We start from the raw sequence: 142,500 nt of genomic DNA on the forward strand, positions 1-142,500 counted from the left end.
AAACATATTTCTGTAATCACTCGTTATTGGGAGACTACGTATTCAAGGCCAAGAATTTCCCTCGAAAGCTCAATTTAAGATAGAAAATCAGGTAAATGTTTACTTTAACTGCAACAGAACACCGGGCAATAAAATTTGTTTTTTTATAAGATTTCGGGGTCGATAACAACGAATCTAATATTCAAACCCGTCGCAAATTTACCGTTTGCATTGTATTAACTCCTGAACCCTCGCACTATCTTGTGCCAACTCACCGGCGCCGCACCGCCATCGTTTATACTATTCTGACATGCGTTCGCGCATGGACGTGCGTAAGGCACGGCCACCGTGAGTTAGCTTGTCGCATCGTGGAAGAATTTTTTAGCAGTTATTTGAAATAACAAGAAAGTTTCAAAAACAAAAAAATGTCATTCATTTTTCTGTGTTACGTAGTTTTTTATGCTTTTTAATTGATCTAAAAAATTAAGTTTTCAGGAGCGGTTTACAAAAGCATTTTTTTTTTTTTTTGGTGGGGGAATTATAGAACTTGCACAACATTTAACAGGTGCTTTTGCAGTTTAATTTACCATTTTTCTGTAAGTAACGCCCCCCCCCAACCAATTTACCGTAAGTAATGTGCCGACATACATCGAACAGAAAAATTGTTTAATTTTTCACAAAAATTCTGTTTACATTGGTGGGTAGGGCGGTGGAGGGGGGCAGTGGGAACGCGCGCGACACCGCCCTCGCCCTGGCGCCCTACCCCCAACGTAAACAGAATTTTTGTGAAAAATTAAACAGTTCTTCTGCTCGGTGTATGTCGGCGCGTTAGTAACGGAAAAACGGTAAATTAAACTGCAGAAACACCTGTTAAATGTTGTACAAGTTTTATAATTGAATAACTCCGCCCCACCCTCCAAAAAAAAAATTAAAAAAAAACGAAAAATAAAAATGTTTTTGTAAATCGTTCGTGAAAACTTAATAATTTTTTAGATCAATTAAAAAGCATCAAAAACTACGTAACAGAAAAATAAAACAATTTTTTTTTTTTTGAAAACTTGTTATTTCAAATGTCTGCTAAAAAATTCTTCCGCGATGTGACAATTGACCTTACTACGCGCGTCCATGCGCGAACGCATCATGTAAGAATAGTATAAACGATGGCGGTGAGTTGGCACAAAATAGTGCGAGGGTTCAGGGGGTTAATACAATGGAAACGGTAAATTTGCGACGGGTTTGGATATCAGATTCGTTGTCAGCGACCCCGAAAACCCAAATTAAAACAAATTTTATTGGTCGGTGTTCTGTTGTAGTTACAGTAAACATTTACCAAAAATCATTTTCTTATACCTATACTTAGATTTAAGAAACAGAAATAAGCTAACCATTTAAAAACAGCAAGAATGCAAATATCTTTATGCGTGTGTGTGTATAATTGTATTGATTGTAAATTATTAAAAAAATTTTCCTTCTTTTTTTTGTTGTAAATTGGATTTTCTTTCCTTAAAAACGATATTCGCTTTAAAATACGAAGTTAGTTCGCAAGCAATTCTACAAATGTGGAGTTTTAAACTGAATACAATTTAAGAGATTGACAATGATTTCATGTACACGTGATTATCAATTCAACTTCCGGTCCGGTTTCGTGTGTGTGTGTGTTTTTTTTTTTTTTTTTTTTTGCGTGTGTGTTTTGTTTTTCTACTGTGACCTCGACCTCGACCTTTACTTCCTGATAGTTATTGACGAGGAAGTAACCGCCACGCAGCCGCAGAATTTTCAAAATTCTAGAAAAGTTGGAGATTAACTCTTTACAACGATCACGCCAATGGCTCGGTAAACGACAGTGGTGAAATAGAAAAATTAAACTCGGGTTCCTGAAACGAAAAAGAAATATCTATTTGAATTGCATTTTATTGTATATTTTTTCATAAATATAAATGCATCGTGGCGATCCAGAATAATAGACGACTCGAAATCTGCCGGAATCGGTGTCAGATAAAAACGTCGCATATAAAAATGTTCCGCTGGCCGACATACACGAGTGCTACTACTCACTGCTACCCCACTAGCGAAATACGCATCGGCTACGATGTTGAACGTTGTTCGATTGAGGGAGAAATCATTATTTATACAAGGAAAGAATTTTTGCGTGTGTGTTTTTTGAATGGATATTTTTTTTTTTTTTTGCCAGAGTTTTATGTAATTATTAACAGGAAAATTGGTGAAAGTCAAAATGGAATCCGCGCTATTTTTAAATATTGTTTTCAAGTTTAATTAAAATTTTCTGCGTTATTGTTATCATTATTATTATTATTATTATTTCAAGTTCGCTTGAACTTTACTTTTTTGGGGGGGCAGATTTAACAAACAAACAGACAAAATGAAAGTAAAACAAAACAAAACAAATTTGGTGCTTATGCATTTATGTTACTGTTATCTTTTTTAATAGTTTAAGTGCCTCCTCCAATGTTTGAATTGTTTTTTAAAGGAAAATTGGTGAAAGTCAAAATTAGCACTTGTGGCGATAAACAAAAAGCTTTAGCGTGTACGTACCTCTCATGGAATGTCGTAGATCGAAACACAGTGAAATGTTATTTGGTGCTAGTGCACCTATTGATCCGTGCTATTTTAAAATAGTATTTTCAAGTTTAATTAAAGTTTTACGATACCTGTTTTTCATTAAATTGTTAGGTGAAAGTACAGAATAGGTACACAAAACCCTCCTGTCCCCATGTTAAGAATGGCTTTCTAAATAATGTCATTATTTCAGCACGGCTTTCATTTTGTTTGTTTGTTAAATCCGGCAAAAAATAAAGTTCAAGCGAACTTGAAAGTTTTATTTTATTTTATTAAAAAAAATAAAACAAAATAACGCAGGTATCGTAAAACTTTAAACTTGAAAATAATATTTAAAAATAGCACGGATTCCATTTTGACTTTCACTAATTTTCCTGTTAATAATTACATAAACTCCGGCAAAAAAATACCCCCCCCCCCAAAAAAAAACAGACAAAATCATAACAAAAATCATGCGCAAGCCAAAATAAATAAAACAAACTAGGTCACACACGTAACTATTCTTTCGTTGTAAAAATAATGATTTCTCCCTCAATCGAACAACGTTCAACATCGGAGCCGATGTGTATTTCGCTAGTGGGGTAGCACTCGTGTACGTCGGCCGTTGTGTTCCGCTTATTCTTGTTTTAGTTAAAAAAAAAAAAAAAAAAAAATAATAATAATCTAATTACCATATTGCTTGATTATTTTTTTGCATAAAATAAAAATATGTTATTGTTTCACGGTTTTGACCTAAAAGGGTTTTAAAAATACTTCGCCAACATTTTCCATGAAATCCGCGTGTATTATGTTTGCTAGAGTGTTTTTTTCCCCCAAAAAATATATTTTAATCACACAAAAAAACATTCACACACACACACACACACACACACACACACACACACACACACAATTTCTAAAATAAATAAATTTTTCATAAAATAATAATTCAAGGTACATATGCATTTTTGGTACCGCACTGAAATAATATTTGGAAAGCCATTCTTAATATGTGGAGGGGGGATGTTTTGTAACTATTTATGTGCTGCTGCTGCTGCCACCTAACAATTTACGGTACTTGTAGAGTTTAATAAAGACATTTAAAAGAAAAAAAAGAAAATATCGAAAAAAGGTTATATTGTACATATCAGTTTTGAACTGAAGATCTTCGAAAAAAATTTTCACTTAATTTGATCGAGTCTTTTTTTACAGCGGAAAAACACGTTTTTATGAGAGCGGGTTCAAGGCAGGCATCTTGGAATTTTTATTAATTTTTGTTTGGAGTTTACAAACGTCACGGGAGATAACTCGTTAAAGCGCTGACACTCCCTCCCCATCTTTAATACTAGCTTTTTTTCCTAAAAATCGAACCTTTTGCTCGGTATCATAACAAATTGTTTTTTCGCTGTAAAACAAAAACTACTTGATGAAATTAAGTGAAATTTTTTTTCCGGAGAACTTCATTCCATAACGGATACGTACAATTTAAACTTTTTTTTCGATATTTTCATTTTTTAATGTCTTGATTAAACTGTACAAGTGCCCCATTTACTAATAGAAAGATATCGTGAAACCTGAATTTAACCCGAAAAAAATATTTAAAAATAGCGCGGTACCAAAATACATAAGCAGTAAGCACCTAATTCAAACCAGTGAATCATTAGTCAGTTAACGCACTTCCAAATTTTCTGCGGAGTGCTACCAGAAACGGTGACAAAGCAAATCAGTTCCTTCGCTTTTTGTTTTTTGTTCTTCAGTATTTCTATTGTGAAGCGTCGGAAGCGATTTATTGAAATAAAATATAAGAAAAGGACATTGAAAAGTATACATTAAACACGAAATTATAAAAATAACACAATTAGTTTTTACCTGCACTTTTGATAACAAAATTAGAAAAAAATAAGTTATTTTATTTGCAATTTTATAAGAAATATATGTTTATGAAATAAAAATAAATGTTAATTTTTAATTTGAAAAAAAATTATTTGTATTTATATGCTAAATATATGTTTACAAAAGTATAAAAATAAAATTACTGAAATCAAAATAACAAATAAAATTATTGAAATCAAAATAATAAAATTTTACATATAATCCCAGACATAATAAAAGCGTAGGAACTGATTTGCCTTGTCACCGCTTCCGGTAGCGCTCCGCAGAAAATTATGTGTTTTTTTTTTTAATAATGAAAATTAATGAATACATTTTACGAGAAAATAAGGTACTTCAGTATGAGAGGACCACGGGGCGAATGTGAGTATTTTAGTTTCAAGAACGGGCGATAGAGGTCGTGGTCAACCAAAGAACAGGGTCGATAACTCATATTTTTGTTTTGTAACTGTAAAACACTGTAATAACTATTTAAACACTGTAATAAACACTATATTCCAACAAGGTTTCAATAGAAAATCACTCGTTGAAGAAAAAAAAAAAAAAAAAAAACAAAAAAAAAAAAACTATTATTAAAAAAATTGAAAGAAATGTTGATACATGTTTATAGTTGAAAATTATTTTTTACTACATTGTCAAACTAAAATTACATTCTGATATATTCTTAATCCTGCTGCGAAAAAATAAATAAAAAAATAAACAAGCAAAAAGCAGATAATTAAAATAATTAAATCTATAAATGTTTCATGTTTTGGACATTATTTTATTTTAAGTCATAAATCAATCATTGAAAAGAAAAACATTAAAATTACATTTTGTTTTATAGAATAAATGTTTTAATTGTCATGTTTTTGTGTTACTTGTTGCGTTATCATATTTTTTTGCATTTTCGGAGACATTTGTTTATATTTGAGGTTAACAGAACAACCGACAGAAGTCGCTTTTTATTCAAAGAACAGAGGCCGATAACTCGTCCCGTGGTCATCTCATACAGAAGTTTCGACAGTAATTTTTAAGAGCACTTCTACAGTATACGGACGGCGGCCATTTTTTGTGCGTTTTACTAAACTGTCGCCAGGTGGCGCTTCTGAGTCAAAGAATAAGGAACGATAACTCGTACTTTGGAGGAAATTTTGTGGAAACTTTATCTTAAAAAAATCCAATATTGATTTAATTCGAAAAATGTATCGGTGCAAGTGAAATGGTCCAGGTCCACAAGTAATCTTTTTTACTATAAAAATCTGAAAAAAATCTTTATAATGTACGTACATGTCACTGCATGAAAATGTCATATTCCAAAAATCACGATCAAGTAGTTTTTTTTTTTTATTTAAGAATAAAAATCGATCAAGTAGTTTTTTTTTATTTAAGAAAATCAAATATTATCAGACGTTTTATCAAAGATTTGCTACACGCCATCTTGTTTGAGACTATTTTTAGTTTTTTTTTCTTCTTAAATGTCGGAAACACTTTTTTATAATACAAAGAAAAAAAATTCTAAATTAACATAATGAAACATTTTTGGAATGAAAAAAACTACAAAATGAGAAATTAACACAACGAGAATGTCTAAAACGTTTTTTTTTTAAATAGACTTTATTAAGTGAGCATTGAACCATCGACTAGTTTAATTTTTTTTCTTAAATGTCGAAAACACTTTTTTATAATACAAAAAAAAAATAAATAAATTAACATAATGAAACATTTCATTTTCAGACGAACAAATAAAAAAAACTAGTGTTTTCCACATTCTCTTTATTAATAGAAGTCAATTTATTTATTAAATAAGTTGATTTATTAAAAAAAAAAAAACCCTAAAAATAGTCGATGGTCTGCCGTTGTTGACCCATACTTCCATCTTATTTCCGCCAGTGGTCGTTAGTGCTGTTATCTCTCAAACAAGATGGCGTGTAGTAAATCTTTGATAAAATGTCTGATAATATTTGATTTTCTTAAATAAAAAAACAACTACTTGATCGATCTATGTGATTTTTGGAATATGGCATTTCATGCAGTGACAAGTAGGTACATTATAAAGATTTTTTAAAGATTTTTATAGTAAAAAAGATTACTTGTGGACCATTTATAGACTTGCACCAATGTTTCATTTAAATTCTTAATTTGCTAAAAAAACAAAAAAACAAAAAACATAAAACAAGTTCACTTTATAAAAACCTAAGTTGCTTTAATTAAAAAAATTGTTTTAAAATTATACTTTCTTACGCAGACTTTTTAATAAATGGTTTTACAATTATATTTCCGTGCCGCGTAAAGAAGTAGGTCCCGCAGACGAACCTTGTTCTGACATTCGGAAAATTTCGGTTAACAACCGGTGGAGCTACCAAAAAGTAACCTCTTTGAATGGAGACGGATACAAACAATATTTTTAAAATTAATTTCTTATTTTTACTTAAAAACAAAATATATAAGAAAATATTTTCGAAAATAATTTCTTGATTTTAAATAAAAATTGATTCTAAGCATAAAGAAAATTTTTTGTAAATAATTATTGAAAAATATTGCAAAGTGTTTACATAGCTGGTTCTTTGGGATAATAGGGGCGCCTCAAACCCCCCCTTCCAAAAAGACAACAAACGGAAAAAGCTTGAGTGTTTTTACTATTTTAAAGCGTTTTTTTTTTAATTTTTTTTTTTTTTTTAAGTTTGAAACACAATTAGTGCCTAGTTGTTAGCTTAGAACAAGGGCGCATGGTGAAAACTCTTCAGGGTTTAAATGTATTGTAATGCTTTTATTGGGTTTGTAAAACGTTTTTCAGCCGCCATATTACTTCCTATTTACTTGCCTCCCCACGAGGGCAGAGTTAGACACAAGGTCGGTTTTTAATGTGGAGAAGCATTTATTACTAAAAAACGAAATGGTGAAATATAAAAGCAAGTTAAGCTAACAAACAAAAAAAAAAAACAATTCAAAGAATTAAAGAAAAAATTCAAAGAAATTTCGAACATTTCGACCCAACAACTAACAAGGTAAACAGCAAAAAGGCAAAGAAGAATGACAGAAACAGGTCGTTTGGTTAAAGACGATGGTTCGCCCTTTATTTTGCAAAGGAAGTGTTGCGGACCGGGATATAATAATACCTTAACTCGCTGCAAGAAAATAATGAAACGAATGGAATCGAAGGAAACAAAAACTCAATTGATGGATAAGATAAACGTCATTTATTTACTGTTGAAAGAATGAATGTTTTAGATATAACACGTGTTCATGTCCACGTGGGTGTAACCATCGTTTGTTGCGGGATTGGTAGTATAGAAGGAAAAAGGAAATGTGTGTTCATCTCACGTTCGGGTCACTATCGTTTGTTCACGTGTGGGAAGAGAAGTGAGTAACATAGTGAAAAATGGGAATGATAGTCCAGCGTGTAGACAAAGAAAAGGATAGAGAGTTGACATCAGTTAAACTGTGCGCCATGTTAGAAGTCAGCTACAAGTTGTATATTAGAGAGAGAAAGAGTGTATGGTGTACATACTGTTCGTTAGCCTTTTGTCCCACATAGTAGCAAGTAGTGTGAGGTAAGCGCATGCCCGCACCTGCCGAAACAGCAGTGGTTGGTGCGCCGACCAACCACCTCGGAAGGCAGGTTTGAAAAAAGGGAGAAGCTGCTTATTGCTCTTTCTTTTATAGGTGTTTCAGGTGGTCTTTTGCGGATGTGTAGATTTCCTTTGAAAGGAAGTGACATCGTCGTTGTGTGCGCGTGTGTGAGTACATTAGCGTGTGTGTATATACACGTGAATGTGAGTGTATGTACACGAGCGTGAATATATGTACGTGTGTGGACGTGGGCGCGTATGTTTGTGTGCGCGTATGTACATGACAAGTAATATAGCTTGAAATGTGAACGCGTGTTTTTGTGTGAGACTAGAAAAGGCTCGCGCAGAAGCGAAAAATCATATGATCTCGATGCTGGTCGCCTGGAAGGTCGCAGATCACTGGAGATTGAGGTCTGGAGGTCTGGAATAGGTACTCTAGATGTAGCGTGGTCCGGGGTTGCTTGTTGGGTCTGGAACGATCGGCTGGATGTCAGGGTGATCTGGAACGGACAGTGAACACTGAGAATATTGGGGTCAGTGTTAAGGAACGGATGCCATTGAGGACATAGGGGTCAGTGTTAAGGAGTGTTAAGGAGCGGACGACACTAAGAACGGAGGATCAGTGTTAAGGAACGGACGACACTAAGAGCATAGGGTCAGTGTTTAAGGAGCAAACAGATGGCAGGGAGCCAGGTGCAAGCAAGGTTGCAAACCGAAGAAGCAAGGTGTTGCGGACCAGGATATAATAATCCAAACTCGCTACAAAAGAAAATAATCAAAAGAATGTATTGGCGAGAAGAAACACAATGGTTGAAATAAATAACTTATTTATTTTTCATGAAAAAATAAAGTCTCTTGTTTTTTTTTTTTTTTTACAAGGGGGGGGGGTCACCACTTATCAAGGCCCAGAAGCCACTCAGGGATAAGGATTATTGTGTGTACAGTACGTTGTACATTAGTGTTGAGATTTCATAAAGTGTCTACTTAAGGGGACATCAGAAATTTGTTTACGTTGGATTTGAAGACATCCAAGTTGTAGTCAGGTGGGAAACAGGCAGACGGAACAGAGTTCCACTGGCGTGCTGTTCTAAGAAAGAAGCTGTGTTCATGGAATCTACGTTTTGATTTAGGCACAGATAGAGAGTGGGGAAAATTTTTGACAGTGGCTTCAACTAGACGGGTGTTTTTCGTAAAAAATTGGCGAGGGGGGACCAGAGATTGGAGCTCAGACGAGCACTTGCCATGGAAATAACGCTAAAACAAAGACAGGCTCGCAACGTCTCTTCTGTGGGAGAGAGGTTGCAGGGAAGAGAAAAGGGCATCCCCCACTAAGCCACGAAGTCTATTTTGTACTCTGTCAAGGCAGGATAGGCTGTTTTTAGCAGCTCCTGCCCAGATATGGCAGCAGTATTCCATCCTTGGACGTACTTGGCTTTTATATAGATAGAGAATTGCATCAGTAGTGAGATATCTTCTGTAGCGGTAGAAGGAACCCACCATCTTTCCAGCGACCCTGGCAACAGACTTGATGCACGTGTTCCATTTCATATTAGGAGTAAAGGTCAAACCCAGAAGCTTGTCAAAACATTGAGCTTCTCCTAGGCGAGAGCCATCCATTACAACTGATACCAGATGGGGATCAGAGCATTGATGGTGTAAAGATAGGAGTTTGGTTTTGGGTGCATTAAAGGTAATCAGCCACGTCTTCCCCCACTGAACTACACGCTCGAGATCAGAGGAGAGAGAATTAGAGAGAACTTTGTCATTTACAGCCTTTGATGTGTTGCCGTAGATGGTTGTGTCATCAGCATAGATATCAATGAATGATTTAAGTATGTGTTTAGGGAGATCATTGATGTAGATCAGAAAGAGAGTTGGGCCCAGGATGGACCCCTGAGGGACTCCAGCACTAATACTGCAGGCCTCTGATTTTTGTCCATCAACCACTACTCTTATGAGCCTATTAGAGAGAAATGATTTAATGATTGAGAAAACATTTCCAGTTATACCGTAGCTGGAAATCTTGTGAAGTAGGCCTTTATGCCATACCTTGTCGAAGGCCTTTGATATGTCAAGTGCAATTGCCCTAGAAAGGTAGCCTTTGTCGAGAGATTCGCTAATCCTATAAGATATAACCGTTAGCACATCTGCGGTAGATCTTGCAGAACAGAAACCATATTGCATGTCACTAAGTGAATAATGTTCAGTTCTGTGGTATGAAAGGGATGAGAGATAAAAGACGAAACCGCATGATGAAATTACTGAAAGGTTCCAGAAAATGTTTGTCGAAGCTGGTAGTTGATGTTGGTCGCGAAAGAAATCATGGCAACTTGTTTCGACGGTGGAAAAAAACGGGAGAAGGAGAGGACAAAGGAATGTGAGTCATCAAATGTTCACACTGGTCAAAAACAGTAGTAGCATCTCACGTGTTTAACAACACGTGTTGCCGTAGACGCCAGGAGTGAAAAAGAGAATTAGCGTGGGTGTTGATGCTTTTTATATCCTGTTACCGTGAGTGAACATTTTGTTGTGACGTCAAAGCTCAGGTGCGTGCGCACAATGTGTGTGTGTGTATGCGTATATATGCTTGTGAGTGTGTGTATGAGGATGTGTATACGCGCGCGTGCGTATGTGCGTGCGTACATATGGGTGTGTGTATGTGAGGAAAAACATGTTCAAACAGAGGTTGCAGGCCGGACGAGCGAGGTTGCAGGGAAGCTGCAGGAGGAGCTGGAAGGCTGCAGGAGTGAGCTGGAGGCACCAAGGGCTGGAAAGGCTGCGGGAATGAGCAGGAAGCCGCTGGAGTGAGCTGGAAGCGCTGGAGACTGGGAGTGAAGTTCACTGCTGCTGGGTCTCGGGAGGGAAGCAGTAGTGAATCGTATTAGTAGAAAAACTTATTAGCCCTGAGAAGGGCTGGTTGTTTAGCTCTGATAAGGGCTGTTTGAACTATTCCTGAGACGGCTGGTGTCACTGGGATTCCTTCGGCTGGTGGGTTCGGTCGACGTGACTGCGTCAGTCATCGCTTTGGGAACCTCCTCCTGCTCCCTCGGCAGGGTCGTATTTATTTGCTCCCCCACCGAGCAAATTAGGCCGATAAAGGCCAATTTTTAATGTGAGGAGTGAAAGGGAGGGAGAAGGGAAAAGGGGACCAGCTCCCGAGAGATGGGAAATTGGAGCTGGATAGTGATTTGCCAGCTGGCCCAAGTAGGGTTGCCCCTACATGGACCAGAAGATTGCAACAAGAGCAATGGTCTTTGCTTGCAGCATCTGCCAGAACAGATACTACACTTTAATCTTGGCCACAAAGGTGCCCCCGCGAGGGAGGCGGGTTGCTCCCTCGGCAGGGTCTGGCGTCCAGCTGAAAACTCCCTGGTTGGGCTGAGGTTGGCTATATTCATTTGGCCAGCGTGATGTTAGAGGCGTTGCTCCCAATAAGACAAACAAACGACTCTAATTAATTTCAGAACGAAATTTATGCAATCAAAAGTAGCTTGGGAGTTTGTTGATTCCATTTAAATTAATTTCGTCTAATAAGTAAAAAGTCAATTGCCTGAGTTATTGGTGTTTTGTTTGATATATTTGAATTCCGACGTGCATAGGAGTCGAGGACGGAAAAAAAAGGGAAGGTGAATGTGTACGTTGAAACTGGATATGTTCATACGTTTAGCTGTACCTATTGCATCCTTTGTTTAAGAGAAGGGAAAGCAAGGAGAAATAACGGGTGTGGAGAGAGAAAGAAAAATGGAGGCGGTGATTTGAAACTGCGACACTTTCTATATCCATCATTCAAACGGTCAGTAATGATAGAAACACAGTTGTCACATGTCACATGACCTAACTGTTCAGATTTTTCGGAACAAGGCTCGTCTGCTGGACCTACTTCTTTAAGAACCACCTATATGGTGATACACTTTTATACAATAAATGTTTTGGTTTTCAAATATTTTTGTATTACGAAAAAAACTTATTTGTTACTTATTTGCCATATTTAACCAAAAAGAACTTGGAGTTATTGCCCCTTTACCATTGCCACTGTCCGTATACTGCAGATGTGCCTGTGTTTTGGTTACTTGTGTATTTTTCAGATTTTTTTTTTATTTTGCACTTTATTTTTGTTACAGGTACACTACAGCATTTGAAAAGAAAATTAAACAACCACGTTAGGATAAAGTTAGGGGAAGGGTTAGTTTAGGAATAAAAAAAAAATAAAAGAATAGAAAAACAGTTCACTTTTTGTCCGGTATATCTAGCATATGTTAAGAACCACTCATTTTACAGGCATATTTGTCATCTGCTTCTCAAGCGTTCTGATAGGCTAAGCGCTTAAGCATCTTCCGGCTGTTTGCGTCAACGACAAGACTAAAATTTGTTTTTGTCTGGTTGAGCTGTATAAGTATCTTTATATATATATATATATATATATATAATAAAAATTACAGTTAAGTTTACCAAAATGATCCAAGATGGCAAAACTAAAGTATATTATAAATATTAAAGAATTAATATTTATAAAGTAATCTCAACCAGATGTAAAAGCTCGATAAAACCAAATAGGAGATAGAGCTTATAATTGGCTTTTCTATTTTAAAATTAATTCAATCACCATTCAATTTTTTTTTTCTTTTTCACTCATTTTTCTTAATTTAGCCTTGCCTCGGAAGTCGAGTTTTAAATTTCTTCCTTTTTTTACGCACATCTTATCTTTCTTTTAATAAATTATTGGAATTCATTCCCTTTTTTTTGTACCTATTTGTGTATTATTCCACGGATTTCTGCCTTTTGGATTATTTTGGACTATCTTCCAATTACGCGATTCCCTTGGATTTTACTTGTGCGAATGGAAATTTAACTAACTTTCTTGGATTCTGCATTTTTGGATTTTACCGTCATTGGATATTTTGCCCTTCACCAGACTATCCATTCACGTGAAATCACTTTTTTTTTCACCCTATTCCCTCTGCTTCACTTTTTGTTATCAAGTAAGATATGTGACTTACTTGTAGTTTCATCAAATACTTTTGTAAGCAAAATCCGATCCCGCATTTTGCTAAATCCTACCCTCTGATGAGAAGGAAAGTATTTCTTCGAAACTCTGCTGATTAAGGACTATCCAATTATTTAGTGTTTCCTTTTCAAATTAAATGTTTTTCACTCTTTTCCAAAGTGTTTTTTAACATGTTTTATTAAGTACTTGCTCTTATATATATATATATATATATATATATATATATATATATATATATAACAAATAAATGACAAAAGTCTATATTCTAAATTTCAAGATGTTGACCATCTTATCGTTTATTCCTTTAAGTATGTTGATATGCACAATTCTTGACAGCACTTGTTTCATAGTGCAAACTCATTCATGTAATTATAGTGTCAATTAATGAATTTATTCCGGCCTTAACTCATCAGGAGAAAAAGCATTTATCAATTTTTAAAAGAAAAATAAATGTATTTGGACATGATTACAAAATCCGAAAAGTGGGAGAGAAGTTGCAATTAGCTTTTTTTCATTTTATTATGTCATCTTTGAATTTTTAATAAAGTCATAAATTAAAGGATTGGTATAAATAAAAGGTGAAATATAATTGAATAAACGGTGTTTATGCAGTTTACCAAAGACATAAAAAAATACGAACATATTGAAAATGTTGTATTGTTGGTATGATAAAAGAGTACCGTTGTATGATCGTCTAAATGTTGTTGTCTATTTGTGATATATTCATATCTAATTTTTTTTTTTTTTTTTTTTTTTTACAAAGGCATCACCACATTATCAAGGCCCAGAGGCCACTCAAGGATAAGGGTTAAATAGTGTACAGTAGAAGTTGGTCAATATAGTAATCATTAGTAATGAAAATTTGGTAAATTTAATAACTTATATGGAACGGCTCATCAAGAACTTATTTACCTTAGACTTGAACACAACCATATTGTAGTCAGCCGGAAAGCAGGAAAACGGAAGACAATTCCACAGGCGTGCAGTTCTAAGAAAGAAGCTTTGTTCATGGAATCTATGTTTAGGTTTAGGCACAGATAAAGAGTGGGGGAAATTATTGATAGTGTTTACAGCTAGACGAGTGTTTCTTGTGAAAGTTTGGCGAGGGGGGACCATAGATTAAAGCTCAGTTGAACACTTTCCATGAAAATAACGATACATCAGAGACAAACTCGCAACATCTCTTCTGTGAGATAGAGGTTGTAAGGAGGAGAAAAGGACATCTCCTACGAGGCTACGAAGTCTATTTTGAACTCTATCAAGGCAGGACAAGTCCTTTCTAGCAGCTCCTGCCCAGATGTGGCAACAGTATTCCATCCTTGGACGTACCTGGCTCTTATATAGATAGAGAATAATTATATCATATCTAATTATATTCATATCTAATTGTTCATATGCAGTGTGTGTGTGTGTGTGTGTGTGGTACATGTATTTTGGACATACCTTAACTTCATGCGTCGTTGATCTTGTCTACCTGGAATTCATCTTGTTCTTGGAAAGGAGACTGGAAACCTGTTTTGGACGAATATTCATTCACTCCAAGACGATGAATGGTTTTCTATAGTTTTTATTCACTTTCCTGGTGTCGATCGCAGAAGAATGGAAAGTGAATATCTTTGCTTGCGTGGTTCTTCAAGGTCTTATTTTCACACACGTCAGCCCCCCCCCTAGTGAAGGGGAGGGGACGACCTGTTAAGCCGTCTGTTTTCTCTACGTCCAAACCCCAACTCACTCTCCAGCAAACCTGATCACATGACTCACACGCAGATCCGATCAGCTGACCCTAACTTCTGGTAAAACGTGTCTACAATATGATTTACCACTTTCTTATGTTCGACCTATTTCCTAACAAAAAAAAAACAAAACTATATTATACATACCCGCTACGGAATAAAGTCCTCAAAAAAAAAAAATGCTTAATTTGATCAGGTAGTTTTATTTTACAGAGGAAAATCAAATTTTAATTAGATTGATCATATCGCTGCCATGGACGAGGGGGGGGCGCCAGGGGAGATAACCACATCACTGCTTAAAGTTTGTCGAAACATGGGCAGAAAAAAATACCTAGATAAATATTTTAGTTTTTTCACTTATTTTACAAAGTTTCTCTGTTCTTTTTTAATCCCTTTTTCATTTTGTTCTCTGTTAATCACTTTTTCGTTTAAAGGCACCCCCCTCCTCCTTGTCCGCAAAAATAGACAAGATGGCGGTGATACAATCGATCTCATTAAAATTTGACTTTCCTCTGTAAAAAAAAACAAACAAAAGAAACTACTTGATCAAATTAAGCGATTTTTTTTTTTATGAGAACTTTAGGTAAATGTGAAGATTTACTCCACCTTCGAAAATTCCTTTAAAATTACCATTCTTATAGATTTTAGGGGGATCGCTGCAAAATAATGTTCAAAATTACGGCAAACGAGTAGTTTCCAAGATATGAAGAAATGTTAGTTAAAAAAAAGTGAGGGATCAATTTTCTATAATAATTTGACGTAAAATGAGCACCCATTTTGTGCCAACGATTTTTTTTGGATATAGAGGGGGGGGGGGTCTTTCCACCCTCAGAAAATTCTTTGAAATTACTACTAACGTTTAAAATTCCAGGAAACAAGTATTTTCCAAGATATGAAAGACCCCCCCCCCCCGCTTCCCACCAAATGCAATCAGAATTTTTGTAAAATATTAAACAGTTCTTCTTCATAAGTATCTGTTAAAAAACTATACAAGTTCTATAATTGAATTTCCTCTTCCAAAAAAAGAACGAAAAACAAACCAGCAGTCTCCCCCCCCCCAGCTCTCAAAAAAAAAAAAGTGATTATAAAGTGAGTGCATTTCTTCAGCGACCTCAAAAACCTATAAGAATGGTAATTTTAAAGGAATTTTCAAGGGTGGAGTAATTCTTCATACAGAACTTTATTCCATAATAGGTACATACAACATAGTTCCTTTTTGATATCTTCGTTTTTTTTTAATGTCTTTGGTAAACTGCACAAGTACCGAATATTTCTAAATATATATTTCTACATATATATTAATTTGGCTTAGAAATTTGGGACCGACTGCTTCTCTTTCATGTTATCCCAGATATGTACATTCCACCTTTTTCCAAAAAGTTGTTTCTGACTTGAAAATCGAGCCATATCTTAAAGCAAGACACAAAACCTACAGGAAATCTCTCTGAACCCCCCCTCGAAAAAAAATAACAACAACAATAATAAAGAAATAAGCTTTCCACGTGACTGAAGAAAAAAAAAACAAATTAAAAATACTTTAGAAAACAATAATTACAAAAATAAATGAAAAATAATAATTTACAACTAATTAATAATAATAATAATAACCAGCAGGATCCGTGGAAATTCGACAGCGGACTCTTTCGCATGTAATATATTGATGTTGACATTCTGTGGATGTTCACCGAAATTGGAGATTATTGTAGCTCTTTTGTTAAAACTGCAAAAGTATTTATCTAAGCTAACAGAGACGCTTGACGTAGCTCGATCATAAAATACATTTAAATATGATGTTTTAATGTATGCATATTTTTCGTATATATTATTATAGAGTCAATTTCCTATCGATTCTTATATTAAAAAATTGTGATTTAAAAAAAAAAATATATATATATATCCATATAATTTGGGTGTATCAGCTTGAATCGAAACCAAAACTTATGAAGAATATATATATATATATATATATATATATATATATATATAATTTGAGGTTGTTATTTTTCAAAGGTAGGGTAACCAGTGAAATATAACGAGGTTAATACAAGAGTGCTCAATACGGAATAGAGCAAGTTACATTTTCAATTTGTCTCTCTCTCTCTCTCTCTCTCTCTCTATATATATATATATATATATATATATAAATATATTTCCGTAGAAATATATTTTCTTATAATATATACCAATCCTTATTGAAGAAGCTCAATGTTATTACAGAGCAATATAGTGAATAAATAACAAAAAGTTATATTCCAAAATTCATGATGTTGACCATCTTATAATTTATTCCTTTAATTCAGTTGACATTTACAATTGACAGTATCTGTTTTGTAACGCAAAATCAATCACTTAATTATTATATAAATCAGTGAATCTATTATGCCCTTAACTCATCAGAATATATATTTATAAAAGTGAAAGTGTCTGTCTGTGTGTGTGTCTGTCTATCTGTGTACATTTCCCTACACGTCATCTCTGTCAATTTTCAGTCTACAGACTCGAAATTTGATATACAGGGTACTGAGATTTGGGAAAATCTTTGTAATCGGTTTTTGGTCTGAAATGTGGCTGTTAAGGGGTCAAAATTCAACTATTTGACCTTTGAGAACTCTACTAAACTCCTCTGCCAATTTTGGGTCTAAACACTTGAAATTTTAGATATAGGTTCCTTAGACATGGATCTAACTTAATAACTTGATTTGAGCCCAAAACAATAAATGATTATCCTTTATTCACTACACTAGTATAGATTTTCCAGAAATTATGAGTTCCTATCTTTTGCGATTCTATGCGTTCCCTGATTATGGCAGATCTAGAGGAATAAACCTCAATAAACAAACCTGCTTTCTGTTAATTCCTAATCAAATAACCATATAACGTCCATGAAAAAAAAAAAAAAAGAGAACAACTAAATTTCGTAATCCAAATGTGTGATAAACATGCAACCTTCTTCTTTTTCAAAAAAGACATTTTTCTCATTTCGGAACCGCACAAACTTTATCAAAAAACGTTTTCTTCATTCTATTGCACCACTTCAAAAATAGCTAAGTTAACAACTATAGTCAAGGGCGACCCAAACCCTCCCTTTTCATTAGCTGCTACACTGAGATATAGGGGAATGGTCCCACACCATTCCCAGGATTGCTCCACTTGCCTTTCTCCTCTTATAATGCTGAGTGTTCAACAAAGGGACATCAAGTACCATTTTTTATGTCTTTGGCTTAACTTGACGAAGGATTGAACCCTGGTCTCTTGGCCCATTAGTGAATACTCTTACCATTATACCAAAATGGGCCAGTCAAATGACTATTATCAAAAGAGCATTCTCACACAACCCAAAATATTTGATATAAAATTTTTTTTGGATTTATCAGGACTTTATTATATATGGCGCCTAAAATGTAGTCAATTACATTTGATTATGGGTTTTATATTTTCTGACATGTTCTTCATTGCATTTTGTTTCGATTTTTGGGTACTTCTGCATTTACTAACCCTTTTTTCTGTGAATGACACCTCGCCATACCCCGGCAGCTTATATAGACTGCCAGATTATGGTGAAAATGCTTGATCAATGGAAAATCAATTGACCATACAGCATTACAAACGCGCTGTGTTTAGCCAATGAAAATCTTAGCAGACAACAGTTAATAAATTGGAAGAAAATATTAGTTTTAATTGTGTAAAAAACTTGAATCATTAAAAAAATTTCTAGATGTCCGCATGAATCTAGTGAGCTTGGATAAAAGTTTACAGTTGAATCTCTATTCAATAGGAGGAAACACAACGTTAGTAGGATCCTCGAACCACTCAGGGTCAGATATTCATTGGCAATTGAAAAAAACAAAACAAAAGTAATCATGCGTAAATCTTGATCGATTAGTAATGAAATACAATAAATTGAGGATTAAAATCAGGATGATTTCAATGCTTAAAGTTAGGGTACAAATGTATTTTTAACTTTCCTGCCCCTTGTTAAAATAGTTACTGGTAATGCCTAAACACAGCAGCCTGGAAAGAAAATGGCCGCTAAGTTTGAATTTTATGTAAAAACTGAAACTGAAAGAAATCCTTACTCCAAATATAAATTATAAAAATAATTGTTCATAAGGAAAGTTTGCTTCATTTAAAAACAAAAAAAAGTTTTTTTTTTCATATTGAATGACAAAATCCATCTTTTGAACATTTCTATCTCCAACCATCAATTGACTGCGAATAACAGTTCACTGCACATGATAAATTACGGATTTTACACCTCCAAAAATTGGTTATTATCCAACGCTTGGCAATCCATTGAATCATTTCGAAATTATCAGACAGCTTCATAACAAGTTAGAATATTGTTATTTTTTTAAATCATTTACAAGACGATGAATGGATTCAGAATTCAATGGCCATTTTCTTTATATGCTGCTGTGTCATTGCATTACCATGGTTACCATGTGTTGCACAGTTTGTTGTCTATGAGTAACTTAGACATGACCAGCGTTGGGTTTAGAAATTTGTTATTTAGAAAAAGGCTTTGTTTTCGTTTCATTTGATGATCCCCTTTTTTTTAATCCAAAATATTATAGGTGTTGGCCTTGAGTTTGACAACATGCTTTATGATAGACATGATGAAAAAACAAACGAATGGACACATATCCAAGGCAATGGCAGAAACCCTAGAAATCTGTAGTAGAATGAGGCCATAAATAGATGGTAACATTTAATGCTACTAAAACTAAGCTTCTTTCTTTTATTAACTACAAAAAAAACCCTTCTCAACCACTGATTGCTATGACAAATAACACCCTACCTGAGCCCATCTTTTAAACTCATCAGCTTAACATATTTTAGAGTGGCTGGTTACTTTTAATGCATCTAAAACCAAGCTTCTCTCTTTACATCATCAACATTCTGATCCACATCTGGCATCAATTGAAATGAATGGCTCTCGTCTTCAGGAGGCCTCAAGTTTTGACAAGCTTCTGGGCTTGACCTTTACTCCTGATCTTAAATGGAACATGTACATCAAATCTGTTGCCAAGGCCGCTGGAAAAATGGTGGGATCTTTCTATTGATCCGGTAAATATCTCACTGCTGATGCTATTCTCTATCTATATAAGAGCCAGGTACGTCCAAGGATGGAATACTGTTGCCACATCTGGGCAGGAGTTGCTAGAAAGAACTTGTCCTGCCTTGATAGAGTTCAAAATAGACTTCGTTGCCTCGTAGGAGATGTCCTTTTCTCTTCCTTGCAACCTCTATCTCACAGAAGAGATGCTGTGAGTTTGTCTCTGATGTATCGTTATTTTCATGGAAGGTGCTCAACTGAGCTTTAATCTATGGTCCCCCTTGCCAAACTTTCACAAGAAACACTCGTCTAGCTGTACACACTATCAATAATTCCCCCCACTCTTTATCTGTGCCTAAACCTAAACGTAGATTCCATGAACAAAGCTTCTTTCTTAGAACTGCACGCCTGTGGAATTGTCTTCCGTTTTCCTGCTTTCCGGCTGACTACAATATGGTTGTGTTCAAGTCTAACGTAAATAAGTTCTTGATGAGCCGTTCTATATAAGTTATCAAATTTACCAAATTTTCATTACTAATGATTACTATATTGTCCAATGTCTACTGTACACTCTTTAACCCTTATCCTTGAGTGGCCTCTTGGCCTTGATAAGTAGTGATGCCTATGTAAAAAAAAAAAACCCCAAACATTCACAGGCAACATGAATTGGAACAAATATATTTAGGACATTGTTATGAGGAAGATGGGCTCCCATTACCGTGCTAGAAAATTATTCACACCAGAAAGCATCCTATATCTTTACAAAGCCACAATTCACCCATACATGGAGTTTTGCTACCACATGTGGGCTGGTGCATCTACCACTAGTCCTTCACTCTTAGACAAGGTCCAAAAAAGAGTCTGAAATCTAATAGGTCCCGCACTGCCGACCAAGCTCCAACCTTTCTTATCAATGTACATTACTGTACCTGTTTTACAAAATACTTCAATAGAATGTACTCTTCATTGAACTTGTGCTTCTTTGGCATACATACTCCCGACTAACCTGACAAGCGACACAATTCCAACCCTTTTACTGTTAAAGTCCCTAGATGCCGGAAAACCTTCTACTCTAATGGTTTATTCCTTCAGACTGTTAGAATTTGGAATTCCCTCCGTTTTCTGCTTTCCTAACCTACTGAAGTTTAAATATATTGTGAACAGACATCTCGCTGCTCAACTCCCCCATGGTCCATTATTAGACACAACTCCAAATAGTAGCCAAGTGCCAATATGCCTTGTTTACGGTGAAAAATAATTAAAATGGAAAAAAAACAAACAAACAAAACCCCCCCCAAAAAACAAAACAAAAAGTTTCAAGTGAAACATAATGGTATCTACTTAATTGTCATGTTGCAGTAATGAACATATCCAAAAATTATGAAAAACGATAAGATAGAAAATTAATAATTAATTAAAATAGTTTTTGACGAAAATTAGCGAAAATTAAGTTTTGCTAAATTGGCCAAAGTTTTCAGGAAAATAATTACCTCCCTTTTGTTATGATTGGAACTCTTCGGTTTACTTTTTTTGCCGAACTCAGTTTTCGCTAATTGTCTTAAAAAATTATTTTCATTAATAATTAATTTTCTGCTTTATTGTTTTCGTAATTTTTGGATATGTTCATTACTGTGACATGACAATTAAGTATATACGATTGGTTTTACTTGAAATTCAATATTTTGATTTTTTGAATTTTGCTATTATAATAAAGAAGTTTTTCTTCAGATTAAATTATAATAGATTTTTGCACAAAATACTTCCTCATTTAATGATAAAAAAAAAACCTAACACATTTTTATCGCCTATGCACAATTTTTTTCATCACATTATGATGTTGGATGTTCAATTCCCATAATTTGAATTTAAGTTAAAAGACAAAGGTGAAGTATTTTAGTTTGTGCTACTCAACCAAATGAAAATATTAATTTTCACATGCGTCCCTGTCAGTTCAAAGATCCAGCAAATTAGTACTGTGTTTGTGCAGAATAATGAATTTTGAAACCAAACGCATTTCAGATAAAAGCACTATTACATACTTACATGCCATGCCGAAATTTGTATAAATTAAAAAAAAAAAATGATCCAGTAGAAAAATAATTATATGTAAAAAAAAAAATTTATCAAGTTTTATCGCAGGTTTTAAAATATAAAAGCTGGAGAGTTCTTAAATCTTTTTTCTTTTTTAAATAAAAAAAACTGACTTATCTCCCTTGTTTTCGTTGAAATCTGAAAAATCTCCAACCGCTAGTCTTACGATTTGTTCCAAAAAATAGATTTAGCACGTCTTCTACTAGATAATTTTTTTTTGTAATTTATACTAATTTTGACATAATATGTGACTATGTAATAATGTTTTTAACTGAAATACGTTTGTTTCAAAATTCACTGTTCTGCACAAGCACCTTACTTTCTTGATGAATAAGTAGTATCGATGCTTAAAATTCAAAATTTCATTAAATCATCAATCAAAAAAAGCCAACTCAAAAAAAAAAAAAAAAAAAAAAAATGAAGCTTCATCGCTCTGCCGTGCCAAGGGGAGCAACTCTTGCAAGAACAACTTTTTTTCATATTTGTTTTTTTTTGAAAATTAACATTTTACTATTTTTAATTTTCCAAAATTACTACCAATTAAGCCTCAAAGAATATAAAACTTTTTTATTTTATATAAATTTAACATAAAAATGATCCCTCAACTTGGTTGCTCGACCAGTCTTAACGCAAATAATTTTGCTTACAAACACCTTTTTGGAATTTTGAGGTGGGGATAATTTTATGTTAGACCTTCCTTTTTTTTCTTCCTCCATAAACCTAGCATCCAATGGAACTTCTATGAATAGAGTGTCTTTCCAATAACTTCCCTTCAGTGGAATACATTTCCACAGAACTGCTTCTCTGCAGACTATAACAGGGTCGTCTTAAAATCTAATGTCAACGTATAAAGTTAAATCATGTTTTTGAATTTTTTTAGGACTGACATATTTGGATTGTTCGGGTTACTGTTCTCATCTTGTGTTATTTTCACAACGTTTCGGCTGATGTAACCTCCGACCTTCTTCAGGTGTATCTTATTGAACTCGAAAATCTGCTTGGAATTTCCTTGTGGGCTCATGCCATAGCAAAAAAAGTACTTGGTAAAGTTCAATTGTAAGTTACACTCTTCTGGAGGTTGAAGGTTCAATTTTTAGTGCGGGTGACACTTAAAATACAATTGCGAATTACTTAGGACTTCTACCCAGTCATGGCTGACAGAACAAGAGCATACTATCCTTGTAGATTAAATAAAGTGTTCTGTTTGAAATTCTGTGCAGATTCTTGAGTTTGAAAAGATACACCTAAAGCAGGTCATAAATGACATCGGCCAAAACGTTGTGAGAATAAATCTGAAGACGAGAACAGTTGTCTGAATAATATGAATTAGAAAAAACACTCTAACATATAAAGTTATCTGATGGAATTTTCAAAGTCAGAAGAGAGAAAATGGCGGAGCTGAGAAAATATAAAAATTATTGAAATTTTGTTTCTGTATGGCACGTAACATTATTCAAACTAAATCATATACAAAGCAGAATTTTTATAATTTATAATTAGCTGCTGTTTATGTTGCTATTCCAGTCAAACCAATAGGAAGGGGGAAAAAAATCACGCTTTTCTTTATATATTACACCCAAACTTTTTTGTCTATCACATATTTTCAGTTTGTTTGGAAGAATTTTTATTAAAAAATAACAAAAACAAAAATATGAAAATTTTTGCTTCAATTTAATATAAAAAATTTTTTTTTTTCAAATCAAAAATAAAATCATTATCAAAATTTTAAATATATATAAAAAATGCATATTAATTTTTGATACAATTGACAAAGCGATACCTATACAAGGCCTGATGACAGCCACTGAGTTTTTTATTACTATAAAAATGAGTTTTTTTAATCTATATATCTATAAAGGTGAGAATGTGCATGTGAGGACACTTCTCAACCTATATACTCAACAAATTTTTGATCTACAGACTTGAAATTTGGTATATAAGGTATTCAAACCCGTGGAAAACATTTTAATAGGTTTTCATCTAGAAAAAAGGGCTGTTATGGGGTCAAAATTGAAAATTTGGTACTTGGGGGTTATCGAATTTTTATTTGTTTGTCAACTGTTTCACATGACAGATTCTTTATATTTAGAATAAGTAGGTTTGAAAAAGTTTTTAAAGATCATATCAAGCTGTCCTAATGGTTATCGTACTTGACCCACTGTCTTTAGGTTTCGGTTTCGATCTCTACTTGAGTATTTTTTTTTAATTACTTACAGGAAGTGAACTGTTAAGAAAAAAAACATAATACTTGCAGACACATGTCTGAGTTTCTGTATGAATTAATATTTATGCATATTTTACGACTGGACAACGCCAGACGGCCTGCTAGCTTTCTATAAAACAAAAGCAAACAAAGCACGAAGAGAAAAGTCTACAAGTGATTTGGACAAGTACAGAAATTCCATGGTGGTAATGAAACTCTTGAAGATGAACATATGGCCTGGTTACGTTTCTAAATTTTTGAGATGAGGATTGGTTATTTGTATTGTTCAAACTACTGTTCGCATCTTGGGTGTCATTTTCATGTTTTAATCAATGTAACTGCCAGAATTTCATAGGGTAGGCTTGTAAATAATAACCTCCAGAATACATACAGAAACTCAGACATGTGCCTGCGAGTATATGGTGCATTTTAGATCATGAAGCAGATATCTGAAGATTCAGAAGATAGAGTACAGCCATGTATTCTTGGCGTTACATATAAAAGGACCCTACATCAATAGCAATTAAGTTAGCTAATATGGATTTTGACAAGGGTCACATTGAGTGCATGTCATAACCCAAATCTGCTAAAATGAATCATTCCCAGGATTGAATCAACGATGGCTGACATGTAAGGTCAAAACGAAGCGGAGATTAGATAAGTTAGACAAAACAGAGGTATGAGTCGAGATGACAAATGATGTCACGTTTTTCCAGCTGAGAGAAAACAAAGATTTTTGAATGGGTCTGTCAGGTGAAACCAAATAAGAGACATGGAATAACGTGTGTCCGTCACGAGTTGTCTAAAATAGTTGACCAATAATATAAAAAGAAATCTTTGATAATCGCTAAGTGTGAAATGTTACACTGACCTAAAATCTGTCTGTGTATTTATTTGTTTCTCACAAAACAAAATGTGACACAAGGTCGGTTTAATGTGGGAGATAACCAGCTCCCCTCAAAAGGGGATTTTGCAAAAATAAAATTGCTTACCCCCTCCATTGACTGAGGACAATTAATTTGAGTGCAGCATCTGTGCAGACACCACACTTCAGTGACCAGCCCAGTACAAGTACCACGTGTCGTCTGTCTGTGTGTCACTCATTTCAGTTAAGTGAACTAAATAACTAAATAATAAACTAAGAGAATATTATTATCTCTTTCCAGATTCAATTCTCTCCAATAATAGAACTTTTAGCGGATGTTTCCTTGTGTCCTTTCTGCATGAAAAGAAATTTTATTCGTCTAGCTAAACTGATGAGACAATTGATGGACACTCATAGATTGCAGAGACCACGAGAAGATGAATCATGCAGCAGTGAAAGCTCGATGGAGAATCGAAACGACAATGAACGGCAATGAAAGACCCACCTATGTTTAAAGAACTTTCTTTTTAAAATGAAAATATAACAACATTGATTTGGTGCAAAGTGACTTGGGCCCACCATATGGAGGCTTATTGCAAGCTAGAGTGTTACCTTGATAGCTGATGTGCTTGCTCGCCTTCTTAACAGTGCCAAGGAGTCAAAGTCAGGACAAATTCATCGCTTCATGAGTTGGAGGTAGAGCTGAACCATTTTAAATTGTAGGAGTTAGATTAGGAATTGGAGTCTAGTGTTTTTAGCAATATTGGACAGAAGTGGAAGATACAAATGTTTAAAAATAAAATTTTCAGCATAGGGTTAGATTAAGCAAAAGAATAGAAAATTCCAATAGAAGTAAAGATTAGAATGAGGCCTATGTGTCTGGGATCTGGTGTCACAGAAAGTGTCTTCGGCGTGAGTGAATTCTCTCCAATAATAAAACCTTTGCAAAACTCTCAATGGACGTCTCCTTGTGTCTTTCCTGCATGAAAATAAGCTTTATTTGTATAGCAAAAACTGGACAAAACTGCAATGATGGAGAGAAGCATTGGCGTCAGATAAAAATAACAAAAAACCCACGTATATGTATAAAAAACATTGATTCTTTTGAGGAAAGCATAACATTGGTAATGAATAGTGATGGGACGATTCCAATATTTTCCCCCGATTCCGATACAATTACTGATTCCGTACTAAATTCCTGATTCCGATTCTTTATAAATCTGTAGTTATTGAACTATAAGATTGTTATTTCTCCCGATTTTCACAAAAACACAGGTTAAATATGCAGATATTTTCCTAAACGTCAAAATACACTTGTGAAGGAAGATCTATCAATTTTAGCTTTACTGGTAATTTTAAAATCAATAAATATTTATTATTTTATCATTATTACCAGCAATGGAAGATTTTGGTTTAAACATAAAAATCAAATAAAAAAGACAGTTAAAAGATCGTTTTGGCATCGGAAAATAGGCATCAATTTTTCCGATTCCAATACCTCCAAATCTTCCGATTTTTCCGATTCATGATTCCGATTGTCCCAACACCAGTAATGAATGCTTGAGAGCAATTGTTGAACATAACTCACATGGAAGTGGAGTTTACTTGCTTCTCAACCCAAAAGATAAGGAAAATAAGACCCCCCCCCCTCAATGGGGCATGTTGGTTGGTTAGAAAAATAGTCAAGAACAAACTCATTTGTATTTTGACAGTAGAAGTGCCTCAGATCATTGACAATAAACCCATCTCCACTCTCGAGGAGATAATCCCTGGAAGGCTACACCGCCTAGGACCAATCAAAACCATATCTCATTCCGATGAAGAAGGGTTTGGTGGTTCAAGTCACCCCCTAGGCTGTCAAAATAATCACCCAGTCGAATCCTGGCTGGTTTGAAAAACTAGTTGTAACTAGGTGCTTCGAAATGTCAGATAAATGGTCTAAGTTGTGATACACATTATCAAGGGACTGTTTCCTTGCAGACTATAACATGTAAGTCTATGCATAAATGGTCTCTCAACTTGGTTTCTTGACAGGGCTTAGACAAAATAATCTTGGTTATAAATGCCCTATTAGAATTTTGAAGAGTGGGGAGGGGATCATTTTATGTTAAACTTTCTTTTGCTTCTCCGTTTGACGCTAGGCACATAGAACTGTCCATCTGTTAAACTTTCTTTTGCTTCTCCGTTTGATGCTAGGCACATAGAACTGTCCATCTGTTAAACTTTCTTTTGCTTCTCCGTTTGACGCTAGGCACATAGAACTGTCCATCTGTTAAACTTTCTTTTCTTCCGCCAAATGTCTAGCATCAAACGGAACTTCTATAAACAAAGTTTCATTCCAATAGCATCACATTATGTTTCTGGAGACTTAATCTTCCTTTAAGGTCATCAGATCTCCGCCTGTCTTTTAAAACTCACATTGCACATCCAGCGTATCATTCTCATATCGTTTCCCTTCATGAAATGCATATCTTCAACCATCACCGTCCAGGTTTCACTTCCATATGCTGTCACCCTGCATACACATGTCTCAATCTTTTTGTTGTGTTGTGTTATTATGGTGAACCCATTCCTCTCTCTGGACACTCACACACGACTCAAGTCAACATAAGAGAAACAACTGTAAAAACAATCCTAACAGATTATCCAGACGGAAACTCATTGCATAAACAGTAGGAGTCTTGTTTTTGAATTTTTGAGATTCGATGCCTCTGCTCAGTCTTGAAAGATTGTAGGGGCAGTCTATGCATGTAACTGTGAGGCAAGGGTTGTGCAATCTCCAGCCACACCTCTCCTGAATTGGTATTGCTTGAGTCAAATGGCAAGGAGAAATCCAGGACGATTGGAAACAATGCCGAGATAAGCTGAGAGCACATACAGAACCTGGAAATACCAAATGGTCACCCATTTGATACTGGCCAGGCTTATCATTGCTTAATTTCAATGAGCTGATGGGAACCGGTGTGTCAACTGTGATTATGCCGTATATATTTTTTTGAGATGGGGATTGATAATTTGGATTATGTTCTCATTCTGAGTGTTATCCACAATTCTGTTCAGTTTCCAAAGTTCAACAGAAAGATTCCAGAGTTTGACAGGTTAAACAAGATGTCAGGAGGTTCGATTGCCCAAAATACTGTGAATAACACACAAGTTGTAAACAGTAGACTGAATGATCCAAAATTCACATCAGCGGAACACATTTAACCTGATGATCACCTTTATGACTGCGCTGTGATATAAGTGATATAACAACACAAGACAAGTGTGCATGTGTATGACTTTTTTTTTTTTTTTTTTTACAAAAGAGTCATTACTTATCAAGGCCAAGAGGCCACTCGAAGATAAGGGTTAATAAGTGTACAGTGGTCAAGGGGAACATGTCAGTCATCGTTAGTTGCGAAATTTGGTAAATCGGATTATTTAAGGGATACAGCTCATCAAGAATTTGTTCACATTGGACTTGAAGATAACCATATTGTAGTCAGTTGGAAAGCAGGAAAACGAAACAGAGTTCCACAGGCGTGCAGTTCTAAGAAAGAAGCTTTGTTCATGGAATCTACGTTTAGGTTTAGGCACAGATAAGGAGTGTGGGAAATTATTGATAGCGGTTTCAACTAGACGAGTATTTTTCATGAAAGTCAGGCCAGGGGGAACCATAGATTGGAGCTCAGACGAGCACTTGCCATGAAAATAACGACAAAGCAGAGACAGGCTCACGACATCTCTTCTGTGGAAAAGAAGTTCCCGGGAAGAGAAAAGGGCATCCCCCACTAGGCTACGAATTCTATTTTGAACTCTGTCAAGGCAGGATACTGTGGCGTAGTATAGAAAGAGGAACTTTAAATGTTGTCCGCTGCTAGCTATCTGGTCACGTCGATTCCCAACAATTTTCTTCTCAGCCCACTCTACTCTTTGATCTCTCTTGAGGAAACCTACGAACCGCTGTTCCAAACTGGCAACTGTCCTCAACTGTCATAAACTCAAGATTGTCCATAAACTGTTGTAAACTGTCATAAAGCTCACTACCACTCTTAAAACTATCTGTAAACTATTGTATTTTATCCCCATTACTGCGACATCTTGATTAACAATCCCATTTTAGCTGCCTTTGTGTTCCTTGGTGAACAACTTCCTCTCCATTGTCTTTCCGCCAACTCCATAACCTTTGTTCTACTGATAAACTTATTTCCTCTTTTTTGTTATAATTTTTCTTATTTTTTTATGGTGGGGAGAGGGTGCGTTGATAGTATCACACACACTTCCATGGAACTGCTTCCCTGCATATTACAGCATGATTATCTTCAAGTCTAATGTCAACAAATACTTGTCATAAACAGTCCCCCCCCCCATGAATATCCAAACTTTGTTCTTCCATTAATCATTTCCAATCCTATAATGATATTTTTCGTTATCAAGCCAAAAAATCTATCCATCTCATATCTGCAATTGGCTTTTAGCCTTGATAAGGCACTTGATGTAAGTACTTCAATAATGTAATCATTTGAAGCAAATTGGTAAGGCGAAAAAACTTGTTAAATGAGTACCGCACGAAGCCAATGAATAAATGCCTGTTTCTGAGATCGGTTGACATTTTGCAAACAAATTAATAATCACTCTTTGTTACATTTTAACATGATTTTCGCAAAATGACATTTTTGTTCGGTCACAGGTTTGTATACCATATAAATATACTCCCTCCCCATTTTTTTTTTTTTTTTAATGTAGGGAGAATTCTGGATAAGATCCCCACCTAATAATTATTGTCAATTATTACCAGCAAATCACTTAAAAGATTTCCTCGGTAAATGATATTTCAGTTCCCATATACTGGTCTCCACTTGCGGATTCTAGTTGCGTGGTTGCAAGGCCTCTTATAGGTATCACCTTCATGATAACCAATTATTTCTTGTTTTTCTTCTTTCACAAAATTTTCTTTCGTAGGTTTTCGACTTCTTTCCCCAAGTAGACACGTTTGATTCCACGCGGAAGATCTCGACACTGAGAGATGTTTAGATGTTCCAAATTTTTCCATTTTCTTAGCACCATTCTGAAAAAAAAAAAAAAAAAAACACAAAAAGAAAATTCATAACTTTTAACCAAAACTAAAATTTGGTTCTTGTTCAGAATTTTCCCTATGTTAAAAAACAAAAATAAAAAAATCTGTATGAAGAATGTACCCATGACAAAACAGAAATATCATATTCCAAAAATCACATAAATTGATCCAGTAGTTTTAAGGAATTAATGGGAATTCATAGGTATTACAAGATAAATCTTGCAGATTTGAATTATATTATTTCCCTTTGTTTTTTAGATTATTTTCAAAATGGCGGACAAGATAGCTATTGCTTTGTTACTCATAAAATTTAATTTTTTTAATTAAAATAAAACTACTTGATCCAATTTAAATGATTTTGTAATATATATTTGTTTCATCATAGGTATTTATGTTATACAAATTTAAAAAAAATTTTGTTTTTTAATATAGGGTAAATTCTAGACAAAACCTAAAATTCAAATTATTTAACAGTTTTAATCGCCCAGGCTTGATGGAACAAGAATAATCTACCCTCATGAATACATATGAATAGTAATACACAAATAAAAGTGACAGTCTTCTAAAGGTTAAAGATGTACTTTTCATTACAGGTGACACTAACTCAGAATAAAATAAAGATTACTTGAAATCTCTATTTGGACATGGCTGACAAAATGAGAATAATCTACCCCCATAGATTAAATAAAGGGTTCAGCTTGAAATTCAGTACAGATCCTAGTTATGAGAATAATATTCAAGAAAAGAACAGTCATCTGAATAATCCCAATAATAATTTAATGATCTAGTTATATTAAGGACAACATCTGTATGTATGCATGTACGTACGTACGTATGTATGTAGTCAAGGTCTGGTGTGGATGTGTGTTAAAAGCACACAAATGTCTTAGTGTCATACTGTGCATCTCCCAGACAAACCAACCCCACGTGCACTGACCACTGCCACGCAGACGGGACTCTGATGAACAGCGAGTGTCCTGCGCCATATAATTGAACCTCCACTGCCTTGTGGGCCAAGGTTATTTAACCAAAGGCTAAGGGTGAGGTAACCCTAACAGAAACCTCCAGAGGAGGTTAGGCCCTGTAAGCTGTGGTATATATGACCCACCGGCATGTGGAATATGCTCTGGTGCTCAGCAACCTTAGTCCCAGTCATGAATCAAATGGCATGATGGGTGAAGAGGGCTCCGTAAGCTGTGGTGAAGGCAACCTCTCTAGGAGAAGGAAAACCCTGATATAAAACCTGCGGCGACTGCTGCTTCCAATGATGTTGACTTGCTCTTCTTTTTGGTTCAATGTGGCAGTTGTTCAGAGAGTTGGATTGCCTTCGGTGCAAAGTCTTTCCTCATTATAAAAAGCTTCAAGCACAGGCATTACTTGATATGTAATGGGATACACACTTTTCAATCAGTGTGTATCTCGATAACAAAAAGGCTGGCTGTAGCTTAAAACGGTAAACGGACACTCAATAAGGACTGATGCAGATATGGGCATCAATGGAAATAAAGGCTCTAGAACTTCCAGGGTCTGGTCCAGCAGGTGTTCAGGGCACCACAGCCTGGACCTGGTCATCAGCAGATGTGCAGGACTGTGTACGCATATGTATATATATGTGTATTGTAGATGACCGTCTGGCACGTGCTGCAAGTGGCGCTCATGTCTGCCTTTTTTGAGCCAGAGATGTATTAAGTAATGGCAATACTCGAGAACGAGTTTGCTGCCATCATGTATGTATGTATGTATGTATGTATGTATGGATGGCTATATATGGTATAATCACGTATGTAATTTTTGGAATATGACATCTTTGTTCAGTGACGAGTACATATATTATAAAGATTTTTCTCTATTTTTATTTTTTAACTCAATGTAATTCTAAATAAACACCCAACCCTTAAAAAGTTGGTATTTTGTTAACCATAGTTGTAACCTCGGAATAATAATATTTAAAATTTAGATAAAAAGAAAAGATTCACTCATTTGGGGACAAACAGAGGTGTTTCTGTGGAACAAACTGAATTTAAACTTTGCACACCCAGATTGTCAGTTCATGTCATTAACCACTGTCACCTCACACGCCTGTTGCATGCTGGTTCTTTTTTTTTTCTTTTTTTTTTTTAAATTTGATTTTTGTAAATTGAATTATTTATGGTGTTGTCTATTCATTAACTAAATAAAAGTGTTTAAAATTATAACATACTTAAAAAAGGTTCTAGCTCAAAACAAAAATTAAAATTATAAGACTCCCAAGCAATGCAGAATAGGGAGAGTTAATCAATATCTCTCTCTCTCTCTCTTTCTCTCTCTCTCTCTCTCTCTCAAGTGATTTTGTCTTTGTGAGGAACAGTCTCTACCAAACTACTTTGTCAATTTTTGACAAACAGACTTGAAACTTGATATATAGAAAATTTGGACTTGAAGATGACCATATTGTAGTCAGCTGGAAAACAGGAAAACTGAAGAGAGTTCCACAGGCGTGCAATTCTAAGAAAGAAACTTTGTTCATGGAATCTACATGGAATAAAATAATTAAACAAAAAAAAAAAAATTCTAACAGATTTACGTGAAAGGTGTGAGGGTAATTTTACTTACTGAAGGATTTCCAATGACAATTCTGTATTGGAGACGTCCATTCGCGTGATATCCGAACACCCAGAGTCCACTAAATTTTGAATCAGTTTGTTGACTTGACCTCGCGGAAAAGTACGAGACAGATCCAAAGTATCTAATGTATCGGCCCACTGCAAAAGAAAAATATACTTTAACTTTTTTTTTTTAAATATACTAACAGGTCACCGTTTATCAAGGTGCAAAGGCCACTCAAGGATAAATGTTAGCATGTTTGTTAGGTGGATGGTGAGGATAGGTAACAATGGTTGAAACTGCTAGAATTTGATTATTTAAAAGGATGGCTCAACAAGAATTTGTTAACATTAAACTTGAAAACAATCATGTTGTAGTCAGCTGGGTTGTATTTTGAAAGAAACTTTGTTCATGTAAGGCTCCATTTAATTTTAAGTAAACAGAGGAAGAAAGGCAAAAAAATGTTGGAGTAATATTAGACTTTTAGTTTTTAATCCAATATTTAAAAAAAAAAAAAGGCTCATATAATTCACCTAATATTTAAAAAAAAAAAAAAAAAAAAAATTCTGTATGATATATATAGTCATGCCAAAATGAAAATATTATATTCTAAAACTCACATAAATTGATCAAGTAGTTTTATTCTTATAAAGAAAATCATTTTTAAATGATTAATGAATTTGTATGTATATCTTGTAAGTTTGAAATCGAATTATCTCCCTTTGTTTTCATTAGATTGCTCTTCAGTTACCCCAAAAATTTGATTTTCTAAAACTAATTGATCAATTTACGTGGTTTTTGGAAGATGATATTTTCATTTTGTCATATTTCATACATCATACAGATTTTTGTTTACTTTTGGTTTTTAATATATGGGAGATTCTGTACAAGAACAAAAAAATGTAAATAAAAAAAAATTGTGAAAATTATTTTTAAATTTAAAGTAAAATATTGTAACTAAAATAGATAAAAGTTCCTTTTTCTCCTTGATGTAAGTGTTATTGGTCCCCCCCGACAAAAAGAGGGTGGACCTGTAAATTCACCCTCGTTCGTCTGCACTTTTCTCAATAGCTATGCCTTGGAATTTTTTGAAATTTTGCACAAACATTAAACATGATAGGAGTAAAAAGTAACAGAATGGATTTTCCAAGAAAACTCAGGATGTACCCATAGGGGGTACCTTTCGGGTTAAAATGGCTAAAATTGACACTTTTGTGCTAATAAAAAAAATTGGATTTTTATAACACTTTCTGAAAAGTTGTAACTAGCTGATTTCTATATAATTTTGTTTGTCTATACTTCGCGATAACTCTTAGGTGTGCCCAGGGGCTCTTTTGGGACTATTTTACCATATTTGTCCAAAATTTTCTGTTTATGTCCATTTAGCAGTTTTGTATGGTGCTGAACACAAATTTAAATATGTTAAGGCCTTGGGGACATTTGGGGCTAAATGGGGGGGGGGGACAAATGATGGACCAAGCCATTTCTTTTTTTGCATGGTACAGAACTCAAATTTACATATATTAAGGCCTAAAACTGCACCGTTTGTTCATTTTAACCAGGATTTGATATCTCCTGGGGACTTTTGAGGCTAAATGAGGGAGGGGGGACAAATGCTGAACTTGGTCATTTTTTTTTTATGCCTTGTTCACTGGGCATGTATGGGGGACCATGCATGCTTCACTTGTTCACGTTAAATTAAAATTCATAAGCGTTACTTAAAATTTAAATTACTAAGTGTTACTTAAAATTGAAATTCATAAATCTAGAAAGCCTTTTTTTCAAATAAATAAACATTTGTCTGAGATCAAATTTTTGGTGATATGATACCTTCCTTAAGGATAGAATCAGTTTGTGCCTTTTTGTTTTCTTAAAATCCGCATCATATTGGCTTTCCAAAATTACTGATTTCAATATATATAAAATGCATGCGTTGAGAAGAGACAAATACAGGGTGGAACAATAAATTTGTCACCCTAAAGAAAACAACACTACAGATTTATTTTAAATTCAGGTAGTCATTATGTAATAGAGCTGACATCTATTCAATGTAGCCACCTTCAGCCTCAATCACTGCCTTGATATGGGTCTGGAACTGGGAGCATGCCTTTTCCACAAGCGCTGGCGTGAGCTCGATGAATACTCGGCGGATAGCAATGATCAGGCTGACTTTGGTGTTGTGGGGGGTCATGTTGGTGATGTTCTTAACGTATGATCAAATGAAGTAGTCCAGTGAGTTCAGGTTGGGGGATGAGGGAGGGCCAGTAAGAGAAGGGTATAAAGTCGTAGCACTCTTTCTGAACCCAAGCCAGGTCTCCTGATTGCATTAGAGGATCACCACACTCTTCAGCACATCCAGGTACACTTTGGTGTTGACTTTCGAGCCGATTTCGAAGATGTGAGGTGGCATGATGTGGCCTTTACTTGAAATCACACCATAGACTATAACTGTGGCGGAAAACTTTGTTGAGCTGTGCCCTCAAGCGTTGAACCATCCAGATTTTCATTTTGATAGTGTTGGCAATGGTCCTGTTGTCATAACTTAAATCAGTAGAGAGCATGAGTTATACAGTGGTGCATCTCTGATCTTGTTCGTTGAACATTGTGTCACTTTCAGACATTATAGAAGGCTCCTATCGCTCTTGGGATTTGTACACAGCTGGCCAACTAGTAGATGGTCTGCAACAAAAAAAGAAAACCGGTTTTCATCAAATGGAAATGGAATCATGTTGTCTTTTCTTGAATGACAATTTTATCGTTCCACCATGTATATAATTCATTTCACACAAACCAATCATTCCTCCTGATTTTATGAACATTTGAAAATATCACCATTGAAGAATAATGCACAGACTGTACTTTTCTAGTTACACATGCCACGAGGAAAGAAGAATAAAAATAAAAAAACACAAACTGTTTCTACTTCTGATGAAGCCGTCATATCACCAAAAATTTGATTTTAAACAAATAATTATTTGTTTATTTAAAAACAAAAATCTGATGCGTTGTACTGGCTTTCTAGCCTGTTACTGCTTTAAAATAGGTTTTGTCTGTGAAATAACCATATAAAAATGATATAAGAACTCAGTGGAATCTTTCATAGATTTATTTAACAACTTACGATTGAGATTATACAAATTTTAACCATTGGATGTGCAATGATAAAGTCTTTCGATCGTCTCAAAGTGTCATGGCCGACTCCTGACTTCAAAATCTAAGGGCGATCACTCTTTTTTTCCGTCCAAGGGAAATAACTATTTTCTTACAAATTTCAACTGTATTTACAGTTAAGATATTTTCAGTACCTAATTGATAAAAATGAGAAATATATTTAGTCAACAAATATTTTTTGATAAAATTGATATTTTTCTGAATAATGTAAAAAATTTTACTTTTTGGTCAGAAAAACGAATAACACGCAAAAAATACGAGTTTATCAACATTTCTATGAAAATAATGTCCATTGTATTTTAAATATAGAACTGACCTGAATGAGATAAATTAATAAGTACTAACTAGTGGAATCTGTGGAAATTCCATAGTGGACTCTTTCATATGTAATATATTGATGTTGGCATTCTGTGGATGTTTAGCATAAATGGAGACGCTCTGATATTATTGTATCTATTTACAATGCCTCCCCACGGGACAGAGTTAGACACCAGGGTCGTTTTTTTTTAACGTGGAGAAAAGGAACAAAAATAAAAAAATTGTCTCAGTTGTGAAGGACTGCTCCTCCACTGAAAAGAACAAGAAATGGAAGTGCAGCATCTGAAGAACAGATACTACACTTTGATCTTGGCCAATTGTTTAAACTGCAAAAGTATTTATCTAGGTTAGCAGTGTAACCCGAAAATATGCTTAAATATGATATTTTAATTTATGCAGATTTTGTATATATTATTATCGAGTCAATTTTCTATCGATTCTTATATATTATAAAGCTGTGATTTTAAAAATAAAAAAATATATCTATATGATTTGGGTGCATCAGCTTGAATCGAAACTAAAACCAAAACTTATGAAGAAAAAAATATATGTATATATATATATATATATATATATATATAACTTGAGTTCCTTCAGCTATAATTGAAACTCAAATCAAAACTTATGAAGAATTCTTTGTAAAATTACATATAAAAAAAATAAATAGATGACTTGAGTGCCATCAGCTATAATTGAAACCGGGATGAAAACATATGAAGAATTCTAGAGAAAATTATTTATTCCAAGAAATGAAAGATCATAACAATCAAACGAGTCACTTGGGAAAAAAAAAATGATGTAAGCATGACACACAAAATAACACACACACTATCGTATTAATATATAGATAAACACTCAGAAAGTAACATTGTGCTACATAGTTCAATACAAATAATAAAATCACACTTTTTATTGTCCCAATACAAAGCGTCCCTTTTTGAAAGCTGGATTTTCCTCAAGTCAAAATTACTTTTGCGTCAAAGCCTCCCCTCGTGGGGAGGCAAGTAAATTTGGACGGACCACAAAAAATCCAATTTCAAGCTTAATTGCAATCATCTGATCCATGGTGTTGGTTGGATGCTCGGATGCATCTAAAAAAAAAAGAAACGATTACCCCCGCCCCTCTCTCTCTAACAAAATGACAAAACAAAACTGAACAAAAAAAAATCCAACTGTACCTTTGCAAAAGTGACACCATCTGTAATCACAGTCGCTGGCAACTGGAGGTAGGTGAGTTTATTCGTAACAATGTACGTCATTGTTTCAGGTGTAATAGCACCAAAATTGGTGAGATCCAAAACTTCAAGATCATACGTATTCCTTAACACCCTAAAAAGAAAAAAAAAAAATCCATTAAATTAAATTAAATAAAACGAACAATATTTCCTTTAATTATTGGAACCATTTATGCAAATGCGTAAAACTTTATGCATCCCGAGAAATAACTTATTTGCATATCAGGTTTGGTTGAAATCTATCAAATCCCAAACTATGCGGCAGATAAAGAAGTATTAGGGAAAGCAGGCCTACGAAGCATTCAGTTGATGGTAATGAAAAGTTGTTCCCGATGGGCAGGTCACATTGGCGTAGGGATGATGGTCGTCTGCCAAGGCAATTATTCTGTGGTGAAATGTGGGAAGGAAAAAGAAGTGAATCAAAACCTAAGAAGAGATTTAAGGACACAATAAAATCTTATCTAAAACAATCAGGACCATCTGTGGACCAATGGGAAAAAATGGCTTTAGGTAGAAAGGGCGAAAGGTGATATATGAGAGCATAGAATCTTTTGAGAATAGCCGTATATAGTACAGCGCTTGCAAATGATTGATTCGCAAGGGCGAACAGGGTCCACAAAGTCACTACATTAACAGTGACATGTGGGAAATTATGCATATCTCTTGCTGGCCTCAAAAGCCATTTGCGCTAATGTGCAAAACCTGTCTTGGACCCTAATAATAATATTGCAAGTAAAACGGATCTGTGGCAAAATTTGTTGCACTATGGCTGGCCTGAAGAGCCACTTGTAAACACACCCAATTTGAAAGGGGGGGGGGTAATGGGGGGGACGCACAGAGGACATGAAATAAAGGAGGTGGTCGTGCTCAAAACTGAGAGGACAGCCACCATATCAGGTTTGTTTGAAACCTATGAAATCCCAAACTACATGCAAGAGGCAACAGCTTAGTTGAGAGCTTCGGGATTTCTAAATATAAAACACACTTTTTTAGTATCTGCTAACATTGAACATTTATTGGTAAGAAATATTTCAAAAACTAAATTGACCATGCAATTAGGTTTTGTTTTGCTAATAGAACAATATATTTTTGGAACAAATTGCAATAATAATTCAAATTGGCACTTATGGCAGCATTTAAAATTAAAGAAAATACAGAAATGTCTGTATGATGTACATACCAGTCACGGGACAAAGATAAAAAATTCCCCAAAATCACATACTTTGATTTAATAGTTTTTTTTTTTTTTTATTTAAGAAAATCAAATTTTACCATTTTGATGAGCGTGAAAAAAAAAAAAAAAAACGTCCAACGAATCTATGGACAAGGGCAGACAACCCTAATGCATGTGAAAACTGTCAAAACAATCACTGATTACCTCCCCTTGTTATGTTCTCTAGAGAAACATGGCATTGTCTGTCACTTATCGGTAAACAATAGCAGATTTGATTTTTGTAAATAAAAAAAAAAATACTTGATCAATTTTTGTGATATTTGGAATATAAAATCTTCCATTCAATGACAAGTAGATACAATATATAAATTTTTCTTCATTTTTGTTTATTGCTTTGAGTGCCAATCTGAATAAGAACCCAAATTGCTTCATCAGATTAAAAATTATGAATTCAGGAAAAAATGGTGAAAAAAAACAAAAAAAAACAAAAAGAATTTAGGAGATTTTTGCGTGGTCTCCTAAAATATTCAGTGGTTCTTTTTTCCAGTTGTAATTCTATAAAAAATAACTCGTACACCACCCGACAATGCCCAGTGAAAATACACTTTAATTAGCAATACACATGAAAAAATTGAAATAGCTTAAAGTATTTCAATATTGGTATACATAGAAAGAGCTTGATGAGCTAAGAAAGAATCTTTTTAAATTTAAAAAATCTGATTAAAATTAAGGAAGTTATGACTATTTTTGTGCCTCACACGTTTGGATATTTTCCCCTCTTTAAGACCATATGCGTTTCGTTACATTTTTTACACTACTTTTTCAGTAAAAATGTCATATCTTTGTTCAAACACAAGACTAAGCAATGAAACTTACCGTATAAGTGTATTTTTGTACAAGGAATCAGAATATGCAACTGAAAATATCCAAACGTCCATGGTTTCCAAATAATCTGCAGTAAATGTGCATAAACATGCTGCAATTCCTTAAAAATGCCATGTATCCATAAATAGAAAAGAAGTTGGAGAACTCAAAGTTGAATTGTAATGTGCATTACGTACAAAAAACTTAAATCTAAACATAGGACCGTTTAAAAATGAATATATTGCAATATTTCTTTGGTATTATTGTAGATTAACACCTTCTGTTTAACTCCACCCAAACCCTTCTGACCACCCCTCCAAAATGTGATTCTACCTTTTTAGGCAATTATGTATGAAATGCCATGAAAAACTTTAATGAAAGATAAACAAATTATTTTAGAATTTAATGTAAAATAATTCCCCATTACAGGTCATTCTAGCGTTTTAGGGCAGTTAACTGTTTTTTTTTTTTATGGGAGATAAATCCTGTATGCTTTTTGTTTAATTTTTTTAAAGACAATTATGTGTGGTTTTAAGAGGGTTTCTATGCAATGAGAATATGGGGAGGGTTGCCATTCGGACTTTGAATTAATTGTAGGGCTAAGGAAAATTATGTGGGAACATACTGAAGACTCGACAGAAACAAAAACAATATTAGAGGGGGGGGCGGTTAGTTTTACAAAAATGTAATGTAAAATAATTCACCATTTCCAGCATTTTAGGGCAGTTAACCAATTTATTTTTTATGTGCATTTTTCTTTAAGGAAGGATCTATTTTTTGTTTGTTTGTTTGTTTTAGATGCTTGTATGTGGTTTACAGAGGTATTTTGTTGGGGGGGGTTGCTACTCGAACTTAGTGTTATTGTTAGGGTTAAAGAGTGTTTTAGGAGGAGACTTGCCACACATAACTTGAGTAGGTGGGTTGCTAACAGTATTTTGTTTTACTATTTATTTTTAAGTCGTTACCAAGACTTCAAATATTTAAGTGTCAACTGACATTTGTCTTGTTCTCTGGAAATGCTCAACAGTCAACACTATTTGTGCGTTTGTATTACTTGCCACAGAGGTCGAAAACGTTGTCCAAAAAAATAAAAAATAAAATTATAACAAATAAATGTTATGCAAAGCATGTTTTTATTTAATGTAACATGTTTATTCAGCTCCAAAACCATACAGTGCTTACCGATGTATTGGAAAGTTAAAAATGGCGACCGACTATCTCTTTCACACGGTAAGTTTGGGAAAATGAGTTAAAAATAAAAAACTAGATAAAATACTGTTAAAAACCCGCCGAATAGTTTCTAACAGTATTTTGTCTATTTTTTTTTTATTTATAACCCATTTTCCCAAACTTACCGCCTCAAAGAGAGTCGGCCACCATTTTAAATTTTCAAATACATCGGTAAACTATGTTTTTCGAGCTGATTAAACATGTTACATTAAATATAAACACTAAAAACATATCCAGTTAGGTAGAAAAGTAACTTATCTTGCCTTTGATAACATTTATTTGTTATATATTTGTTTTTTGACAACTTTTTCAAATCTATGTGTATAGTAGTACAAACGAGATTTTCATACATCTTTTAATTTTGAAAAAACATTTGTGGCTGTTCGCAGTAAAACATTGTTTTAATTCGCTGTTCAAAACTAATGCAATGAATAAAAGTGCATGCAAGCTATATATCTACAAAAGTTTACTTTGTTTTTTAACCATGTTTTTAAATTTGACCAGAAATGTGAGAAATTATAATGGATTCATAATGCCGAATTGGTTGGGATTGTTATTATACATTCTGAAAACCAAATAATTCTAAACTAATGTTATTCTGATAACATTCTCTAATTAAACATATCAGACCATTTATATTCATATTTTCATGCTTTTCTTAATTCGTTCGTAAATAAAAATGAAAGAACGCGTGTTGTTTACACTGTGCTATGAATCATACTACAACTGCTGCAGTGCTGCTGCTAACTTAATTTGACCAAACTCGAAAAATAAACATTTTTTTTGGGTAGGTCCTTTTAAATTATTATCAATTACCGCGGTCCTACTGAACATAAAATAATACTTCTAATTGATGAAGATAGTAAAAAGAATGATTTATTTACTAGTAGGTGTCTGATTAAATTTTTTTTCAAAATGTTCGATACTCGTCATATTAAAATCTTATTTTTAACACAACAAAAAAAGAAATGGTCAAAAATATTTCGGACACTTGACAATATTAAGATTAACACCTCTTCTGATTGGTTTCCAAATTTCATAACGAAATTCTTCATACAATCATGGTACGGGCCTTTAGAAAACAGGGAGGGTCATTATAAAACCTTACCAGAAACGCCATTTTATGACGTTCACATTTTTATCATTTTATTTGCTTATAACTCTTAAAATATATAATGTACATCCATATTTATTAATTCATTTGAAAGTATATTCATTTCCGAACAAAACAGTAGTAATTTGAAGACTTGAAGTGCTTTGGTTTGAAAAATATGGCTATTTTAGTAGAACTACCTTGAAATCTGTGATTATCCAAAGCGTTTTTTTCGTCCGTGTGTATTACTACTTTAATATATTTTAATTTATGCAGATTTTATATTCATTATTATACAGCCAGTTCTCTATTGATTATTATATTGTACCCAATATATAGCAATGATTTCAATAGTTAAAAAAATATATCACTTGGGTGCCAATTAACTAGGATCAAAACCAAAAAGTTTTGCTCTCTCTAGAGGTATTCACTATTATATGACCTAAGGACTGATGGATCTAAAAACTTTAAAAATTAATGCAGTTTAACATATAAATGCATATTTATGCATGTGTACAGAAGCACTTTAAGTTGACTTACGCCTGCCAAGTTCTAATTCTGAACCCTTAGTAGCTATTTTTACTTGCCCGGTCGTAAAATATGCTTAAATGTGATATTTTAATTCATGCAGATTTTGTATTTATTAATATAGAGCTAATACTCTAATGATTATTATATTGTACCCAACTCTGGAACTCTGTTCCGTCTGCCTGCTTCCCACCTGACTACAACTTGGATGTCTTCAAGTTCAACGTTAACAAATTCCTAATGAACCGCCCTCTTAAGTAAACACTTCATTAAATCTCCACACTAACGTACTGTACTTGCAATAACCCTTATCCCTGAGTGGCTTCCGGGCCTTGATAAGTGGTGACCACCGTGTAAAAAAAAAAAAAAAAAAAAAAAAATATAGTAGTGGCTGTCCAGCATGGCCTGGTCATAAAATATGCTTAAATATGTTACTTTAATTTATGCAGAATTCAAATTCAAATTTATTATTACAGAATCAATTCTTTATTAATTATTAGATTGCATTCAATATATAGTAGTGATTTCAAACGTTAAAAAAAGTGACTTGGGTGCTATCAACTAGAATTGAAATCAAAACATATAGCTCTCCAGTATTATTTGTTACCATCTGAGCTAATTCCATATGCATATAAAAACTTTAAAAAATAATGTTAATAAACATATAAATGTTTATTTACACATGTGTAGAAGTAACACATTTAGTCGATTTATGCGTGCTAAGTTCCAATTTTTTTTTTTTTTTTTCAATTTTGACCCTCTTAGTTATTTTTACTAGATAAAAATCAAATCGAATTTATTCCACAGGTGCAAATCCTCTACATATTAAGTTTCAAGTTTGTAGACCAAAAATTGACAGAGTAGTTTGGTAGAGTCTATTGGATTTCGGGAAGCATAAAACAACAATCTTAGTCTATGAAAATCAAACATAGCTTAAAGGGGAAATAACTCTCACATCTTAAATAAATCAGATTACTTCTAGTTTTAGACGCAACTGTTGTCAACTATTAATAATTGAAAATAAATTAAATATAAATCATATATATACATAGTTGGGGACTCACTGTGGTGCACCAGGAGGAAGCTTTACATGCCTCCCCGCAGTAACTTAGTCCACAATAAATTGTAGTCTACATTGCACCGTAGAGAACCTACTATTGATTTTATGAAATTATATTATATAATGGTTTGAAATAAAGTTTAAAATTCAAAAGTTAAGTATTATGCTTTAATTGTACTCTAAACAGAAACATTCATTTTAAAAGCACCTTGCCTTATCAAAGAACTTACTGCTGATTTTATATGCAGAGTCCTTCTGCTTGTGTGGTACCTTTTATATATAAGTATATACATGTGCAAGTAAGTAGATATGAAAGAATGTCTTACCTCATCAAAATATTTTGAACTGCATCATGTGAAACCTGGTCGATATTTAAGCTTAACTGTTTAAGGTTTTGAAAACCTGGTGATTCAGCCTAATAAAAAAAAAAAAAAGTAAACCATGAGTTTTCTCCCCTTGTAACCACAGCACCTTGAAAAATGTAAGCAATCATTAATCACCATTCTGGGGAAAAACTAAAGTAGACAATATTTGTAAAAAAGGCAGTTTTGTTCAATTTGGGGAACATTTTCCAGTCCTCCTTCAAGGGAGCAAGACTAAATTTACTTTGGGTCATTGATAGTTGTTCCATCTGAATAAATTTTGGTGGATTTAGAGCAAGGTCTAATGAAAAAAATTTGATTTTTGTCCAAAATTCCCCCAATATTAAAAAACAAAAATAAAGAAAAATCTGTAGGATGTACATACCCGGAACAAAACAAAAATATCACATTCCAAAAATCATGTAAATTGATCAAGTAGTTTGATTTTTAAATAAGAAAATCAAATTTTATCAGTAACAGAAGATCAGCCGTCTTACCTGTTATTTTGAAAACAATCTAAAACGAAGGGAGATAACTCAATAATTACAAATTACATATTTCTAGTAATCGCTTAGAAATGATTTTATTTATAAAAATAAAATTACTTGATCAATTTACATGATTTTTAGAATGTCAATCTACAGTAAATGGAAGAGCAAAAAAAAAAAAAAAAATTGCTAATTTGGTACAAATTTCAAACAAAGATCTTACTTTTAGATAAAAAAAATTGAGTGTTAAGTAAAACAGAGATACAAAAAGGGGGTATATATATATATATATATATATATATATATATATATATATATATATATATATATATACACACACACACTAGTAGGGAGGTCTGATGTTGCTTGGGATTGAATGATGGTCAACAAATGTTTTATGCTCCCATATTTTTATTATCATCAAAATCGGTAAAATCATCCATTTTTCAATCACATCGATTGATTGCCTGCTCTAGTTGGGGCTTATTGCGGTGCACGGAGAGGAAGCTTCACATGCCTCCCCGCAATGACTTAGTCCAAAATACATTGTATTCTAGATTGCACAATAGAGAACCTACTGTGGATTTTATAAAATTTTTTATATGAAATGGCTTGAATGAAAGTTTATAACGAAAAAGTCAAGTATCATGGTGCAATTGTGCTCTAAACAGAAACATTAATTTCGACCGTGCCGCTGTTATATCAAAGAATCTAGTGCTGATTTTATGTTGGGCCTTTTGGCTTGTGTGGTAATAAAATTTCTCAAATACATTTGTGATGTTAGGCTATATAAGGTGTTAACTGTGGTCAAAATCGCCTGTTCTTTCTTTTAGTAAATTATTTCGATTATTGATACTTATTGAAGACATTCCAATATAAAGCCTATCTAAGAACACTACCAGGCACATAAAGTACCTTTGTGTAAAATTTCATAAAATTCGACCAAGCTGTTTTGAAGTCTATAGGGAACGAACACGCAAAGTTCCTTATATATATATATATATATATATATATGAACAAATGATTAATAAAACATTAGAGATTAATAAAACATGAGATTACTTTACTTGTAAATATTAACTCTTTAATATTTATAATATATTTTAAGTTTACCATTTTGATTACCTTGGTAAACTTATTGTAATTTTTTTATATATATATATATATATATGAATAAAAATAAAATACCAGCGATGGTTGACGTTATGTTGTTTTGAAAAAAGAAAAACCGAATGAATTTATGAAATGATCAACGTTTCGTCCTTATTGCAGAGGACATCTTCAGGATATTAAAACGAAAAAGGCAAAAAAAGAAAACGATCATAGACCATATGAAAATGAAAAGGAAACAGTGTTAGAATACACACACATAGTTTCCTTCCTGATATGGGTAGGATTCTAACACTGTTTCCTTTTCATTTTCGTATGGTTTATGATCGTTTTCTTTTTTTTTGCATTTTTCCTTTTAATATCCTGAAGATGTCCTCTGCAATAAGGACAAAACGTTGATCATTTCAAAAATTCATTCGGTTTTTCTTTTTTTTCAAAACCACACACACACATATATATATATATATATGAGAGAGAGAGAGAGAGATAGTTCTGTTACACATAAATAATTTTTTAAAAAAGTCTTACCATTTCTTCCCGAGAAATCTTTGGAAATACTAAAGGGCAATTGAATATTTTTAAAATGGATAGTTTTGGGAGAGATCTCTGCAGGTCTTCAATGTGGATGACAAGACGACAGCATTTAACATTGTCCAATTCAAGACTCGTAAGGTTGTGGCAGTTCAGCTGTAACAGAAAAAATAAAGAACAATGGAGGAAAATTTCACTGTAAAAAAACAAAAAAAAAACAAAAAAAACAACCACAAAACAAAAAAACTTTATTTGTTACTGAGGAATTAAGTAGCTAGAAAAATATAATGAAGTAGTCTAAAAAAAGTAAAGTGATTGACCATCGTCGAGGGAGACCCAACGACTCCCTTTTCATTGGTTATTACACTGAGATATAGGGAAGAATGTCACTCCTTTCCAAAGACTACTCCACTTACCCTTGATTCTCACCTTATAATACTAAGTGTTTCGCAAGGAGATATTGTACCATTTATTTTTAAGTCTTTAGCATGACTTGATCGAGGATTGGACCCCAGTCTCCCAGCCCATTAGTGAACACTTTAACAATTATGCGAAAATAGACTAGTATGAGGTATGTACAAATATATAATTTACAAATTATTTTAATTATTAACAATCATTTCCTAATTTTTATGTTTTTTTTTAATGATAATGTATTCAGGTATAGCTTGAAAAAAACTAGAGAATATCATTATGGGTAATACACACAAAGGTCGGAAGATTATATATGTATATATATATATATATATATATATATATATTATATACTAGCAGGCCATCCAGCATTACCCAGTTGTAAGATACGCTTAAATATGATATTTTAATTCATACAGATTACATATTTATTTTTATAAAAACAATTCTCTATCGATTATTATATTGAACCTGATATATAGTAGTGAGATCAAAACTAAGAATATATATATATGACTTGGATGCCATCAGCTAGAATTGAAACCAAAACATACACTTCTCCACCCTCATTCCTTAGCCTCTGAGATGTCCATATGCATATATATATATATAAATTCTTTTTTAAAAGATAGAATACCCTGATCATTGAAGACAAGATTCAAGCAAGAGCACACAGTTCACAGAAATATATACACACACACACACACACACACACACACACACGGCATAAAGTTCCCTTATATATAATAGTAGATATATACACATTGACATATCTGTTCTTGTCAGATCACTAAAGTTAAGCAATAATGAGCCTGGCCAATACCAGAAGGGCGACCATTTGGGAAGGCTAGGTGGTGTATATACCGTGCCAAGATGTAGAAATTTCCAGGCTGGTATCTGGGCGCACGTTAAATTCACTGGGAGAGATGCACCTCCAGTCTTAATAAGGACATGTATCAAGGAGAAAGAAAACTCTGATGTAAAACTTGAGGTCTACTGTCTTGTGGCAGCCATTGCACTGACGAAGATTAGCAGCTGTGCCAAAAAATGTGGTTGGTTCTACACAATCAATGATCTCCCAGAACACATACTGAAATCATTCGTTGACATCTATACTGATGACACAACCATCTATGGCAACACATCAAAGGCAGTAAATGATGAAGTTCTCTCAGATTCTCTCTCCTCTGATCTTGAACACGTGGTATAATGGGGGAAGAGGTGGCTGGTTACTTTTAATGCATCTAAAACCAAGCTCCTATCTTTACATCATGTAAATCAAGAAAGTTGCCAAGATTGCTGGAAAAATGGTAGGATTCTTCTACCACTCCAGAAGATATCTCACCCCTGATGCAATTCTCTATCTGTATAAAAGCCAAGTACGTCTAAGGATAGAGTACTGCTGCCACATCTGGGTAGAAGCTGCTAAAAACAGCCTATCCTGCCTTGACAGAGTACAAAATAGGCTTCGTGGCCTAGTGGGTGATGCGCTTTTCTCTTTCCTGCAACCTCTCTCCCACAGGAGAGACGTTGTAAGCCTGTCTTTGTTTTATCGTTACTACCATAGCAGGTGCTCGTCTGAACTCCAATCTCACCAATCTTTCACGATAAACACCCGTTTAGCTGAAACCACTGTCAAAAAGTTTGGAGAGAACTGGAGCTACTTCGGCGGCACACTTTTTTAATAGCATAACCGGGATGAGATCAGGTGCACATGCTTTTGCAGTGTCAAGATTCCTTATGATAGCATGCACCTGAGCAGGGGTGATTTTCAGATCATCTAGTGTGGTGTCTGTCTGCAAAGGAAAGTCAGGGAGGGGGTGGTTATCAGAGTCCAGTGTGGAGTTGGAGGCAAACCGTCTGGCAAGCAAGTTAGCCTTCTCAGTTGCTGAGCAAACAACCTCATCATTGTTAGATAGTGGGGGAATTGCTTATTGCCCATTATTTACTACACTGTTGTAGATTTTCCAGAATTCTCGGGTTCCTAATTTCTGTGCTTCGATGCGTTTTTGGGTCGTTTCAGTAAATTCCCTCTTAGCTGTCGCTATTTCTTTCTTACAGTTATTTCTGGCTTCTATGTACTTCTGTCTGTTTGAACTGGACTTATGTCGGTTAAATTTGTGGGACGCATGCTGCCTTTGCACTATGGCAGCTGCACAAGTTGAAGTGAACCATTGGGGAGAGTGGGGTTTGCTATAGAATTTGCGTGTGGAAACATGTGCTTCAATTGCCGCTTTGAACCATTCAGTGGTCTCATTTGCACAATGTTCAGCAGGAAGTGAAAAGATATTTTGTCATGGAGCGTCCCTAATGAGGTTCCTGATGGCTTCCCAGTCAGCCTTTTTATAATATCTCATTGTTTTGAGCAGTGGCTCTTCAGTTTTGGCTCTAGAGTTTAGGGCGATTTCAACCATTACCACTGCATGATCGGCAGTCCCAAGACATACATACATACACAACTATATACATGCATATATATGAAAAATAGGCACATATATACATATACATAGATATACAGATATATACATAAAAACATAGGTACAAATATTTACCTTTTAATTTTTCGCCTTTTGGTATTAAATAACCTGAAATGGGTTGATATGCCAGAAAAAAAAAAAAAACAACCAAACCAAACATCATGAATAAATATTCGAAGAAATAAAAAACTTGAAAGATAAAATTTTCTTCAAAATTACCAGATTCAGCTTTATATAACCCGAAAAGGGTTGATATGCCATAAAACAAAGCAACCAAACTAAATCACTAAAATGATTTAAATACGGTGATTCTTACCAACAACGTGTTGAAGATGGGATGCATTTTCTGAGGCAAGATGGTTATGTGTCCAATTTTTAGATGAGTGATGATGCTGGAATTATGTTTTAGAAGTTCTTCAAGAGGAATGTGGTTCTTGTCCAAAACCTGCAGAGGAAAAAAAAATAAGAAATAAAATAAAAAGAAAATATTAATCTGATTTCTTATTATGTCAAAAGTTTTTACCAATTTAAAAAATTTCATTTTTAAAATGAACAACTGCGTTTTTGAATAACCTTTTCTCTCTATAACTTGATCCCATCTATCAACAAACTTATAAAAGCCTTGATTGTAAAATTTTTTTTGGTTTTGATATGCAATATGAATCTTACACTTGCTCAATCTCCTAATCCTCAAAATAAGTGATAATATGGAGAAGATAGATCAGGAGAATATGCAGGATGGTGGGCAAGATTTCCCAAACAAATTTTCCTGAGGGATTTTTGGTTAGTAGTGCTGTATGAGGGTGGAGCATTATTATGATGTAAAACGACTCCCTTTCTGTTGATCAAAGAAAGTCATTTTTGAGGTCAACATGGGTGAGAATATCGCAGAAAAATATAAATTACGCTTTAATAATGTGAAATAAAAAAAATTCTAAATTAATCAAGGTGTTATGTTCTTCAGCACATCCCGGTACACTTTGGTGTTGACTTTCAAGCTGACTTTGAAGATGTGAGGTGGCATGGTGTGGCTCTCACTTGAAACCACACAAAAACAATAACCGTAGCCGGAAACTGTGTTTTCATCACCCTGGGCACATCCTTGTTATTCGTGGCAGTCCAGCGATGCCTTTTGAGGCTGCTGGCAATGGTCCTGGTGTCATAACTTGGATCGGTAGAGAGCACGAATTGTACAGCGGTGCATCTCTGATCTCGTGTGTTGAATATTGTGTCACTTTCAGACGTAATAGAATGCTTCTATCGCTCTTGGGTTTGTACACAACTGGCCAACTAGTAGATGGTCTGCAACAAAAAGGAAAAAAAGAAAACTGATTTTGGAAATGGAATGATGTTTTTTCCAGGATGACAATTTTATTGTTCCAACCTGTATATCTATAAAAGTGAGAATGTGTATGTGTGTGAGGATATATATATATATATATATATATAGTAATTTATAAAATATATATGTGATTAAGCTACACTGAATATTCTGCATTTCATCCACTCTAAGACTCTTCAGGCTTATAAGTGGATGAAATGCCGAATATTCAGTGTAGTTTAATCGCCATATATATTTTATAAATTACTAACTAGCTCTACCTACGCATTGAGCACCTTTGAAGTAAATACTTAAAGTTTACGCATAAATCTATACTTTCGTATATTAATTTTATGTGAGTAAGTAGTTTACACTCAATGAATTTTTGATCTACAAACTTGAAATTTGATATATAGGGTATTCAGACATGTGGAAAACGTTTTAATCAGTTTTCATCCTTAAAGGAAGGAATGCTAAGGGGTCAAAATTGGTGTGTGGGCGTTGCCGGATTTTTATCCGTTTGTCAACTGTTTCACAAATGCACATTCGGGAGTTGTTCAGATGACGGATTCTTTATAAAAGAAAAAAAACACAATACTCGCACGCACATATTTCAGTTTCTGTATTAATTCAAATATAATATTGATGCACATTTTATGACCGAGCAATACCAGGTGGCTTGCTAGTTATTCATATATCTGGAGAATGAAATGATATACTCACAAGTGAAAAAAAAAATAATAAAACACGATTATATACACGTCTAAAAGTGAATAAACTATGAAAAGGAAGGCCCTGAAACGGCCCGTTTTCTCTCCTGATAACCGACATTAACTGGAAGCCAAAGTAGAATACTTCACAAGTGAAAACAGCTGAAAAACATGATTATATACAAGCCTACAAGGTAAGTTGTTGATTTCACAAACATAATATCTTCTGTCGTCCACTTGCGAGTTTCAGCTAGTTTTTGTAGTAATTTTATTTTGTAGAATGGAAAATGACACAAATGTATGAGAGGAAAAAAATATGGATTTATCAATAAAATAAAATTTCATAACTTCTATTTTATTTAAACTTCCATTTTTCTTTAGTTGTTTTACTTTTTCTGTTCACTATGCCGTTAAAAAAAAAATAAATAAATAAAAATCAGTGCTTATTTACATTGGTGATGTTTTAAATAAACGCATTTCAGGAGAAAACATTATTATGTACATATGTATCATATCAAAATTAGTACAAATTCCAAAAAGTAAAAATAGGATTTAGCGAATTATCAAATTTTTTTCATATGTTTTAATGTAGAAGAGTTGTGCAAGCAATTCAGTATGACAAATAAGGGAGATAACTCTTAAATTAAATTACGGATCCACTATCTTTAAACACAATCTCTGGGAACTGATTTTTTATTTAAAACTAGCAGCTGCCCCACGTCGGCACACACAATACCGAGTCAAACACAAAATGGAGTACACTCAACATCAAGTATGCTCAACATCGTCTTACTATCAACGCTTACCCTGTGAACTCGAAGTATGGGAAATTTCCATATGCACAAAAAAAAATCACTGTAAAAACAAAAATATCCTAACTAAGGGTAAGGATAATGAGTAAACGTTGGATAAAATGATGGTTAAAATTATTACGAACTTCCCAGGATTCGAACCTTGAATCATCTGATCTGTAGTTAGATGCGTTATTCATTGCGCTACAAGAAAGATGTTACCGCGACTGTATACAGACCGTGCTAAATTCCGTTGACATGGGCAGGTAACTTTTTCAATAATTGCATTAAATGGCACAAAAACCCTTTTTTCGGGCTTTTTGTGTGACTTGGCATTGTTCATTACAAACGTTCAATTTCTTGTTTTCTCTCAGTGGAGGAGAAATCCTTCACGACTGAGACAATTTTTATTTTTGTTCCTTTTCTCCAAGTTAAAAACCGATCCTGGTGTCTAACTCTGTCCGGTGGGGAGGCATTGCAAATAGAAACCATATATAGATAAGGACAATCTAGGGACTGACGCCTTTTTTTTTTTTTTTTTACACAGTGGTAATAATCAAGGCCCGGAAGCCACTAAGGGATAAGGGTTATTGCAAGTACAGTACGTTAGTGTGGAGATTTAATGAAGTGTTTAATTAAGGGGGCGGTACATTAGAAATTTAGTTAAGTTGGACTTGAAGACATCCAGGTTGTAGTCAGGTGGGAAGCAGGCAGACGGAACAGAGTTCCACAGGCGTGCAGTTCTAAGAAAGAAGCTTTGTTCATGGAATCTACGTTTTGATTTAGGCACAGATAAAGAGTGGGGAAAATTTTTGACAGTGGATTCAGCTAGACGGGTGTTTTTCGTGAAAGATTGGCGAGGGGGGGCAGAGATTGGAGTTCAGAAGAGCACCTGCCATGGAAATAACGATAAAACAAAGATAGGCTCGCAACGTCTCTTCTGTGGGAGAGAGGTTGCAGGGAAGAGAAAAGGGCATCCCCCACTAAACCACGAAGTCTATTTTGTACTCTGTCAAGGCAGGATAGGCTGTTTTTAGCAGCTCCTGCCCAGATATGGCAGCAGTACTCCATCCTTGGACGTACTTGGCTTTTATATAGATAGAGAATTGCATCAGTAGTGAGATATCTTCTGGAGCAGTAGAAGGATCCCACCATCTTTCCAGCGACCTTGGCAACAGATGATGTACGTGTTCCATTTCAGATCAGGAGTAAAGGACAAACCCAGAAGCTTGTCAAAACATGGGGCTTCTCCTAGACAAGAGCCATCCATTTCAATTGATGCCAGATGGGGATCAGAGTGTTGATTATGTAAAGATAGGAGTTTGGTTTTAGATGCATTTTTCAATTCGGTGAATCCGTTCAAAAGTTTTATTGGTATATATATACACACACACACACACACACACACACACACACACACATAAATAAATAAACATTTAGAATTTTATTAAGAGTATAGATAATTGTAGCACATCATCTACTGGATCATTTTTTGCAGTTTTTGGAATTTATACTAATTTCGACATGACACATAAGTACGTAATAATGTTTTCACCTGAAATGTGTTGGTTTAAAAGATCAATGTAAACAAGCACCAAAATTTTATCAAATTATTTTTTTGGGTACAAAATAGTTAACAAAGTTGACCCCTCCTCATATTAAGAATGGGTTTCTAAATAATGTAATTATGAGAAACAGGGAAAGGGAATTTTGTGACATATAGGCGATTTGTAGAATTATGCAAGTGTAAAAAAGTGTAGAAACGTTGATGTTGCCATTTTGTCAAGGTTTTCAATACATGCAACAGCTATTACATTGAAAAAGTCCCTTCTTACTTACCAAGCTCTTTGAGAAATTAATATTTTTTAGCTTTGGACAATTTTTTACTAAAGTAAGAAATCCTTCTGACACTTTCTTGGATGTGTTCGAAATATCAAGGGCTTCGAGTTGAGGGCAGTTCATAGCTATGGCCTACGAAGAAAGAATGAAAAATAAAGTAAGATTTATAAAGAAAACAAAAATGATAAAAACAATGGAATGAAAAGAAAAGAAAATTAAAAATAAACAATAATTGAGAAAAATAAAATTGAAAATTACAAACACAATAAAAAATAATCTATAAATATAAAAGTGAAAATGTATGTATGTATGTGTGTTCGCTTTTTCTGTATGTCTACAAAAGGTTTTTTCAGAGAAGCGGTCGGTCGCTTCACAACTTTTTATATCACATATAAATCGTAATATCTCAGTTAACAACGAAGCTCGCCTGTCTATTTAATTTGCTCGATTTCGGGAAGATAAATATTCAACATTTGTCGCTCGCTGCATGTGGGTTAGTCTTTTTCCTATAACATCTTGGGAAAATAAAAATAAAAAAAAGCGTTCCGCAGTAAATGAATACTATCCCGCAGTCAAAACTCGACCTCATTAACTCATTAAAACGGGCACCTGCCAAATCCAAGTAATTAAATAAATTCAAACGTGTTTCCATTAGCATATCGCGGTGGGGCAATGGTTAACGTCGCATGTTTTTTTTTTTTCACACTTTAATTCACAACTTGCCTTCGTTGTTCGGGTTCGATACTCATACTTACTTTTTTTTTTAACCCCCCCACCCCCGGAGTTTCCACACACACCTCCAAACACCTGGGCAACACCGGGTACCCCTCGCTAGTCTATATATATAAAAGGCAAAAGTGGCTCACATATTTTTCTATGTCCAAGAAAGTCTTTTTTCGAGGGGGAGGGTTACTATTTTTTTTAGAACTTTTTATATACTCCCTAGATTATAATATCTACGATTTGTGAACGGATGCGTCTCTACATTTATTTTGATCGACTTTTATAAAATTTCCTCTCTTCCGTCCTTTTGTGGGTTTGTTTGTCTTTTTCGTATAAATAAAGCGAAACTCATCGAAGCAAAGCCGTCAGCGGCCTTTCATGCCGGGACGTCTTGAAAGCAATTAGCTTTGATCGATGTGGGGAAAACCCTTCATATCAAACAAATGCTATTCATTTGAGAGTACCCCTTTTTCGAAGGAGCTTGGTTTCCCCAACATGGGGGAACGAATAAATGAAACAGCGGAAAGCTGAAATGGCCTGCCTACTAACACTTATTTTTTTTTTCTTTTACTCCTCTAAATACTCGGGCAACGCCGGGCACCCCCTGCTAGTCTATTATATAAATCTCCCCTGTCTGTTTAAATGTATGTATGTCTGCTTAAAACTTTCGACAGAGGTGACGGATTTTCACGAGATTGGTATCATTTTGAAGCTCGACCCTTCGGACGACAAATATCGGAAAATTGGCCCAAAATATTAATTCCTTCACCCTCCACTGGGCACTTTTTTTACAAGGAAGGGTTGTTTTTTTCACCGATATTTTTGAGAGTCATCCCCTCTTTTTGGTTGACTAGCCTTAATTTAAACCATCATCACTTCTGGTTTGGCAATGGACGCAACAGCAAAGACGTCACTTTTTTTTTCACATTCTTTTCCTCGTTCACGGGACAGGTTCGAGCCTGCCTTCCTACTACCACTTTTTTTTTGCTCAACATACACCTCCAAACACTTGGGTAATGCCAGGCACCCAGGCTAGTCTAATATATAAAAGCCAAAATGTCTGTTAGTGTGTGTGTGTGTGTGTTTGTATGTCTCCTAAAACTTTTCGACAGATGCATTGGACCATGACAAAATTGGTATGATTAGAAAAATCGATCTCTCAGACAACATATCAAAAAATTGGCTAAAAAGATTAATTCTTTGATCGTCAACTAGTTTTTTTGATCGTTGATATTTTTTGCATTGACATTTTTGCAAAAATCATTCATGCCTTGTGATCTCAACATACGTTTAAAACATGTTATTTTGAAGGCCCGTGACGTCACAAGTGCACTATAGCCAAGTCGATTAACACGTTTGCTTTTTTTCATCTCCTTTTCCTCTTTTGTGTTACAGGTTCGAGCCTAGCTACTGTGGCTAATTTGTTTTTTTTTTGCGCTCACATGAACACTCGCTATTATTTTAGTTGTTTTTTAGGGCTAAGGGATGGTTGTTCAATAGCCTTACTATACCACCTCTCCACACCCGAGCTGCACTGGGTACTCATACTAGTCTATTATATAAAGGTCAAATGTTTGTTTATATGTCCAGTTTAAACTATGCAACAACACCCACAATGTTTTTTTTTTTTTTTTTTTTTAGTTAGCATAACCTCAAATGTATGATATCTAAAATAAAAAAAAACAATTTGTTATTTGAGGCTCAAATAAATGTCATTTATATCATGTAATGTTGTCGAGAGGTACACACATCTTTTAATGTTATCATGTAGCTTGTTTTCCAGGAACTTACTAAAGGGAAGTAACTATGATTTTTTTTTCACAGAGTTATTTCCCTTCTACTGACTTGGATTGTGTGTGTAAGCATGTCAAAAGAGTATAGGTTGGTTGAAAAAAATATGTGTAGAATTATATGTTACACCTTTGCCCTATTAGTTAAAAAATAAAATTGAATGAAAAGAAAACATTGAAAGAAAGAAATTAAAACTATTATCTTATCTTAGCGATTTTGTCTGTCTGTCTATCATATCAGGCACAAATTTTATTTTTTAACAAACCCTTTATATACGGTATACAAACTGTGGTGAGTATCCAGATGGTGCCCTCTGGTATTTGATCCAGATTTATTAGAGCTGATGTGTGGCGGAATTAGTTACCACTTATAGGGATCAGCAGTTACCGAGTTTTAGGCTGTGTGTTCCATTACTTCAATGTCGAAGGTTGTCGTTTGTGGTTCATGACAGCATAACAAACAATCAGATCTTTTCGTTTCGCCATGTTTCAATACTGATTGTAAAACAACATTTCTAAATATATATATCTATATAATTATAAAACTCAAATGACCTTGTAACGGGTGTTGTAAATCATCATCTGGTTTACGACTTCCGATTGCGCATGCGTACATAAACATAAACCCATAAACAGCGTAAACAAATGAACACAAATTGCTGGGCCGGTTTCGTTCAGACAAACGGGCGTCATTAGAAAGCGAATATCTTAAATTTATTCAATAAAACACTTCAAGATATGGGAAACAAACACAAAACGTGATTACAAATAGTACATATAATCATCGACCTCTTTCATATATACAATATATATTATACTAAATAATCAACGCGACAATAAAACATATTGTTTTACTGTGTAAGTTTTCAGCGTCTCAATGTTTTTTTTCGTGTTCAAATTATCCAAATAAACAATTGCTAATACGTTCTGCTTTTTTTTTTATACATCGTTCATTTCCGTATTATGTTTAATTTCTTTTAACGCAATTTTCTTACAAATAAATCCTCTTCAACCCGTTGACATCCATAAGAGCATTTTACAACAGCGATTTACTCACTGCCTTCATTTTTTTTAATTTATTCTCCATTTTTTAATACACCTTTCTTAAAAAACATTCATACATTTTCTTCTACACTACCAACATAAATAAATAAGCCTGAAAATATGTTTTTTTAAATTTGTGTTACAAATAAATAATCAACACGACAATAAAACGTATTGTTTTAATATGTACGTTTTCAGCGTCCCGATTGTTTTTTTTTTGCGTTTAAATTAAAAAATATATCAAAACTTGAATTTAACTTTAAGTATTATGGTATGTGTTTAGTGCACATTTACCTATAAGTATGGCAAACCACTTATAATTCAATGGCTGTAAGTTTTTTTTCAAAAATAAACAATTATAAACAGAACGACTCATAAAATCTATCTATATTCATTTTTCATTTTGATATACTTTCATAGAAATGTTTCTGTTATGTCATAAAAAACTATTTTCTTTATGTCACAAGTGTCACGCTCATACATTAATTCCATAGCTAATATAACATACTGACCCAACGGGTCATAGGTAGTCTAGTATATATATATATAAAGTTGTCTGAGATTGAGGTAAATGAGCATTACATCAAGTACTACAAATATAAATGATACTAAATTACTAATATTATTAAAGCCACTTGGCGTTTTAATTGTTACATTTGTGGTGGATTGGTTACTGGTTATAGACTGCGTGTTCTATTACTTGAAGCTCAAAGGTCGTCGTTTGTAGTTGTACCAGCGCAACAAACAATCAATAATGTTTTATGAGTACATTTAAGAAGAAGATGATTTAGAATAAAACATGTTGAAACAGAGTTACTTATTTACATATATACAGGAGATATTTATTTATACAGAAGTATTGAAGAATACAAGATGCGTTGGTGTACGTGCGTGTAGGTATATTTCATGCATCAAGTTAATTGTCCGTTATACATAGGAGTTCACAGTATGTACGTGTGTATGAAGTAGAATGTTTGTTTCGTGTACATACGTGTATCTGGATTCGTCGAATATTCATCATGTATGCATATGTGAGTATATACGAGAGTTCGTCCTTTCCTTGAAAGGATTACACGGCTGTCGAGATGTGTTAAAAATGTGTCCCTCACATGAACAGTTTGATGAGAAAAGAACGCTGACGATTCGAATGAAAAGAGGAAGATCATAGGAGATAATGAAACAGGAAGTAGTACAAAACGCCACCTGTCGGCTGAAATGGAAATCACGACAAGGGCAGGCAACCGGTGTGTATTTGAAAGTGTGCACGTGTACGCTCTGAGTAATACATATTGGGTAAAGGCATGTGGCCATAGATGTCATGCTCTCTGGATAGTTTTTTTTTTTTTTTATTATAAAGGAGTCACCACTTATCAAGGCCTAGAGGCCACTCAAGGATAAGGATTAATGAGTGTACAGTGCTTAAGGGGAACATGTAGACATATTTAATTGTGGAAATTTAGTAAATTGGATTATTTAAGTGGATGGCTCATCAAGAATTTGTTCACGTTGGACTTGAAGACAACCATATTGTAGTCAGCTGGAAAGCAGGAAAACAGAACAGAGTTCCACAGGCATGCAGTTCTAAGAAAGAAGCTTTGTTCATGGAATCTATGTTTGGGCTTAGGCACAGATAAAGTGGGGGAAATTATTGATAGTGGTTTCAGCAGGACGAGTGTTTTTCATGAAAGTCAGGACAGGGGGAACCATGGATTGGAACTCAGATGAGCACTTGCCATGAAAATAATGATAAAGCAGAGACAGGCTCGCAACGTCTGAAAGGTTTCTCTTAAACTGGACATCTTCTCTTTATACGTATTACTGTTGCTACATAATATTTTTGCTTGGTATTGTAGGCAATGGACGATTTCTTTTCTTTACGTTATACGGATGGTGAGAGATGAAGTTTAGATATTGTCCAGTGTTGGCTTTCAATATACAAATGACCTAAACTCCTAATCAGTTCGAGTTATCAGCACATCTAGGAATGATAATCTGTTATTATGTTCCTTTTCTATCGTGAACTGTATAGATGGATTCGGTGTGTCAGAAATTTCGTGAAAAATATTGAATAATTCCACCCGTCTTTCCAAGCTTATAACTCCTCGAAAAATGTAATTCAAGCCCTAATTTTTTTTTTTTCAATTAAAGGAGCAAGGACCAAGGTTTCATTAAAAAAAAAAACAATAAAAAAAACGTGTTTTTTTTTTAAAAGGTTTTAAACTTCGGACTTTACAGGTAAGTTTCTAAAAAACACTACTTTTCTTTTTTAAATTTGAAAATATTATTTATTGACCTTTTCTCTTCAATTTGTGATATATAAAACTTTGGTGAGTAAATTAATTATTTACTTTTCAATAGACACTTGAAAATGGGAGGGGGGCGTGAATTAAAAAAAAAACGTTTGTCGAAAATATTATATTCAGTTTATTGAAAAGAGCATAAAATTTCATATTGACCCTGAAAATATCGTAAAAATAGAACCGATAGAAAAATTTTGATAGATTTTTAAAGTTTAAAAATTGAAAAATATTGAGTTCGTAAAATTCATTACTGTTTTTAAGAAATAAAAAAAATATTTCTATTACTTTTAAAACAACTTTAATAGTTTATTTTGGAAGTATAATCCATAAAGAAAATAAACAACCCACTTTTAAAAGAGAAATTACGAGTTTTTTATATTTTATTCACAGTTTCGTGTTAGGGGTGTCAAAAATTCCTACAAAAATTCTGATACACCTATAGATGGCTGCATAGAGTTCACATGATTCAATGTTTGAACATAGATTCATCTGAAGAAGGTTTGAGGTTACATCTTATATTTTCCTACCAACTAAATTCTGTAACTAGAATTATCTCATTTATCTCCCTTGGACTGATATGCGAGTTATCTCCCTTACATATGTTCTGCCTTGTTTAGAAGAAAGCTCGTTCTATACATGTGCGGAAGCTATAGCAAGATCTTGTTTGTGCCCTTTCTGGCTGACCCTTCAAGTTCATCAAACGTCGTCTGACTGGCTACCACCATTGCATAACCTTGCCACATCTGGTCTGATGCATCAACCACTAGTCTCTTCTTAGGCACGGTTCAAAAATGGATTCTCAATCTAATAGGTCCCGTACCATCAACAAAGCTCCAACTCCTGTCCCATCACCATGATGTTGCATCCCTGTGTCTGTTTTACAAGTACTTTAATGGAATATGTTCTGATGAACAAATTGCACTTGTACCCATTCAATGTACATACTCCCACCCTGACCAACCTGTTTGACAAAAAATCCCACCCTTTCACTGTAGCGGTCCCTAAATGCTGAAAAGCCTTTTACTCTAATAATAGCTTATTTTCTCGGACGGCTAATCTTTGAAATTCCCTCTCTGCTTCCCTGACTTACATGCAGAAGTTTAAATGTAATGCAAACCAACATCTCGCTCATCTTCCTACATAGTTCCCTGTAAACATGATCCCAAATATTTGCCCCTTACGCCCAAGTGGCAATATGCCTTGTTTTGGGTGAACAAGAGTAAAAACAAATATACATATTCTTACACTGCGACTGTAAGACACCTTTTCTGATAGACTAGCGCTGGGTAGCTGGCATTGCCCGGGTGTGGAGAGGTTTTATGGTAAGGGTATTGAGCAATGGAGTCCTAAAAATAAAATAGCAGCAATCGCAAAAAAAAAAAAAAAAATAACCAACCACTTAAAAAAAATAGAAAATAGCAGTTAGTACCTGTATGAGAAAAAAAAAAAAGCCGCAGTAGCCAGGCTCAAACCTATAACGCTAAGAAGAAAAGGAAATGAAAAAAAAGTGAACGGTTTGCCGTCATTCAAAATAAGCTTAGTCATTGCAAGGCGTATGATGACTTTGCAAAAATGTTGATGAAAAAACTGACCCCTTCTCCTTGTAAAAAAAACAACTCAGTTGGTGGTCAAAGAAATGTTTTTGGCCAATTTTGAGATATTTGTCACCCGAGAGGTCGATCTTTCTAATGATATCAATTTTGTCAGTGTTCGTTGCATGTGTCGAAAGTTTTTTGCTAGACATACGTACACACACATTTTTGCCTTTTATATATATAGACTAGCATGGGTGCCCGGCATTGCCCAGGTGTTTGCCGGTGTAAAAGAAAAAAAAAAGTTTTGGTAGGGAGGTAGGCTTGAACCCGAAGCTTTGAGGTAAATAGCCTGATAACTTACCATGACGCTAAGAGGTCAGGGAAGTAATAATGGTTGAAATTAAACGTTTAAAAAAAACAGGTAATTAAACGAACGTCAACGTGTGGTTTTCTCGGTCAAACATCACGCCATAGAGAAATGAAACCTAAGCGCGAATTTTGTAACATAAAAGTCGTTGAAATAAAAGATAAATGCGACCTCGTTTCGTAAATCGGAGATATTATAATCTAGGGGATATATAAAAAGTTGTAAGAATTAGTGACCTCCCACCCCGAGCGTCCATCCCCCAAAAGCCTTTGGCGGACATACAAAAAAAAAAAAATGCACGCACAAACACACACATTTTCACTTTTATATTATAGAAGATAGAAAAAGACAGAGAGAAGATATGAGCTAAATTATTTCAGTTACCTCTCTTGGACTGATATCCGAGTTATCTCCCTTATATTTATTCTACCCAACATTAAAGAATATGTACTCTCCTTTCTGGAAGTAAAAGAAACTCGTCCCATACATGTGCAAAAATTAGAACAAAATATTGTTTGTCTGTCTTTTAGATGAGAACAATAGCCCAAATAATCCAAATTATCAATCCTCATCTAAAAAGAAAAATCTCAGGATCTTTTTTATTTTACTTACCGCCAAGCCTTTTGAAGTCAGATTTTTCCATCCGCTTAAATTAAGTGTCTTGCAATTCTTTAATCGGTTATTAGCCAACCACTCAAGCGTTCCGTCAGTCGACTTTATCCAACCAAAACTCAGGTCAATTCGTTCCCAAAGTGTAATTGTTAATGATGCCTGATACCAAGATCGGCACACGCGTGTCGCTCTGTAAGAAACAAAAAAAAAAAATATATATATAATAATAACATGAATTCTCAGCCCATAAGCCGTGAAACAGTTGCTGTTACAGAATGTGGTTTTGGCATATTTGTAAAAACACGAGTTAATATATTGTGAATACATATATACGGGGGTGGGGGGCATAGCAAAAGTAATACCTCCTTTTTTATATTCCGCCTGAATGGATCAGAGGGGATTGTAAATTGCATTGTTATGACTGGGCTAATGCACTGAGAATGGCGATGCCTATGTAGAAAAATAAATTCTGGAGCACAAAAGGTTGCTCGTTTTAATGGTACTGTTTCCATCTTTGTAACTCTTCAACATTTTGAGTTAAAAAGAAATATTAGTAAGCTTTACTTTTGAAATCATCACTCTTGTATCTATAATTATTTCATGTATGTACATAAAATGTTATAAGGAGATATAATATTTTATGTATCAATTTTCAGTACTTATGTCAATAGTGCTCAATATGTGAGTAGAGCAAGGTGGTGTTTGGTTTAACGAGCTAACCAATCCGATGCATGTAATTTAAGATGTTAACAGAGGAAATTAATTATTGTTTTTATGCTCACTCTCACCAAGTGATTTTTCAATTTATTAATTAAGCACAAAAGGTACTTGTACAGTTTAATCAAGACAAAATGAAAATATCGGAAAAAAGGTCATATTGTATGTATCGTTTTGGACTGAAGATCTCAAAAAAAAAAAAAAAAATCACTTAATTTGATCGAGTAGATTTTTTTTTACAGCGGAAAAACACGTTTTTATAACAGCGCGTTGACGGTAGACATCTTTGAATGTTTGAACATGGCACGGGGAGATAACTCAGTTTAAAGCGCCAACACTCCCTCCTCATCTTTAATACTAGCTTTTCTTCCTAAAAATCGAACCTCTTGCTAGGTATTATAACAAATTGTTTTTCACTGTAAAAAAAAAAAAAAAAAATACTTGATGAAATTAAGTGAAATTATTTTCCAGAGAACTTCATTCCATAATGGATATGTACAATATAACCATTTTTTTTTTTTTTTCGATACTTTCATTTTTTACTGTCTTGATTACACTGTACAAGTACCGCACAAAACAACAACAACAAAAAAACGTTTGAAAAAGTAATTTTTAGCAGGTGGAAGGATATTAATTTATTACTTAAGTCAAATGGTGACCCTACTTGGTTTTTAGATTGGCATATATATTTTTCCCTTTATTAAGACATGATCAAAAAACCATTAGCAATAGACAGAAGCTCCTAAACTAACTAGGGAATGCATAACACTTAGGAATATCATGACAGCCAATACAGAACTCTGAAAATGTGACAATGATATATATTCATTCACATAATTCTGAAGCAGCACATTCAGGACTGCAGAACACAATGTGAAAAGAGATTGCTGGTACATCTCTGAGCAAACACTGGTGTGATTATGCAGAGGGTCTAATGTGAATGGGTATTGTCGCAGGTTTGGTCTGTTAAGCACTGTGGTGAGGCAAGAACCATAAAATAATCTGTAAGCAATGGAAGCAACTGTTACATTCCGATGAATAGACAGCAGATCTAATCCAAGGTTACGGCAGGGAATATGTAGTACATATACCTGCTGGCACGATGTTGTAGACGCTCAAGAGAATCCGAGAACACCTTGCCAACTCTGGTGAACACTAGGGACCCGTATTTCAAGTGAGAACCAATTATTACCTTGTAAAGCCTAGTCAGCAAATACCATTCATGAAGAATTTGGTAGCTCAGGATATACAATATGTAAAGCTCTCTATTGACTTTGTTGGATATATAAGACAAGTGGTTTTTAGATCTGAGACTACTAGATATTATTACTCCCAGATAATTATGACATTTGTTTCAGTGTAAGCAAAACAAAATGAAAAACAATTCAAATCAATAAATTTAGCAAAAAAATAAAACAAGCTTCAGTCGTCATGTGTGGAAAGGGTGTTAGAAAATGTACAGGAGCCAGCACTTGTCCAGTTTGATCTTGAATTTTTTGTTGGTGAATTTATTGCATCATTTGAAAGTCTATTCCAAGTTCCATCAACCTTGGTTGAAGTGTGTCCCTAATGGTGGAGGTTTGAACAGAGCTGAAAAGGATAAACAGACCAAATATCAAGGTCTCATGTATGATATGAAAAAAAAAACTGGAATTCTAGGGAGATATCAATCATACCAGTTATTATAGGTGCTACAGGGTTTATGAAGAAGAACCTCAAGTCTTATTCCTTGTGAACCAAGTGCAAAAGAGATCCAGACAGGATACCAAAAAGAGCCCTCGGCTGGTTCCAATAAAAATCAGGGCAATGTTGGTAGCTGGTTTGGCTGCCCCATACCCAGCATTACAATCTTCAAAGAAAAAAGAAAAGAAAGGTCCATGGATTCTGATTGAGAAAGCGGCCCTCCTTCAGTTTAATCGAAATCAGTCGTGAAATACTTTCTTGTAGTGTTCATGTAGACCACTTTCTGGTGTATGGGGTGAACAATAAGTCTTGAGGTATATCATATTGCCCATTGAAGAGATTGCAGGCCAAAATCAAATCACTGCTTAATCATTGGCACTAAAAGGAGAAAAGGTGATTAGATCCATCAAGAGCGATACAAGTTTTGTCTGTTTTAACAGCAACACCTGCATTGAGCCACATTGAGGATTTTTTTAACAACATCTGACGAAACCTCTTAATTTTAACTCCCTATACAATAGTTTAATTGTGTCATATAGACATTATATCATGACAAATATAAGTGAAAATATATATAATATTAATCATATAAACAAAAGAATTAAATTCCACTTAAAATTTATATTTTTTTTAATTCTAGGTTCACAAACTATTTTTACTTCAATAAGCTGGTTAAAATTTTGTATCTTCTTCCCCCCCCCCCTCCCATTTATGCTGATGAGGAGACCATATTCAGAAATATTTTACTTATTTCTCAATGGTTTTATTTGTAAATATCGAATGAATAAAAGAATATTATTTCCGAAACGATCGTACATATAAATTTGATTTTGTTATGTTTCCTCCTATGAAAACTTGATTGATCATTTCACAATTATTAATCTCTCACCCTCTCTCTCTCTATATATATATATATATATACTAGCAGAAGTACCCGTCATTGACTGGGTTCAAAAACAGCCTACAGAAAATGGACTGTGATTGATGAAAGTATGATAGGTTATGAAAAGGAGGGGGTTGTAAAGAGATAGGTTTTGATACTCCAAAATTTTACCCTAAGCAAAATATGATGAAAGTAAAGATAATTTTTGCGAAAATATATTTTTTTATATCAACTTTATTTCCATTCGTAGCCAATAGTGACCAACAAAATGGTGTTTCCTTACAAAGAGAAAACGTTATATATATATAATAATATAAATATACAAGAAATAAATGCTACCATAGTCAATAAAAGTTACTTTTATGGTAGAAAAGTTCATTGGTTTATATTTTTAAGTAGTTTGTAAAAATTTTTTTTTTTTTAATTCACGAACCGGTTTAAAAAAATAATCAAAATGGCAGCGACTTTGAAATGGAGAGCCCCGTTTTCAATATGAAGGAGGGACACCTGAGCATTCTGTGTTAACAATTTAAGAGAGTTCCGTCAACGTAAGGAATATTTATAAACATTTTAATGTTTTCCGTTATTTTGTGCTAGAGGAATATTTGATTATGGCATGTGTAGTTTCGTTTTAATTTCGGTTCGCTGAAATTATTTCAAGTAAAGAGCATACAAAACTATTTCAAAACAACAAAAAAACATGAACTGAACTTTTATTGACTATGGTAACATTTATTTCTTGTATATTTATTTTTTCGGGTAGTCGTTTGTTGGCTTTTCTGCTAAACACTCTTATTAAATAATATTGACGAAATATCGAAAAACAACGAAACAAAAACAGTTTTGAAAAATAATGGAGCTTTACTGAAGTACTTTAGTAAAATAATCCGAAACAGCAAAATGGGATATTAAAAAAGTAAACACGTAATTACTTGAGTTTTTTAAAGCAAAGAATCGATATAAGTATGAATAAGAAGAAAATGGCACCGAAGAAACAGAACAGCTTCGTTTCAGTTTTACAGTATTGAAGGGTGTAGTATTGCGCCGTTGGATTCAGGGTTGTACTATTGTAATGTAAAGAACACGCAGAAAGGGTTGTAATCAACTGAATTGCTTCTAGTACACTGACAAAAAAAAAAAAGCTTAAACAGATATATAAATAAAATTAAAAAGGTTATGTAAATGTTTTTAAAAAGACATGTAATCATGTGAGCAGGATTTTTTCCTTCTTTTGACACGATAACAAGTAACATTCTTATGCAAAATTTGTGTTGAGAATTGTCTAAAGTTTTGAATTTTATTTTTGGCTTTCACTTTAATAAGAACGTGAATTTATGAGGTGAATTTATTCGACATTATATGATTCAACTTAAAAAAATAAATAAAAGCTAACGTGAATTAAGATTAAAGTTAAGGTGTTATTGTGGTCCCTCACCCCTTTTAAAAAACCTTGTTAAACTTTGTGACATATTTACATTCTATGGAGGTCAGACGCGAACGAACACCCCATAATTTTATTATACCAGATTTCTTCAAACTGAAACATAATTATCAAAGTATACTTACGCAAATAGATATGAAAAGTCTTTGTTAAAGTTTGTGCCATATTTCCATGGAGTACAGGCGTGAACGCAGACCCCACAATTTTATTATACCATCCCTATTTAAGTTGAAACATACTTATCAAAGTATTCTTATGCACATCTATATCAAAAACCTTTGTAAACGTTTTTTTTTTCATTTTTTATTTCCATACTTTGGGGGCCAGGCACGAACGCAGACCTCACAATTTTTATGAACCACCATTCTGCCAGATCAAACATACCCATTCCTGATGCTCGATACATCTTCTATTATTATATGTAATCAGTTTTTTAAAATAGTCAACTATATAGGAGCCTATTCGTGACCAGACACACACACACGTTCAGCTTTATATTATAGATATATACATACATACACAGATTATTTAAAAACTATATGTTACAAATTTCAGATATGTATCATGGCTTCATTGAGAAGTATTGACCTTTTACCATTTAAAAGGTTGTTAAAAATTCATTCAGATCATCAGCAATTCACAAAATGTAAACAAATCAAAGAATGGAGCTCCAGATGAATTCACTGGTAAATTTTAAGCAGCAACTAATCCAATATACATAAATTTCAATCTAGACACCTCATTGTTGTTGACAATCTTTGGTAAGCCAGGCTGAAATTTCTGTGCCGTTTCGAGTTTTTATTGTAAATGACAAGTCAGTTCTCAGAAAAGTTTTGACAGGAATGATTGTAAATCTTTCTCCAGTTTTCATAATGTAACTGCTTATAACTTCTTTGAAATTAAAGATAGTGATAACTCGAAAATATTTTATCCGTGACATTCTAAAGTTCCGATCAGTGGATTCAATGTGAAAAAAAAAGACTTTCCTAAAGCCAAGATAGATAAGAAATTCTCACTATTTTTCTGACACCTCTTGTATTTTGATATGTTTCCTCTTCCCCCCCACTGTTTGAGCTACAAATAAGCTTGCAGTAAGTCACAAGCAGCCCATGAGCCACATGTTTGACATGCATACATTATGTTGTTTTATTGTGCTTATTGTAGTTTTCAGTAAGATTTATTTAAAATGAACTTAATGAATCTAGTTTGTTTAAAGTTAAAAACAAGGTCATGTTCTAATGCATGAGAGAATAGTGCATTTAGGTAAATGTTATTTTTTATATCTCTTTTTTATGCTCACCAAGCCTCTTTTTTAGTTTGCGTATTATAAACTCTAACATAATTAAACAATGTAATAGCTTCTAGAATTTATCTCCTTTAATCAGCAATCCACGGGGGTAGCATGCTCTTGTTCTATCAGCTATAACTGGGTAGAAGTCCAAAATTATTCACAATTGTATTTTTGGTGTCGCTTGCACTAAGAATCAAACCGTCAACCTCCAAAAGAGTGTACCTTTTACAACTGCATCTTAACAAGTGGTTTATCCACTGCGCCATAGGGGTCAATTGGTCCTCATCTTAAAAATTCAGAAATGTATTTTTTTCTCTTCTAAATTGATTTTGCTTTTCAATAATTAAATTGCAAATCTTTTTTTTTTTTTTTTTTTTTTTAGAATAGCCTGGTTTAACATTAACGCTACTCTATTCAATAATATTGTCATAGTGTGATTCACTCACCTGACAAGAAAAGGCAAGGCCCCTTCCGATTTAACACAATGGCGGAAGATTTCGACCCAAATATCTACAGGTACACTGTTAATCTCATCAAAATGTTTGATGTTCATTGGTTCTCTGCGGACAGACTTTGGCTTCTTTCTGAAAAAAAAAAAAATAAAAAAAATAACTTAGAGTAAATTTATATAAAAGAAAATCAATTATTATGAAAATCGTAAATGATTATTATTAAAGTATTTAAGAATTTTGGTGAAAGAACATCCACTCAATTATTGTCCCATTAGCCTCCTTTCTCTCTTCATTGAAATTTTAAAGTCCTTAATTAAACACTAGTCCATAGTCCACCATCTCATCTTGTATATAATATTTTGATTGCAGAAATTCTCCTATGGACCAAATTACTGTAGGTTTGCATTAACAGATGCCACATACAAATTTAATAGGTTGTTATATCTTTACTTTAAATAAGAATACAGCAAGAAACACGGGGTTATGGGTGAAAGACAAAGGGGTTTATCTACAAAGGAATACATGTGAAGTAAGAGTTATTCAACATCTTGTCTTATTCTCTTCCTGTCTTTTTTCCTTCTCTTTCAGTCACGTGAGCGGGTACAGTTCATTTCATCTATGAAGGGATGTTAGGTTATTCCATTACATCATATGTCGAAACTATTATCCACCATCTTATGTAACTTTTGAACGCTGTTACATGCACATTGAGTCGTGATATTAAAATGCTACATTCAATCCGTGGACAACTACCATCACAATCGCAACATTATAAGAGGAAAAAGTCCATACTTTCCTCTCTATATATTTAGCCCTAACACTGCTACCAGTTGTCACTATTCTGCATTTTTCTAGTACAGTGAGATTACACCCTCCGATGATTACATACATAGACATAACATATTCTTTCCGATTTCTGAATCAAAATTAAGAACTTCTCCCTAACAACGTTCCAGCGTTTACAATTGGCTGAAACCGAACATTCTCATATTCCAGAATGAAACAAATTCCTACATAAACGAACACTTTTAAACGTTTACAAAAACAGCGGCACCCTCCGCAGGAGACACTACCACTAAAAAAAGACACCATTCAAAGAATATTACTCACTTAGAAATGGACACTTACATATTGCTAACCTCATATAATGCAACAGACATTCACAGATAAAAACTTTCATAATGACGGTCGCCTTTTCTTACATCGATTACCTATGCTACCAGGACACACTAGCGAGTGCTAAAAAGAAAATAAAAACTATTAGTCACTCATAAACACACAGTCATCTACTGATAGTCTTATTCCATGGAACTAATGTGCACAATTAAAATATATGCACACACACTCTTCTACGTTTATGCTTGCACGTCAGGAAATCTCAAAAAAAAATTTAAACAGTTTAGAAATGCAAACATGTTCGAACTACCGACCTGACAATATCACCCCCATCCCCCTCAAATAAAAATCTGCCATGATAAAAAACATGGATACTTCTGCTCTTCTGCCACTGTGTTGAAGTAATAACGTTACTATTTTGAAAGCCACTCTTAACATGGGGAGGGGAGTGTGTTTGGTGACTATTCTGTGCTCTCACCTAACAATTTATTAAAAAATAAAGACATTGTGAAGCTTGAATTTCACCTAATTAAACTATTTAGAAATAGTGTCGTGGCAAACGTGCAGAAGCACCATGGTTTAGAAATGTAAACATGTTCGAACTACTGACACGGCAGTATCGACCCTACCACCTAAAATAAAAACCTGCCATGAAAAATAAACATGGGTACTTGTGCTCTTTTGCCACTGTGCTGAAATAATATTATTTTGGAAGCCATTCATAACATGGAGAGGGGAGGTTGTTTGGTAACTATTCTGTGCTTCCACCTAACAATCTGATAAAAAAAAAGAGATCGTGAGGCTTGAATTTAACCTGATTAAACTATTTAAAAATAGCGAGGTGGCAAAACTGCACAATCATCAAAACATGTTTCTCACTCCTAGACAAGGTTCAAAAGAGAGTCGCCAATCTGATAGGTCCTAAACTGTCATCTAAACTTCCATCTCTGTCCCATCAACGAAATGTTGCATCCCTCTGCTTGTTCTACAAATACTTTAATGGTGAAGGCTCTGACGAACTGCAAGCACTTGTGCGCCCTCGACGTAAATACCCTCGACAAACCCGACAAGCAGCTGAATCCCACCCCTTCACAGTAGAGATCCCTAGATGTAAGAGAGCCTTCTACTCCAGTAGTTTCTTCCCCAGAACAGCTTGATTTTGGAATTCCCTTCCGGGTCCCTGCTTCCCCAACTGTACTGACATGCAGAAGTTCAAGTGCAATGTGAACCGACATCTTGCTGCCCAACTCCCTACACAGTACCCTTGATGCCTATGTCCCTGATAGTAGCCCCCTACAACAAAGTGGCAATGTACCTTGTTTGGGGTGAAAATGTAATAAAAAACAAACAAACAAAAAACAAACAAAACATGTTCACCTTTGTTTATTTTTCTTTTTTTCTTTTACCATTTACTAGTACAGTTGGTGGTTATATTTCTTTACACGTGCACACGTTAACATTTTTTTTGGGGAGGGGGGTATTAAAACATTACGTCCTCCTCCACATTTTCCGTTACAATTACAACCTTTGCCTTTTGTCATTTACTAGTACGGCTGATGGTTATATTTTTTTTATACGCACACATGGTAACATTTTGGTTTTTTTGAGGGGGGGGGGTAAATTTTTACATTACGTTCACCTCCACATTTTGCATTACAATGACCACTTTTATAGTGTGTCGTCTATCCTGATTACAAAAATCTCATTCAAATTTTACGCAGACAAGTATTTCCAGAGATATATTCTGCACTGTAATTCAATGCCGGCCAGATTTGTACTCGCGTGTGCGATACAAAAATCCACTTCTCTCCTATCGACATTGTCACCATCCATATCATTTACAGGTGGGTATGCTGCTTACGATTTTCACGGTTAAATTTGGGGGATTTTTTTTTTTATCTACCACCCCCAACTATTAATAAAAAGGGGGTGCTCTGCTCCAATATACGTTCTTTACATGGCAATGTTGGGAGTGTCTATCAATCTAAACAATTCATATACAGTGAGAATCCCTAAATTCTGAAAAATACTTTCTATTCTTATTCTAATGGACCATTATTCCTAATTTCATTATTGTACACGGATTTACGCATCCCTTATTTGCTTTTTTTCAGATTCAAACAGTACCTGGAGCTTATCAACAACCATAGTTTACTTTTTTGCGAGGGGGGGGAGGGAGGGAAGAGGCTTCCCCCAGGCAACACTGGTTAACAGGTCTTGCTAGTAGATAATAAACTTCTTTCTGACCGACAGTATACATTTAGGCAAGTCCATTCTACTGTAGATATCCTAACTGCAAACTATGAACGAATATACCAAGCAATAGATAGGGTAATAGTACTAGATATATCTAAGGCATTTGACAGGGTCTGGTATGAAGGTCTTCTTATGAAAATTAAATCAGTAATGGTATTACTGGACGAATATTTAATATAATCAGATCCTTCTTAGACAATAGAAAAATCCAAGTTGTCTTCGATGGTCACGTGACAAAACAACATGATGTAAATGCGGGTGTGCCATGGTTTGATCCTTGAACTTTTATTATTCCTCATATTCATAAATGACATGCCTGATAAAATTGTATCTGAAATGGGTATATTTGCTGTTCTATAACAGGCATGAGAAGAAAACCAATGAACACACATCTAAGGAAATTGCAGAAATACTAGAGGAAGACCTCCAGTCTGTAGTGGAATAGGGATGTAAATGGATGGTAACTGAGCTTCTTTCCTTCAACAATTACAAGAAATACTATGCTATCTGAAAAGGACGGCACAATCACATTGACACACGGATTCTTGCCAGATCACCGACTTTAAGCAACGTTGAGCCTTACCATGCCAGATGGGTAACCATTTGGGAAGGCTAGGTGCTGTATGTAGCACCCTTACCCTGAAAAAAGAATTCCTTGCTACAAAAGCATTTACAAAGATGTAGATGGGCTATGCTCCGCCAGGGTCTCAAGACTATGGATGGGATGGGATGGATGCTATCAGATTAGTTTTTTGTTCAAACTCTCTGGCTTAACATTCACAGGCAACATGAATTGGAAGAAATACATTGAAGACAATGCCAAGATTGCTGCAAAGAAAGTGGGCTCTCTCTACCATGCTAGAAAATTACTTACACCTGCAAGTATCCTACTAAGCCACAATTCGCTCATGTATGGAGTATTGTTGCCACATTAAGGCTGGTGCATCTACTACTAGTCTCTTGCTCTTAGATGGGGTCCAGAAAAAAGTCTCCAACCTAACAGGCCCTGCACTGTTAACCAAACTTAAACCCCTGTCCCATCACCACAATATTGCATCCCTGTTTTACAAGCATTCTAATGGGATGTGCTTTGACGAACTCATAGTACTTATGCCCCCTTGACACAAATATTCTTGACTAACTCGACAAGAAGAAGCAAAATCCCACCCCTATACCATAGAGATCCCCAGATGCCAGAAAGTCTTCTACTCTAATAGCTTCTTCCCTCGAACTGCTAGACTTTCGAATTCCCTTCTGCTTCTCTGACTGTATTGGCACGCAGAAGTTTGTAATGTGAACAGACATTGCTGCTCAACTCCCTACATAGTGTCCTTGCGGTCCCAAATAGTAACCCTTTATATCCAAGTGGCACTACGCATTGCTTGGGGTGAATAAAATTAAAAATAAAACAGGTTGTTTTTATATGTCATAAAATTTTAAAACATTACAAATATTTACAAACAGTTGTGAATCCTAGTTTGCCAAATCTGGTAAAAGTTGAAAAAAATAAATAAATAAAAAAAAATAAGAAAGAAAATCTATTTGAACATAAATCTGAAATATTGGACTTTCTAAATGAGAACTTGTATGTATATTACAGCCCCTAAAACACTTTAAAATATTAAGTAAAAAAAACAACTAAATTTGGCAACTATTTAATAATTAATGTCTAATAACTGTTGTTAAAATATCACAAAAATCGGAGGTATCTGAATTTTCATAAGCTTCAGACCCACTCATCTTTGAATAACACTAAATTATACAAAATATAGTCCACATTATCCACCTGTACACCTAGAAGTAGCATTCCCAAATTCATAATGATCGATTAATAAGTTTCAGAGTAAATCCTGTACATACTAATATATCAACATATACACATACTTAACATACATACAAATATATCAACATATACACATACTTAACATACATACAAATATATCAACATATACACATACTTAACATACATACAAATATATCAACATATACACATACTTAACATACATACAAATATATCAACATATACACATACTTAACATACATACAAATATATCAACATATACACATACTTAACATACATACAAATATATCAACATATACACATACTTAACATACATACAAATATATCAACATATACACATACTTAACATACATACAAATATATCAACATATACACATACTTAACATACATACAAATATATCAACATATACACATACTTAACATACATACAAATATATCAACATATACACATACTTAACATACATACAAATATATCAACATATACACATACTTAACATACATGCAAATATATCAACATATACACATACCTAACATACATGCAAATATATCAACATATACACATATCTAACATACATACAAATATATCAACATATACACATACCTAACATACATGCAAATATATCAACATATACACATACTTAACATACATACAAATATATCAACATATACACATACTTAACATACATACAAATATATCAACATATACACATACCTAACATACATACAAATATATCAACATATACACATACTTAACATACATACAAATATATCAACATATACACATACTTAACATACATACAAATATATCAACATATACACATACTTAACATACATACAAATATATCAACATATACACATACTTAACATACATACAAATATATCAACATATACACATACCTAACATACATACAAATATATCAACATATACACATACTTAACATACATACAAATATATCAACATATACACATACTTAACATACATACAAATATATCAACATATACACATACTTAACATACATACAAATATATCAACATATACACATACCTAACATACATGCAAATATATCAACATATACACATATCTAACATACATACAAATATATCAACATATACACATACCTAACATACATACAAATATATCAACATATACACATACCTAACATACATACAAATATATCAACACATACACATACTTAACATACATACAAATATATCAACATATACACATACTTAACATACATGCAAATATATCAACATATACACATACCTAACATACATACAAATATATCAACATATACACATACTTAACATACATACAAATATATCAACATATACACATACCTAACATACATACAAATATATCAACATATACACATACCTAACATACATACAAATATATCAACATATACACATACCTAACATACATACAAATATATCAACATATACACATACTTAACATACATACAAATATATCAACATATACACATACTTAACATACATGCAAATATATCAACATATACACATACTTAACATACATACAAATATATCAACATATACACATACTTAACATACATGCAAATATATCAACATATACACATACCTAACATACATACAAATATATCAACATATACACATACTTAACATACATACAAATATATCAACATATACACATACTTAACATACATGCAAATATATCAACATATACACATACCTAACATACATGCAAATATATCAACATATACACATACCTAACATACATGCAAATATATCAACATATACACATACCTAACATACATACAAATATATCAACATATACACATACCTAACATACATACAAATATATCAACATATACACATACTTAACATACATACAAATATATCAACATATACACATACCTAACATACATACAAATATATCAACATATACACATACCTTACATACATACAAATATATCAACATATACACATACTTAACATACATACAAATATATCACCATATACATATACCTAACATACATGCAAATATATCAACATATACACATACTTAACATACATACAAATATATCACCATATACATATACCTAACATACATGCAAATATATCAACATATACACATACTTAACATACATACAAATATATCAACATATACACATACTTAACATACATGCAAGTATATCAACATATACACATACCTAACATACATACAAATATATCAACATATACACATACCTAACATACATGCAAATATATCAACATATACACATACCTAACATACATGCAAATATATCAACATATACACATACTTAACATACTTGCAAATATATCAACATATACACATACCTAACATACATGCAAATATATCAACATATACACATACTTAACATACATACTAATATATCAACATATACACATATCTAACATACATGCAAATATATCAACATATACACATATCTAACATATATGCAAATATATCAACATATACACATACCTAACATACATGCAAATATATCAACATATACACATACCTAACATACATGCAAATATATCAACATATACACATATCTAACATACATGCAAATATATCAACATATACACATACTTAACATACATACTAATATATCAACATATACACATATCTAACATACATGTAAATATATCAACATATACACATACCTAACATACATGCAAATATATCAAAATATACACATACCTAACATACATACAAATATATCAACATATACACATACCTAACATACGTGCAAATATATCACCATATACACATACCTAACAAACATACAGATATATTAAAATGATAAGTATTTTTTAATTTTAAGCTACCAGCAAAAAAAGAAAGAAAACAAACAAAAACAACTCTATAGCTAAATATTTAAGAGGCTTTGAAAGAATTGTAATCAGGAAAATAGTGGAATCGTCCCATCACTGGTAATAACCAAATGCAATTAGACTTCGTAAAAATCTGATTAAAAAATACATAAAGGAAAAAGGACTGGCACGCAACAACTATTACAAACAAAAATTTGTGTCATGTCTATTTCACCCTAAAAATAACCAAAAAACAATCTTGTAAGTATTTATGGGAACTAAATTTCAATATTTCATATAATGTTCCATCAATTTTATTGCAAAACCGATTTTTAATGCTATAATAAAGTCTTGTACTAAATTATATTTAAAGAAATTGTAAATATTTTTTCTCTTTGGTACAAAATTGGCTCCAAATTGAAATAAAATAAATCGAAGGAATATGTTTTTTTCAGCCAATGGGAGTTAAAAATATCTTCAATGAAAGGAAGATCTGCAGCTAACCTGCTTGGAGCCGATCGCTACACCATATAAAGAAATGATCCAAATCAGCAGCAGTCCAGTTCCATGTGAAAAAATTGTCACTGCAACAAAATATAATACATCACAGTTTGAACATTGGCCAAGATCAAAGTGTAGTATCTGTTCTTCAAATGCTGCACTTTCATTTCTTGTTCTCTTTCGGTGGAGGAGCAGTCCTTCACGACTGAGACAATTTCTTATCTTTGTACCTTTTCTCCACGTTAAAAAACGACCCTGGTGTCTAATTCTGTCCCGTGGGGAGGCATTGTAAATAGGTACATTATATAAGCACCAGTTATTTATTTGCGGAATGTTATCCTCATCTTCATAGTTGTTATTTCATCACATTTCACCTTCGGGGCCCATGGCGCAGTGGATAAAGTGTTGAGTCTCTGTGGTTCCAGGTGAGCATTGTCTGAAGATAGCGGTTTCAATCCTACCCAAAACAGGCCAGAGGTTTAGTTGGCCAAAACGTGGTGAAACAAGAATAACTATAGAAGTAATTACTGAGGATACAGTTAAAAGACTCAGCATTCCTATCCCGTTGGAATTAGCCACCTGAAGAAGGCCAGAGGAATAATTGGCCAAAACCTAGTGAAGATGAGGATAAGAGCCTACAAAAAAAAAAATAACAGGGCTCTACATTGCAAGTGAAACAGTCACATTTGCGAGTGATTATTCAAAGTGGCGACTAGAAATAATGAAACGCTTATCTTTTAGCGATTGTGTTACTTTCACTGGCAATCTTCCAAAGCTCACTACTGAGTGAAAAATATCTTTTCAACTTTTTTTTTGTAATAAAATGAACAAAGTTAAATTATTTAAACAATAAAAGTTTAATAGAACAATATACTCTTTTCTTTTTTTTTTTAATGAAGGCTGTTTAAAAAAAAAAAGAAATTAGAATGTTTATACGTTCAAGTATCAACATAAAATTTATTGTATATTTAGAATTACACTTATTAAAAAAACCCAGAAAACTCTTTATGATGTACATACTCGTCGCAGAACTAAGATGTCATATTCTAAAAATCATGTGGATTTTGCTAGTAACTTTGCTATAAACAAAAATATTTAGTTGTCAAAGGTCAACTAAAGATAAATGTGTCCATAGAGCTCTGAGCAGACAAATCAGTGGAATGCATACTGCTTTTGCACAAGTTGAAGTGAACAATTGGAGAGAGTGGAGCTTGCTATAATACTTCTGTGTTGGAACATGTGCTTTGCACCATTCAATTGTCTCACTGGCTGGTTGGTTGGTTGTTTTTGTTTTACGGCATATCAACCTTTTTCAGGTTATTTAATGCCGAATCTAGTTATTTTGAGGAACGATTTTTAATGGTGTATATATATTTTTTTAAGTTAGATTCTATTTAACCCATAGTTAGGACCCTAAAATTTACTACCACTCCGGGATCAGAGGACAGAGCTGACATGATCAAGAGGAGGGTCCCTTTAGAAGCGAAGGGAGAACGTTTAATCATGTAGATCGACTTTGAATTCCTTGACGTCATCATCATTCGACTTGTCGATGTGATAACAAAGAAGTTATCATCATGTTTTTGTAAAACTGTGTTGTGTCGTCATTCAACAGCAAAAGTTAATGTGTAATCTTTAATATGAACTTTTTTTTTTTTTTTTGTATTATTACATTTTCACCCCAAACAAGGCACATTGCCACTTTAGTGTAGGGGACTACTATCAGGGGCAGCAACTACTAGGACACTATGTTGGGATTTGGGCAGCAAGATGTCAGTTCACGGTACACTTGAACTTCTGCATGTCAGTACAGTTAGGGAAGCAGGAACCTGGAATGGAATTCCAGAGTCTAGCGGTTCTGGGGAAGAAACTACTGGAGTAGAAAGATCTTTTACATCTAGGGATCTCTACTGTGTGGGAGTGGGATTTAGCTGCCTGTCGGGTTTGTCGAGGGTGTCTACGTCGTGGGGACACAAGTGTCTGCAGTTCGTCAGAGCATTCACCATTAAAATACTTGTAGAACAGACAGAGGGATACAACGTTTCGTCGATGGGACAGAGGCTGAAGCTTAGATGCCAGTTCAGGGCCTATCAGATTGGCGACTCTCTTTTGAACATTGTCTAGGAGCGAGAGACTAGTAGCAGATGTACCAGCCCAAATGTGACAACAATACTCCATACATGGGCGAATGGTGGCCTTATAGAGTACAGGATACTTTCAGGTGTCAGTAGTTTTCTAGCACGATAGAGAGAGCCTACCTTTTTCGCAGCGGCCCTGGCAATGTTTTCAATATAATTGTTCCAACTCATGTTTCCTGTGAATGTTAGGCCAAGCAGTTTGAAAGATGTACTCTCAGACAGGGAGTCACTGGCCATTGCTATTGGTGGCAGAGAAGGTTTCTTGTAATTATTGAAGGAAACCAGTTTAGTCTTGGCAGCATTGAATGTGACCATCCATTTATGTCCCCATTCCACTACAGATTGGAGGTCATCCCTCATCGTTATTATGAAAGTTATGTAACTCTTACAAGAAATGTATCTCTCCTCTCCTCTCCTCATCTGTGTTATAAGAGACCACAGAACAGTAATACATACAAATGTATCTTCCCCTCATCAATATGAATGTCCCCATCCTATCTGCTAATATGAACCCCCCCCCCGGCTATACAACATTTCTATGTCAAAATGAAGTATAATTTGTAGAAGATAAACCTTCTCAGGCATTCTTCTCCTTCTTTGGAAGGGGGTGGGGTAGGCATTTTATAACCAATGACCTAAGGGGGGAATTTTGACGGGCCTGTTTATGACTATTTTTTTGTTTACCTAACTAGAGTGCCTCTCTCGAAGGAGTTGGTTTTCCCCATCTTGTAACTTTTGTGTCATGCCTTGCTAGAGTGTGTTGAGCAGCAGTCGTTCATTTTCACATAATTGTTGACATTCGTTTCCCCCGATATCTTTCTAGTTAGAATCCTTTCTAGAAAGACATTGGGTACTTACAGGAGGGACCATGTGAAGGTTGCTAACATCTCCAAGTAAAAGTGTTTCCATAGAATAAACTAGATCCGAGCTTAGGCCACCCAGGTTGTCAGTCGGGGTCATTAATCACTTAGCCACTGTCACTTCCCTGCTGCAATAGGACATGAATAAATAGAGTCTATAAGAACTTCTGTCTGTTTGTTTGTCGACCCATCTGTTGGTCAGTCACATTAAAGTTTCAACTAGTATTTCCATCGTTAAACGTTGTGAAAAAAATGGATGCATCTTACTATAGATGCGTAAGAGGCTCTCGCTGTCTGCCACACGTTAGCATTCTCATTGTTAAATTGCACAAAGTTAATGGAAGTATTTTAAAAACATCGGTTTATGCTGCAAGGGGAATAATTCTGTTTGATAATTATCTCCCTTTAGTTTAATTTATATCATGACATAATCTCGTCAGATCACCGAAGTTAAACAACATTGAGCCTTGTCAGTCTCAAATGGGTGACCATTTATCATCAGACGCTAGATACGAGCATTAATGGTGGCAAACTGGTAGGGGGACATAGTTTTGAAAGCCGATTTATCATAATTATAAAACTTAATAAAAGATTAAAGTCCAAAGTTAATTTCCAAAAGGAAAAAAAATGGTTAAGTACACCTTTCGCATCCCTGTGTTTACAAAAGTGACGGCAGACAAATTTTTAGCTATGGATGACTAAAACTGTATAGAACATACCTTTTTTTTTTTTTTAGATGTAAATATAAAAATAGAACTTTTATTCAAACAGTCTTTATTTGAACTGAATGGACTGTTTTTTTTTTTTTTATATTTTTGTATATTTATGAACTGTTTTTTCCAAAATAATATGTTTATGAACTGTTTTTTTTTTTATCGTACAAAAATAAAACTTTGTTTATAATAAAATATATATTATCAACTGTTTTCCAAACATCAGGTGTTGGTAATTTTCATAAATAATCTACATATCTATAAAAGTGAATGTGTCTGTCTATCTGCAATAACTCTGTCAATCTTAAGTCTACAGACGCAAAATTTGATATACAGGGTACTGAGATTTTGGAAAATCTTTGTAATCCGTTTTCAGCCAGAAATTTGGCTGTTAATGGGTCAAAGTTCAACGGTTTGACCTTTGAGAACTCTACCAAACTCCTCCGGCAATTTTGGGTCTAAACACTTGAAATTTTAGATATAAGTTCCTTGAACATGGATCTAACTTAATAACTTGATTTGAGCCCAAAACAATAAATGTTAAGGGGTCATAATAGGGGTCAAAGTTAAAAAATTAATCGCTTTTTTTTTTTTGCTCACCATAAACCTCCAAACACCCGGGCAACGCCGGGCTGAAATGCTAGTATATCTAAAAAAGTGAAAGTGTCTGTGTGTGTGTGTCTGTCTGTGTACATTTCCCGACACAATAACTCTGTCTAGAGACTTAAAATTTGATATACAGGGTATGGAGATTTGGGAAAATCTTTGTAATCCGTTTTCGGCCAGAAATTTGGATGTTAAGTGGTCAAAGTTCAACGATTTAACCTTTGAGAACTCTACCAAACTCCTCCGACAATTTTGGGTATAAACAATTGAAATTTTAGATATAAGTTCTTTGGACATGGATCTAACTTAATAACTTGATTTGAACCCAAAATAACAAATGTTAAGGGGTCATAATAGGGGTCAAAGTTAAAAAAAAATTTGACCTCTGCAGTCTCTACCAAATTACTCAGCCAATTTCTGGTCTAAACATTTAAAATTTTACATAAAGGGTATTCAGAGATAGGGTAAAGCTTTTTAATCAGTTTGGGTCGAAAATTTGAGCTACCAATATATAAATGTATGTATGTATGTTTGCATGTCTGTCTAAAACTTTCGACAGAGGCGACGGATTTTCACAAGATCAGTATCGCTTTGAAGCTGGACCCTTCAAACGACAAATACCGAAAAATTGGCTAAAACATTTTCTTCATCCTCAACTGGGCACTTTTCTACAGGGAGGGGTCGCTTTTTTCACCGATATTTTCGAAAATCATCCCCTCTTTTCAATTGTTTAGCCTTAATTTAAGCCTACGTCACTTCCGGTTTGGCGGTGGTCGTAACAGCAAAGACATTACATTTTTTTTCCTGTTCTTTTCCTCCTTTGCGGTACGGGTTCGAGTCTGCCTTCCTACTACCACTTTTTTTTTTTTTTTGCTCAACACACACTTCCAAACACCCGGGCAATGCTGGGCACCCATGCTAGTAAAGTATAAAAATACAAATTTTATAATAAAAGTTAGGTAAATGTCAATATCGAAATTTTAAAATTAAAGTTATTTTTATTAAAAAAAAAAGTTTTTTTTTCTCCATTTATCACTTTGAAATTTTATTCAATAATAAAATGATAAACCAATTTACAATAAAAAAATACAAAATTTATTTTTCGAAATGAGATTTTTGTAACAAGATTTTTTTCTAACGTGACTTCTTAATTTTTTGAAAGTGATTTCCAAATTATGAACACATTAACAAATGCAGTGATGCCAGAACTGGCAACAACAAATATGATATTCAGTGATGCGATTAAAGAAACGTCCTCCACAAATACACTGAGTAGAAATGAGAGGCACTTTATCGACGGCTATTGTTGGTCTTGCCCCAAATGCAAAAAACTTTTTGTTAAATAAATTAAAAAAAAATTTATTATAAAAAGATCAATACAGTCTATTTTTTATGTATGTAAAAGTTTGTTAAAAAGTCCAAATAAAGTTTGTAATAAAATTGAAAGAAAAAAAAACACTTGTTTTTTTTTTTTTTTTTTTTTTAAATTTCAATATCGATGTTCACCTAACTTTTATTATAAAAGTTGTATTTTTATACTCTATTATTTATAAAAATTACCAACACCTGATGTTTGGAAAACAATTCATAATATATATTTAATTATAAAAACTCTATTTTTGTTGCGTTGTTGTATCATAAAGGGGATCATGTGTGATCGTCTAGTGAGAGTTAATGTTGATCATCTAGTTGTTCTGTCTATTTGTTCATATGCCGTTGTGTGTGTGTGTGTGTGTGTGTGTGTGTGTGTTACATGTATTTTTCAACATACCTTCGCGCGTCGTCAATGTTGGTCCATCTGAATTCATCTCGTCTTGGAGGGAGACGAAGGTTCAATCACTCCAAGACAAGGAATTAGCTTTATAGTTTATTCACCTTTCCAGATGTCTCGCAGAAGGATGGAAAGTGAATCTCTGGCTTGCGTGGTACACGTCAGCGTCCCCGCCACCCAGTGAAGGGGAGGAGATGTCTGTGAAGCCGTCCGTCGTCTTCTAAGCCCAAACCAAATTTCTATGATTCAGCTAACCTGATTACGTGACTCACACGCAATCCGATCAGCTGATCCTGACTTTCGGTCAACATGTCTCAATATAATTTACACACCTCCCACTCTCTCTCTCTCTCTCTTGATCCATTCTCTTACACGTAAACATATTAATGGGAAAAAAAACAGTTCATAAATATTAAAAAAAAAATAACAAAACAGTCCATTCAGTTCAAATAAAGACTGTTTGAATAAAAGTTCTATTTTTATATTTGCATCTAAAAAAAAAAACATATACAGTTTTAGTCATCTGTAGCTAAAAATTTGTTGGACGTCACTTCCGCCAAATGGTTTTGTAAACACAAGGATGCGGAAGGTGACCTTAATCAAAAAAATATTTTTACACGTGAAAAAAAAAAGTTATAATGAAAAATGTTTTCACAGCGACATTTGGAAATTGACAAATTCAGCTAAATTGTGAAGTTAAATAAATTCATTGTAAAAATTCCTTGAAAGATAAATATTAATTTTCTGGGAATATTACAAAGATAATTAGTAAAGTCCTAAGATATTGAATTAAATAAAATACACCTTGTTTATAAAAAAAAAAGAAGGTTAATTAACCATCAAAAGCGAGAGATTCTGGCTTTGCACAATCAAAACAAATGAAAAGTCATCTAGCATGAGTTCTACAGAAGCCCAAAACGTCAGAAAGTCAAAAGGCTATCTGAAAATGACTTTGAAGCGAAGGAAGGGGGGTGCAAAACTGCCTGGTTTTCTTTTCTTTTTTTTCCACAGCTGTGCATCCATAGATTCCTATCGTAAATGTTTATATAATTTTTTACCATTTTTTGAATTAATTATTTTTGTGTGTTCCTGCTTTTAAATTAAAAATTTTTATTTTTCAATATTATATAAAAATTATGTTATGCTGAAGATTACACGTTCATTCATGTAAAGGAAAATATTAGAATCTTACATATAAAAATTATGCTAAAAATTTAATCTTAAAAAAAAAGAGGAACCATATTTTGCAATAATTTTTTATGTGAAAATATTAAATAAATAATGCTTAATTCAATTATAGTATCATTAGTTCAAGAAATTAATTTTTCTTCAAGTTATATCAATTTTAACTTTAGGGGGCTTTTTTCGAAATGTTTCTGAAAAAATTAATTTTTTTTATTGTTACAATTTACAATGCTTTATTTTCATATGTTATGTAATTATTAATTATTTTTTTATATGTCGTTCGAAATCAAGAGAGAATAGGAGTTTGTTTGTTTTTTTATTTTCATCAATTTTGTTGTCGTCTGCGCTCAGTCAAAAATAATCACAACGAGAGAGGATGTGAAGAGATATATAGAGAGTGGACAAAAGAAGAAAAGAAAGAGAATAGCTAACGAGCACTGACAGTAGAGGAAAAAGAAAGAAAAAAGAAAGAAACCAGCTAGCGAACGCTGGCAGGCTGTATAGAGAGGGGGAGGTGAAAACATATATATGGAGAGAGGGGGCGTTTTAACCTGTGCCCTTATGAAAGACAAAAACACAGTCTGCCCCTCACTACCGAGTGAAGCAGTTGTCAACGGCGACACTGCGAACAGGTGTAATATTAGCAGTAATATAGTACTGCGGTTGATAAAGCCAAGGACGGTGCACTTAATAAACATTGGAAAGGAGTCCACCTGATGTATTTGGAATAAGTTTTTGCAAAAGGAAGCCAGATGAGATGGAAAAGAATTCAATGAATATTGAAAAGGCGTCTACTTAAGATATTTTGGAGCCAGTTTTTCGGAAGGAAATCATATAAGAAGAAGAAAGAAGTAAAGACACTAAGACAGTTTTTTCGGAAGGAAATCATATAAGAAGAAGAAAGAAGTAAAGACACTAAGACAGTTTTTTCGGAAGGAAATCATATAAGAAGAAGAAAGAAGTAAAGACACTAAGACAGTTTTTTCGGAAGGAAATCATATAAGAAGAAGAAAGAAGTAAAGACACTAAGACAGTTTTTTCGGAAGGAAATCATATAAGAAGAAGAAAGAAGTAAAGACACTAAGACAGTTTTTTCGGAAGGAAATCATATAAGAAGAAGAAAGAAGTAAAGACACTAAGACAGTTTTTTCGGAAGGAAATCATATAAGAAGAAGAAAGAAGTAAAGACACTAAGACAGTTTTTTCGGAAGGAAATCATATAAGAAGAAGAAAGAAGTAAAGACACTAAGACAGTTTTTTCGGAAGGAAATCATATAAGAAGAAGAAAGAAGTAAAGACACTAAGACAGTTTTTTCGGAAGGAAATCATATAAGAAGAAGAAAGAAGTAAAGACACTAAGACAGTTTTTTCGGAAGGAAATCATATAAGAAGAAGAAAGAAGTAAAGACACTAAGACAGTGAGTGAAACAAAATCTCTCTCCCTTACTCTCTTTTTGTTTTGAACTGAGCAGACGACAATGACCAGTACGAAAATGTTGTATTTAGGTCTGGCATATATTTCACTTGAACATTCTCTCTCGATAAAGACAATTTATTTTATTTCCCGCATTACACTTTAAACTATCAAAACAATTGCATTTTTTTTTTTTTTTACATATTTTTTTTGTATGTTGTTATAAATAAACTTTCATTCATAATTCCCATCAGCCTTTTGCTTGTTATTTCGGTTGTGTTTTTCTGTCTTGTGTTTTACCGTTGTCTCTGAAGAATTTGGATAATCCCTTCCCGCATTTATTTTTTTTTAATCCCGGGAAAAATTATTTTTTTTTATTATTGTTGCGATCCTATCTCTACAGTTCCCAGTGGAGATAGCCGAGTCGTAACACTTAAAGAAAAAAAAAAGAAAAAATAAATTCATTCATTTCTTTTTACCACTGAAAACCAAAACTTTAGTAAAGATGTTTTTTGTTTAAACAAAATAATACATTTCCACTAAGATTCAAATAAAAATAATGGGTTCATTATATTCCATGATTATTATTCAATAAATACTGAAAATTTAATAAAAATTGATTAATTTCCTAATTTTTTGTGAATTTTTAAGTAAAGGGAGGAGTCAAAATCTTTATACATTTTGAGCATAAACTATTCATTTTGCATGTACCTATAGATGCTATTTGTTTAAAGATGGTGATATATACCTTCAAAATCTGACAGCTTGGAAAAAAACAAACAAACAAACACAAAAAATGCTGAGAGAGGGGAAAAACAGTACAATAAGAATAGCAGGGGAACAATTCTATTTAATAATTATCTCCCTTTAACGTCCTAAATAATCGAAATTAAACATCAGTGTCAGACGATTGATCATTTGGGAATATAAACGAAGTAATAACGTCATAATTTCGAAAGCCATTCTTAATATAGCATGGGTGCCTTTTTAACTATTCTGTACTTTCATCAAACAATTTAATAAACAAAGGATACAGTAAAAAATTGAATTTAACTTAAAAATCCTGTTTTTTAAAAAAAAAATAGGGTGGTTCAGAAACTGCACAAGTACTGAATGATTTACCAAAATTAAAAAAAAAAAAAAATCTCTTAATTTTAGGATTGATTTTATATTTTCCAATATCTACATTGGATGAAGCAGTACTTACTGTTTGATGACGGGTTCAAAACCAGGTTCGTAATCAGAATCGGAAGAATCATCAGAATCCCAATCATTATTAAAAATCAATACACGTCCCTTTCGTTTTTTCTTTTTACTCAACATTTTTTCTAAAAAAAAAACAAAAAAAACAAAAAACAAATTAGAATTAAATATTGCAATTTCTTCATTTTATTCAACCATTCAAACATCATCACTGAATCAGCGTAAAAAATAGTTTGGTTATTATTTTTTCCTTTTCTTTTTTCCTCACGATTGGTGCAATGGTGTCTGAGCCAAGTCAAAATTTACTTGAATCTGTTACATTCATACCAACACGACAATCACTGATCCCAACACTATTTCCATGATCTTCTCTTTTATCATTCTGGCCGTGTTGTCATTTCTCACATTGGAGCATAGTAGCTCACAAGTAAAAATAAAACAAAACAAAACAGGAAAACTCACTTAAACCCCCCACCCCCAAATTCTGACTCATTCTATAGATAAGTTGGGCTCTGGGTGTGTGTGTGACACTATTACAGAGAAACAATCCTCCTCTAAATGCTAAAGTTCACATCTACGTAGTCTGTCGAGGACTCTTTATCATTGGATGACGTCAGCTCATTTCAGCCTTCTAAAGCTCTACTGATCTGGTCCAAGCCATAACCTGCCATCAACTGTCCCAAACTCAAGACTGTCTGTAAATTAACTCTAAATGTATTGACCTCTACATTGTGGGGGAGGATATGCATGGCATGACACACGTAACAAAGTTCTAAACCTGACTTCCCAGCTATTGATAAAATATAAACATGTCTTCAAAAACATTTCATGTGTCTTATGGAAACAGGCTTTTGTCTCAAGAACGGCTTCTGGTATATACCTGACATTTTTCAGGTATATACAAGGTGAGTGAGATTAAAGATATTTATGGATCTTTCTTTTTTTTCATCTATTTTCTTTTTTCTTTCCACACAATTGGTGTAATGGATACCATTGCAGACTATGTGAGTGTCTGATTAGAGTTAAAATTTAGTTGAATTTGTCACATTTGGACCAACAGTTAACAAAGTTCTGAACATGTCTTCCCAGCTATTAGTAAAATATGAATATATCTTTAAAAGGTTTGATATGCCTTCTGGAAACATGTCTTTATCTCAAGAATGGTTTCTGGTATATACCTGTCATTTTTTCAGGAGTTTTATTCTCGTACGAAAAGACTAACATTAACGTAAACATTGGGTACACAAGAAGTGCAGTGGAAGTATTTGTAGATTGAGAACAGATAACCAGTTTAAATGCAAGAAGTGTAAGAGAGTTTCTTTGCAAGAACTTCTCATCAGCGTAACACATTATCATAGGATTTCTTCCCTGCAGACTACAACATAGTCGTCTTTAGATGCAATGTCAACAAATACTTGTCATAAATCGCCCTCATAAGTAATCAAACTTTGCTCCTTCCGTTTATCATTTTCAATCTTCTCGTAATATTCTTTATCATTCACCTGACAATCCATTCATCTCATTAACTCTTGTCCTGGAGTGACTTTTGGCTTGGGGAAAAATATATCCGAATGATGAAACTATTGAGATTGTCAAGAAGTTTTTTTTAACTTGGTGATATCATTGGAGCACAAGGTGAAGCAGGTGCTAATGTGATTAGTTAATCTAATGGTCTTCATTAATCCGCAGTTCAAGTACCTTGTCATAATACAGCTTATCATTCCAGTAGCTTCTTTCCAAGAACTGCAGATTTTTCTTGCTGCTTTTTGCTTATTTATCCCCACCCCCTCTGTTTTTTTTTTCCACACAATTGGAAATATTTCCTTTTTGCTATAGCTTTTCTTCTGTTTTCATTACTGCTGTTGACCAAAGGAAAAGTCTATCAGACATCTGTATGCAGTATAATATAGGAAATGAAAACTGGCCAGTGAGGGTTGAGAAAACCTTTTTTTCTTTTACAAAATTTAAATTTCCGTAATAAAGTCAAAAGTCTGAAATTTTTGTAAATAAAATACAAATAATAATTTTTGCTTTTTGTATAAGACACGTCCTCTCTGAAATCGCATTGTCTCCCCTTGTTCTTCAATCTTCAATATGAACACAAAAAATTGTTTTGTGCCGTTTTTTTTTAGTTTTAACTTATTTTAAAGTTCTTTTTTAATTTAAAAATAAAAGTAGTATAAAGTCTGTCGAAGAACAATATGGTAGTCTCGTTAGAACCATAGTCGGGCCTAGATGATTGCTCAAAAATCGAAAATTATACAAAACACTGATAGAAACATATCCAATAAATGCCAATTCGATCTTTGAGTGATTATCAAGGCTCGACTATGGCTCACATGAAACTATTTTGTTTTTTGTTTGAACTTGATGGACACTACACTACCTTTATTGGTGCAAGTTCACAGTTCAAGCTAAAAAAAAAATACAGAAAAATCTTTATGGTGTACCCACCCATTACAGAATAAAGATGTCATATTTAAAATATTGCTTTATTTTTAACTAAGCAAAAAGGGACTGCTTCGCATTGCCATCCTTAAAAAACAACGGCAGATAAGTCCAAGATAATTAAAACTTCGGATAAATATTTGCATTAACTACAACACAACACTGACCAATAAAATTTTTTTTTTGGGGGGGGGGGGGGGTTCCAGGGGCGCTGACAACGAATCTGATATTCAAGCCCATCGCAAATTTACTGTTTGCATGGTATTAACTCCTGGAATCTGGGACTATTTTACGCCATTTCATTGCTTGCACACAAGCGTGCTGTAGTAGTTCTTATTGTTTTATTTTGCTTCAGTCGAAGTTCTCAGAAATCAAGGGGCCCACGACCTGGGGCTAAACTTGAACTCTATATGAGATACATAGATATTCGAATGTTCCATTTAAGTTCTTTATTTCTCAAACACTCAGTTAGTAAAGAAGTTGAGAACATAATTTTCCTCTCCCCAATTAACCATTTTCATATGTTGTAGATGGCGGACATTTTAAATTACAATAAATATTTTTCATAAAATAAATAGTTTCCACCTGATTTAATAGTAATTAGATAAAATAGTTTTCATAAAATAAAAAAAAAATAGTTTTCGTCTGATTTAATAGCAATGAGATAAAATAGTTTTCATAAAATAAAAAATATTTTTATCTGATTTAATAGTAATTAGATAAAATACATTCATAAAATTAAAAAATATATTTTTTTTTACCTCATTTAATAGTAATTAGATAAAATATTTTTCAAAAAATAAAAAATGTTTTTACCTCATTTAATAGTAATTAGATAAAATACTTTTTGAAGAATAGACAATTTTTTTTTACCTCATTTAATAGTAATTAGATAAAATACTTTTTGAAGAATAGACAATTTTTTTTACCTCATTTAATAGTAATTAGATAAAATACTTTTCAAAAAATAAAAAAATGTTTTTTTTACCTCATTTAATAGTAATTAGATAAAATACTTTTTGAAGAATAGACAATTTTTTTTTACCTCATTTAATAGTAATTAGATAAAATACTTTTCAAAAAATAAAAAAATGTTTTTACCTCATTTAATAGTAATTAGATAAAATAATTTTCAAAAAATAAAAAAATGTTTTTACCTCATTTAATAGTAATTAGATAAAATACTTTTCAAAAAATAAAAAAATGTTTTTACCTCATTTAATAGTAATTAGATAAACTATTTTTCAAAAAATAAAAAAATGTTAGATAAACTATTATAAAATACTTTTCATAAAATAAAAAATAGTTTTCACCTCATTTAATAGTAATTAGATAAAATATTTTTCTTAAAATGAAAATATAGTTTTCACCTCATCTATAAAAGTGTGTGTGTTTCCGTACCAAATAACTAGAGACTCGAGATTTGACATAAGGAATATTGAGATTTAGGAAAATCTTTTTAATCAGTTTTCGGTAACAAATTTGGCTGTCAAAGGGTCAAAGTTCAACTCTACCAAACTAATCTGCCAATTTTTGGGTCTAAACACTTGAAATTTTAAATGTAGGTTACTTGAACATGGATCATACTTTTTAAATTGATTTGAGCCTCAAAAAATAAATGATAAGAGGTCAAAATTGGGGTCAAAGTTAACAAAAAAATTTGACCTCTGCGGTCTCTACAAAATTACTCAGCCAATTTCTGGTCTAGACATTTAAAATTTTACATAGTGTTCAGAGATAGGGCAAGCTTTTTAATTTGTTTGGGTTGAAAATTTGAGCTGCCAAGAGGTCAAAGTTCAAAAGATTTCATCTTTGCGGTGTCTAGTAAACTACTCAGCCAATTTTGAGTCTAAACATTTGAAATTTATACATAACGGGTATTCAGACATGCGGCAAGCATTTTAATCAGTTTTGGGGCGAAAATTTGGCCACCAAAAGGTCCAAGGTGAAAGTGTTGACCTTTGCAGATTCTACCAAATTCCTCTGCCAATTTTGGGTTTAAAGACTTGAAATTTTAGATGTAGGTAACTTGGACATGGATAAAACTTTATATTTTGATTTGAGACCAAAATAATAAATGTTATGGGGTCAAAATTGGGGTCAAAGTTAAAAAAATTGACCTGTGGTCACTATGAAATTACTCAGACAAATTTTGGTTTAAACATTTAAGATCTTATATAAAGTGTATTCTCATGTAGGGCAAATTACGAACAGTACATAGGACCCGAGCAAAGCCGGACTGAACTGCTAGTTTAATAATAAAAATAAGCTGTCAGTAAGTTTTCATGAGCAGTTTACAAAAATATTTTTATGTTTTTCATTCTTTCTTTTGGAGGGGGGGGGTATTCAATTATAGAACTTGTGTAGTTTTTAACAGGTGTTTTTGCAGTTTAATTAACCGTTTTTTTTCCAGCAAAAGCACCTGTTAAAAATTTTACAAGTTCTTATAATTTAATGCCCTCCCTCAAAAAATAAAAATATGTTTTTGTAAACCACTTGTGAAAACTTAATTTTTTAGATCAATTAAAAAGCATTAATTTTTTAGATCAATTAAAAAGCATTAAATTTTTAGATCAACTAAAAAGCATTAAAAACTATGTAACAAGAGAAAAAAATGAACCACATTTAAAAAAATTTTTTTTTTTAAATGTCCGCTAAAGATTCCTCTGCGATGTGACAAGTCACTTTACTACGCGCATGCACACATCATCTAAGGAAACACTACTGTACACTCATGCACAGCGTTAACAAAGGCGGTGAAATGGCGCAAAATAGTCCCAGGTCCAGGGGTTAATACCATGAAAACAGTAAATTTGCGATATACAAAGGTCTTATGTACGACATAAAAAGAAATTGGAATCTTAGGAAGATCTCTATCATTTCAATAATTATAGGAAAAATTGGATTCATGAAAAAAAATGTCAAAAACTACCTGGCAAATATACCCGATGAACCAAGCGCAAGAGAGATTCAAACAATTGCACTTAAATGGACGGCTAGAATCTTAAAAAGATCTCTTGGTTGGAATGTATATCCTAGTGGGTGAATGTTTGGCATCCGATAGGATGCCCAATCTCTAGCTTGAAGACACTTATAAGAAAATTGAAAAAAAACAAAACAAAACAAACTTATTCAGGTATGTAGAAGAGTAATTTAGCTTGCCTCTGGTAACATTTATTTCTTGTATATTTTGGTACTTATGCACTTATGTAACTATGCTAAAATAATAACGCCATTATTTTGAAAGCCATTTTTAGCATAGGGAAGGGAGGATGTTTTGTAACTATTCTGTACTTCCACCTAACAATTTAATAATAATAAAAAAGGGTACTTGTACAGTTTAATCAAGACATTAAAAAAATGAAACTATCGAAGAAAGGTTATATTGTACATATCCGTTTTGGACTAAAATCTCTGAAAAAATTTTCACTGAATTTGATCGAGTACAGTAGAAAAACACGTTTTTATGACAGCACGTTGAAGTCAGCCATCTTGGAATTTTTTCAACACGCCACGGGGAGATAACTCAATTTAAAGCGCTGACACTCCCTCCCCATCTTTAATACTAGCTTTTCTTCCTAAAAATCGAAGCTTTTGCTCGGTATCATAACAAATTGTTTTTTTGCTGGGTGAATGCAGAGAGTGATCCAGCCGCGCTATTTTTTAAATTGTATTTCCACGTTTAATTAAAGTTTTATGATATGTTTTTTTATTCAATTGTAAAGTTAATGTACAGAATAGGTACAAAACACCCTCCCCTCCCCATGTTAAGAATGGCTTTTTAAATAATAACGTTATTATTTCAGCATGGATCACTCTTTGCATGAGTACTTTTTGCTGTAAAAAAAAACAAAACAAAAACTACTTGATGAAATTAAGTGAAATTTTTTTTCGGAGAACGTCGTTCCATAACAGATACGTACAATATAACTTTTTTTTTTTTTAATATTTTCATTTTTTAATGTCTTGATTAAACTGTACAAGTTCCAAAAACAGATATCGCGAAACCTGAAAATACTATTTAAAAAATAGCACAGTAACATAAGGGCATCGGAACCTATATATTAATATTTTTTTTTATTTCATCCCTTTTGGTTTTATTGGCTATTCTGAAAACTCATCTCCAATCGTTTTATATTTTTAGGATCGGCCATTCATTTTACACGTACCTAAAATAAACAAATATTTGAACATAAGCAACTAAGATTAAAAGGCAAATGTGTATTTCAGTGGCATAAATGTTTTGACAGACAAAAATTTATAAAAATTTATTTTTATAAATTTTTTGACAGACAAAAATTTATAAAAATTATTGATTTTTATAAATCTTTTGACAGACAAAAATTTATAAAAATTATTTATTTTTATAAATTTTTTGACAGACAAAAATTTATAAAAATTATTGATTTTTATAAATTTTTTGACAGACAAAAATTTATAAAAATTATTGATTTTTATAAATTTTTTGACAGACAAAAATTTATAAAAATTATTGATTTTTATAAATTTTTTGACAGACAAAAATTTATAAAAATTATTTATTTTTATATAAAACACATCTAGGCTGAAATAAAACCCGAAAAATTTTAATCTTTATTATTTTTTCAACATTTTTTATTAGACGAAATATATATAAAGAAATAAAAATTACATATATATGTAGAGAGAGAGAGAGAGAGAGAGATAGATAGATAGATTTGCGAACTGTTGTTTTATTACGCTTTGGCCAACAAATCCTCTAACCGCCTTGAGTAGGATTGAAACCGGGGTAATTTGGGTCACCAGGGTAATTTGAGTCACTAGGAATAACACTGATTTTCTCCTAAACTGTTCATTTTGACAGCACCGTGCCGCCATTATGGATTGAATCAGCCATTTTTCTGATGAAATCAGCAGAATAGTTGCAAGTTGAGCTGCGAGGAAGTGCTGTTGCTCAGGTAAGTCAATTTTGAGCAAATTATTAAACCTTTTATCAAATTGCCAGGAAAATCATTAAGTTGGGTAGGGAAAAGAAATTTGCAATTAGAAATGATAAGAAAGCTTGGCTTAATAAGAAAATTAAGTGCCTGATAATTTTATTAGTCAAAAATTATAAATAAATTTACTGGGGTAATTTGCGTCACCTTTCTTTCTTACAATATAAAGTTCTGATAGATACGCCACTGAAGCAAGGTTATAAGTATACAAGATAATAGATACAAATGACAAACATAACTTTTCCATATTATTTTAGTCAATAAAATTGATAACATATTAAATATATTTCTATCACTATGGATTTTTTTCATTGATTTCAGCATGCCGCGACACTATGAAAGAAAATTTCCAAAGTGTGACCCTAAACTCCTGGAAGCTGCCAAGCAGATGCATGAAAGTCAAGGAATTAGCATCAGGGCTGCTGCAAAAGTCAATGGGATACCTAGAGAAACGTTGAGACGTTGGGTTTTAGATCCCCCCAGACGTGTAGGAACTGGACGACATCCTGTTTTGACCACTGAAGAAGAGGAACTAATAGTTGTGACCATGGAACAGTGTTCGTCTTTAGCTTGGCCATGTGGTACTGAGGAGATTTCATTGATAGTGAAATCGTATTTAGATAGTATAGGGAAAGTAACCCAATTCAAAAACAACATACCGGGTGAGGATTGGATGATATCTTTTAAACGGTGCTGGAAAGATCGAATCTGCATGCGAAAACCTGAAGTTCTGACAAAATCTAGAGCTGAGAACCTAAACGCAGCTACATTGAAGTCTTTTCTGAGAATGGGTTCTTTGAATCTGAGAATGCAGCTGATAGAATCTTCAATGCAGATGAAAATGAGTTTTCAACAGACCCAAATAAGAGGAAACTGTTTTTTTCAGAAATCGTCGAAAGATAGCTATCTACTGACACCTACATGTGGGAAAGCTATGCACACTGTGTTGGTATGTGGTTCTGCGTCTAGAATATGTCTTTCCTCCTTTGGTAGTTTACAAAGGACTGAACCTGTATGGGTCTTGGTGTGAAAATGGTCCAGAGGGTACACAGTACAGTCACTCACAAAGCGGTTGGATGTCGGACACCATATTTGAGAACTGGTTTAAAAACTTGTTCGTTCCCTTTGTAGCAAATCTGGAAAAGCCAGTTATTTTGCTATTTGATGGTCATGGATCACACTTAACCTACATTACTGTTAAGTGTGCCATGGACAACTTAATAATTATAATTTGCATTTCACCTAGTACCAGCCATGCACTACAGCCCCTTGATGTTGGTGTCTTCTTTCCATTGAAAAGCCACTGGCAGAAAATCTTGTTGCGATTTTACCGAGAAAGTCGAATGCAGTCAGGAGAAAAGGGTTCTTTTCCATCGCTGCTGAAACAACTGTGGGAACAAGTATCGTCTGTTCACTTAGTAAATGGTTTCAGAAAGGTCGGTCTTTGGCCTTTTAATGCAGCAGCTGTCACTGTTGAGAAATGTGTCACAAGAAGTCGAGGATACTATCGAAACTGAAACAGGTCCAGACACTCCCAGAACCGCTCCAAGATGAGCAATCATCAATGTCATTGGCCCACCACCATCAGAAGAGACCACAAAAGCATTGGAGAACGCAAAGAAAAAGCGAAGACGAGTATAGGCCAAAGATGGTGAAGTACTTACAACCCCAGCTGTGCTGCAGCGTTTAAAGGATGAAGCAGATGTAAGAGTCTCCAAACAGAAAGCAAAGAAAGAAAAGCCAAGAAGAGATTTGTTAAAGGAAATGGAAGCGGAAGATGGTGACGAAGAAATTGAAAGCGAGGTTGACGAAGACAGTACTGCTTGTGTTGTTTGTGGTCAACTTTGGAGAATGTACACAAAAAAGGACAATGGCTGATTTGTGACTTGTGCGATCAGCGTGTTTGCCCAAAATGTGCACCATGTGACACTGACTATGATGATGATTTTGACTGTAAAAAGTGTATTAGTTAAGTTAATATTTCAATAAAACATCATGCACTGTTTATTCTTTCATGCTTTCATGGTATAATGTCGTATAGCAAGAGGTATTTCTTTTTTCTTGAGTTATTATTTATTGACCCAAATTACCCCGGTCAATGGTTTAAATCTACCACTGAAATGGAGCATATTGCAAGTGCTAAAAATCAATATAGAGTATAAAAAATATTACTGCTATTTTAACATTAGAACACTAGAACCCTACTTGCATAGTTCAAACCCTTTCTTTTCCATAAATGCATAGAAATTTGAAAATAATATCCTTCGAAGTTTAAATTACCAGAAATTTGACCCAAATTACCCCGGCCTACCCTACAACTTGTTTTGAAAATTGGCCTTTCTAAGGCTTGCCAAATCGGCCTTTTTGGTTCCACGCAAGAGCGTAAAAAGGCCAAATTTGTCCTCTAAAAGGCCAATCTGGCAAAGCAAATTTTCAAATAAGATGGCGGTCTCGATTGTTGTACATTTAGTCTAATAAAAAATGTTGAAGAAAAAAAAATTTTTTTTCGGGTTTTATTTCAATCTTAGGGTCTAATAATGTGTTTTATATATATATAAAAAAAAATAATTTTTATAAATTTTTGTCTGTCAATTTACGCCGCTGAAATACACATTTGCCGATCAAAAACGTTTTTTCAATTATTTACAATAATCAGAAATAGTGGCCCAACAATATAAGAAATATTTCGCTAAAATAGCAATAAAAAGAAGAAATAGAATTCATACTTTAATATTTAAATAATAAAAAACAAATATTAAAATTTTTTTACAAAAACTGGCGCGAAATGATGTTTGCTTTTAGTTTTTTACTTATTTAAAAACATAATTATTTATATATTTTACAAACCAACCCTAAAAACAGTTTCTTGTTATATTTTATTAACTTAAATGTTAAATAATGAAATTAAGTTTTAAATAACATGAAAATAGTTGTTTATCGAAAAGTGTAAACAATTGTTTTGGCACGATTTTTTTTCAAAATCGGTTTTGCATGTATTTTTCCCTTTTTTTTTTTTTTTAAGATATCGGTTATTAATCTTAGAGAATAGAAGAAACACTTAAATAGATCTATATAAAACCGTGTGAGCAACTTTATAAAAAATATAATTAAAACAAAACTTTACTCACATAGAAAAAGAAGAGGAAGTCAACAAAGACTAGATTTATCTCTGTTGACGGTGCAAAGAGAGAAAGTTCCCCGTGAATATTCTTCCGAGCGGAAGTCAATATTTTCAGTTTATTACTTTTCAGTTTTCCTTATCTTATGCGTCTATGGATTAGTAATATTTTAAACTAACGGTACGGGCAAAAATGGCGAGACAAAAAAAAAAAAAAAAAAAAAAAAAAAAAGAAATACAAGCGCGACATGGTTGAGAGCCGGTTTATTAGGTGTATCAGAATTCTTTTGGGAATGTTTGACACTCTTAACACACAACTGTGAATAAAACTTACAAAACTCGTAATTTCTCTTTTTAAAGTGGTTTGTTTTATTTCTTTATGGAATATGCTTCCAAAATAAACTATTAAAGTTTTTGGAAAAATAATAAAAATATTATTTTTTATTTTTTAAAAAACAGTGTTTACAAAGTGCCTGCGCGCGCTCATGCAGCCATTTTTTCTACGTAATGAAAGGAATCGAATTTTATGAGTTAAATATTTGTCAATTTTTGCAATTTAAAAAGCTATCCAAATTTTTCTATTGGTTCAATTTTTACAATATTTGCAGGTTTAATGTGAATTTTTTTGCTCTTTCCAATAAACCGAATATAATATTCTAGACAAACATTTTTTTTTAACCCCCCCCCCTCATTTTAAAATGTCTATTAAAATGAAAATAATTAATTTTCTCACCTCAGATTTATATATCACAAATTGAAGATAAAAGATCAATAAATAAAATAATCTAATTCAAAACACAAAAAGAGAATAGTTTTGTGCACATTTACCTGTAAAGTCCAAAGTTTAAAACCTTTTTTTTAAAAACCCCCATTGATTTTTTTTAAGTGAAAGCTCACATTTTTAAAATATTGTCCTTAAAAAATTGAACACCTACAACAATTTTTTCTGTTTCATTCAATGCTTTTTTTTTTTTAGATAAAAAAAAAAAATCTCTGCATAAAGAATAAATAAAATATATCAAATCAAAAACTCATGTATTTCTTTAATGTTATGTGTGTAGACATGCATATAATATGGACAACAGACACGGATGCTAGGGACAAGATTCATATTGTAGTTTATTCTCCATAATGGCTATCTTACAGACACCCCACACCAAGGTGAGTTATGCCGGCCAAGGGAGGTAAGTAGGGGAAGTGTACCTCTACTAGGAGAGTTACACCTAAAGGGGGGGGTATTGTTTATACACGTAACATCTCCCTCCTTACAGGGGAAGAGAGAAAGTGTGTCCTTTTCAAAATTCAGGTAGATCATTCACAATATCTGACAGGCTTTCTTATGACTCTGCCCGATCTTGTCTGTATTGGTGATATTGTTCTCTCGTTTGGGTCTTGTTGATCTGCTGGTGTTTCCATCTCATTTTGTCTATTTGTTGCATTGTCTGGGGTGAGTCTTTCTATCTCAGAGTGGTTGTAGATGGTGCCTCTTGGTTGGTGTATGGGGAGAGAGTGTTTTGGTTGTATTGTTTGGCGTATGAAACGACGGTTGCGGCGGTATCGTTGTCCGCTTGCATTTTCAACTTTGTACGACCGACCAGTCAACCTTTTTCTTACCGTGGCTTCCTCCCACTGTCTTGCGTGAGGTCTTAGAGGCTGGATCCAGACATTGCTGCCCACATGAAGTTGGCTCAGTTCTCTGCCTTTGCCCTGCTGCCTCAGCTTCTTATCTTCTTTCTTTTGTGCCTCATAATGTGATTAAGTGTAGCTGGGCCTCAGTAGGGCCTCGGTGGTTGGTACTGTTGCCTTTGTCCGTCGGCCTAGTAGTCTCTGTGCTGGACTAGTATTGAGACCTTCAGTGGGTATATTTCGCATGTTCAGTAGCCCAAGTAATAGGTCCTCTCCCGAAGCTTTGCACTTTCGCATTAGACGCTTCATAATTTTCACAGCTGCCTCAGCAGCATCATTTGCTTGACTGTTCCCAGGGGATATTGTTTCGTGAGTAAACGCCCAATCTTTTACGAACTTCCGAAACATGCTAGATGAGAATTGGGGTCCATTATCAGAAATGAGGATGTCTGGTATACCATATCTAGCAAAATGGCCTCTAAGACGACTGATCACTGCATCTGACGTTGAGCCATTCAACTTGTCCACCTCAAAAAAACTGCTATGCTGGTCCACCGTGACCAAATATTCATTTCCACCCCATGAGAAAATGTCGGTAGCAACTCGTTGCCAGGGTCTCTTTGGTACTTCTGTGATTATGAGGGGCTCCGCTGGTTGACGGTCTGCATATGTTGCACATGTGGCACAGGCTTGGACATATTGGCGTATTTCAGCGGACATACCTGGCCAAAATAATAGCTCTCTCGCTCTTCTGAGACAAGAGTTTATGCCTAGGTGGCCCGCATGACATTTTTGTTTCATTTCCACTCTCATAGATTGAGGTACGACTATTCTTTGTCCTCTTAGTATTAGTCCATCTTGTGCTGTCAACTCGTCCCTGTAGTCAAAAAATGGTTTTACTGAGTCGGGCAACAGTTTTTTGTCACTGGGCCAGCCTGTCGCAATAACCTCGGCTAATATCTTCATGATAGGATCCTCCAGTGTCTTGAATCTGATCTCAGAAAGTCTGCGGTCTTTGATGGGATGCATCGTCAAATTATTTACAGTCATGAGCTCTTCTGATTTTGGTTTGTCTATGGGCGCACATGAGAGAGTGTCTGCTAATGGGATTTCTTTCCCTGGCTTGTATCTGATAGAGAAATCATACTGTTGCGCCCATAGCAGCAAGTTTTGGAGTCGTTTAGGTGCTTTCGCTAGTGGCTTCTGGCAGATCGCCACAAGTGGTTTATGGTCAGTGAGGACATTCACTTTCCTTCCATGCGTGTAATGGTGAAATTTTTCCAGACCATATACCACTGCAAGCATCTCTTTTTCAATTTGGGCGTATCTTCCTTCGGTGTTCGATAGGGAACGGCTTGCATAGGCAACTGGTTGCCCTTCTTGGATCAGGGCTGCTCCCAACCCATACTCACATGCATCATTCTCAAGTGTGAGTTCTTTAAGTGGGTTGTAGTAAGAGAGCACTGGTGCTTTGCATATCATATCTTTAACTGTCTTGAAAGCCGATTGCTGTGACTCTGACCAATTCCACGTGACATCTTTTTTTGTTAGGTCTTGGAGGGGCTTTAAGATTGTCGTCAGGTTGGGGATAAATTTCCCACCATAGTTTACCATGCCAAGAAATCTACGTAGGTCTCCAATAGTTTCTGGTGCTGGCATGTCAGTAATGGCCCTGATTTTTTCTGGGTCAGCCATTATACCTTCTTTGGTTATGAGATGCCCCATGAAAACGATAGCGTCTAGGCCTATTTTTAACTTTTCAGGGTTTAATTTTATCCCTATTGTCTGGCATTTTTTTAGAAGGCTGTGAAGTCGTCTGTCATGTTCCTCCTGGTTAGTTCCATAAACCACCAGGTCATCAGCAATGATAATGACTCCTTTCATGTCCTGGAATTGCTCTACCAGCTTCCTTTGAAATATTTCGGCTGCCGAGTTTAGACCAAAAGGTAGTCGACGCCAACAGTATCGGCCGAAACATGTTTGGAATGTGGTCAAGTTGCTGGAGGCTTCATCAAGTTCGACATGCCAATATCCTGAAGATAGATCCGCCTTGCTGAATATCTTTGCATCCCTCATATCGTGGAGGGTATCCTCGAGGATAGGCATGATGTAGTGTTCCCGCATGAGTGCTTTGTTGAGCTCATGCGGGTCCAGGCATATTCTTAAGGTTCCATTCTTCTTCCTTGTGAGGACTAGTTGGCTAACCCATGGAGTAGGCTTATATACCGGCTCGATGACTCCCATTTTTGTCAGTCTGTCTAGTTCCTTCTTTAGTTCTGGTCGTACCGCCACAGGTGTCCTCCTGTTCGGCATCACCGCTGGAATAGCATCTGGCTTAAGTTGTAGGGTTACAACTCCTGGTAGCCTTCCCAATTTTCCATCAAACACCTCCTGGTAGTTATTGTCCATGTTAACTGCTGCAACACGGTGGAAATTCTGCTGTTTTATTTCAACCAGGCCCATATGCGTACTTGTAGGTAGGCCCAATAAGGGTTGACAGTCGTATTCGTCTCTGAATACGACAAACTCCACTGAATATGTTTTGTTCGTCTTAGGGTTTTTAACATTTTTGTGACATATTCCGAGTGGTTTCAAAAGAGATTTGTTCCACATTGTCAGAACCCCATTGTATGGTGTTAATTCATTTGCAAACTTTGCAGGAAGTGTGTTGATGGTTGCCCCTGTGTCAATCTGGAAGACAATTTCCTGGTTGTCGAGGAGCATGAGACACTTGGCATCTTTCCTATGCTTCCTATTTGACTTCACTGCATTTACCCAGTGGGTATATTCTCCCTCATCATCCTCTGATGAAGTGTCGACATGGTGCACATGTGGTCGTGGCCTACTGTACTTTTTATTCTTTGATGTGTTGCTCCATTGTCCCATAGCTTTACTGGACTTGTTGGGGCACCTTGACTCAAAATGGCCTTTCTCCATACATGCGTTACATCGTTTACCAAAAGCTGGAAATCTGCTGCGCTTTGCTGCATGCAAGTAACCACAGAAGGAGCATTTCTTCTTTTGAGCTGGTTCCCAAGCTTTACTGGTTTCACTGACCCTCATTATCCGAGCAGTAGCATCCTCTGTTCCCATATTTTGACTTTGTATAGAGGCCTTTTCAGCTGCCCTGCAAATGTCTACACTTTTCTGCAGGGTAAGGTTTTGGAGTTTTAGAAGGTGCTGCTTTGTGTTTTGATCCCGGATGCCTCCCACAAGCTGGTCTCTGAGCATCGACTCATAGCATTTGAAGCAAAAATTACAGCTTCGTGACAGGAGTCTTAAGTCGTTATAGAAAACATCAAAGGCTTCACCTTCCTCCTGCTTCCTCTGACGAAAAACAAACCTCTCGTAAGTTTCATTCGTTATTCCTACAGCATATTCACTTAAAGCCTGTAGTATATCTTGTACAGTGCGGTCTGTATTTGGGGTGTCGAACTGTATACTCTGGTATATCCTCATAGCTTCATCGCCTAAACAGTTTTCTAGCACTGCCACTTGTATTTCTCTCGGTTTTCGGTCAAGTCGGGTTAGCAGTGCATAGTTGGACCATCTTTTGAAAAACAAGTTCCATGAATCAGCCTTATTCCCGCCGAATACGAGTCTTTCAGGAGCCCCCATGTGTAGACTAGCCATATCAGTAGAGAGATTAGTGACAGTAGTAGTAGTAGCCGTCGTATCATCAATAGACATCTTGATGGTGTAAATAGGACAGATAAATAGTCACAGTGACAAAGTGATGCTAGTAAGCACCAGAAGTTAACAGTAAACAGACCAGACACCGTCACCGTCCGTAGCAGAGAAGACAAAAAAAAAATAAAAATAAAAAAACAGCTTACTCAGTTTTATGACGACCGGCAGTTGTTTTTATAGTTTAGGAGACGTGTTTCGGTTTTTACCACAATCTGCCACCATGTTATGTGTGTAGACATGCATATAATATGGACAACAGACACGGATGCTAGGGACAAGATTCATATTGTAGTTTATTCTCCATAATGGCTATCTTACAGACACCCCACACCAAGGTGAGTTATGCCGGCCAAGGGAGGTAAGTAGGGGAAGTGTACCTCTACTAGGAGAGTTACACCTAAAGCTGGGGGGGGGTATTGTTTATACACGTAACATTTAAGAGAATAAAAAAAAATGGAAAATTGGTTGAGTGGATTGTGTTTAAACGGCAAAAAGTGAAATATGATCATTTTTCAAGTACGGTAACCCATATTTCACTCACAAGGCATGACGGCTCACACATACGTGTTGTTTTTAAGTTTTTGAAATAATTAATTATGACCGTTTTAGACATCCGTATTTGACAACTGCAAGAAAGAAAGGAAACACTGATTCGCTAACACCGGGTAATCGCTTACAGAATGGCGGTCTTCTCGAATGATTGCTTAAAAAATTTCTTTTATTTGAAAAGTACATGGAATATAAAATATAAATACGGACAAATTCTTATAAATGAAGAATGGAAGCACCCATTGGTTAGTATTTTTTTTTAATTTAATTTTATTTTTTTTACATGGTGGTCATCACTTATGAAGGCCCAGAAGCCACTTGGGGATAAGGGTTATTGCGTGTACAGTAATCAATGGGATAGTATCGTAGTAATCTTTAGTATTGGAGATTTGATAGAGTGTCTTACTTAAGGGGGTGGTTCATCAGGAATTGTTTATGTTGGACTTGAAGACATCCAAGTTGTAGTCAGGTGAGAAACAGGCAAACGGAAGAGAGTTCCACAGGCGTGCACTTCTAAGAAAAGCTTTGTTCATGGAATCTGCGTTTTGATTTAGGAACAGATAAAGAGTGGGGAAAATTATTGACAGTGGTTTCAGCTAGACGGGTGTTTATCGTGAAAGATTGACGAGGGGGTGACCAGAGATTGGAGCTCAGATGAGCATTTGCCATGGAAATAACAATAAAACAAAGACAGGCTCACAATGTCTCTTCTGTGAGAGCGAGGTTGCAGGGAAGAGAAAAGGGCATCCCCCACTAAGCCACGAAGTCTATTTTGTACTGTGTCAAGGCAGGATAGGCTGTTTTTAGCAGCTCCTGCCCAGATGTGGCAGCAGTACTCCATCATTGGACGTACTTGGCTTTTATATAGATAGAGAAGTGCATCAGCAGTGGGATATCTTCTGGAGTGGTAGAAGGATCCCACCATTTTCCCAGCGACCTTGGCAACAGACGATGTACATGTTCCATTTCAGATCAGAAGTAAAGGTCAAGCTCAGAAGCTTGCCAAAACATGAGGCCTCCCCAAGACGAGAGCCATCCATTTCAATTGATGCCAGGCAGGGATCAGAGCGTTGATGATGTAAAGATGTAAGAGCTTGGTTTTAGATGCATTAAAAGTAACCAGCCACCTCTTACCCCATAGAACTTTATCATTTACAGCCTTTGATGTGTTGCCATAGATGGTCATGTTATCAGCATAGATGTCAACGAATGATTTAAGTATGTGTTTTGGGAAATCATTGGTGTAGATCAGGAAGAGAGTTGGGCCCAGGATGGACACCTGAAGGACTCCAGCATTAATACTCTGGGCCTCTGATTTCTGCCTATCAACCACTACTCTTATGAACCTATCAGAGAGAAATGATTTAATAATTGAGAAAACATTTCCAGTTATACCATAGCTGGAAATCTTGTGAAGTAGGCCTTTATGCTATACCTTATCGAAGGCCTTTGATATGTCAAGAGCAATTGCCCTAGAAAGGAGGACTTTTTCAAGTGATTCACTAATCCTATGAAATATAACCATTAGCACATCTGCTGTAGATCTAGCAGAACGGAAACCATATTGCATGTCACTAAGAAGGTTATTTCTGCTGAGATGGTTTTAATATGGATTCCAGCAGCTTACTCATGACACACAGGAGACTTATTGGTCTGTACTAAGAGGGAGATGACTTATTACCTGAATTCTTAAATACAGGGCATATTAATGAGGTCTACCAGGGTGTTGGGAAGCACTTCTCCTTAAGGCAATGCTTAAACAGTTTTGTAAGTATAAGGGCAAGTTCTGGTTGAAGCTTTTTCAACACTATAATTGGAATGCCTTCAGGGCCAGTTGCTTTACTGGAATCAAAATTCTTGATTAGCTTGGCGACCTCATGCACAGATATTTGTATATTGCATAGCATGTTGTCTGTTATAGGAGGAAATACGGGGAGTTGATGGCCTTCATCGCATAGGGTAGAATTAGCTGCAAAGTTCTTGGCAAATAGTTTGGCCTCGTATGATGTTGACGAGATGACCTCAGGTCCATTGATAATGGTTGGGATAGAACGCACGCTTCTGTTCAGGATCCTGTTTGCTATTTGCCAAAATTGGTGGGAACCAAGCTGCTGCTCAGCTACTTTGGATTTAATGAACTGAGCATATAGCTCTCTTGCATTTTTTTATTACTCTTTTACAGTGGTTGCTGGCAGTTCTGAAAGCAGCTTTAGTTTCAGTACATCTATTACGCTGGTAAATATGGAAAAAGTGATTTCTGTGTGCGATGGCAGCAGCACATTCTGAGGAGAACCATGGCTGGCTGTTAGGTTTTTGTTGGAATTTTTTGGATGGTATGAATCAGTCTATGCCTACAATTAACCATTCGGTCAGATCTTATACTATAGAGGACACATCCTTTTTAAACATGGAATGCAGAGGTAGATCGGATATAAATCTACGGAAGCTATCCCAGTCAGCCATAGAGTATTGATATACAGTACGGAGGAGAGGTACGTCTGAAGACTTATTACATTTCGTTTTTATCTTAACTGATACGACGGAGTGGTCGGAGGATCCCAGAGGAAATAGAACAGAACATGAACATAGCTCAGGGGAAGTTGTGAGAAAAAGGTCTAGAAGGCTTGCATACTGACCGGTAGTATCGGACACATGAGTGGGTTTGTGAACAATCTGAGTGAGGTCATAGGCAATGGAGAAATCATGACAGAACCTCCCCTCATCATCTATCTTACTTGAGTGGGTCAGCCATTCCACATTATGGACATTGAAGTCATTGCAAATGTGAATGTTAGCCGAAGGATGAGCAGACAGGATGTGGTCAATTTTCTCAGATATACGCTTAAAGATAGCAACTCTGCTGTTGTTGGGGTGATACAGGGCAAATATAAATGCAGTGGCATAAAAGCAAGTGCATATATAAGGTAAATTAAGGTCTTCTCTGGAGATATCCCTACCACACAGAAAGTCATCTTTAATGTAGGCACATATTCCATGCTCATGGCGATCTTGGGGGTCAGATTTATATGTTATATTTGATATAGGTAAGTAATTTTTTTGAATTTATATATATTTATTATATTTAGATTAAGTTAAAATTCGTTGAATTTCGTGAAATGTTTTTTAAAGAAAACCGATTTAAAAAAATATTGTATATTTTTCGATTAAACCTTTTATTATTTTAAAATTTGGTCTTTGCTCCTTTTATTGAAAATAAATTAGGGTTAAATTACATTATTCATGTTGCTATAAACTTCAAAAGATAGCGAGTCTAATTAATCACTCCTTTTTAATGGCGACTTCTGACACCCCTACCAGTATATCATAATTTTTTGTAGGGTTTCAACTACTTTTTGAATGTATTTGAAAGATTAAAGCATAAAGTTAATTTCTAAAAGGAGAAAATATTTGTACACATGAAAAAAAAAGTTATAATGAAAAATGTTTTCACGGCGATATTCGGAAACTAACAAATTCAGCTAAATTTTGAAGTTAAATAAATTCATTGTAAAAATCCTTTGAAAGATTAATATTAGTTTTCTGGATTTATTTCAAAGATAATTAGTAAAGTCCTAGGATATTTAATTAAATAAAAAAACACCTTGTTTGTACAAACAAAAAAAAAAATGGCTCAGTTATCCCCCAAAAGCGAGAGATTCTAGCTTCGTTTAAGCATAAACAAACAAAGTCATGTAAACGATCATTCTATGGAAGCCCAAAATGTCAGAAAGTCAAAAGTCTGTCTGAAAATAATCTCAAGTAGTTGGAGGGAGGAAGAGCGTGCTGGTTTTTTTTTTCCCCTAGCCGTGCATCCATGGATTCCTTTGATAAATACTGAAAATTTCATTAAAATTGGTTAATTTCCTGATTTTTGGTGAATTTTTAAGTAAAGAGAGAGGCCAAAATTGTGATAATCATCAAAGGAGCAAACACACACATGTTTGTACCTTGTGTGGCTGTATGTAAAAACAACAATAATGAACTTACCTTCACGTGGGATCTGAAAGAAAGATGCCATGAAGATTGACTGAACTTTTATACCAAATCCGAGTCACATGTTTACAGGTCATGTGATGGGTGGGGGATGGATAAAAACGGTGTGAGAAATGGAAGAGGGGAGAAGGAAGCAAATGAAGTCAACAGGCATTTTGTTTAACCACTACCAGAAAGCAACTGTTGCAAGAACAAATTTTTTTTTTTTGGAAAGGAAAAATCGGCAACGGAAGTTATTTCAACAAGCTATTTGGTCATTTTTTAGTTGTTTCCGGCTGACTGTTGCTAACTGCACCATTTTCTTTCCCTGTGAAGTTTTTTCAGTCACTTTATTTTTCTTCACTTTATTTACTGTAAGAAGACAATGACTGAATTGAAGTTTGATTTGAAGCTGATACCCGAATTTGACGGGTCCAGGTCTGTTGTTGACTGGGTCAGAAGGGTCAAGTTGATGTGCAACCTTTGTGAAGTAAAGAGGATACACATAGTGATTCCCTTGACATTGGCTGGAGACCCCTTGAGTGTATATCAACAACTTAATGCTGCTGAGAAGACTAATTTGACGGCAGTTAAAAATGCACTGTACAAGACATTTGCCTTGGATCTGTGTTCAGCTGATAAGAAATTCACTTTGAGGAGACTCATGCCAGGAGAAACTGTAAATATTTTTTTTGCAGAGCTGAAAAACCTTGCAATCCTGTTTTTGTATGCATTTGTGGTTGGCCTTCCAACCCGTATAAAGCAACTGCTAAGAGACTTCACCAGCATTTCAGCAACACCTATGGAACACTTGCTGGAACACGCTCGTGCCATCATCAGAGATAAGGAGGATCTAGGCGAACCAGTTGTGATGGCAGCACAGACAGTTCAGAATAGTACAGGGGAGACTCCTATTCTGAGCCTCGTGACCAATAGGAGATGTTTCCGCTGCGGATGGCGGAGTCATTTCATGAAAAGTTGCACTGACAGGGGGCGGAGATGTGTGTGCTGTTTCCAATGCTGCGATATTTGACACCTAGCCCAAAACTGTGTGGGAAACATATTAGAGGACAGGACGTCAGTGCCACTCTGCTCCCTGGACAAGATATAAGTGAAGCGCAACCAACAATGATGCAAACCAAGTGTCTTGCTCATTGATTCAGGCTGCTCACATACCATAGCGAGTGCCAGATTGTGTCGAACCTGGAATAAGAAGAACATCAAAGTCACCATAATAGGCATCGAGACGCAAGCATGCTGTAGAGCCAGAACTGTGAACATCCATATGAATTCTGGTGTGGCCATGGAAATCAATGTGTTAGTGACGCAGGAGAATTTTCTGGGGTTTGACATATTGCCAGCATATGATGCCATTAAGGCACTAAGAGGAATTGTCATTGCATGAGATGGGGCATGCGCTTTTTGGAAACTCCAGTGTGTGCCACGGTCCACATCGATTGGCCTGATTTCATAATGGACTACAACCATTGCCAGAAGACTTGGATGGCATCATGGAAGTGGACTGAGGGAAGGACGCCAATCGAACTTAAGAATGGCGTCGCAGAGTACCTCATACCTGATAAGGCTCATAATGAATACCAGCAAGAGTTTGAGTCGTGGATCTGAGATGGATGTTTGATCCCCTACCCTGACAACAAGCTTGGACCTGTTGCGGTTTCAAATTACCGCCCCCATTTTTTTTCTTTATTCGCCTTCGCTGTTTCCTTTACCTTAAACAAAGGACGCGATCCGCTAACACAAGTGAAATGCATGAACATATCCGGGCTTAGTGAATTCATTCACCTACCCTTTCTCTTTTCATCATCAACGTCACTACGCATGTAGGAATTTAAATACATCAACAAAATGCCAACAAAACAGGCGATTGACCTTTTTTCTTTTAGACAAAATTAATTTAAATTTAAACTCACAATCTACTTTTGATTGCATAAATTTCGTTCTAGAATTAATTAGAGTTGTTTGTTTGTTTCATTGGGAGTGACATCACTAACATCTCGCTGGCCAAATGAATACAGCTCGTTTTGGCCAAGTCAGGGATTTTGGCCGGACGCCAGCCCTGGCCAAGGGATTAGGAGGAGGCTCCTGAAGCGACAATTGATGTTACCAGTCATGTCAACTGAATCCACCAGCACTGAAGGATTCCAGCAGCAGTAGCGAACTTCAACTTCCAGTCTCCAGTGACTTCTAGTTCACTCCAGCGGCTTCCTACTCATTCCCGCAGCCTTTTCAGCGCTTGGTACCTCTAGCTCACTCCTGCAGCCTCCCAGCGCCTCCAGCTCACTCCTGCAGCTTTCCTGCACCTCGCTCCTCTGGTCTGCAACCTCGCTCCTCCGGCCAACAACCTCTCTTACACCTCGCACCTCTGGTCTATTACCTTGCTCGCACCTTGCTCCTCTGGTCTGCAACCTCGCTTTCACCTGGCTCCCTACCAACCGTCCGTTCCTTAACACTGATACTCCGTTCTCAGTATCATCCATTCCTTAACACTGACCTCTATATTCTCAGTGACGCCCGTCCTTTAAAACTGACCGTCTCAGTTCTCAGTGTCCACCATCCGTTCCAGATTGCCTTGATGTCCAGCTGATCGTTCCAGACCCAGCGAGCAACCCTGAACCACGCTACATCTGGAATACCTGTTCCAAACCTCCAGAACTTAGCGTCCAGTGACGTGCGACCTTCCAGGCGACCAGCATCCAGATCATACGAATTTTCGTTTCCTTTTTGCAAAATAAAACGTGAACCCTCGTCTTTAACCAAACAACCTGTGTCTGTCATTCTTCTTTGCCTTTTTGCTGTTTACTTTTTGCCTGTGTCTACCTTGTTAGTTGTTGGGTCGATTGTCTCCGGACGACCGGCCTCGCAACAAACCTCCCAAAGATCTGATACCCTTAATGGCGGTGGCCGGTGGTCCAGCATAATAAGTTGAAAGTAAGACCAGTGTTGGACTATCGTGAACTCAACAAGCACATTGAGTCTTACACTGCTGATGCTGACGTGCACGCCAGCGAACTGAGGGAATGGTGCCAGAAAAGCTCTAATGTGTCGATATTAGATTTGCAGAAGGCCTATTTTTAGATGCCAGTGATGTCAGACGTTGTGGCCATTCCAAACAGTGTGGTTTCGGGGTCAGAGGTACTGCTCGACACGACTTGGCTTGGCTTCTGAATGTGACACCGCAAACCATGAAGATTATTGTGAATGCGGTGCCATCCCAGGAAAAGAACATTGAGGACGAAACATCAGCCTACATTGACGATGTGTACGTCAATGAGGTGCATCTGCATCGTGTGTCAGAGAAAAATTAGCTTAGTTCAGCCTGGAGTGCAAGGATCCCGAATGTCTAAAAGATGGAGCACACGTATTGGGGTTGGATATCTGTGAGGAAGAAGGCACTTACGATGGAGGTGTAAACAGTGGGATTAATTAAGAAAAAAAAGAAAGTTGCCGAACTTCTTTTTTTAAATATTTTCATCTAATGAAAATATCGTTGGTTCGTTGGTTTTCTCTTAATAGTTTTCTGTTAATAGTAAAGACTACATTTTGTATTACTGATGTTATCAACTTTCTTACATAAAAAAAAAAAAAATTCGCCCATTTTTTTTTAATGTTTTGATTTTTAAAAAATATCGCGTCCTAAATTATGAGATGAAAACATGAACGAATCTCTTAGTAAACGAGAGTTATCTCCCTCTACACGGTGACAAATTGTAAAACAGCGCCCAGAAGCGAAAGATATATTTATTCAATATAAAATAGCGCCCAGAAGTGGAGAAATATTTATTCAATATAAAAAATCGAAGTGGAATATCAATGTAAGGGAGATAATCTAAATAGAGTTATCTCCCATGTTAGTAATATTAATTGCCTCCCTTGTTTATATATTTAAACTGACAGAAATGAAGAACGTGTGCCTTTACTTAATTTCGGTTTACGTCAAATAATCTGATGCAAGTCTATAAATTGCTCACAAGTAATCATTTTACTATAAAAATCTGAAAAAAATCTTTATAATGTACGTACTTGTCACTGCATGAAAATGTCATATTCCAAAAATCACGTAAATCGATCAAGTAGTTTTTTTTTTATTTAAGAAAATCAAATATTATGAGACACTTCATCGAAGAAAAACTTCACGCCATCTTGTTTTTGAATGATACACTGCTAGCGACACCTATTGGGAATGTTTGGAATATAATATCAGCAATGGGCAGACAATCGACTGTCCACGCTATAGAAAAAAAACAAAACAAAAAAACTTGGAAAATTAAGACATTTATAAGTTTTTAAGGATGTTGAAAACGAAAATAACGTTTAAAATTCCAGCAAACGAGTAGTTTCCAAGATATGAAGAATTTTACGTAAATTGAGCACCCGCACGTTGACGCTCCCCCAGCAAAAATTCAGCAACTGTATATTTCAGCGGCGTAAATTCAACTTTCTTTAAACTAACATTTCTTCATATCTTGCATCATCTGGGAAATGCTTTCTTTTCAAAAACAACTTCATGGCTGGGAAGAGGTGAAAGTCTGAGGGTGCAAGGTCAGGAGAGTAGGGAGGATGGGGAAGGATTTCATAACCACACGCCTGTGCTTCTGATCTGGCGACATGTGAGTTGTGGACCGGAGCGTTGTCCTGCAGGAGGAGGGTACCTTTGCTGATCTTGCCCCGCCTCTTGATTTTGATAGCTTCCCTTAATTTCCTCAAAAGTAAAGCATAATAGGCTCCTGTAATTGTAGTACTCTTTGCCAGGAAATCTGTCATCACTACTCCGTCCTGGTTTCAGAAGACTGTGAGCATGACCTTCCCAGCAGATGGCTGCACCCTTGTCTTCTTTGGAGGTGGTGAGTCCAATTGCTTCCACTGCATTGACTGGGCTATGGTATCTGGATCATAATGATGGACCCAGGTTTCATTCTGTGTAATCAGTCTTTTAAAAAACTTTAACTCATCTTCTTGCATATCTCCAAATTCATCCTTTAGCACTCGACGCATTCTCACTTGTGGAATGGCATGAGCAACCTGGGAATCCATCTGGCAGACAACTTATGCATATGCAAATGGTCATGAATGATAGTTTTCACAGACCCTGTACTAATCTTGACATCTTGGGCTATTTGGTGAATAGTAATGCGCCGATCTTCCAAAATGGCAGCCTCAACTTGACGGACAGATGCCTCATCAATGGCAGAAGGGAGGTGGGCGACAAGGTCTGGGAGCTGTTTCCACAGACTTCCGGCCATGTTTGAATTCACGATGCCAACGTTTTACAAGGTAATATGATGGGGGCATTATCACCATAAGTTTCTTTCATTTCATCAAAAGTCTTCTGTGGTGTGCATCCTTTCAAATACAAAAACTGAATCACTGCTCGACATTCAACAGGCTCCATTTCTCACCTGACTCAGTTCAAACACCCGTAAAACAAAAACCAGAATTAGTTTAGAGCTGTAATTTGCCACATAACCCGTAGACATATAAATCATTGCATATGCAAAATTTTAGCTAGATCAGACAACTGGAAGTCGGGCAGGGGCATTACTTATTGCACCTCCCTCGTACATGTCAACTCTTGGGACCCACTCGTTGTATGCAGACAATCGCAAGAAAATAAAGACAAGGAATGAATTTGACTCTTTTTTTTTAGTGGAACAACAGACATTTATTTACAGGTACTTTCCAGAATAGCACCTTGTCTCTTGTTCAAAAGTACTCCAATGTGCTTATTCTGTCTTCGTGCAGCCATGTTTAGAACACATCTTTCCTTGTTGCTTTCAGCCACGTTGTGTAACATGTCTATTGTTGTTCTTCTCGGACCACGTTTTTGTCTTTCCTTCTTCCTTGCTGAGACGTCACCTCGCACATGGCTCAGTCATTTGTATACATTGGCTGTTGCTGCTGCTACTGTATGTGCGTCCTCTATGTTGCACTTTGAATTATCAGTGGCTGACTGTGCTATCAAAATAAGTTTGGTGCCATTGTTTATGTTTTGTAAAGATCCACGTACTCACATAAAAATTTTAATTATTTTTTGATATAATGACAATAATTATTTCTACAATACAACAATGCCGCAGCTCGTGCAAACCGGAAATCCTAGATTAAAGTTTCGCCCTCCTTTGGGCTCATCAGTAGAATGTATCTGAACTTAGGATTTGAAACACGTGTCACTTGCATGCAAATTAATAAATTTAATTAAACTTTTACTTGGGATACTTTTATTTGGTTGCATCATATTTTGCGATTTAGAATGTTACTGTTACTCGCTAAGGTCGTAAGAATACTGCATGGTAGATGACCGGTGAACCAGCTCGCTCCACTTGGCATGGTTGTTGACAAGTGCCTATATAACATCGGAGCTTTTCTCTGTCTAATCAAGGATGTTGTCTATCCACTTTCTCTGTCTGCATGTTGGACTGTTCTTTGCAGGACGATGTTTGCAAGTCCTGAGGATATTAAGTGCCTATACTATCTGAGTTTCCTCTTTTTCAACATGATCAGTAGGTCTTCATAGTGATGCACTTGAGTGACTTTTCTGTGAACTTCATTGTTGATAACATGGTCCTTGTATGAGACACCAAGGAGTCTTCTGAGGCATTTCATTACTTGGATCCTCTTTTATAGGCCTGCGTTCAGTGTCCACGCCTCGCATGTTTAAAGCATGATTGAGATAATTAGCTCCATCTTGGTTCCAAAAGGGCTGTTTATGATTCTCCATCAACAGTAACATTGTCAAACTCCATATGGTCTTCACTTTTGCTATTACTTTACTTCGACTAGTAGTATATAAACTACAGGATGGAACGATAAAAGTATTGCACTAAAGAAAACAACACTACAGCTTTATTTTAAAACTTTTATTGAAAAAAATCAATTCAGGTAACTTGATGATGTAGAAGAGCTGACCTCTATTCAATGTAACCGCCTTCAGCTTCAATAACCGCCTCGATATGGGTCCAGAAGTGGGAGCATGCCTTTATTACAAGCTCGATAAATACTCGATTGATGGCAGCGATCAGGCTGGCTTTGGTGTTGTGGGAGGTTATGTTGGTGATGTTCTTGACATATGACCAAATAAAGTAGTCCAGTGGGTTTAGGTTAGGGAAGGAAGTAGGCCAGCAGCACTCCTTTTGAAGCCAAGCCTGGGTCTCTTTTGATTTGTGGACCGGTGCCAAGTCCTGCTGTTACACCCAAAGTCTACCAGCGGCCACCTGATTGCACCAGGAGATTACCACACTTCATACACATCCAGGTACACTTTGGTGTTGACTTTCAAGCCGACTTCGAAGATGTGAGATGATATGATGTGGCCTTCACTTGAAACCACACCAAAGACCATAACCATGGTTGGAAACTTTGTTTTGATCACCCTAGGCACGTCCTTGTTATTTGTGGCGATCCAGTGATGCATTTTGAGGATGCTGGCAAGGATGCTGCACTGATCCTGTTCTCATATCTTGGTACATCCCCGATCTTGCTCGTTGAATATTGTGCCACTTTCAGACATGATAGAAGGCTACTATCGCTGTTGGGATTTGTACATAACTGGCCAACTAATAGAGGGTCTGCAACAAAAATAGAAAGTCGGTTAAACGGAAATAGAATCATGTTGTCTTTTCTAGGGCGACAATTTTATCGTTCCACACTGCAGTTACATGGCTGGGCTGTTGGTGACTAAACTGACATCCTCACCAGATGGACCTTGGCTTGTCTGATAAGGCGAATGGGCGTGAACACCCAACAACACTTATAACAAGTTAAAGAACGGATGAGTTCACATATGTCTGTCACATATTCAGAATGGAAAATAAACTCATGAAATTAATTTCGGGCAGCAAATGGAGGACCACAGGTTGCCCGGGCTCATACAAAATCTCACTACCAAAAATCTTTTAAATATAGAAATGATCATTTATAATGATGAAGAGTAGAAACTGCGGGTTCCAAAATGATTCAGTTGATAAAAGTGATGATTGTATACCAGTTGAGAATACATTCTCAGCAGTCTGTCTGACAGAGACTGGATATTTCAGTGGTCTTTATCCGACTCTTAGGTAGTCATAGGAGGTCTACCCTCCCAGACCATGCCTCTCCTCTTTGGGAAAAGAGAGTGTTTTATTGCCGATTGCCTGAGGTGCCACTTTTGGGGAATGCCCATGTGTAAAATTTTCAATAATATAATAAAATGTTCTTTATACATACATATGGGAGTGTTTATATGTTATTGCTTTTTTCCAATTCTCTTATAGTTCTCTATTTTTGGGCGTTGCTGCTTCGTCTAGTAGTTGCTATAGAAATAAGCTTCTTTTTATAAAGAAAGAGAACACAAGGAAACGCCCGCTGAGTTTTCTTCAAGGTTTCATTTGGAGAGAATAGACTTAGGAGAGAGACTAATATTATCTTGGCTAATTGTTTACTCTTTAACATTGCTTTCAAACATACTGAAATGAATGATGGGCAGATATATCGAGGTATCATTCTGCTTAGATTATTTCTACATTATTGGTTGTGTCTCATTAACACAGCTTCCATAGAGAAACCAATTTGAAAACCTTAGTTTTCTTTCTGTTTGAAAAAGTAACGTAATTCTTCATTGCCTTTCTCTCTGTTTTGTTTACAACTTTTGACCTCTGTCCTCTGCCTGAACGTTATGTCACACATCTCTGGCAACGATTCCCATTGCAGATTTAGAAGGGGTTATCAAGACATGCACTAAATGTGACCCTTGTCAAAATTCACACTAGCTAACTTAATTGTCATTGACGTAAGGTTCCTAATATGTAACACATGGGGCTGCTCAGCTTATTTTTAGGCACCAACTTAGTTCTTCTGCTGCAGTGCTGGCTTTTCCCCCCACTTGTCTGTCTTATGCCACTATTGTTGTTCTTTTCGGGCAATTTTTTTAATAATCTTTTTCTTTCCTTCTTCTTTGCTGTAACGTCACCTCGCACGTGGCTCAGTCATTTACATACATTATACTTATGTGGAAAGTATATAAGTATCGATATAACATAGTCATTTGCTCCACAATTAAATGACAAAGTGAGGACATGTATGGATATTGATGACTCACGTGCCGAGTTTATGTTGCATCAGCATTAAAAGGTGTGGTATGAGTGTGACGTCATATAATGTTTTTATTAAATTAGCAGTGGCACGATTGTGTAGCGGGGACATGACATTCATGTAATGGGGATGATGATGAGACAATTATAATAGCCTAGCCTGAGTGCCCGGTGTTGCCAGAGTGTTTGGAGGTGTGTGTGTGTTGAGCAAAAAAAAAAAAAAGTGGCAGTAGGCAGGCTCGAACCTGTACCACGAAGGAGGAATAGAACGTAAAAAAAAAGCGTGAAGTCTTTGCCGTTACGTCCATCGCCAAACCGAAAGTGGCAAAGATTTAAATTAAGGCTATTCAATCGGAAAGAAGGAATGACTTTCGAAAATATCGTTGAAAAAAGGTGCCCCCACCTTGTAGCAAAGTGCCCAATTGAGGGCGAAGGAATTAATATTTTTAGCCAATTTTTCGATATTTGTCGTCTGAAGGATCGAGCTTTGAAACGATACCTATCTCGTCAGACAGGTGAGATTTATATAATAGACTAGCGGGGGTACCCGGCGTTGCCCGGGTGTTTGGAGGTGTGTGTGTCGGGAGGGGGGATGGGGTTAAGAGCTTCTTAAAAAATCGGAAAAACCCAAACAAAAAAAAAAAAAACAGCCAACGAATGTAAAACTTCTTTAAAAAAATCGGAAAAACAAACCCCCTCCCCCTCCCCCCCAAAAAAAGGACTGCGTTGCCCGGGTGTTTGGAGGTGTGTATGTAGGGGGGGGGGAGCAATGAATAAGCGAATTAATAACCCTGTTTAAACTTTAAAAAAAAAAATCGGAAAAAACAAAACAAATAAAACAGCGAACGGTCGTAAAACTTCTTTAAAACAATCAGATACCCCCCCCCCCCCAAAAAAAAACAGCGAAAAGCGAAAAAAAAAAAAAAATGGTACAAATAACCTCGTTTCAATATTAAATGTTTAAAAATCGAGAAAAAAGTATATCTGATAACTGGGATTAAAACTGAAATCTTTAGATAACGATGCTGTGACTTAATCCATCGCGCTATAGACGCGTGGATGAATGTAGGCCAGTTTTTATAACATTTAAAACGAATTCAATGTACAACGTCTTTTGCGCGTATTGACGCATGCGTAAAGTCATCTTGTTATGAACATACCATTTTTTTCACTCTTCCTTGTAAAAAAGAGAGCTGTTAAGGATGAAGGAATTAATGTTTTTGCCCAATTTTTCGATATTTGTCGTCCAAGATGTCGAGCTTCAAAAAAAAAAAAAAAAAAAAAATGCGAATGTGATGGAAAAAAAGCGAACGTTAAAAATAAAAACAAAACAAAAAAAAAAAACACGTGAAAAATGGCTGAAATAACCCTGCTTAAATATTAAAATTTAAAAAATAGAAAAAAAAAGAAGACATCTTACACCACGATTCGAACTTACAACATTTAGATAATGACGCCGCCCTCTAAGCAACTGAGCTAAGACGACGGCGACGAAATTAAGTTGGTATTTTTAATATTTAAACTAAATCATGTTCCGACGTCATTTGCGCATGCGTAGAAGCGAACTTGTCATGAGAGGACAGTTTTTGCTGACTCCTACCTGTAGAAAACTGATGATTTTAGGGTGAAGGAATTAATGTTTTTGGCCAATTTTTCGATATTTGTCGGGCGAAGAATTTTTTTTCGATTTTTAAAAGTTTAATATTGAAACAGGATTATTTAAGCCATTTTTCACGTTCTATGTTTTTTTTTTGTTTTTATTTTTTGTTTTTTGTAAAAATCGGAAAAAACAACAACAAAAAAGAAAACGCAAATGTGATGAAACCCCCCCCCCCCGAAAAACGAACGTTAAAACTTCTTTAAAAAAGCTGAAAAATACCCCCCCCAAAAAAAAACATAGAACGTGAAAAATGGCTTAAATAATCCTGTTTCAATATTAAACCTTTAAAAATCGAAAAAAAAAAAAAGACATCTCACACCACAATTCGAACCCAAAACCTTTAGAAAACGAGGGCGCGCTCTAATGAACTGAGCTAAGACGACGTCAACAAAATTAGGTTGTTTTTTTAAATATTTAAACTAAATCATGTTCCGACGTCATTTGCTGGCTGACTGTGTTTTCACAAAAAGGGCTAAAGAAGTTCCTTAGAGGAGAGATGAGTCAATGTACCTCACCAGCTGATTGGTCAAATCACTCAGCAAGGTGGGGCGTTGATTCTCAAGAGAAAATAGATCATTTGTGACTGCTACACATCTAGCAAATATTAAAAAAATGACCTTGTAAACATGTGTGTGTCATATGTTTTGCTAGTGCAAATGAATGGCGGATGTTGCAATGACAGATGCTTGGCCAGAGAAAGAAGGGGACGCAGAGAACTGAAAATATCTCTGACCAGAGGTTAGACCACCCAAGTGATATTCTTTTTGTCTGGAAAATAGTTATTTAAGTGAATGTGAAAACTCCTGCTGTGATCGCCTTTGTGAGAAAAAACAATATCCAGTATTATTTGCAGGGAAAACCCCAGGAATGGAGACAATCTTAGATGTTACCTTTAGTAAATGTCTGGAGCAGCTAACCCTAGGGTAAACGAACAGTGATTACTAACAAAGGGCGAGAACCAACCAAAAATGAAGAAACTCCAAGAAAAGAAGAGAGGCGATTATAGCATCCTTCAGAAGAAGAAAAAAAGTGGGGAGTTGAGCGCTTGGAGAGTAAGCAGTTGAATTTTGGGAGAGTTATGGATACAGTTTGGTTGATGTGCTTCTCCAACCAGGTTGAGTCTGGTTGAGGTTCTCAGCCAAGAGATTCTATAATGGAACTTATATTTCGGTATGGTCAGTCTCTCATTCATCTAAGTCACTGATTCTCAACAATCATCCACATAGACCCTAGGAGTTCATGTAATATTTCTGCGGGTTCTTATGTTCAATAGCTACGAAGGGGCCCACTAAGAGAAAAAAAGGTCCATGGATAAAAAAATTGAGAACCACTAATTTAAGTAGACGGGTATCATCCATTTGTAAACTACTACTACTACTACTACTACTACTACTACTACTACTACTACTACTACTACATATCAGTTGTTTGTTCATCGACGGGATTTCTGTTTTTTCTTGGTGAGAGGACTCTTCATTGCAGCGCTGTCACAGCCAACAACTTCAAATTCAAATACATCACAAAATCACTCAAAACATTGCAAATTTTGCATATGAAATGCAAAAAAAAACGCCCTACAAATATTTTTTAGAAGCAATAAGCAAAAGAAAAAAATCATATACACTGAACACTACTCTTATAAAGAGATATCATCCTTTACCTATCCATGCCAATAATACAGGGTGCCCCACTTAAAAGTAGCCCAGAAAATGTAATAGAGAGGAGGAACATTCTTTTATTGTTTAAATTACCTGTAGTGTTATTAAAGATGCTGGAAGTGTTCCCTGTTGACATCTATGCATTTCTGGGCACGTTTAACAATATTTTCAGATACTGCCTGTAGATATCTGGTTGATCCTTCTGAAAGCGTTGGTAATGTTCTTCTTTAGTTGGTCGAGATTGTGAGGATTATTTGCATAAACTTTTTATTTTAAAGTCCGTCAAAGATAAAAATCACATGGTGACAAGTCCGGGGAACGTAGTGGCCATAACCCTTTGCTTATTGTTCTCTCTTCTACCAGCAGGTTATCAACTCGTGTCAGTGATCTGTGAGACGTGTGGCATGCAGTGCCATATTGTTGGAAAAAGAATTGTATTTTGTCTTGTGGTGTCAGTTGGTCGTTAAGAGAAAGATTAGCTAGATCGGGCTATTTTTAAGTGGGCCACACTGTACAATAATTTACAACCCTTTAAATAAACTAGAAATTTCAACAATGCAAACTAAATCACAAACCATAAAACAAATATTAAAAGCAATAAAGCACTTTTCTAAAACACCCACATCTAATGCAGGTATATATATGTCGCATGCAATAATTTCTATCAGATATACGTTGGTGAAACTCAATAGAACTAAAGAAAAAGTTTGATAAACATAAAAAATATAACAAAAAATTAACAATTTCCTGAATGCACTATTCTCTCATGTATTACAACATGACAACGCTTTTGGCCAAGATCAAAGTGTAATATCTGTTCTTCAAATGCTGCACTTCCATTTCTAGTTCTCTTTCGGTGGAGGAGCAGTCCTTCACGACTGAGACAATTTTTTTTTTATTTTTGTACCTTTTCTCCACGTTAAAAAACGACCCTGGTGTCTAACTCTGTCCCGTGGGGAGGCATAGTAAATAGGTACAACATGACAGCGCTTTTAACTTGAAACCAAGCTTGACTCATTAAATTAATCTCTATCTATCTATATATAAAAGCGTTCTTGTCTGTCTGTGTGCGAAACCGTTTCTACCAAACTACTTTGTCAATTTTTATTCTAAAGACTTGAAATTTGGTATATCCAGAAGTTTAGCTAGAAAAATAGCTGCTAAAGGGTTAAAATTGTAGTTCATTTATATGTTTAACTACTTTAATTTGTCAAGTTTTGATTAACATGTGTCGTTAGCTCAGATGGTAGCAAATATCATTAGTGAGCTAAATATTTTGGTTTCGATTCTAGCTGATAGTACCCATGTTATATATTTTTAAGAAAACTTTAAAAATCACTTCTATATATTGGGTATAATATAATAATCAATAGATAATTGGCTATATTATAATAAATATTACATCTGCATAAATTAAAATATCATATTTTAGCGTATGATGGGCGACCTGCTAGTTTTAAATGAATTTCGACAAAGCGTACTTGAATCATTACTCATTATAAATTCGACCACAATTAAGCAATTTATCTATTTTTATATTAACTGAACAAAACTCTGGCTACGAATCTATTCCAACTAATACTTATCCTTTTTGACTTTGAACTAATATTTTTTTTAAGTTCCTTACATCAAGTGGCTTCATGTCTTGTCTGGAGAGATTTCCACACACTCAAAAAAAGATCTCACTTAGCTCTTTTACACCACTTTCATTACAAAAATTTGTATATAAAATCAATATTAAATAATAATAATGATGATGATGATGATAATAATAATAATAATAATAATAATAATAATAATAATAATAATAATAATAAACAAACAAGCAAACAAACACAAACCAACCAACCCAAAACAAAACCCATTCATTCTACGGAGAGGGTGAGGTGAGTGGGCGAGAGTAATATACGACATCTATCTGTATATCTATAAAAGTGAACGTGTCTGTGTGCGTGTATGTGTTTTTGTCTGTGTACATTTCCCTACGCAATAACTCTGTCAATTTTAAGTCTACAGACTCGAAATTTGATATACAGGGTACTGAGATTTGGGAAAATCTTGTGATCGGTTTTCGGCCAGAAATTTGGCTGTTAAGGGTTCAAAGTTCAACGATTTGACCTTTAATAACTCTACCAAACTCCTCCGACAATTTTGGGTCTAAACACTTATAACTTGTTAATGTTAATGGGTCATAATAGGGGCCAAAGTTTAAAAAATTGACCGCTTTTTTTTTTTGCTCAACATACACCCCCAAACACCCGGGCTAGTATAGAATAAGAGTGGGATAAGAGTTAAAAAAATAGTGAGAAAGGGTGAAAATGATAGTTCACTTGACCAATCAACTGTAAATTATGACTAATCAAACGGCTAATTTCAATTTGGTTAAAAGTTAGTTTAGTCTTCTGTTATTTAAAGGAGGGTTCACTTTATGTATATCCAACTAAAAGTTGAAAACTACACAATAATGACTCATAAAGTAGGTATTGTAATATAGAGGGTTTTTGGAACGGCACCAAACGAAGATACGTATGGTTCTCTATAACATGGAGAGGGTGTATACATTAATATTATGTATACGTGTGTGTAACGAGTGTCTTATTGAATGTGCGTCTGTTCTTCTTACATGTATTTACGTGTGATCACCTAGTTTTCAAAATGTCACAAAACAACTTATCTGGCATATGTTCACATATAACGACAAATGAGGGACAGAATAAAGCATCTTTGTATCTTGCCAGATAAAGGAAGACACACCATCACAAAAGGGACGAATACCATTCAATGAGGTTACAACATTCGGCCAATTAGGGAACACACTTAGCGTACTTTTGATTTCGTTAGATGGAAAGCTGTAACGAAAATTCTATTACGAACAACAGATCTCGGGTTTATTTCGGCAACATTTATTCCAGAATGTTGTCCCCATATTGGAAAGGTCAAACGTTGATACAGTTTTGTCTACATTATAACTATCGATCTTGCCCCTGCTGGGTACCACCCCGTCCGTCGACTGTCTCTCCTGGTCGCCCGTTACAGACTCAACTAACTAATTTTCTAAGGTGTCTCTTAACTCGTTACGTCATGTATCTACGTAACCAAAAACCCTTACCCGGTCTTTTGTCAGGTATCTTTGATTATTAAAACCAAATATCTCAAGCCTATTTATTAAACATCCTTGTAAACATTTTATTGTTTTACATATTTATGGCTTAATTATTTATACATTAAATTTCAGTCTTGTTTTAGAACATTCTTCCGTTATCAAAACACTTTGTCATTTCCATAACATTGTCACAAGTTCAAATGTCGCTCAATCACCTTTCTACTGGGGACATTTGACTTTGTCCGGCCATAACATAATAGGTATTTTCTTGATCACCGTTGTCCTCGATTGAATAATATCTAAAATCGAGAAAGTATTATTCATTCTTTGACCCTAACCTGGGGGAAAATTTCATCAGGAGCGGTCTGTTTTTCAGATTTAACTTACTCTTATTTTATCAAGAAGTTACTTCCCTTATGCCGACTCTTTCCGTCGAGTAATCTATATAAAATAAAGTTGTCTGTGTGTATGTGTGCATGTTCACAGAGAGGAATGGGTTGGACGGAGGAGAATCAGGGTGGTGGTGAGAGAGAGAAAGAGGTGCAAGACGAGGGAGGGGGAAAGAGAGAAGGACAGAGAGAGGGAAAGAGAGAGAAAGAGAGAAAGAGAGAGAGAGAGAAAGAGAGAAAGAGAGGTAAAAGGATAGTTTTAATAGAAATATGTTACACTTTTGTCCCGGGAAACGTCGGGTACCCCTGCTAGTGCTGTATATAAAGAAACTAATGCAACGTAATTGTAAAGATCGTAGTTTCAATCGCTTACCCCCAATCAGTGCACTCATATCAATAAGGCGCATCGCCTTGGTGCAATGTTTCACACGTTTGTTTGGTGCCATTTAAGACTTGTGTAAGTTCGATCTTCAATCGATATCACTAAATGTGTGTGACATACAAGGGAAGGTTTTCTAAATATGGAAACCAATGAATTGAATAGCGTCACCCCCATCCCACCAGAGCCAATTGATCAAGTTATTCGATTTTGATATACCCACCACACAGACGCAAAATCGAATTTCATTTTTCTGAGTAATCATGTTTTTTGGTTATTCGACCTTGAAGTAACATTTGTTGTTGCTGTTGTTATGTTTCCACACTTTTAAGATAATTCCTTTATCAAGAGAACAGATCGAAGCCTTTAGTTACACATGGCCTAAGGATAAAGAACAATGTGTGTCTATCCTTGAGAATAATAATGAACAAGAAGGAGGAGAAGAATAGAGAGGAGAGGAAGAAGAAGGGAAATGAGGAGGAGGAGGAGGGTGGAGTAGAACAAAGAGAAGGAAGAGGAGAAGGGGTAGGAGAATAAGAAAAAAGAAGAGAAAAATAATAAGAAACAGGAGGAAGAAGAAGATGAGGAGAATAAGAATAAGAAGAAACATGGGAAGAAGGAGAAAGAGGGGAAAAGGACGAGGAGAAGAAAGAAGAGACGGAAGAAAAGGAGAATAAGAAGAAGGAAGAGGAGAAAAGAAAAAGGAGGAGAAGGAAGATGAGAATAAGAAGGAGAAAGAGAAGAATAAGAAAGAAGAGGAGAATAAAAAGGAGGAGGAGGAGAGGAAGAAAGAGTGGAGAGAAGACGGAGAGGAATAAAGAAGAGAAAGAAAAGTAGGATTAACAGTTGGAAGAAAAAAGTAAAGAATGAGGATGAGAAGAAGAAAGGAGAGTAAGATAAGGAGGAGGAGGAGGAGTTAGGGAAAAGGAAGACAACGGAGACGGTGAAGGAGGAAGGAGGAGAAAGAGGAGAAGGATGAACAGTTGGGAGAAATAAGAAAAGAAGGAAGAGAAGGGAAAAGAAGAAGAAGGAGGAGGAGGAGGAGTAGGAGAAGAAGAAGAAGAAGAAGAAGAAGAAGAAGAAGAAGAAGAAGAAAAAGGACGAGGAGTTAGGACAGGGAAGAAAAAAAAGGAGATGAAGAAGCAGAAAGACGAATAGTAGGAAAAGGTGAAAGGGAAGAATGACAAGAAGGGCGAAGAATAGAAGTAGGGTAAGAAAAAGAGAAAAAAAAGAGAAGAAAAGAAGAGAAGGGAGAAAGAGAAAACGTACGTTGATTGGAGAAAAGAACAAGAGGAAGGCATGTTGATTTTCTGCTCAGAAATTTCTGCAGAAAATCCAAAGTTAGAATAAGAAATGAAAAAAAAAATAATAGCAAAGAAAACGAACTCGGGCATGCATACATATTCATTTTACATATTCATTTTACATATTCATTTTACATATTCATTAGTGAACAAGTTACCTTCGTAATATATGTCATTAAGGCCTGGGAACTGAAAAAATTACGTCATCGTTGAGGTCCTAGCAAGCAAGATTATTCGAATAGTCAGACTGTCGGTAATGAATAAAAAACAAAAAATTACAAAAAAAAAAAAAAAAAAAAAGCATCAGAAAACTTAAAAATTGCATTTTAAAAAAGAGAAAATAAGGAACATGATTTCTACTGAAGCTCATTCAATATTAAAATAAAAAGAAGTCAAAAACGGAAAAGTTGTGTTTATGCGTTAAAAGTAATTAAGCATTTCGTTGTTTCATGGAATTTAAAAGTTGGCTTCTCTGCTAAATCCCCGAAAACGGTTTTGTCATTAGACGTTATCTACTTCCGGTTGTTTATTGGACACGTGACCAGTTACATGAGAGTACGAAATTCACAAGCGGTAATCAGTCGCATGTATTTCCCGGCCAGGAGAGATGACGATGTTAGTTTTCTTTGCAGCCCTTGCAAGAAGATGTCGACGTCCTCCAACAGACAGCGTCTGCTATTCCTAAATCGTAACCTGTCTAGTACTGACCAGGCTAAACGTTGCTAAACTTCGGTGATGCAATGAGAATCACTGTGTCAACGTGATTATGCCGTTTAAGTGTGACTGCGATCGTTTAGGGTTGTCGATTGTCTCGTTTTTTTTTTTTTTTTTTTTTTTTTTTTAAAAACTTAAACTTTCCATTCATGAACGATACAAGGAGATATTTCTGAGTTCTCAAGGTTTTATTGGAGAGAGGTTTTCTGGGAGAGAGGTTTTATTGGAGAGAGGTTTTATTGGAGAGAGGATTTATTGGAGAGAGGTTTTATTGAAGAGAGGTTTTATCGGAGAGAGGTTTTATTGGAGAGAGGATTTCATCATCAAGGAGGTGACGGCGGCTAAATGGTTAATGAGACACAGACTGACAACCTGGGTATGCCAAGTTCTAATCCAGTTCGTTTCATAGAATCAATATCATTTAGAGATGTTGGCAACCTTCACGTGGTTCTTCCCATATGTATCCGATATCTTTCTAGAAAGAATTCTAACTAGAAAGACATTGATGAAACGTATGCCAATCATCATCATCATCTAGATCATCATCATGAAATTCACAAGTGGTCACCAGTCGCATGTATATCCCCGTCAGGTGAGATGTCGTTGTTAGTTGTTTTTTTTTTTTTGTAGCTCTTGCAGGGAAATGTCGAGGTACTCCTACATACAGCGCCTGCTATTCCTAAATGGTCACCCAATCTAGTACTGTAACAGAGCACGGACGCGCGTATGTGACATACTACTACTACTACTACTACTACTACTAATAATAATAATAATAATAATAAGTACAGAGAAACTGATTACTGCCACCAAATCAGCGCGAAGTTGAACAATACGTACAAGCGAGAAACAAAGAAAGGAAAAGAAAAAAAAGGAAAGAGAACAAACTTCTATTTGTAAGACGAACCAGATGAATTGAAGTTTTTCATTTCGTAGTGATGTGATTTAGAGAAGCTTAACAAGTAGAAAGAAAAAAAAACCCCAAAAAACAAAGATACAAATGAAAAACAAATGAATAACGCAAAAAAGCAAAATTGAGCAACCCTTCAAAAAAAAAAAAAAAAAAAGAAAAGAAAAGAAAAGAAAAACAGAAGAAAAAAACCCCCAAACAAACAAAAAAACAAAAAAACAAAAAGAAAAAACAGAACAAAAACATGGGCGCAATTTGTTAGATTTTGCCTAACGCATTCGAAATGGATCCTTTCGGCACTGATACGACTGACAAAATGGGGTTCTTCTGAACACGTTCAGCGATAAATTTGATCAAAGACAAAAAAAAAAAAAAAATAAAAAAATAAAATAAATAAATAAAAAAAGGAATCTCACCAAAATGAAGCTTAAAAGTGTTCAAGCTATTTTTCTTTTGCCGCTTGCGCGCGAAAATGAATTCTTTCTTTTTATTGTCAAACGTATTTTCTCTCAGGGGAAACTAACGCCATTTTATTCCCAAACAGAAACCGTCGTTTATTTAATTATTGTCTTTTATGGCGGTCGAGTGTTTAACAGCAATAAAGAATAGCTTTCGATTTATCTGCCCTTAAGGCTAATTATGCACCGCCAAGCATATTGACATTTTTAAGGGTTTCTTTAATGCCCGCCGGAGCCGCTTATAACGAACGCTGTGCAATCGTTGACTTTCTTAAAGAAAACCTCCGTTATGAAACAGGTGTTAGTCGAGGTCTGTAGGTTGGTGAAGCCAGTCTCGCAGAAGAAGCGACCACATTCTGCAGTTCTTAAAAGTCATAAAAGTTGGCGAAAAAAGGAATAACTTCGATGATCAACTAGCAAACTCCAGGCGTAGATCAAGTATTCATGAATGCACTTATGTATAAGTACAATATCAGTGCCTGTTTATATTGATCTTTTAAACTAACGCATTTTAGGTGAAAACATTACGTACTTAAGTGTCTGCAGTTAAATTAGCTGGTATTCTTTTTTGGGAAAAAAAACAAAACAAAAAACAAAGAAAAAACAAAACAAAACACACACAGACACACACACACGCACACACACACAAAAGTTCACAGATAGAATTCGTCACTGTATTTCCCCCTCCTCCTCACAATTTTCTCTCTCAACTTCCAGCACGCGTCTGACCTCCTCACCTCTGCCAACAAGCGTTTTATTTAAAAAAAAAAATGACTGCATTTCAATTGCATATGTGTGCGGTGGGCGGTGTGATCTCGTGCGATTCCACGAGGCCACACCTTATAAAGCCATGGCCGCCAACTTTAATTTTTTTTCGCCCTCTCTCTCTCTCAGATCCCACCTGAAGGTAAATCGTATAGCCACACAAGGCACAAACACGTGGGCGCTTGTTTCTTTGACTATTACATTCAACTCCACGGTGTCATAGCGAAATCAATATAAATTCAAAAATTACGAAACATGATTCAGTAGAAAAAATAATTACAAGTAAAAATAGAATTTATCGAATTAGCGAATTTTATCATATGTCTTAATGTAAAAGAGTTGTAATACAAATTCAGTATGCCGAAACAGGGAGATAACCCTTGACTTAAATTGTCAAGTTAAGGGTCCGCCATCTTTACTAAAACTAGCGCACTTTAGAACGTAATTGTGGATGCTTTATACACACATCTAGCACATCTTCTACTGGATCATTTTTCATAACTTTTGGAATTTATACTAATTGCGACATGACACGCAAGTACGTATTAATGTTTTTTTTATATCTGAAATGCGTTGGTTTAAAAGATTACCAATAATATTCCACTTCTGAACCTCAGACTATAAGTTTTAATTTAAGCTTTTTTTCTCTACAATTTGGAAATTTCATTTTTTTAAAAAATGTTATTCGTCCCCAACAAGGCACAGTGACACTTAGATGTAAGACGCCACTATTTGGGGGTATATCTACAAGGACACTATGTAGGAAGTCGAGCAGCATCTGACTTTATAAAATGGCAAAATATTTTGAATAAACTGACGGAAAACTTATCTAATTTTAATAAAATCTTATATTTCATGATTTTTTCTTCTTTTTTTTTTGCATTTTCACTCTAAACAAGGTACAGTGACACTTTGATGTAGCGGGCTACTATGTGGGACATAATTTGCAGGAATACTATGTAGGGAGTTGAGCAGCAAGATATCTATTTGTTACAAGAAACGCTGTCCCCATTTCTTGTAAATAAGAAAAACATTAGATGTGGAAAATGAGATTAGGATAGACCGAGATTCGAATCGTGTAAGCAAAGTTCTGAATAGATTCGGAGTTGGACTGTTGGAATTTGGCTATTTTTAAATTTCATATAAAATAGTTTAGATATGTTTGTTTGCAAAAAGAATTAATTGTTCATTCTTACAGAGCTGACATGATCAGAGGAGGGCTCCTTTAGAAGCGAAGGGAGAACGTTTAATCATGTTGAACGACTTTGAATTCCTTGACGTCATCATCATTCGACCGGTCGATCTGATAATAAAGAAGTTATCATCATGTTTTTGTAAAACTGTGTCGTGTCATCATTCAACAGCAAAAGGTAATATGTGAAACATCCTTAATATGAACTTTGTCTCCCTCATCGTTATTATGAACTTTATGTAACTCTTACAAGAATGTGCATCCCCTATCTCAACCCTCGCTAATATATGTTATAAGAATCCACAGAACTGTATAAATGTTTTCTATCTCTTCCTCATCACCATCGTATATATGTACCCGTCATCTTAATATGAAACCCCCGGCTATACAACACGTTTACATTGCACTTATGCATGTCAGTACAGTTAGAGAAACAGGAAACCGGGAGGAAATTCCAAAGTCTAGCAGTTCGAGAGCAAAAACTATTAGAATAGAAAGCATCTCTATAGTGTAGGGGTGGGATTTTGCTGCTTGTCAGATTAGCCGAAAACATATACGTCGAGGGGCACAAGTGTTACGAGTTCATCAAAGTACATTTCATTAAAATACTTGTAAAATAGGCACAGGGATGCAAAATTTCGACGATGGGACAGGGGTCGGAGTTTGGTTGATAGTGCAAAATCTATTAAATAGGAGACTCTGTTTTGGATCTTGTCTAAGAGGGGGAGACTAGTGGTAGATGCATAAGCCCAGATGTGGAAACAAGACTCTATGCATGAGCGAACGGTGGCTTTTCAGAGATATTCGATACAGTCATGTACTAGAGGTGCTTCAAAAGTATCGCTTCCTTTTTTTTAATTCCGCCCGAATGGACGAGAGGGGATTGCAAATTGTTATGATGACTGAACTTATGCACTCATGACTTGACAGTTTCATCTCTCTGTTGTAGATATTGACGGTGTGATACACCAAGAGAGAAACCCTTATCATGAACTTGCGTCAGAAGCAGAGATGTGTCATTGAATTCCTGGCAAATGTACATAAAGAATGGTATTAACTATGTAGAAAACTAAATTCTGGAGCACGAAAAGTCGCTCGTTTTAATGGTACCACTCCTGTCTTCGTAGCTCTTTTGAGGAAAAAAATAGGAGGCTTTACTTTTGGAACTACTCTCGTACGTCTTCGCTGTTGTTTATTGATGTTCGACATTAATGATTATGAACTATACTATTAAATAAAAGGATTAATTTTTTTGTGTGTATGTGCGCGTGTGTGTGATACAGTTCGTTCACTATGGACTCGGAAACGGCTTAATCGATTTTTATGAAATTGAAGGTATCTTATGTGGCTGGCAGTGTTCTTAGATAGGTTTAGAAAAGTATCGATAATCGATAATCGAAATAATCCGATGATAGAAGGAACAGGCGATTTTGACCAAAGTTAAACGTTAAACAGCTTAAAATTAAATGTATTAAAGAAGTTTTATTACCACACAAACTGAAAGGCCCGACATATAAAACTAACAGCAGGTTCTTAGATATGACAGGTGCGCATTCGAAATGAATGTTTCTGTTTAAAGCAAAATTACACGGTGATACTTGAATTTTTCATTTTAAACTTAAATTCAAGCCATTATCACTGCACAAGTAGTAAGGTCACCCATATAAAATCAACAGTAGGTTTTTTGAAATGACGGGTTCGCGTTTGAAGTGGATGTTTCTGTTTAAGACAAAATATGATACTTGACTTTTGCATTTTAAACTTTTATTCAAGCCATTATATATAAAAATAATTTTATTAAATCAACAGTAGGTTCTCTACAGTGCAATGTAGACTACAATGTATTGTGGACTAAGTTACTGCGGGGAGATATGTAAAGCTTCCTCCCGGTGCACCGCGATGAGTCCCCGACAAGAGCAGGCAATTAATCGATTTTATTGAAAAAAATGAGCGATTTCGATGACAATAAAAGCATTGGAGGGTGAAACATTCGTTGATCATTATTCAATCTCGGGTAACGCCGGATATCTCTGCTAGTAGTATTAAAAATGCATAAACCCAATTAAAGAAATACGTCTCGAGTGACTAAAAACAAACAAACAAAAAAACAGTATAAAAGCAAAATTCAAATAATCTGTTATTGCACTAAATCTGAGTCAACAGTAATTTACTTTAGTTCCAGTTTGGTCAACGAAGTTAAGCAATGTTGAGCCAGGTCAGTTCTAAAATGAGTAACCATTTTAGAATTCCATGTGCTGTATGTGCTCTCCGAATATCTCGGCATTTTTTCCAGTCGTCCTGGACGTCTTGCCACTGGACTCAAGAGTGTCGGTTCAGGAGAGGCGTGGTTGGAAATACGCAAACCTTGCTTCACAATTACATGCGCAGCTCCCTTTACAGGAGTTATCCATTGTCTCTTGAAACTGAACGGGGGCATTGATCAACCCTTTTTACAAATAGAATTTTTTTTTGTAACCATACCCTTATAGAGATACTACCAAAAATATTGCAACATACACACAGACACACATACACAAACACACACACACATGTTAGCGGTGCGGTGAAGTCATTTGTTTAGTTTAAAATTTTCATTTCTTTGTAAATAAGAGAAGGTAGACAACTCTTATGCTCTTCAATCTAAAGTACGAGTTACTATCCTTGCTGATTTATATTTTAAAGTAATTATTTAAAACTGTCCTATATCAGCACTCATCTAGGTCGGACTAAGTCATTTCTAAAAAAAAAAATAAATTATAAAGAAGTACATTATTATATTGCTAATAACACGCTGCAACAATAACAAATGAGAATTGGCTAGTCAGAAGCAAACATTGATTTGTCAGCTAAAATACCATTTAGATCTGCTGTTGAAAATTTGACAAGCTAGCTGTATATGTAAGAAGATATATATGATGGCAGACCTCCCGAAACGAAACAAGCTTGATGTCATAAAACGCGCACGTGCGCGAACCTACGCAGGTGCGCGTTCGATATGGTTGCGAGTGGTGCTTTCCTATTAGCAGACATCAAAAAGAATCTGGTCCGATATTTACGAAAGCTAATTAAATACATAAGGAAATTGTCGCTTCAAAGCTGTTCTTTCCCTCCCTTTTTTCCTTTCGTCTTTTTTATCCTTAAGAAAGAGAACGTTGCGCGTTGCGCGTATGCTACATCTATTCTGCTTCGCCCCCAAACTCAGCCGAAGTTAGACAAGTTTTTTTTTTTTTTTTTTTTTTTTTTTTCACAAAACGTCTGATCATTTTCGACAATGTGTCATTATTGTTTTGAAGAAACGGACAATTGAATACATTAATCAACTCGTCTTATAAGAAAAAAAAAAAAATCGCCAATCAGACGAGACTTTTTCTTTTCTTTTACCGTTTAAAACTTCCAAATTCTTGCAGACTATGTTATATTCTCAAAGACACTTGAAGTAATTTAAACATATTTGATTGGTCAATAAAACCATCGTCATTGATATTTGAAAGACACTGCCGACGGTACATATACAGCTAAAACAACGTTGACAAACAGATTCTCATGAGACTATCTAAGTTAAGCAACGAACTTGGTCAGTAACAGATGGGTTATCTATAATATGAATCTCACCTGTCTGTTTAAATGTATGTATGTATGTATGTATGTATGTATGTATGCATGCCTAAAACGTTTGACAGAGGCGACGGATTTTCACGAGATCGGTATCGTGGTGAAGCGCGACCCTTCGGACGACAAATATCGAAAAATTGACTAAAAGCATTAATTCCTTCATCCTCCACTGGCCACTTCTCAAGAAGGGGGGGGTCGCTTTTTTTTGCAAACATTTTCGAAAGTCATCACCTCTTTTCGATTAACTAGCCTTAATTTAAACCTTCTACACTTCCGGTTTGGCGATGGACGCAACGGAAAAGAAGTCACGTTTTTTTACCTTCTTTTTCTCATTCGCAATACGGGTTCGAGCTTGCCTGCCGACTATCACTTAAAAAAAAAATATTTATGTATTTATTATTATTTTTTTTTTGCTTAACACACACCTCCAAACAACCGGGCAACGCCGGGCACCCAGACTAGTCACATATAAAGACCAGATATTGTATGTAGGAAAAGTTATCTTTACGATTACTATTCCCACTTCACTTCCAGTTGCTCTTCGTTTTTTAAGGTATATTTAGTTGATCATATTGTTAGGTGAACGTACAGAATAGGTAAAGATAGTCTTCCTTCTCATAATAAGAAGGGCTTTTCTATATAACAACATTATTTCGCAAAAAAACAAAACAAAAACAAAACAAAAAAACTTAACATAAGAGGTGACGTGGAAATAGCAATCGAAAAGATAACATTGGCAGGAGCGCGACATCAGAAAATTGCAAATAAATAAATAAAATAAATATAGATGAAATAAATAAACAAAAATAAAGTAAATAAAATAAATAAATCAATAAACACATATAATCAAGAATATATGAACAAAAATAAAATAAATATATAAATAAAATTAATAAATGAGCAAGAATAAATATATAACAAATAAAATAAATAAATAAAAAGAATAAATAAAAAATAAATAAAATAATTAGATTAATTAAATAAATAAATTAAATTAAATCAACAAAAATAAAATCAATAAAATGAATAAATAAAATAATTAAATAAATAAATAAAGATAAAAAATAAAATAAAATGAATAAAAATAAAATAAAATAAATAAAAATAAATAATAGAAAATCCACTGTTCATGTAAAATAAAATTAATAAAATAAAAACAAAATAAAAAATGAAATGAAAAATAAAATAAAATAAAATAAATATATAAACAAAAATAATATAGATATACGAATAAAATAATTAAGTAATCAAAAATAAATACATAAACAATTGAAATAAATAAATGAAATAAATAAAGAAAGAAAAATAGGATAAATAAAAGTAAAATATAAAAATGATTAAATTTAATGAGTAAATAAAACTAATAAAATCAACAAAAATAAAATAAATAAATATAATTAATAAATAAAAAATAAACAAATGACAATAAAATAAATAAAAATGAAACAAATAAAATAAAATAAAGAAAATAAAATAAATAAAATAGAAAATCGAATGTTTATATTAAATGAAATATATAAATAAAATGAATAAATAAAAATAAATAAATAAAAAAAAATTAAATTAAATGCGCAAATAAAATAAATAAAATCAACAAAAATAAAATAAATAAAATAAATAAAATAAATAAATAAATAAAATAATAATAAATAAATTGATAAAAATAAAATAAATAAAATAAAACAAATAAAATAAATAAAAATAAAAATAAAAATAAATAAAATAGAAAATCCACAGTTCATATAAGAATAAAATAAATAATGTCTTCAACAAACGATAAGCATCTAAATAATATCTGCCTTTTTAAATGGTCACGGCTGTAGAAAAGCCGAACAGAACTATATAATGCTACACTGCCACAGCAGCAAAAATGTGATGGTGGTTAAGACGGCACGGACGTAGAACCTGGGTGTGCAAAGTTCGAATCCAGTTCGTGCTACAGAAACGCTTCCACTTAGTGATTTTGGCAACCATCACGTGATCCTTCCTGTACATACGCGATGTTTTTCTAGAATGTATTCTAATTAGAAAGATATCAGGGAAATAAATGCCAACAATAATCATCTGTTTCATATGTAATGAATAATGCTGAACATCAACTAATAGTAATTGTCTGTATTTTTGAGATGAGGTGTTTTCATTTATTGAGATTGTCGGACTGACTTCCTCATCTTGGTTGTTATAGTCACAACGTTTCGGCCGTTTTGCCCTCCGGCCTTCATCAGGCGTTTTGTATCGAACTGGGGAACCGTTTGTTAGGAGTCTCGAACCCAACCCTTTATTATTATTACGGGGGTACCGTCTTCGGACTCCTAGTGACATATGGCCGAATGGTCCTAGACGTTGTATCAAAGTTTAGTTATCCAAAGGTGCTTAGTTCAATCCTGAACGAAGGCAGTGAAAAGTAAAATTCAAAACAGAGAATCAACAACTATGTCCCAGAGCCTAGCATACTTTGAAATTACCGACATAATTAGTATGTTATTTATATTAACTAGCGAGGTGAGTGTGTGTGTGTGGGGGGGGCGTCCGGCTTTGTCCGGCTTTACCCGGTCGTGAAATACGCTTAAATATAACATTTTAATACGTATATATTATTAAAGAGTCGTGATTTCAAAAGTAAAAAAAAATATTTGAGTGCCATCAGTTGGAATCGAAACCGAAAGCAAAACTATAGCATTCAAAGATGGTGACGTTACCACTGTACCAACGTGACACGCATATGTGTTGATTAAAAATAAACTTAGATGAATGTACAAAATGTATAACGATTTTTTTTTCAATTTTGACCCATTTTGACCGCTTAAAAACTATTTTAACCGGTTAAAGACCCATAAAAAGAACGACCCATAAAAAATCCAATCATTTGAGGCCCCTAGCGCCGCTCTGCGACTTTTAGTTTCAGAAGAGATGGAGTTTGAAAATATTAAGACAGACAGACAGACATATAGCCTTTTATATATTAGATTAGCATATGTGAAAAATGAACATATACTGCATTATCCATAAAGGAGAAGGTAATGCATGAGAGAATGGTCTCATGGCAACAGAACAGATGCTATACTACCCCAAAATGTAGGACTTAATGTCTGGAAGGATGGTATCATAAACAGAGAACAGATGCTACACTATTTTCCTCTCTCAAAAATAGAAGGTAATTTATGGTATGGTGGTATCATAGTTATAGTACTATATGTCACCCACCCCAACAAAGAGGGGTTAATACCTGTGATGACGAAAGAACATATACTACACGCCCCTCCAAAGGATGAGGTAATTACTGGGAGTATTATATTAGGACAACAGAAAAAAATGCTACACTATCCTCCTGAATCGAGCATTGAAAGTCTGAATAGCATAGTTGACTGAATCGAGTATTGAAATATAGTAATAGTATCGTTTCGGATTCAGACAGACATCTGCCAACTTTCTATTATTAATAGACTAGCATGGAGACCGGGCGTTGTCCGGAATGGAATGAGGCTCAACGAATGTTCCACCCTCTCGTGCTTTCATTGTCATCGAAAACGGTGAAATCGCCCATTTTGCTATCAAATCAATTGATTACCTGCTCCAGTTGGGAACCCCGCCCGACAGTGTACTTCACATGCCTCCTCACAGTGATTTAGTCCACAATACATTGTAGTCTACATTGCACTGTAGAGAACCTTCTGTTGATTTCATAAAATTATTTTTAAATAATGGCTTTACATAAATGCAAAAGTCAAGTATCATGGTTCAATTGCGCTCTAAACAGAAACATTCATTTTGAACGCTCCTCTCTTTTATTAGAGAACCAATTGTTGATTTTATAAAATCATTTTTACATAATTACTTGAATTAACGTTAAACGCCCAAAAGTCAAGTATCCTGGCTCAACTGTTCATTTCGAACGCGCCCCTATCATATAAAAGAATGTACAATTGATTTTATAGGTTGAGCCTTTCTGCTTGTGCGGTGATAAATCTTCCAAAATGCACTTGTGGTGTTAGGTTGTATAAAAGTGTTAACTTCGGTTAAAATCGGACTTTCTACTTTAATCGGATTATTTCAATAGCGGTTTTTCGATACTTATCAGAAGCATTCCGATGCAAAACCCACGTAAGAACGCCCCTAGACATATCAAATACCTTTGTGTGAAATTTCCCCCCAAAATCGCCCAGCCGTTTTGGAGTCCATAAAGAACGAACACGCACACATACACATGCACATATTCACTAACACACACATACCCCCCCCCCACGCACGCACAAAGTCCCTTTTATATAATAGTAGATTAGTGTACACTATTTATACAAGAGTTAAACTAATTTTTGCATTTTACATACATTTTTACTTACTTTTCCTCGACAACGGCAGGACACAACGGCTAGTTTAATATATACTGTAACACTATGCAATTTACAATAAGTGTTCGAATTGACGTCCATCTTCTTTCAAACACTTAGAATTTTGTTCTTTTACTTTTGTTCATTATAATCACGGCATATTGCCAGCGAGATATGGTTTGATTTAATTACGAGCCAAATTCATAGGGGGAATCTTAAGCAGGGGAGTTGTGCTACAAGATGTTTGTTCACGTTACATTTAAATTTATGCATACCAGTAAAGCCCAGGTTACAGAGAGCAGGGAAGGAATTCAAAAGGCAACCGGGCTGAGATAGGTACGCATGTATCCAGCATTTGTTACGGTATTGCTAAATGTAGAAATTTGTTGTGTGGGAGTGAACCTTTCACACTTCTTTTTTTGGAATATTGGCAACACTCAATATTCCAAATACTTTTCGTCGATTATTTCTTACCTCCTCTGGGGATTTGTGGAATTCAGCTAATTTTATGGAAGACTTAAATTGGATCAGATTCGTGACTGAGTTTGGAAGGTATCTATTCCATACACCCTGTTGCTTGGTGCGGCGCTAAAAGGCAGGATTTTTTTTTTCAGAAGCAAATTTTTCACACGAGAATACCAACCCCGCCCCTCTCTGGGAATATTGTCAGAATACACATCTTCCGAAACCATTATTATTCTCTCAGCTCACTATCCCCGAGGCGAAGTGCAGAATCTTAACTTAATCAACGAAAAAATAGAATACGATTGAACGATAAAATTGTCACCATAGAAAAGACGGCATGATTCTATTTCCCTTTCATGAAAACCGGTTTTCTTTTTGTTGCAGACCATCTACTAGTTGGCCAGTTGTGTACAAATCCTAAGAGCGATAGGAGTCTTCTATCATGTCTGAAAGCGACATCATGTTCAACGAGTGAAATCGGAAATGCACCGCTGTACAACTCATACTCCCTACCGATCAAAGTTATGACAACAGGACCATTACCAGCACCCTCAAAATAAAAATCTGGACGATTCAACGTTTGAAGACATAGATCAAAGCATCAGACGACCCTTTCTAGCCATGATTATGGTCTTTGGTTTGGTTTCAAGTGAAGAGCACATCATACCACATTACATCTTCGAAGTCGGCTTCATAGTCAACACCAAAATGTAGGTGGATGTGCTCAAAAGTGTGGTGATCATCTGGTGCAACCAGGTGGCTGCTGACAGACCCTGTGTGTGGTAGCAGGACTCAGCACCTGCCCACGAGTCCAAAGAGACCCAGGTTTTGCTTCAGAAGGAGTGCTACGACTTGTTGGCCGGTGCTAAGCGTGGCCTTCGTTATAAAGATGGCCGGCCAGCTGAAAAAAATGACGTAATCGCCGAGGTCCCAACAAGCAAGATATGTGGAACTCTTAGACTGTCAATAATGAACAGTAATTTTTACAGACAGCGTTACAAAACTTCAAAATTGGATTAAAATAAAGAAATAAAGAAAGAACACGATGATTTATACTGAAACTCATCTAATATTAATAATAAAAAATAATTAAAAAACACAAGTTGTTTGTTTACGTATTATAAGCAATTGAATATTTCTTTGTATTATAGATTTTAAAGATTAGAATGCGTTCTTTAATTACTTATAAATTACATTTAAAAAAAGTGAAGGAACACGATTTGATTTGAAATAAACTTGAAGTTTATTTGATATAATTAAATGAAAATTATGCATGTAAGATTATGAATATTTGAAGTAGAACACAAGCAAAACATTTGATATGAGTTAAGACAATAAACAAATATTAAAATTAAACTATTTTTTTAATCAAAATGAACAATATTTTTTAAATCAAAATGATCAATATTTTTTAAATCAAAATGATCAATATTTTTTAAATCAAAATGAATATTTTTTTAATCAAAATGATTTTTTTTTAAAATCAAAATGAATATTTTTTAATCAAAATGAACAATATTTTTTTTTTTAAATCAAAATGAATATTTTTTAATCAAAATGAACAATATATTTTTTAAAATCAAAATGAATATTTTTTAATCAAAATGAACCACAATATTTTTAAATGCAAATGAACCACAATATTTTTTTCAAAATCAAAAACAATATTTTTAACAAATTCATGAAATATTGCACAGTAAAAAAATAATTAACCTAAAGAAAAAAAATCATGTTTCTTATTTAAGATTATTTCACCACATAACAAAAATAACATGCAAAATCATTTTTTTATATCCATATTTTCAGTTTGTTAAAATACGTGGGTTTGTATTACTGTACACATAGATTCGAAAAAGTTGTCAAAAACAAATATATAACAAATAAATGTTATCAAAGGCAAGATAAGTTACTTTTCTACCAAACTGGATATATTTTTCGTGTTTTTATTCAATGTAACATGTTTATTCAGCTCGAAAAACATACAGTGTTTACCGATGTATTCGAAAATTCCAGATGACGTCTGATTCTCTCTTTAACACGGTAAGTTTGGGAAAAGATGTTATAAATACAAAGCGGATAAAATACTGTTAAAAACTCGCTCAATATATGTTACCGTGACATAGGTTGACATATATTCGGTGGGTTTTTTAGAGTATTTTGTATAGATTTTTATTTATAACACCTTATCCCAAACTTACCGTGTTAAAGAGAGAATCAGACGCCATCTTGAATTTTCGAATACATTGGTAAACACTGCATGTTTTTCGAGCTGAATAAACATGTTACATTGAATAAAAACACGAAAAATATTTGGTAGAAAAGTAACTTATCTGGCCTTTGATAACATTTATTTGTTATATATTTGTTTTTTGACAACTTTTTCGAATCTATGTGTATAGTAATACAAACCCAATTACGTTAATTAAATGAGATTTAAGACCACGAGTGAACGCGCGTTTTTTTTTTAGTTTAGTTTCATATATATATATATATATATATATATATATATATATATATATATATATATATATATATATATATAAGTATTTTTAAATTCTATCTTTTTAGCTTAAAAAAAAAGTTTACAAATTTTATCAGCCGGCATAATTTATTTTTAAATATTGAAAAATTTCAGGAAAATTAATTTTTGCTAGATTTTTAAAACATGTGTGTTAAAAGCTTAAAAAAATCGTCTCTTCAAAAGAACGTGTTTTAAAGAGTCGATGTTGTCTCGCATTTTCATTAGTTTTGTATGCTGTAAAGATTTTTTTTTTAATATTAGCAATTTATTTGAAGCTTCTTCTTTTGAATGGTAAAAAACGTAGGATGATAATATTGAATTAAATTATAGTTACATCGTGTTGAATACAGGGGGGGGGGGGAATAGCACGTTAAAACTTACTTTGCTGAATGGAGATGGTGTAAAATCTTATTTTATTACTGCATTATAATTCTTTATCTTTCGGAAATGAAAATACTGTCACTTTTTGGTCCTTTACGATAATTTCCTCCGCAATTTGGAACGATGCACCGTGAAGGCATTTTAATAAAAAAAGAAATATTACACTGACTTCAAGACGTTACGAGTGACTACAAGTGACTACCGGTGTCAAGCAACGAAGGACTATCCGTGATGACGTCAGCAGATTAAATTATTTTTGCCCACCGGCCATCTTGTCTTTTAAGACGGTATTGCGCTAAGTCCCTGTATACGAACCGGCTGTGCTCCTTTTCCTTTGAATAAAACGATAACAAACGCGTCAACAAGAGTACAGTAGTTTGATATGCATTGCTTTGCATATCAATAAGACTTAAAAAAAGCACTATAAAAAAAGATGAAAGTCGGGAGGGCAGGGAAGTCGGGGTGTTGGAACCGAATTAAACAGATCAGAATTAAGAATATTTTACGAACAATATAAACCTATCTTTTTTTTAATTGCAAGCTATTTCAGTATAAAATATATAGTCGATGCGACCGAGACGAAAGTGGGATTTGTGAAAATTGAAAGCGTCGAGAATGAAAAGATTAAAACGATTCGCGTCGAACTTTGAAAATAAAAAGAACCGACAAATGAAACAATTAAAATGATTCGCGTCAAATTCTGAGAATTGAAAGCGTCGGGAAATGAAAAGATTAAAACGATTCGCGTCGAACTTTGAAAATAGAATGCGTCCAGAAATGAAACGATTACAATGATTCGCGTCGAACTTTGAAAATTGAAAGCGTCGAAAAATTAAAAGCTTAAAATGATTCGCGTCGGACCTTGAAAATTGAAAGCGTCGAGAAATGAAAAGATTAAAATGATTCGAATCGAATTTGAAAATTGAAAGCGTCGAGAAATGAAACGATTAAAATGATTCGCGTTGAACTTTGAAAATTGAAAGCGTCGAAAAATGAAAAGATTAAAATGATTTGCATCGAACTTTACAAATCGAAAGCGTTGAGAAATGAAAAGATTACAATGATTCGAATCGAACTTTGAAAATTGAAAGCGTCGAGAAATGAAACGATTCGCGTCGAACATTGAAAATTGAAAGCGTCGAGAAATGAAAAGATTAAAATGATTTGCATCGAACTTTGAAAATTGAAAGCGTCGAAAAATGAAACGATTAAAATGATTTGCATCGAACATTTAAAATTGAAAGCGCCGAGAAATTAAAAGATTAGAATGATTTGCATCGAACATTTAAAATTGAAAGCGTCGAGAAATTGAAAGATTAGAATGATTTGCATCGAACTTTGAAAATTGAAAGCGTCGAAAAATGAAAAGATTAAAATGATTTGCATCGAACATTTAAAATTGAAAGCGTCGAGAAATTAAAAGATTAAAATGATTTGCATCGAACTTTGAAAATTGAAAGCGTCGAAAAATGAAAAGATTAAAATGATTTGCATCGAACTTTGAAAATTGAAAGCGTCGAGAAATTAAAAGATTAAAATGATTTGCATCGAACATTGAAAATTGAAAGCGTCGAGAAATTGAAAGATTAGAATGATTTGCATCGAACTTTGAAAATTGAAAGCGTCGAAAAATGAAAAGATTAAAATGATTTGCATCGAACATTTAAAATTGAAAGCGTCGAGAAATTAAAAGATTAGAATGATTTGCATCGAACTTTGAAAATTGAAAGCGTCGAAAAATGAAAAGATTAAAATAATTCGCGTCGAACATTTAAAATTGAAAGCGTCGAGAAATTAAAAGATTAGAATGATTTGCATCGAACTTTGAAAATTGAAAGCGTCGAAAAATGAAAAGATTAAAATAATTCGCGTCGAACATTTAAAATTGAAAGCGTCGAGAAATTAAAAGATTAGAATGATTTGCATCGAACTTTGAAAATTGAAAGCGTCGAAAAATGAAAAGATTAAAATGATTTGCATCGAACATTTAAAATTGAAAGCGTCGAGAAATTAAAAGATTAGAATGATTTGCATCGAACTTTGAAAATTGAAAGCGTCGAAAAATGAAAAGATTAAAATGATTTGCACCGAACATTTAAAATTGAAAGCGTCGAGAAATTAAAAGATTAGAATGATTTGCATCGAACATTTAAAATTGAAAGCGTCGAGAAATTGAAAGATTAGAATGATTTGCATCGAACTTTGAAAATTGAAAGCGTCGAAAAATGAAAAGATTAAAATGATTTGCATCGAACATTTAAAATTGAAAGCGTCGAGAAATTAAAAGATTAAAATGATTTGCATCGAACTTTGAAAATTGAAAGCGTCGAAAAATGAAAAGATTAAAATGATTTGCATCGAACTTTGAAAATTGAAAGCGTCGAGAAATTAAAAGATTAAAATGATTTGCATCGAACATTTAAAATTGAAAGCGTCGAGAAATTAAAAGATTAGAATGATTTGCATCGAACTTTGAAAATTGAAAGCGTCGAAAAATGAAAAGATTAAAATAATTCGCGTCGAACATTTAAAATTGAAAGCGTCGAGAAATTAAAAGATTAGAATGATTTGCATCGAACTTTGAAAATTGAAAGCGTCGAAAAATGAAAAGATTAAAATAATTCGCGTCGAACATTTAAAATTGAAAGCGTCGAGAAATTAAAAGATTAGAATGATTTGCATCGAAC

The 142,500-nt window shown here is 34.6% G+C and overlaps 1 protein-coding gene across 1 annotated transcript; it reads right to left on the reverse strand.

Annotated features, from left to right (window-relative positions):
• Positions 1-28,167: 28,167 nt before the first annotated feature.
• Positions 28,168-97,187, reverse strand: LOC145247444 (F-box/LRR-repeat protein 6-like). Its single transcript, XM_080109215.1, has 11 exons — positions 97,065-97,187; positions 86,517-86,637; positions 68,120-68,257; positions 61,659-61,848; positions 53,288-53,419; positions 48,943-49,071; positions 45,733-45,891; positions 43,571-43,659; positions 37,239-37,389; positions 32,581-32,729; positions 28,168-29,979 (listed from the first exon to the last, which is right to left on the reverse strand). The coding sequence occupies exons 2-11, from the start codon at positions 86,630-86,632 to the stop codon at positions 29,853-29,855; spliced, it is 1,380 nt and encodes a 459-aa protein (XP_079965341.1). The 5' UTR covers positions 86,633-86,637; positions 97,065-97,187; the 3' UTR covers positions 28,168-29,852.
• Positions 97,188-142,500: the final 45,313 nt, after the last annotated feature.

Source organism: Euprymna scolopes, chromosome 25 (genome assembly GCF_053919585.1).
Source record: "Euprymna scolopes isolate OS-2025 chromosome 25, ASM5391958v1, whole genome shotgun sequence".
Taxonomy (NCBI): domain Eukaryota; kingdom Metazoa; phylum Mollusca; class Cephalopoda; order Sepiida; family Sepiolidae; genus Euprymna; species Euprymna scolopes.

Coding starts and splice junctions, on each gene's coding strand:
- LOC145247444 (XM_080109215.1), bottom strand. CDS start 86,632: ATGTTGAGTAAAAAGAAAAAACGAAAGGGACGTGTATTGATTTTTAAT. Junction 49,072..53,287: donor TTAATTTCTCAAAGAGCTTG/GTAAGTAAGAAG, acceptor TTTCCTCTGCAG/GTTTTGGACAAGAACCACAT. Junction 37,390..43,570: donor GTTCAAAATATTTTGATGAG/GTAAGACATTCT, acceptor TTTTCTTTTTAG/GGTGTTAAGGAATACGTATG.